Source organism: Alosa sapidissima, chromosome 8 (assembly GCF_018492685.1).
Source record: "Alosa sapidissima isolate fAloSap1 chromosome 8, fAloSap1.pri, whole genome shotgun sequence".
NCBI classification, from domain to species: domain Eukaryota; kingdom Metazoa; phylum Chordata; class Actinopteri; order Clupeiformes; family Clupeidae; genus Alosa; species Alosa sapidissima.
In genome coordinates, this window is record NC_055964.1 from 907088 (window position 1) to 1051266 (window position 144179).

Genomic DNA, 144179 nt, shown 5'->3' on the forward strand with positions numbered 1-144179 from the left:
GCCTAACTTTCCCTAACTATAGGCCTACTAACTGCCTAAAATAACATTTCTCTCTGATCATAGGCTCAAAATCATATTTCTAATGAGGAGACACAGCACTCAAAAAACCCTCCATAGAAATGCATGGGGTTAGTTTGTAACGCCAATAGGCTATGGCAGTTGTCTCCACATATCCCACCCCTTCCGCGGCAAAACGTTGACATGAATACATTGTGCCAATCATGTGGTGTGTTAGTATCGTGCCAATCATGTGTTGTGATCTCACCTCTGGAACAAGGATGGTGTCGTGAAGCCTTGCACACGCCTTGCCCAAAAAGCGTTGCAATATGGCCACTGAGTGGAGGGACTTGCCTAAAAGAACTTTGATATAGGCCCTACCACTGCGAAACGCAATGTAGCCTATCAAATTTACCTTAAATTACTCCTGAGAACATACAAAAAACACATAATTTATATTAAGTGGTCCTTAATTTGTAAAACAGTGCTTTCATTTGATCTTAAATGGCATTTTAAGCTGCATGTGATCCCTTAAATGATGTTTTATAAACAAAGTTCGGGTGGAGCCTTCGGGATGATTGACAGCAATTAACTCACCCACTGCCGCCGCAGGGTAGGCCTATTTAAGCCGACCTCCTTTTCCATATGTCACACGCTCCGACGTTCGCGAAATCATTCAGTCTGCGTATTGTTCGCATTGACAAGACAGCTCTCATGGAACTGGAAATCCACCCAGCGCCAGCAAGGCGTTGACCTTACCCACTGGACAGTGGCTCGCATCCGCAGCACTCTCCATTCCCGCGGCATCGCGTTCCGTATGTCGGATAGGAAGTTCCATCTCCTCCGCCTTCTAACGCAGTCGGATAACCCGGTCTTTTCGCCCTCCCGCTCCCTCACTTTGTTTTCCTCCCCAGACCAGGAAGCAAGCTGCTCCTTCTGGCATCCCGACGCGGTTCCTTCCGCCGGCCATTCAGCCGGACGAAGCACACACCACCAGCCACCTCGCGAACCGGGCACGCCGACAGCACTTTCCGGCACCACACGCTTCAGAGCGTATCATTCCGCTGCTTCAGCCACAGCCACTGCCACGTCAGCGGCTCAGGCCCATTCCCGCCGCATCTCCGCCGTATTTCCGGGTCCAACCCTTTTACCAACTACACAGAAGTCGTCTGTTTCGTGTTCTCCAGTCGACGCAAATGACTAAGCTAAATGACTACCTGGCCATCATCGCCGGCCTAGCCGTATCCTACGGTGGAGCTCATTTTCATACGTAGGCTACCACCGGCTGTTTTCAGCAAAATGCGCTGCCAGAGTCGGCCTCTGGAACTAAAACCCCTACTGGGGCGCGCTCGATATGGAGCTCCATAACCGCGTTTTCCTAGGACTTAAGCCATCTTGTCCCCTCTGCAATAGCCCCAGTCACGGCGCGGTCGAGTGTCCACTAGTCAACTCATTCCCCAGGGCCGCCCTTTCATCTCGCATCTCCTAAACTGCGCTCAGCAACCCCATCTCTCGAAGACGTCGTATCTCTAGATGCCCAGTGTCTGGCCGATATCAAACTCTGGAGGATGTTTTAGACGAATGGAATGGTCTGTGCATGTTCTACGACGACTGCCAATCATCTCCAGAAGAGCTCCAGTTGTACACCGACGCAGCCCCCTCAACAGGCTTCGGAGGCTTTTTCAAAGGGCGCTGGTTTGCATCCCCGTGGCCACTAGAGTTCAGAGAGCTAACAACTGGAAACGAATCGTCAGCCGTGTTCGAACTCTACCCCGTAGCCATCACGGCCCTACCTGGGGGAATGAGTGGACCTCCAAGAGTGTGATAATCCACAGCGACAACGAAGCCGTAGTGCACGTCATTAATAACGAGCTCAAAATCGCCTGCGCTTTCCCCTCTTAGTAGGCGTCTAATCTGGATAGCAGCCAGCTACCAGCTTATTATAAGAGCCGCGCACGTCCCCGGTTGCCACAATGGAATTGCTGACTCTCTCTCTCGTCTTAAATTCCAGAGATTCAGAAGCTCGGCTCCAGAGGCGGACCCGTACCCTACTCCACTCCCCAGCTTTTCGGAGACCATCTTCCCATAAACCACCCCCTCAGCTATCTTCAGCCCATCACGGCCGACCTAGCCCTTCAAGCCCTCGCACCCAGGACCATGCAGTCCTACTGGACTGCTTGGTCGTGCTTCAAACAGTTCCACGCAAAGCACTCACTACCATTTCCCAGTTTCGATGCAGTCACCATATCATCATTTATCACCTATACGCCCACACTTCACTCGGGATCAAAGTTTCTTCCATTAGAGTCTACCTAGCTGGCATTCATTTCTTCTACAAACGCCCCCACGGCTCCGAATGCCCCTTCTCCGACACCAGGATAGGCTTGTTAATTAAAGGTATCCGTAGGCAACATCCAGTCCCCCAAGACTCCCGCCTTCCCATTACTTCAAGCATTCTCGCCACCCGCCTCGCTACCCTTTGCAAAGGGTCATGTCACCGCATTCCGATTCCACCATCTCCGTTATGTTTCTACTGGCCTTTTTGGGCTGCTGAGATGTAGCGAGTTTACATGCCCTTCGTCTCTCTTCATTCCCGATGTCCACCCGTGCATCGCAGATCTAGAGCAGCTAGACCAAGACACCATTCGATTTACCATCAAACAGAGTAAAACCGATCAGTCCCGAAAGGACACTCCATATCCATTTAACTCCGCCTCAGATCTTCAGCCTTTCCAATACCTATCTCACTACATCTCATATCGGTCAGCTCAAGCTTCGTCTACTAGCCCGCCCTTCGTGCCAGACGAAGGGCTACCCATCACTCGCCACAGATTCCAGACACTCTTAAAAACCATTCTAGTCAAATCTGGTTTTCCCGCGGATCGCTACTCCGCACACTCCTTCAGGATAGGAGCTGCCACAACAGCTGCGCTCAACGGCTTATCGGAGCAACAAATTAAAATACTGGGCCGTTGGTCCTCGGATGCCTACCAGTCTTACATCCGCTCCAATCTAGCGGATTTACGACTCGCTCAGCAAGCACTTATGTAGTTGGTAGCGGCCTTCTCTGTGATCTTTTGGGGTGCAAGCGGTCATCGCTCTATCGCGATATCCGCTCCAGGCACTCCAGGACCACGGACAGCTACCTTGCCAAACACGCACTTCTCCCATACATTCTAGTCTAGCTGAAGCAATCATATAGAAGGGCGAACTAGTGAAATGATGTTTTATAAACAAAGTTCGGGTGGAGCCTTCGGGATGATTGACAGCAATTAACTCACCCACTGCCGCCGCAGGGTAGGCCTATTTAAGCCGACCTCCTTTTCCATACGTCACACGCTCCGACGTTCGCGAAATCATCCCCCCTCCTCCCCCTACTCCTCCATTTCACCAATTGCCCTGTTACTCATCCTCCTTACACAGGGGGGTGCAAGCGGTCATCGCTCTATCACGATATCCGCTCCAGGCACTCCAGGACCACGGACAGCTACCTTGCCAAACACGCACTTCTCCCATACATTCTAGTCTAGCTGAAGCAATCATATAGAAGGGCGAACTAGTGAAATGATGTTTTATAAACAAAGTTCGGGTGGAGCCTTCGGGATGATTGACAGCAATTAACTCACCCACTGCCGCCGCAGGGTAGGCCTATTTAAGCCGACCTCCTTTTCCATACGTCACACGCTCCGACGTTCGCGAAATCATCCCCCCTCCTCCCCCTACTCCTCCATTTCACCAATTGCCCTGTTACTCATCCTCCTTACACAGGGGGGTGCAAGCGGTCATCGCTCTATCACGATATCCGCTCCAGGCACTCCAGGACCACGGACAGCTACCTTGCCAAACACGCACTTCTCCCATACATTCTAGTCTAGCTGAAGCAATCATATAGAAGGGCGAACTAGTGAATCTACATTTAAGGTGTCAAGTTATGAACGTGAACATGCACTGTTCTGTTATCCAAAGTCTTGTAACCGGAGGGTTGCCGGTTCGAACCCCAACCAGTAGGAATGGCTGAAGTGCCCTTGAGCAAGGCACTTAACCCCTCACTGCTCCCTGAGCGCCGCTGTAGCAGCCAGCTCACTGCGTCAGGATGAGTGTGTGCTTCACTTCACTGTGTGCTGAGTGTGTTTCACTAATTCACGGATTGGGATAAATGCAGAGACCAAATCAGTGGCGATTCTGAACATTTTTAACAAGGGTGGCACTAGTGAGGCACTGATTAATTCAAGGGTGGCATGAGGCAAAACATCCAGATAAACAGAAACAGGCTCAAGATGTGAAATTAGCACAAATACATTAGGGAAACCAGACACAAACACCATACTTATAAATTGAAAGGACAAAAAAACACAAATACCTTACTCTTACATAAAATTTCTTTGTATTTGAATAAAATGTAATACAAACATATTAAAGTTAATTATCTAAGTTGTCTGTCACTGGGCTATGTTGTGCTAAAACAAATTCCATCATGGGGACATTCAAATATAATTCATGATGAAGATAAAAAACAATTAGCACAAATACATTAGGGAAACCAGACACAAACACCATACTTATAAATTGAAAGGACAAAAAAAACACAAATACCTTACTCTTACATAAAATTTCTTTGTATTTGAATAAAATGTAATACAAACATATTAAAGTTAATTATCTAAGTTGTCTGTCACTGGTTCTGTTGTGCTAAAACAAATTCCATCATGGGGACATTCAAATATAATTCATGATGAAGATAAAAAAAGATACAAATATACTCATCCAAGACATTTCCCCCACAATAACTTATATCTATGGCCATCTATTTTTGTAGCTGTTAAAATAATTTGACCTGCTTTTTTGTCTATTTGTTTATTTTCTGAAGAAACTTGAGGTTGGTATGAAGGAGTGTATTGTGTATGTGAGCAATTTCATCTTCCTGAATCTCAATATTATGATCACAACAAGTCTGGACAAATTATTCATTACATTTTCATGTGGGGTAACTTGTTGCAGGGCAACCACATAACCAGTTCCATATCTTCCGATTGGATGATTAATGATCAGTTTCTTGAGAACTTTAAAGTTCTCAAGAAACTTGAGGTTGGTATGAAGGAGTGTATTGTGGATGTGAGCAAACATTGTTCACGTTGCACATGGTGCAACTTCTTGCAGGGTAACCACATAACCGGTTCCATGGTTCCTTGAGGCTTGAGGGAGTGTATTGTGTGTGTGTGAGCAACCGACAAGTTACTCATTTTGCACTGGATCATCTTGCATTGAATCTCAATATTATGATTACAACAAGTCTGGGCAAATTATTAAAACCAGTTATGGAACAGTGTGCCTTCCACAGCACACCTACCCCCTCCCCCACCACCCCCCAACATTCTAAATCAATTTTAAGCACCATATTGTTATGTATGATAAATATTATACACCATTTGAAAGCTTTGACTCTTGGGAATCCAAAAATGACAACTTTTTTCATGTACAATCTGTATAGTGCTTTACATTCTCAGATTAATCTTATTATGTCTCAATAAGACATAACCCCCCTCTGCTTTTGGTGCTACCCTGATCTCTGGCTGTAGTGTAGCTGCAGCACAATAAGTAGATGCAACATATTGGGTACTGAAATATTCACAAGAATCCATAGAAATTGAATCTTCATGTTGTATTATCCAATATTAGTTGTACTTATGTCTATCTTATACACACTCATTGAACCAACAAAGTAAATGCAAAAATAGAGACTTTTTTGTAATTATTCCATATTTTGTGTAGTCAGTCTATATCAGAACACCTGACATACAATCTCAATACAGTAGTCATTTGAGACCAGGATTATGCTTCTACACCAAGAGGTTGCCACACAGTAATCCTTTTATTGTCAGTATGCATTTTGGGAACCCAAACGTCCTATGGGGAGTTTCCAGGGCATTTTACAAAATGCATGAGCATACCTTGGCAAATGATGGTCCAAAGCAGTCATTTTTATTCAGTTATCCGAAGTCTTCTTATTATTATTATTACAGTGCATGAAAATGCACTGTACTGTTATTCCAAGGCTTTTGAAAATGCACTCTACTGTTCTTCCTAGGCTTCTTCTTCTTATTACAGTGCATGAAAATGCACTGTACTGTTATTCCAAGGCATTTTATTATTTAAAATATTATATATATTATTATATACTGTTCTTCCAAAATTTCTTATTATAGTGCATGACAATGCACTATACTGTTCTTCCAAAATGTCTTATTATAGTGCATGAAAATGCACTATACTGTTCTTCCAAAATTTCTTATTACAGTGCATGAAAATGCACTGTACTGTTCTTCCTAGGCTTCTTCTTATTACAGTGCATGAAAATGCACTGTACTGTTCTTCCTAGGCTTCTTATTCTTATGCTTCTTCTTATTACAGTGCATGAAAATGCACTGTACTGTTCTTCCTAGGCTTCTTCTTATTACAGTGCATGAAAATGCACTGTACTGTTATTCCAAGGCATTTTATTACAGTGCATGAAAATGCACTGTACTGTTCTTCCTAGGCTTCTTATTACAGTGCATGAAAATGCACTGTACTGTTCTTCCTAGGCTTCTTCTTATTCTTCTTCTTCTTCTAACGCATTTAATGCAGCTTCAACCGTTTAACGTAGAAACTTCATTCAAACTATGTTACGTAGGTCTTACTTAGGACATGGGTGCTATGTATTTTTCAACTTTGTAACTTTTATACTTTTTAAACTATTAATTAAAAACTAATCAAAATTTCCCCATTGACTTAACATTATGATTATGACATCACAATACGGCCGTTAAGCAATTAGAATCCTATGGCAGGTGTTCGGGCCACCTGGACCAACTGCCAGTCTCAGGCTTTAAGCATACAAACTGGCCCTATTAAGACTACACATCCTGTTCAACTGCTTCCTCTACCAAAAACTGTTTCAAAATAAAAGTCCTCACTATAATATTTTACTGTTAAACAATTTAACCCTTTAAACTACTGAACTTTTTAACTGTTCAGCCATTGTAACTGTTACTTGTCATCAACTATGACTCCTACCCACTGTAGCTAGTTAGCTAAGTTAGCTAAGTAGCATGGTTAGCATAGTTAGCATGCTAGCATAGTTAGCATGCTAATTAGCATTTTTAGCAAAACTGCTTAAAATGATTAGCTAAGTTAGCTAAGTCACATGGTTAGCATAGTTAGCATGCTAGCATGTTAGCATGCTAGTTAGCATTTTTAGCAAAACTGCTAAAAATGATTAGCTAAGTTAGCTAAGTCACATGGTTAGCATAGTTAGCATGCTAGCATGTTAGCATGCTAGTTAGCATTTTTAACAAAACTGCTTAAAATTATTAGCTAAGTTAGCTAAGTCACATGGTTAGCATGCTAGCATGTTAGCATGCTAGTTAGCATTTTTAGCAAAACTGCTTAAAATGATGAGCTAAGTCAGCTAAGTAACATGGTTAACATTGTTAGCATGTTAGTTAGCATAGTTAGCATAACTGCTAAAAATGATTAACTAAGTTAGCTAAGTCACATGGTTAGCATACTTAGCATTTTAACATTGTTAGCATGCTAGTTAGCATAGTAACTTGGTTAGCATTATTATCTTTGTTAATATAGTTAGCATAACTGCTAGCAAACATTAGAGCCATTCCAAGTGTCAGTTATCGTCAACTATCTACCTAAATAATTTAACCATTTAAACTATCCACTTATTTAACTGTTCAGTCATTCCAACTATATTAAACCTCATCTACCTAGCAACCAATATAGTTTGTTTTTACTCTGTATGATATTTTACGTCATATTTTTGCATTTTCATGCACTGTATTTCCTTCAGGAAATGCTTTTCTAGTTCTTATTCTTATTCTTCCGCTAACGCATTTAATGCAGCTTCAACCGTTTAACGTAGAAACTTCATTCAAACTATGTTACGTAGGTCTTACTTGGGACATGGGTGCTATGTATTTTTCAGCTTTGTAACTTTTATACTTTTTAAACTATTAATTAAAAACTAATCAAAATTTCCCCATTGACTTAACATTATGATTATGACATCACAATACGGCCGTTAAGCAATTAGAATCCTATGGCAGGTGTTCGGGCCACCTGGACCAACTGCCAGTCTCAGGCTTTAAGCATACAAACTGGTCCTATTAAGACTACACATCCTGTTCAAGTGCTTCCTCTGCCAAAAACTGTTTCAAAATAAAAGTCCTCACTATAATATTTTACTGTTAAACAATTTAACCCTTTAAACTACTGAACTTTTTAACTGTTTAGCCATTGTAACTGTTACTTGTCATCAACTATGACTCCTACCCACTGTAGCTAGTTAGCTAAGTTAGCTAAGTCACATGGTTAGCATAGTTAGCATGCTAACATGTTAGCATGCTAGTTAGCATTTTTAGCAAAACTGCTTAAAATGATTAGCTAAGTTAGCTAAGTCACATGGTTAGCATAGTTAGCATGCTAGCATATTAGCATGCTAGTTAGCATTTTTAGCAAAACTGCTTAAAATGATTAGCTAAGTTAGCTAAGTAACATGGTTAGCATAGTTAGCATGCTAGCATGTTAGCATGCTAGTTAGCATTTTTAGCAAAACTGCTAAAAACAATTAGCTATGTTAGCTAAGCAATGTGGTTAGCATGCTAGCATGTTAGCATGCTAGTTAACATTTTTAACAAAACTGCTAAAAATGATTAGCTAAGTTAGCTAAGTAACGTGGTTAGCATAGTTTGCATGCTAGCGTGTTAGCATGCTAGTTAGCATAGTAACTTTGTTAATATTATTATCTTTGCTAACATAGTTAGCATAACTGCTAGCAAACATTAGAGCCATTCCAACTGTCAGTTATCGTCAACTATCTACCTAAATAATTTAACCATTTAAACTATCCACCTATTTAACTGTTCAGTCATTCCAACTATATTAAACCTCATCTACTTAGCAACCAATATAGTTTGTTTTTATTCTGTATGATATTTTACATTATATTTTTGCATTTTCATGCACTGTATTTCCTTCAGGAAATGCTTTTCTAGTTATTATTCTTCTTCTAACGCACTTAATGCAGCTTCAACCGTTTAACGTAGAAACTTCATTCAAACTATGTTACGTAGGTCTTACTTAGGACATGGGTGCTATGTATTTTTCATCTTTGTAACTTTTATACTTTTTAAACTATTAATTAAAAACTAATCAAAATTTCCCCATAGAGTTAACATGGGCTGATGACATCACAATAGAGCCGTTAAGCAATTAGAATCCTATGGCAGGTGTTCGGGCCACCTGGACCAACTGCCAGTCTCAGGCTTTAAGCATACAAACTGGCCCAATTAAGACTACACATCCTGTTCAACTGCTTCCTCTGCCAAAAACTGTTTCAAAATAAAAGTCCTCACTATAATATTTTACTGTTAAACAATTTAACCCTTTAAACTACTGAACTTTTTAACTGTTCAGCCATTGTAACTGTTACTTGTCATCAACTATGACTCCTACCCACTGTAGCTAGTTAGCTAAGTAACATGGTTAGCATAGTTAGCATGCTAGCATGTTAGCATGCTAGTTAGCATTTTTAGCAAAACTGCTAAAAATGATTAGCTAAGTTAGCTAAGTCACATGGTTAGCATAGTTAGCATGCTAGCATGTTAGCATGCTAGCATGTTAGCATGCTAGTTAGCATTTTTAGCAAAACTGCTTAAAATGATTAGCTAAGTTAGCTAAGTCACATGGTTAGCATAGTTAGCATGCTAGCATGTTAGCATTTTTAACAAAACTGCTAAAAATGATTAGCTAAGTCACATGGTTAACATAGTTAGCATGCTAGCATAGTTAGCATTTAAAGCAAAACTGCTTAAAATGATTAGCTAAGTTAGCTAAGTCACATGTTTAGCATATTTAGCATGCTAGCATGCTAGTTAGCATTTTTAACAAAAGTGCTAAAAATGATTAGCTAAGTTAGCTAAGTCACATGGTTAGCATACTTAGCATTTTAACATTGTTAGCATGCTAGTTAGCATAGTAACTTGGTTAACATTATTATCTTTGTTAACATAGTTAGCATAACTGCTAGCAAACATTAGAGCCATTCCAAGTGTCATTTATCGTCAACTATCTACCTAAATAATTTAACCATTTAAACTATCCACTTATTTAACCGTTCAATCATTCCAACTATATTAAACCTTATCTACCAAGTAAATCATTTACCTATATCAACTATCCACCTATTTAACTGTTCAGTCATGCCAACTATATTAAACCTCATCTACCTAGCAACCAATATAGTTTGTTTTTACTCTGTATGATATTTGACATCATATTTTTTGCATTTTCATGCACTGTATTTCCTTCAGGAAATGCTTTTCTAGTTACAGTGCATGAAAATGCACTGTACTGTTCTTCCAAGGCATTTTATTATTATTCTTCTTCTAACGCACTTAATGCAGCTTCAACCGTTTAACGTAGAAACTTCATTCAAACTATGTTACGTAGGTCTTACTTAGGACATGGGTGCTATGTATTTTTCATCTTTGTAACTTTTATACTTTTTAAACTATTAATTAAAAACTAGTCAAAATTTCCCCATAGACTTAACATGGGCTGATGACATCACAATAGAGCCGTTAAGCAATTAGAATCCTATGGCAGGTGTTCAGGCCACCTGGACCAACTGCCAGTCTCAGGCTTTAAGCATACAAACTGGCCCTATTAAGACTACACATCCTGTTAGACTGCTTCCTCTGCCAAAAACTGTTTCAAAATAAAAGTCCTCACTACAATATTTCACTGTTAAACAATTTAACCCTTTAAACTACTGAACTTTTTAACTGTTCAGCCATTGTAACTGTTACTTGTCATCAACTATGACTCCTACCCACTGTAGCTAGTTAGCTAAGTTAGCTAAGTAACATGGTTAGCATAGTTAGCATGCTAGCATGCTAGTTAGCATTTTTAGCAAAACTGCAAAAAATGATTAGCTAAGTTAGCTAAGTCACATGGTTAGCATAGTTAGCATGCTAGCATGTTAGCATGCTAGTTAGCATTTTTAGCAAAACTGCTTAAAATGATTAGCTAAGTTAGCTAAGTCACATGGTTAGCATAGTTAGCATGCTAGCATGTTAGCATGCTAGTTAGCATTTTTAGCAAAACTGCTAAAAATGATTAGCTAAGTTAGCTAAGTAACGTGGTTGACATAGTTTACATGCTAGCGTGTTAGCATGCTAGTTAGCATAGTAACTTTGTTAATATTATTATCTTTGTTAACATAGTTAGCATAACTGCTAGCAAACATTAGAGCCATTCCAACTGTCAGTTATCGTCAACTATCTACCTAAATAATTTAACCATTTAAACTATCCACCTATTTAACTGTTCAGTCATTCCAACTATATTAAACCTCAACTACTTAGCAACCAATATAGTTTGTTTTTACTCTGTATGATATTTTACATCATATTTTTGCATTTTCATGCACTGTATTTCCTTCAGGAAATGCTTTTCTAGTTCTTATTCTTCTTCTTCTTCTAACGCACTTAATGCAGCTTCAACCGTTTAACGTAGAAACTTCATTCAAACTATGTTACGTAGGTCTTACTTAGGACATGGGTGCTATGTATTTTTCAGCTTTGTAACTTTTATACTTTTTAAACTATTAATTAAAAACTACTCAAAATTTCCCCATTGACTTAACATTGGGCCTTTATGACATCACAGCAATTAGAATCCTATGGCAGGTGTTCGGGCCACCTGGACCAACTGCCAGTCTCAGGCTTTAAGCATACAAACTGGCCCTATTAAGACTACACATCCTGTTCAACTGCTTCCTCTGCCAAAATCTGTTTCAAAATAAAAGTCCTCACTACAATATTTTACTGTTAAACAATTTAACCCTTTAAACTACTGAACTTTTTAACTGTTCAGCCATTGTAACTGTTACTTGTCATCAACTATGACTCCTACCCACTGTAGCTAGTTAGCTAAGTTAGCTAAGTAATATGGTTAGCATAGTTAGCATGCTAATTAGCATTTTTAGCAAAACTGCTAAAAATGATTAGCTAAGTTAGCTAAGTAACATGGTTAGCATAGTTAGCATGCTAGCATGTTAGCATGCTAGTTAGCATTTTTAGCAAAACTGCTAAAAATGATTAGCTAAGTTAGCTAAGTAGCATGGTTAGCATAGTTAGCATGCTAGCATGTTAGCATGCTTGTTAGCATAGTTAGCATAACTGCTAAAAATGATTAGCTAAGTTAGTTAAGTAACATGGTTAGCATAGTTAGCATGCTAGTTTGTTAGCATGCTAGTTAGCATAGTAACTTGGTTAACATTATTATCTTTGTTAATATAGTTAGCATAACTGCTAGCAAACATTAGAGCCATTCCAACTGTCAGTTATCGTCAACTATCTACATAAATAATTTAACCATTTAAACTATCCACCTATTTAACTGTTCAGTCATTCCAACTATATTAAACCTCATCTACTTAGCAACCAATATAGTTTGTTTTTACTCTGTATGATATTTTACATCATATTTTTGCATTTTCATGCACTGTATTTCCTTCAGGAAATGCTTTTCTAGTTCTTCTTATTCTTCTTCTTCTAACACATTTAATGCAGCTTCAACCGTTTAACGTAGAAACTTCATTCAAACATTGACGCGTAGGTCTTAATTAGGACATGTGGGCTTTGTATTTTTCATCTTTGTAACTTTTATACTTTTTAAACTATTAATTAAAAACGATCAAAATTTCCCCATTGACTTAATATTATGATTATGACATCACAATACGGCCGTTAAGCAATTAGAATCCTATGGCAGGTGTTCAGGCCATCTGGATCAACTGCCAGTCTCAGGCTTTAAGCATACAAACTGGCCCTATTAAGACTACACATCCTGTTCAACTGCTTCCTCTGTCAAAAACTGTTTCAAAATAAAAGTCCTCACTACAATATTTCACTGTTAAACAATTTAACCCTTTAAACTACTGAACTTTTTAACTGTTCAGCCATTGTAACTGTTACTTGTCATCAACTATGACTCCTGCCCACTGTAGCTAGTTAGCATGGTTAGCATAGTTAGCATGTTACCATTGCTAACATTGTTAGCATTTTTAACAAAACTGCTAAAAATTATTAGCTAAGTTAGCTAAGTAACATGGTTAGCATAGTTAGCATGCTAGTTAGCATTTTTAGCAAAACTGCTAAAAATGCTTAGCTAGGTTAGCTAAGTAACATGTTAGCATAGTTAGCATGCTAACATGTTAGCATGTTAGTTAGCATAGTTAGCATAACTGCTAAAAATGATTAACTAAGTTAGCTAAGTAACATGGTTAGCATGCTAGCATGTTAGCATGCTAGTTAGCATTTTTAACAAAAGTGCTAAAAATGATTAGCTAAGTTAGCTAAGTCACATGGTTAGCATACTTAGCATTTTAACATTGTTAGCATGCTAGTTAGCATAGTAACTTGGTTAGCATTATTATCTTTGTTAACATAGTTAGCATAACTGCTAGCAAACATTAGAAGCTTTCCAAGTGTCAGTTATCGTCAACTATCTACTTAAATCATTTAACCATTTAAACTATCCACTTATTTAACTGTTCAGTCATTCCAACTATATTAAACCTCATCTATCTAGCAACCAATATAGTTTGTTTTTACTCTGTATGATATTTTACATCATATTTTTTGCATTTTCATGCACTGTATTTCCTTCAGGAAATGCTTTTCTAGTTCTTCTTCTTCTGATTATTCTTCTTCTTCTAACGCAGTTAATGCAGCTTCAACAGTTTAATGTAGAAACTTCATTCAAACTATGTTGCGTAGGTCTTACTTAGGACATGGGGGCTTTATATTTTTCATCTTTGTAACTTTTATACTTTTTAAACTATTAATTAAAAACGAATCAAAATTTCCCCATTGACTTAACATTGCCCTTTATGACATCACAGCAATTAGAATCTTCTGCCAGGTGGCCAGGCCAGAGCCATATAAAGGTACAGTTGCGACAATGGGTGTTCAAAATTCGTTATAACTTCAAAAAGTTCCTGGAAGTGATTGACAATGGATTAGAATGCATTAAATAAGCTACTGTTCAATGAGAGACAGAGCCACAATTTTGGGTAATTGACAGACAATAAATGCATTGATATACAATATGTATAACATAGTGTAATTATTGTGTAAACAGTGTTATCCTACCATTGGGCGGTGGTAGTGTAGTGGTTAAGGAGCTGGGCTAGCGTGCAGTAGCCTGAAAGTTGTCGGTTCAATTCCCGGCTTCCACCGTTGTGCCCTTGAGCAAGGCACTTAACCCCAAGTTGCTCCGGGGACAATGTGATCCCTTGTAATATAGCTGACATATGTAAGTCACTTCGGTCAAGAAGTGTCTGCTAAATGTAATGTAATGTAAATGTAATGTAATTACAACAATATTAAATTAAATCCCAGACCGTATCCTGCTAAATATCGGAAGGTGACCTTTTTTTCTCGCTTTTACGTATGTGTCACTTAATATTAATTTCTGTCCAAAACCAAGACGGGAGATTCTTTAGAAAACGCAGTAGCACCCACCCCATAAGTGTAGCCTAGGCCTATCTAAATTATCGTTATAAAAAAAATGACCTAGTACGTGACTCCAGAGCTGTAAACAGTGTTTTTGAGACTGCGTGTAGCCTTCAAAAGCGCATGGAGATTTTAATTTTGCAACGAGAAACTGTAACAGAGCTAGTCTAAGTCTAACATTAACTTGTTTGAGTTTTCTCCCCAACGTTTTATCTGGTAGTTCTTCACTGATCTGAGATAATGAGCGAACTACCTTAACTAGCGTCTCGGGAGAATAAAAAAAAAAGTTTAAAAGTTTTCCAACATCTCTCCAGTGTAATGGTGGGCATGTTAAGTTAACCGTAGCATTACCTACACGTAACCCCATGGTAATGCGATGCGAGTGATCATAATAACATATAAAACGTGATATAGTCCTTGATAAAGAACCAGCTATGAACTCCTAAACAACAGCATTTTGTCACCGTTTGTCATTCACCGTGCTGTGAATACAGCATTAAGATGCTAGGCTAAAGAATTGAGATTCAGAGAACTTGCATGGTTGTGCTCATCCTGTCAGAAAATAGCAATTTGATCAGTGATCATGCATGATATCGGTGCAAGCTTCGTTTGAAACTGGTTTCTGGGGATGGGGTTTACACGATCCTTCACTGGGCTAGTTCATATGACCGTGCTGATGCTAAGCTGCAGCTCCCTCAAATCTATATAGGTTTTCATGCACATTAGGCTAGCTTTTGCCAATGAAAATGAATGCAACATAAAAAAAAAACAGTAGGCTACTGCTCCTAACTGAAGAAACGTTTAGGTTACTGTAAGGAAATTATTATTATCATTGTATAACCATTTGTGTAAGCAGAAATATTGTTGTGCTGAGTTCTAAGAACAGAGAGTTCAAGTTAAATGTTGTTGTGCTGAGTTCTAAGAACAGAGAGTACAAGTTAAGTGTGCACCCAGACAGACAGGAACTGCACCCTGTCTGTGTGTGTGTGTGTGGGTGGGTGAGATAAGAGTATGTCACAATGAAGTCGCTATGTCTTGCTTTCTATTTTCTGTGTGCATCTGTACAATAAAAGACACAGCTTTTGGGCTGCAGAGTCAGAGACTGATGGTGTGAGGAATTCTTCCTTACATTAGCAGGCTCTCCTCTTGGTACCAGAGTTGTGGTTCTTGTATGTTGGGGTTAAATTCCCTGACAGTTACCAACAATGTTAACAACAAACTCAGCTTCACTGCTGCAAACAAAGTTGGCTATATGCTTCGCCATATAACAAACCAGCTAGCCTTGTGATAACAAAATCTTTACCTTTTGTTTAGTCCACTGAAAGTTATCCACATATCAAACGATTAAATACACAGTTATGGAGGAATTGTTTTGGGGAAGCAGTTGCACTATATCCCACTTTTGCTGCCTTTAAGCCACTTAGATCCATAGCCTAGATGAGCATTGCGCATACGTTACAACTTGACGTGATGGTGAAGCTAAATGCCCAAGAAACGTCACGTCAAGTTGTAGGCCTACTAAACGCAAAAACTTAATGACAGCTTGTTCGTGGTGGTGTAGTGCTACCTAATTGAAATGGGATAGGCAAGTATCTTATATTCGCAGGGCTGGCGCTAGCCATTTGGGTGCCCTAAGCACAAATGCTTGGTGGTGCCCCCCCCCCCACACACACACACACACACACACACATACCCCAACCAACCACCACCACCACCAAAGGAATAAAAACCATTCAGAATTTATTAGTTAGTTGTTTTTCTAATTGCAGTTTCACCAACAGATGTCGCCTTTGGCCTAGTATGAACCTCTTGGAAATGACCGCATAGAACAACAACTAGTAAATTTACCTAAAGCTGTCTAATTTGGCAAAATGATATAATGTTCAGTTGCAGGGTTTTTCCAAAGTTCACCTTACCAAGAGTTGTTCCCAATCATCATTTCATTACGTTGTGAAAGTGTCACTTGTAGCGTCCCAGACAGCAAAATATATTTGGGCCAGATTTGGTCCAGATCTTCATTAGCATTTGGCGCAGATCCTCTAAACGGACCTGCCCCGGGGTCATTTCTTCCAACGGGCCAATACCGGAACAGGTTGGAATTACGAATCAGAGACAGATCTGGGCCAGAACTGGCCCAGTACAGTTAATATGACAAAGATAATGTCCATCCTGGCCCAGTGATCATCAAAAACGAAGTGGACATTCTTCTCTCTTTTATCTGCCCTGGGTAAGGAGCCCGATATCAGGGGTGAATAACATACCCCGTGATATGGGGCCTTGGGCCCAGTAGGGGAGAACGGGCTAAATTGAGCATAGGGGTAAGCTGAGCCACCCCTTTTTTTTAGAAAACCGTAAACAAATTGTATCAGTTAATTTAAGGAAGAGGGAATCATTCTTTACAATATGTGGAAAGGTACAGTACATGGCAAATGTGGTAAAAAAAATAAATAATAATAAATAAATAAATAAAATGTAAAAAAAATTCTTATATGTATTTTCTATTTCATTAGTTAAAATAAATGTTGAAAAAGCAAACAAATCAAAGATAATCTTTCTTGGATCACCGAAAAGATAGCCTAATAGGATAAGTGTTAATTTCTAGTGAGCATTAATTTACACAAATGACAAGCCGGCATGATGTGCGGCACGCTAACTTTTAACACTGGATTCTTTTTATTTTTGATTTATTTATTGCTCCTCCATTATGGGGGTACTATTTATTTAGGCTTCAGGCTTTGCTATATGTCTGCCATGTGGGCTGATGGTGTGTGTGTGCGTGTGTGTGTAGACGTGTGTTTGTTTATTTATTGTCTGTACTGTTGGGTCTGGACCAGGGGGTCAAGAGCGTGCAGATTAGCTTCGGCATGTTAGCATACGCCATTTTCAAATATGGCGCTGCATGGAGCATTTAGAACCAGCTCCATGCACGAAAAATCCGTGTTGGGCACGAGCTCTCATGCGCGTACATGTTGGTGGGCGGGTACCTATCCGGCGGCCAAACATTATTCAGTGCGTATTTCTTGAGGATCCTATGAGAAGACGTGCATATTATGGTTGTTTATCCATCATATGACAAATAAACAAATAAAGAAAATTGTATTGATCTTGTTTCATTGTTGTTTGTCCCGAAGAAACATAGCCTAAACATGATTAAAGACAATAAATTACACAACAGCGGCATAAAGACCTTGTCTCGTTACACCATGGGTCTCCAACACGTTGCTCTCAACCTACAGTATAGCCGCCCCCTTTGGAGCTTGCCAGAGGCTGAAGCACTAGGCTACTACATTTAAACACAATTATTGCCGCGAGGCATTCCAGCCTACAAATTTAATAAAAAGTAAACCATGCATTATTAAAAAAAAAAAAAATCAATTTAGGCTACTTCGCTATGCAATAAGGTTTCCATTAGAGCACAGCGCACGTTGAAATGAATGAAGGAAAGGCCTTGTCTCGCAATAAACAGCTGGAAATTCCAACACTTTTTCAACTACACGAAACTTTACAGTGATCATCAAATACTCTCTAGATTTAAATGCCCATCAGTCTCAACATTTAACTATATAATAAAAGTCAAAAAGTAAATTAAATCCCATACCAAAACCGAAAATCGTCTGCGTTTGATAGCCTGGTATGCCGCTCCAAACAAAACGCATGTCTTACAATAATGTACAATGTAAGAAATAAAGGTCTGCCTCGAATAAGCCTACCTCAAATAAATACCTGTGCTTTGCAGCCTAAGTAAATAGCAGACCCTGGACATAATTTAGGATTTACGGAAAGTATGCAATCATACGATGCTGGACGCCTGGCGATGCTCTGGCTGTCTACTGTGCCTCTGACACCGCTGCCTCATTTGGATGGTAACTCCACAGGTGAGCGTGAAGATTGGATGTCGTGGATGCGTAAGTAAACTGTTTTTTGCTGAGTCCGCAGACAACATTCTCTTTAACCGTTACTTTACCATCTGCGGTGTACAACTCAAAGTAAAGACACCACATTTTAGATGAGTTGGGGACGGAATTGTCCGCTCAGGCTGACCGTTCTGTGCATTATCTTCAATACTATCTTCCATAATATTGAATATCTTCAATATTATTTTCAAAACAGGGTGGCTATTGAGGGCTCTGGCTCCAGTCATTATTACAGTGCATGAAAATGCACTGTACTGTTCTTCCTAGGCAACAACTTCTTATTATTATTCCGCTTACCACTTTTTCCGTACGCTATTTCTCTTGAACAGTTAACTTAGAAACTTCATTCAAATTTGTAACGTACTGTAGGTATTCAAACGGGCCAAGCTGCTATGTCTTTTCAACTTTGAAACTTTTATACTTTTTAAACTATTAAAGAAAAACTTTTTAAAAATCCCCATAGACTTAACATTGCTGATTGTGACATCATAATACGGCAGTTAAGCAATTAGAATCCTATGGCAGGTGTTCAGGCCACCTGCAGCCTCAGGCTTTAAGCATACAATCTCCTCACTACAATAATCCCCTGTTAAACAATGTAACCCATTAAACTACTAAACTTTTTACATTCAACTTTTAAACGGTCTACTTTTAAACTATCTATCTATTAAACTAGCTGTCTATCAACAACTTTTAAACTATCTACATTCAACTTTTAAACTATATACATTCACTAGCTGTCTATCAACAACTTTTAACTTGTCATCAACTGTCAACACTTTTCATCAACTATGACTCCTACCCACTGTAGCTAGTTAGCATGGTTAGCAAAGTTAGCATGTTAGCATTTTAAACATTTTTAGCAAAACTGCTAAAAATGATTAGCTAGGTTAGCTAAGTAACATGGTAGCATAGTTAACATGCTAGCATGTTAGCATGCTAGTTAGCATTTTAGCATAACTGCTAAAAATGATTAGCCAAGTTAGCTAAGTCACATGGTTAGCATAGTAGCATGTTAGCATTTTTTTCAAAACTGCTAGAAAACATGAGCTAAGTTAACTAAGTAACTTGATCAAAATAATTAGCTTTGTTAGCATAACTGCTAGCAAACATTAGAGCCATTCCAACTATCAGTTATCGTCAACTATCTATCTATATACAGCCTTTAAACTATTTGTCTACCAACACGCATTAAACTATCAGTATGTCAACAACCTTTAAACTATCTACATATAACTTTTAAACTTTCAACATTCATTCAACTATCTTTCTATTAAACTATCTGTCTATTAACAACTGTTAAACTGTCTACATTCAACTTTTAAACTGTCTACGTCTAAACTATCAACTTTTTATTAAGCTATGCTATGTCTGTCCTAGCTTCATTTTCATGCACTCGTAATTCCCTGGAATTACATTTTCTAGTTATTATTATTCTTCCCATCAAATTTCTGCGTCTAATTCAGCTTCAACCGTTTAACGTAGAAACTTCGTTCAAACTTTGTAACGTAGGTCTTGAAAAGGACACTTGAGGAATGAATTTTTAACTTTTGTAAACTTTATACTTTTTGAGATATTAACAAAAAACAAGCGTATTTTCCCCCATAGACTTTGCATTAGCACTATGACATCACAATGGACTAATTAACTTGATTTGCACCTGTATCAACTTCCAGCTGCTCAACTAGGACCCATCAAAGGGCCAGTTAAACTGATTGCACCTGTACTGTATCAACTGCTTTCTGCTTAACTAGGCCAACTCTCGCTGTGTCTCTCCATTCTACAAGGATATAAGGCACATTCCATCCAACTTTCTATCCATTCATCCTCTTCATACCATTCACTCATCCACCCATTAAACTATCCATCAACATCCATTAAACAATCTGCCTATCAACATCCATTCAACTTTCTATCTATCAACATCCATTACACTATCTACATTCAACTTTTAAACTATATACTCTGTCTCAGGCTTTAAGCATACAATATGGCTCTCTTAAGACTACTATTTCCTCTGCCCACAACTGTTTCAAAATAAATGTCCTCACTACAATAATTCTGCTAGTGACAAATGATATATTTATGCTTGTGGCCCAGGGTCTGTCTTGTCTATTGTGTGTTAATTGATTGTTTAGTGTTTACCTGTCTATGTTAAATGGCGCTGGCCACCAGGTATATGTTCCCCTCTGTCTAGTCTGATGTTAGTCTTGTCTTATCTAGCATATATGATGTGTAGGCTACTGTGAGTATGATGACTGTTACAATGCTGCTGTATTTTGATTAGAAGCTAAAGCAGATCTTTCATACTGGTTCAATCTCGCAAGATTAGATGCTAAAGCAGATTTTTCATACTGGTTCAATATCGCAATTTTGGAAGATTATTAACATTTTTCTGTGCATTTTTCTATGGACTCTTCTGCTTGGTTGTTCGAGCCAAGCCGAATAATAAATTACTGTCCATCTTCACTACTGTCTCTGCTTCTTTGGCCACACCCACATTTGTTAATGGTAACTTCCGCTCGGTTCCATTACAGAAGGTAACCTTCATGTTAAACCTGCTGCATGAAGAAGAGTGACTTCACCCGTGTCCGCTTGTTTGTTAAATAGTCCATCTCATCTCAAAGTTTCAATGCGCGATCGGAATAATGGTTTCATATTTGTTAACTGTACAAAATACATTCGGGCTGAAGCCCTGGCAAAATCAGCTGGCGACTACCCCTCGGGCACAGAACTTGTTCATTGACAACGTCATCTGTCATGTAAAACATGCTCCAAGAGAGCTCATAAAGATCAATCACACCCATTAGGCCCTTTAATGCAAATCGGATCAATGATCACAATATCAACAACGTTTGCTGCATTGCAAAAAAAAGCATTTCAGAAGCTATTATTAAGCCATAGAGATGTGCTACATGTAGGTGTTATGGATCTCAGCTCTCCATCTCCTGGTTGCAGCGATACAACGAGACAGTTTGTGCACGTTTAAGGTACCTAAACAACGACTGTTGCAGCACTGTCCTTTACTGGAAATTATTTTCACACTTTCAGATCACTTGGAGCTAGCCTAGCATACCGACAAGCTAGATCCGATCCAGAACCTCACGTATCTGCTGAACTTGCACAGAAACATCAGCTTTTTAAAATAGTTTTGAAAATTAAACATTTAGACTATTTTAGCACAGATTATGAGATTATTTTAATTTAATAATTATTGACAAAATTAAAATATATTAAGTTTTTTTTATTTATTTTTTTTAAGAAAAGTTTTCTTAAAACCCGTAGCGCCGTGCCTGGTATGAGGCCTTCCAAGATGGGAAACGTATGGTAGAGGGTTGTATGATGGACAACTATGTCAAGGTCAAGGTCACAGTAGTCTTTATTATATTTGAGGGGCTATTGTTGTACAGCTATCACTACAACAATACTTTCACCAAAAACAAAGCTCACAGCACACCCAATCCACAGGCAACCCGGAAACATACAGAAACATATAAAAATACATAATTACACAAACGTTCTGATGAGGGGACATAGCAGTGGGAACAAATACATTTTTAAATCTATCTATATGTCATGAGCTCTCTCTCTGCCTGGTAACACACGCTGATTGAAGTCTGACCTCCACCTGTTCCTGCTCTGCTCTGCTCTGCCTCACCCTCGTTACCTACCAGCTGCACTGCATTCACCACTCATCATGCCCTGTATATAAAGCCTTGCTTTTCAGTCCACACTTGTCAGATCGTCTGCAACCAGCACCAGTTACCTGCCTGTTTTGGAAAACGCCTCTGACTCTTTGCCTGTGATCCCAGACCCGCTCGACTACTTCTGTGTTCTCCAGCCCCGGTAATCTTGACCTGCCTTCCGTCCCTCTTCTACGAATACCGCCTAGTCCTTGACTGTACTGCTGCTTCGTTTCAATTGCTGTTGTGTCACGGTCGAACCAGCATGGAAACCGACGAACCAGAACCACCCACCGCCATGCAACGCCTGGAAGAGACAGAGAGAGAGGTAAACCGCAACACTGTTGACATTGCCTCCCTACTTCAAGCCGGCTACCAACAGCGTCAGCAGTTCCAGCAGCAACAGCAACAACTTGCAATGATCATTCAACTTCTCACCAACCTTTCTCCTCTGCCTGCTCCCACCGGCCCAGTCCCAGCCAGCCTGCTCACCGGCCCAGCACCCGAGTCTCCTGCCCAGTCTACTGCTGCCGTGGCTGCCGGAGCCCCAGAACCCAGGATCGGCAATCCAGAGCGGTTCAGCGGCGACCCAACCCAGGTACGGGCGTTCCTGACGAGCTGCCGTGTCCAGTTTACCCTGCAACCCAGGACTTTTGCCACTGAAGGGGCGAGGGTCGGTTACGTGATCACTCACCTGACGGGCCGAGCTCGACTCTGGGGAACGGCGGAGTTTGAGCGCCAGACCCCAGCATGTGCAACCTTCAACCTATTCGCAGAGGAGATGCTCAAGGTATTCGATTTGGAATCCACAACAGCCGAGGCATCTCGGACCCTGATGAGTATTCGCCAAGGCAGAAGGACTGTTGCGGATTACTCCATTGACTTTCGAACTGTGGCAAGTCGGAGCTCCTGGAACATGGAAGCATTGGTGGATGCCTTCCTCCACAGCCTGGCGGACTACATAAAGGATGAGCTGGTTTCCCATGTTCAACCCCCCACTCTTGATGAAGCCATTGCTCTGGCTGTCCGCATCGAACGCAGGATCCAGGCCCGCCGTCGTGAGAGAGGGCGCCAGAGTCCATCCACCAGCACACGGAGTGTCCCAACTGCCCTTCTGTCCGCACCTGCCACACCATCTAGCCAGCCGGACCAGTCTGAACCGATGGAGATCGGCCGCGCCTCCCTAACCCCTGCAGAGCGCCAGCGACGCATCACCTCCAACTTGTGCCTGTACTGTGGTGGTGATGGTCATCGAGTCGCCACCTGTCCAGCAAAAGCCGGAGCTCACCAGATGTAGGAGGAATCCGGATGAGCTCAATGAACATTCAGCCCTCCATCAGCCGTAAACCCCTCATCCAAGTCTGTCTTCACCTGTCTGATTCCACCCACACCCTGGCAGCCCTGGTGGACTCTGGCGCAGAAGCAAACAATATTGACACAGGACTTGCTCGTCAGCTGGGCTTGGAAAGCCATCGCTTGTCCACTCCTGTTCCAGCCCGGGCCCTGGACGGTCACGTAATTGGCACAGTTACCAGCGTCACAGCCCCAATCTCAATGATGGTGTCAGGAAACCACCGAGAGACCATCCGCTTCCACCTGCTCAGCTCTCCAGGCCAACCCCTAATCCTGGGCTACCCTTGGCTCCGTCTCCACAATCCTCACCTCGATTGGGCCTCCGGAACTGTGAAAGAGTGGGGAAATGCCTGCCACCTGACCTGTTTGCGTGCTGCCGCGCTGCCCCCCGGCTCAGTACCCCCCAGCACTGCCCCCGACATTTCTAATGTCCCTGAATGTTACCATGGCCTCCGAGAGGTGTTCAACAAGACCAAAGCCACATCTCTGCCCCCACACCGTCCGTACGACTGTGCCATTGATCTCCTCCCTGGGACTGCTCCACCCAAAGGTCACCTCTACTCACTATCCCCTCCTGAAAGAAAAACTATGGAGGATTACATCAGGGACTCCCTGGCAGCTGGACTCATCCGCCCGTCTTCCTCTCCTGCTGGTGCCGGGTTCTTCTTCGTGGGAAAGAAAGATGGTTCTCTTCGCCCCTGCATTGATTATCGAGGTCTGAATGATGTCACAGTGAAGAACCGGTACCCTCTGCCTTTACTCACCTCTGCTTTTGAGTTGCTCCAGGGATCCACTATTTTCACCAAACTGGACCTTAGAAATGCTTACCACCTAGTGCGAGTAAGGGAGGGTGACGAGTGGAAGACTGCATTCAACACCCACACCGGCCATTATGAGTACCTGGTAATGCCATTTGGCCTCACCAACGCCCCAGCGGTATTCCAGGCGCTGGTGAATGATGTGCTGCGGGACATGCTGAATAAATTCGTCTTCGTGTACCTGGACGACATCTTAATTTTCTCCAGAACTCTGTCCGAACACACCCGTCATGTCCAGCTGGTTCTTCGACGGCTCCTGGAGAACTCGCTCTATGTCAAAGCGGAGAAATGCGAGTTCCATGCTCAGACTGTGTCATTCCTGGGATACATCGTCGCTGAAGGCAATATCCAGATGGACCCCGCAAAGGTCTCGGCAGTTACCTCCTGGCCAGTTCCGGGGAATAGGAAGAAGTTGCAGCAATTCCTCGGTTTTGCCAATTTCTACCGGAAATTCATCCGGAACTACAGCTCCGTCGCCGCTCCCCTCACAGCTCTGACCAGCATCAAACACCCCTTTTTCTGGACCCCAGAGGCCAACACAGCCTTTCATACCCTCAAGGCCCGGTTCACCACTGCCCCCATCCTCCAGATGCCGGATTCAGACCGGCAGTTCGTTGTCGAGGTGGATGCCTCAGACGTGGGAGTCGGGGCCATACTCTCTCAACGGGCAGAGGAGTACAACAAGTTGCACCCCTGTGCATTTTTCTCTCGCCGGCTTTCACCTGCAGAGCGCAATTATGATGTTGGAAACCGTGAGCTGTTGGCTGTCAAGCTTGCCCTGGAGGAGTGGCGTCACTGGCTGGAGGGGTCCACAGTTCCGTTCCTGGTCTGGACCGATCACAAAAACCTCGAATACATCCGCAATGCCAAACGTCTTAACCCCAGACAGTCCCGCTGGGCCTTGTTTTTCACCAGATTCAACTTCACCCTGTCATACCGCCCAGGTTCTCGGAACACCAAGCCGGACGCTCTCTCCCGTCAGTTTCATAAGGATGACGCCCCTTCCCAGGAACCTGCATCAATTCTGCCCGATCCCTGCGTCGTAGCTGCCCTGACCTGGGATATCGAGGAGGAAATTCAAGAGGCCCTCCGTGACCATCCCAGTCCCAGTGCATGCCCAGACGGTCGTCTCTTCGTCCCAGAGAATTTGAGGTCCCGGGTCATACAGTGGGGACACAACTCCCGCCTTGCCTGCCACCCGGGCTCCGCCCGCACCTGCCATCTCCTTGCCCAGCGCTTCTGGTGGTCTTCTTTGAGAAGGGATGTCCGAGAATTCGTCCGTGCCTGCCCCACCTGCAATCAGAACAAGTCCTCCACTCGGCCCCCCGCTGGTTTACTCCAGCCCTTGCCTGTGCCCACACGACCCTGGTCCCACGTCTCCTTGGACTTTGTAACTGGCCTCCCACCATCAGGTGGGATGACGGTCATTCTCACTGTGGTTGACCGGTTCAGCAAGATGGCACACTTCATTCCCCTCCCTAAACTGCCATCTGCCAGAGAGACTGCCCAGGCTGTTCTTGATCATGTCTTCCGTCTACACGGGCTGCCCAGGGATGTTGTCTCTGACCGAGGCCCGCAATTCACCTCTACATTCTGGAAGGAGTTCTGCCGTCTTCTAGGGGCCACAGTGAGTCTCACCTCTGGGTTCCACCCCCAGTCCAATGGTCAATCCGAGCGGGCAAACCAGGAGCTGGAGAAGGCGCTGCGGTGCATGGTTTCTCGCAAACCCCAGGCTTGGGCACAACAACTGATGTGGAGTATGCTCACAACTCCCTCACCTGCTCTGCCACTGGTATGTCACCTTTCCAGTGTGTGTATGGCTACCAGCCCCCCCTGTTCCCCAGCCAGGAAGGAGATGTGTCCTGCCCGTCTGCCCTCGCCTATGCCCGCCGTTGCCGTCGTACCTGGTCACAAGCTCGTGCCATGCTACTCAAGTCAGCTGTCAGCTATGCCACTGGGGCTAACCGCCGAAGATCGCCGGCACCCGCCTACCGTGTTGGCCAGAAGGTGTGGCTGTCAGCCAAGGATCTCCCACTGCGGGTGGAATCGCGTAAACTGGCACCTCGATTCCTCGGCCCGTTCCCTATCCAGAGGGTCATCAGCCCAACCGCAGTCCGGCTCCAGTTGCCAACCTCCATGAGGGTGCACCCTACTTTCCATGTTTCGAAAGTCAAGCCGACGCATGAAAGCCCGCTGGACCCCGTGCCGCTTCCTCCTCCTCCTCCTCGCCTCGTTGACTGTGGGCTGGTGTACACCGTTCGACGCCTGCTTCGGTCCAGACGGCGAGGTAGGGGCCTCCAGTATCTCGTCGACTGGGAGGGCTATGGACCTGAGGAGAGAACCTGGGTGCCAGCCAGTCGGATTGTGGACCGGACACTCATCGTCGACTTCCACCGTCTGCATCCTGATCAACCTGCAATCCGTAGGGGCCGCCCCAGAGGGGTCCCTAACCGTCCTGCCCGCCCGGCTTCCTGTCCTGTGCCTGACCCTGACCCTGTCTCGGTACCTGTCCCGTCTTCTGTCCACGACCCTCCAGCTCCCTCCGAGGATGAGGAGGTTCACTCGGACCGCTCGGAGGAATTCTAGCCCTCCACCGGCTCCCCTCCGCCCTCCCGACGTGGTGTCACTCTTGGGGACTTCTGGGGCCGTCCCTTAGGGGGGGGGGTTCTGTCATGAGCTCTCTCTCTGCCTGGTAACACACGCTGATTGAAGTCTGACCTCCACCTGTTCCTGCTCTGCTCTGCTCTGCCTCACCCTCGTTACCTACCAGCTGCACTGCATTCACCACTCATCATGCCCTGTATATAAAGCCTTGCTTTTCAGTCCACACTTGTCAGATCGTCTGCAACCAGCACCAGTTACCTGCCTGTTTTGGAAAACGCCTCTGACTCTTTGCCTGTGATCCCAGACCCGCTCGACTACTTCTGTGTTCTCCAGCCCCGGTAATCTTGACCTGCCTTCCGTCCCTCTTCTACGAATACCGCCTAGTCCTTGACTGTACTGCTGCTTCGTTTCAATTGCTGTTGTGTGTGTTTCCCCCAGGACTTCCCGGATCATCCAGCTCCTGCCATCGCTGTTCGGCTACTGGGGGAACACACACACGCAGACTCTTGGAACTCCTGTACCCCCCCCGGAACCCCTGAAACCCCCTTAACCCCCAACCCTTAAATAAACTTTTGAACGTGACGCTTTTGTGGTCCTCGTCCTGTTTGGTGTCTGACACTATACATCTGGCATCTATATATCTGTGCCCCAGGTTCTGTCATTGAGTTTTGTACTTGTTTGGGGCAGCTGTGGCCTACTGGTTAGCGCTTCGGACTTGTAACCGGAGGGTTGCCGGTTCGAACATGGCATGGCTGAAGTGCCCTTGAGCAAGGCACCTAACCCCTCACTGCTCCCCGAGTGCCGCTATTGCAGACAGCTCACTGCGCTGGGATTAGTGTGTGCTTCACTTCACTGTGTGCTGAGTGTGTTTCACTAATTCACGGATTGGGATAAATGCAGAGACCAAATTTCCCTCATGGGATCAAAAGAGTATATATACTTATACTTATACTGTTTTTACTGCACAATCTAACAACACCCTCCAGTCTGTTTCAGCTTTCTGCAGTAAGTGACCCAAACCAGTAAATTAAGGGTTAAAGGGCACTTTAAGCGTTGTAACACGGTTTCTAAGCTAAAACTTTTTTGGCCCATACAGCAAACATCACCTCACCATCCGCTAGCTGCCTGTGCCCTGACTACATTGTAAAAAAACACGGTCTCTGTTGACAAATGCAACAAAACAACCTTGTCCAACCTGGACAATAAAAACATAACAAACTGTTCCAGCCAATCACCGACGAGATGCACGTTTAGGAGAGTTTCAATTGAGGGAGGGGCAGGGAGTAGCGAGCTAGCTCTATATTTTGTTTGAATATCAACAGAAAGTGACGTTTCCCAACATTGCTTAGAGCGCCTTTAAAACAGATATCCTGGCTGACACCAAACCTATTCTCAGTTGAGAATTGCATGGGACAATTTCAGTTCAGTTTTTCCCGGGTTTCTTCTGTATTACAAGGTCATCTCCCGGCGCCCTCCCGTTTTATTTCTCCCGGGAAAAATCCCGTAAGTTGCATGACCAAACTTAATTTTAAAATCACTGATCTATTCATCTAAATTAGAAAGCGGGTGCACACTGCACCGCCACAGAGTCTCACAAGCAAGCGGTCTAGTTGAATAACCTAATTCACAACTAGCTGATTGTTAGAGAAGAAATTTGGTGATTAACACATCACATAATTATTGAGTGTTGTTGATACACAATAGGAAACTTGTGTCCTCGGAACATAATCTGCCAGCAGCTTTGGAGTTTTGGAGGTGGTGGATACATAACTGGCCTGCGTATCTGCATTTCGGTCGTTGCTTTTACCTTACCGAAATAGTGTTGTAAAGAGTGTATAAAACATGTTTAATAGGCAAACACTGATTCTGTGCAAACACTAAGACCCACTATCATCCTATTTTTAAAAAAGACCTACCAGTGGGCATTGAAAGAAAGTGGAATAGAGCATTACAGTATGTACAAAATTCCAATGTGGTTTGATTTTCTGCATTTCTCACTAGTGAGTCACTTGGACACTAAAAGTATGATTCTACGTAATGAGTCTGTATATCTGTATTGTCCCTGTGTATATCTGTGTGTGACTATTATTACTTTGCAGTGTTTCACTGTTCTGCATGGCTACGTTAGTAGCTATCTGCTCTGGATTGCCAGGTTGTCACTAATCAGAGTATGATTCAGTGTAGTCCACGTGAGATGGGATGACCAACGCCTCCTGTTGTGTTCGTGGTCAAATGTGACCGATTAACAATTCTTTTCGCTCAAAAATAATGTTAACTTATTCTGACTACCATGAGGCTCCTTTGCTTTGGGCATCTGAACACACAAAACAAATTTTGACAATTTTTATAACAATTTGAGTGTTTTATTTAACTTTAGAACACCCATGTGTATTTCCGGTCAAAAATGACAGGCCATTAGAAATGAATGGGTGAGAAAATAGTCAGTGTATAAAATTGGGTCCAGGCACAAATTTATTGATCAGATGGACTGTATATGTGCTTCTGTACATTAACACACACACCCTCACTCCCTCCTCTTTGCTTATATGCCAGCCCCCACTGGAACCTTTCCCCAAAATAATCTTCCCCTTTCTGACTTGCATGAGCTCAGATCAGTGAGGCCTGCAGGCCATAAATAGCAAATGGAAGTGCAAAACTGGTTATATCCAATAGAACACAAGTTGATGCAAAGGTCTATCACAACATTAGATGATAATATGTGTGCTACTATGGATTTATAACAAGTTATAATGTAGCAGCCATTTTTTACTGGGAACACAAAACTAGTAAACATAAAACGAACACAACAGGAGGGCTAGTTTGAGCAGTTGATGGATTTTTAGGTGAAGTCATGCTGTCTCTCTCTTGATGTGCATCATTGTAAATAAAACCCTGTTCTTGATTTTTCATACCATTGGTCGGACTGGGTCTTCATTCATCTGTGGTATCAAAATTACCATCAGCATGCAATTTGGCAACAGGGTTTCTAAAGGAAAAGGCATGTTTTTGTACAGGCACTGCACTAGTGCCTTATAATTACAGTACCTCTTCACCAATACATAAGATGTTAGGACTTATAAGTCACCATTCCTCCTCCTAGCACGCAGCAATGTATTTATTCAGTAATGTAGATCAACATGATGAAAGTGCTGCTGATAAACAAACTGTGAGGATATAGATAAGAGAAGAGATGCTAATATAATTCATACAAAAGGACCATAGTGATACTTGCCCAAGTTCGATGGTGATAATAACACATGCCATGACCATCTGGGTCTGTATCCAGCTTAAACATCTGTATACCTTCCTTATCCATGGTGAGGTTAGCCTTGGACTCAAGTGATTATGAAGTTGATAATCAGCCTTCACACTGACTGCCCAGAAAAAAAAACCTTTCACCTGACCTGGATGAAGACCATGCCAGAGGGCTGAAAAACCAAATGTTAATCCCAAGGGGAAAGTCTGGCATCTCTGGTAAATAAGCCTTCGCAACCATGCAGCAGTTGTGCCATTCCATCGGCGGGTAAACTCAGACAATCGGCATGATGTCTCTGTGGTCCATAGTTCCCCATCTGATAGACTATTCCAGCACTGGAAACCAGTCAGGTGGTTACCACAGAAACCAAGACCAATGGCATTATTCAGACATTCACTTAGGGCCCAGTGAGAATAGTAGGTTATCTTCAAAACCAATGACAGACTCCACATCCAAAGTAGACCACTAAAGAAATTCAGATTTACTGAACTAGCTTTGAGAAAAAATATTAGTACGTATTTAATGACTTCTAAGATGAAAACCCATAAAAGTCTCATAGAAACTCTGTGTAGAGGAGAGGGTGGAGGATTTTGTTGAATGTTCTGCACAAAAGACATAAAATGGCCATATGGACAGAGAGGACCACCAAGCAAACAAACAAATGAGAGAGTGTAGCATGTGTAAGGGAGGAGGTGAGAAGCGTAGATCCTTCCTTTGAATCTGGGGTAAAGAATCACTTTTCCCTCTTCAAGATCCATGGAAACAGAAGTCACTCGTTGGGTAAGCAGCATCAAGGAGGACAACATCAGTAGAAATCTAAAGTGAAAAAATATTATCAAGATCTAATGGAAGTCATGTCATGATGTTTTCCCATAATTAATAAGGCAGTGAATGCACACACTCAGTGAATGCTTCTTCATATTTATATTTTATATAGATTCATAATTTTGTCCCACCCCTGGTGAATAGTTAGCTACAGTAACATTGAGTAAAGATTCTGAACATACAGTATTGTGAATTGTCATACAGCAATACTGCTGATTTATTTCAAAACTTTGATCAGATCGCTCTCAGAAGGCTACATGTAGATGTCACAATAGTAACGCTATAATAAACCTTTGGTGAATGTAACATCACCCTCTAATAATTAGTAATAATCTAATAATTTCACTGCATTTATAGGCTACCTGTATAATGTATGTGACAAATAAACATTTGATTTGATTTGATTTGATTTAATATAGCCTTCATGGAAAATGTCAATTCAACTAGTGTAACATCAAGTTCGATGTGAGGTTGTTCAACAATCTTCTAGCAAGACCTGGAAAACATACTGACCAGTGATCATTTGAGCATACTGTTAACATATTTTCAGTGTGAAATGCCGAAGTTTGAACCGCTTTATTTACGCATTGGTTCTAAACTTCGGTTGGATACAGAAAGCAGCCACATAGCTTAATAGTTCACGCTGAAACCTAATTATTTAATTTAAATGTTACTAAAACGATTATTAAATGTGTAGGCAACTCCTTTGCCACTGGTGTTGACTGTCTTGCCATGTCTTGAATGAAACGTCATAAACGTATTGAATCTTCGGCGGTTGGTTAGGCCACAAAGCTACACCTGATGCACACTCTATTTCGGGGGGAAAGAAGGGTGGGTTTGTCGTCAGAATTTGAATGAGCCCACCAAATGGGACAGCACTAGTCACACCACTGCAACCTGTCTACAAATCTAGACTTATAGCCATGCAGCAGAGACTTTCTAATGAGGAGACACAGCACTGAAAGAATCCTCCATAGAAATGCATGGGGTTAGTTTGTAACGCCAATATGGCAGTTGTCTACACATATCCCACCCCTTCCACGGCAAAACGTCGACATGTGAATACATTGAGCCAATCATGTGGTGTGTTGTGAATACACTAAACCAATCATGTGTTGGGTTGTGAATACATTGAGCCAATCATGTGGTGTGAACTCGCCGCTAGAGCAAGGTTGGTGTCGTGAAGCCTTGTGCACGTTTATTTCTGCCAAAATAGATGCCCAATAAGTGTTGCAATATGGCCGCCGAGTAGAGGGACTTGCCTAAAAGAACTTCATGCAGTCCCTGAAACGGAACACAGTGACTGAGTGAGCTTGTAGAAACTGGTTGTCATTGCTGAAGTCTTTTATTTTCATTTTTGGTCAGCTGATAAAAAGGTTGATGTCACTATGAGATTTTCATCTTGTTTATGTTTGTCATTGTCAATTAATAATAAGTAATACTAATAATAAGTATTTCTGTATATTGGCACTAATATTATACACATCTTTAGTTTATTTTTACTTGATTTTAGTGTTTATTTCTGCACATCATTATGTTCACTGTATATGCACTGGAGGTATTTGATTATCTCTGCATCACATTGGCAATATGTTTTTCTGTTTTGCTTAAAACATATTTATGTGGGTGATATTGGAAGAGATTGTATATGTACTGAGAGGAATCCCCTTCGCCACTGATACCACTTTTAGAATTTAATTAAATATTGATCATACCTAGGATCTGCAGGTTCTTCTTGCCAGTGAAGCCTGAAAAGTAGGAGCATATGCCAAAAGGATTGCCATAACATTTGAACTATAAAAATCCTCCGGTGTATTTTTTGTGAGTCCACAGAATAAATCAGCAATGTAGACATTATCACAGAAACAAACAGGACAACACTATACCAGCCCATGCTTATAACAGCAAGTGAAAAACCTCCAACACCCAGGTAGATGTACCTGAAAAGAGAGGTGATATAAAGTTTAACTATGGGAACATCATAGGAACAAGAACTCTTCTTTACCAAAAAGTGTATTAAAATATTATACGTGTTCAACAAGACTATAAGAAATTGTTTTGCCACATTGAGGACTATGAGGATAAATTTTCTGTATTTCAGAAAATATTTAAGGTTTAGACTAGCTAATTACTCCAGGGGGTGTGTTGCTTAACTTTCTATATCCCAAATGCACCCAACATAAGTATTTTTTGGAGGTTAAGAGGGTTGAACAATTTTGTCACTTGAACTGGACACAATGTAAACAGAAAACAGCAGCAAAGTTTAACAATTTTTTTTTTATCATTAATCAAGACACACCGGAGAAACACTGGTCATTAACAGAATGAAAATCAGCAGCAGACAGCAGAAACAACTTTGAGTCCAACCACAATGAAAGTGCTATTTCTGGAGGACACTCACAGGGGGATGTAATTTTACACTTTACTCCTTACGATACAAGTGTTCATAGGCGTAAAGGTGCTGTACTACTTAAGTTTTTAGCATCAAACATTTCAATTCCGGGTAGATTTATTAATTTTTACAATTGGTATACTAAAATTCTGAGGAACCCTGGAGGCTTCAACAAGGTTCATTTATGTGTATATTGATAGAATGTGCGCTCGTTTTACTAAATTGTGTGCTCATTTCACAAAATCGTGTGCTCATTTTACTAAATCATGCTCTCATTTTAGTAGATTGTGCACTCAATTTAGTAAATCCTGCACTCATTTTACTAGTACGCTCATTTGACAATTTAGTGAAATGAGCACACTATTTACTAAAATGATTGGACTATTTACTTAAATTAATGCCTCCCCACACACACACACACACCACACAAAGTAACGCGCTACTACTGAAAATTTGGTAACAAAACGTAGTTCCTTTTTCAATTCGGTGCAACGTTACTTTTCCCAGGGACAGATTTGACAGCGACACTGCTTTCTCAGCTGCGCGCTTGCACAACGCTAACTTTTGAGGGATGGAGGTATTCCCATTACTTCAAACTCGTTGAGGAATTTGAATAATAATAATAATAATAATAATAAGCTTTATTTGTATAGCACCTTTCATACACAGCATGCAGCTTAAAGTGCTTTACATTTGGAGCATGTACTGTAACACAACAATAACAGAAAAGAGTCAGTCATTATCAGTCATTCCTCTTCGTTGCTGTGGTCGTTTATGATCCAATCAGCAATCAGAAATATAGATAAGAGATGAGAGAGATCATCTCCATCTCCATGAGAGATGAGGAAGATGGTGGACTTGAGATGAAGATGGCGGACTTGAGAGAGTAGCAGCGCACAGCTCACACCCCCAGCTTGAAGCTCTTTAAATGTTTGATCCATTTACTTCCGTTTATTTCCCGACAATTAAACAATGATGTCTGAACATATTTAGCCAATTAAGAAAAGTCTTTGAGATTTGAGACGCTCACCTTCATAATCAGATTCATCTGCAATGACCGCGTCTCAGTCAAAAGAAATGGGCAAATTACAATAATGCAAGAAGAATTGGACTCAAACAAAAAACTCTCAACAGAGGTAACTAACATATCTCGGCAAATTGAGAAAATCGGCGTCCTTACGGGCAAAGTAGATCAGATGGCTCAAACAGTTGCCTCGTTTGACCAAAAATATCAGGTAAGCGTGCGCTTTATTTGAAATGCAGCATATGTGTGTTGTTTAATAACTTTCAAACAGTAGAGGCTGTTCCTAAAACATAGCCAAAGGACGTATTCTTGCTTTAGCATAGGCCTACATTTTAGGCTTATTCTCAAATTCAGATTGTGTTAGGGGACGAGATTATTAGCCAATTTCAATCGGACAATTTGACCGGAGAGATTTAATTTTGTCGGACATTTTATTTTTTTTCCGGCCAATGTTCTGGCAAGTACCGGGCAACGGATACCCTGATAGACATTATAATCATTATGATACATTTTACGTTTACGTTTACATCTTTTTAAGGTATGTTAAAGTGAGGAGACCTGCTTCTGGACATGGGGTTTTCCAGGCACCGATTATATATCATTTCGAATGAAAACAATTCATGAGGCAACATGAATTCATGTTTTGTTACCCTTGTCCTGATTAAGATTTTGAGTAGTTTTTTCAAATTAATATTGTGCATATTTTTACCCCAAAACCTTGTTTTAACTGGCGGACATGTTTTGTCCCAGATCTTAAGAATCACTGGCCTAACGTTACTGCAGTAAAAACCAAGCATATCAGATAAACATTCTCAGGTTTATTTCGGCTTTAAGAAGAAATTGGAATTATATTTAATGTGAAAATCATCTTATCATGATTACACAAACCACAAAGCTGAAACCATAAGCATTGTCGTTGTAAGAAGTGAAGGGAATCAAGTCAAGTAACGCATTTGTGTCTTGTAGCAAGACACTGCGCCATCTGGTGGACAAACTATGAAACGCCAATCCTGGAAATGCAGCCTAAATTAAGGATCAATATTCGATTTTCCTTGACTGAATGAAAAAATATTTATTGACCGTTATAAATGCCGAAACGGATAGTTTGGAAAATGCCTAACATCAGCCAATAATATCGGCCCGCCAATAAATCAGTCGGGCTCTAGCATCCACTGACGGAAACATAAATTGGCGCCTATGGATGGAGAATAGAGTAGGATATAGAGACAAATTGACTAGCTTGATTTATTTTTGCTGAGAGAATGTGCAGGACTGAAAGACGGCAATTTTGACATCATTAATTGATATCACATCGTTGTGCAGTCAGAGCATTATTTTGCTCCACCAACTCACCAGATATCGCATTATTTTGCTTTTCAGTGCATTATTTTGCTCGACCAACTCACCAGATCAGTTACAGTCTGAGTTGACTGCTTTTTCAGACAGCTGCAGGCAGAACTGCCTCGACCTAAACATCACCAAAACAAAATAACTAATAATAGACTTCCGCAAAGCCCCCTCCACCATCCCTACTCTGACTGTCAATAACCAGCCCATAGAGAGGGTTGACTCATACAGATACTTCAGGACAATAATTGACCATAAACTCAACTTTAAAACAAATACTGAATTCATCCACTCCAAGTGCAACGTCTCTTCTTCCTCTGTAAACTCTGCAAACTCCAGGTCCACCAATGCGTTCTGACAGCATTCTACAAATGCTTCATTGAATCCACTATCACCTTCCTGGTTTGGAGAACTGTCCAACATCTACAGAAACCCACTAAACAGAATCATCAAACTGTGCAGCAAAATAATTGGACAACAGCAGGAATCACTCATCGGTGTATACAATAAAAGGACTGAACAAAAAGCAACACAAATCACCCTGGACATCACACACACTCTACACAGCCAGTACTGCCTCCTACCCTTAGACTCGTAGAGCTCCTACGTTCAGGTCAAACAGAGCCCTGTCAAGCTTTGTTCCCACATCCATACGACTTTTTTTTTTTTTTTGGGGGGGGGGGGGGGGGGGGGGGCTTATTTAGTCATTTGTGATTGTGTTTTAGTAAATCATGCACATGTTTTATGTTTTACTAAATAGTGCACACATTTTACTAAATTGTGCTTTCATTTATGAGTGCACAATTTAGTAAAACAAGCACACAATTTCTTAAATTGAGCATGAGTAAAATGACACCACAATTTAGTACAATGAGCACACATTCTTCTTGCACCTTCTGGACTCCATATTACTTTTAAGCCCCGTCTTCCAAAGAAGCTTTAACCTTTGAGATTTAAACAATACATTTGTGCAAAACACATACAAAAATGCTTACTAAAAAATGTAAAAAAATATTATTACTGAATTGCAGATACATTAAATGCTATCTATTCTATCTAGTACAAACAAACTTGACTATTAGAATTGAAGCTACTTGTCCCTTTTGAGTATTTTGCTATAGAACTGGTGATGCTGAAGGCATGAGTTCAAAGAATGCTGCAGGTCATCACAGCTAATATTATCTGTGATAACCAATAGCTTGCATTGCTTTTATACCTAAACTACACAATGTACCCGACAACCAGCTATATAATGTATGTAGGTATAAGGCATGTGCCCCTAGAAGGGAAACTTAGATAGTGCTTTTAACTAAATATAACTGAACTGATCTTTGGACTTTGTGCCCTTGTATTCTGAAAGCACTGTAAAGAAGTTGTCTAACTTCACTTGATTAGGTAACATTGCATTGCCTGTGAATGCTTATGGGCTTGTTTCATTGTAAATAAAGAACATTTCTGAAGGTTTTTCCTCTTTTGTATATTTTTGTTGAATCACAACTGAATTCATGTGCATTTGTATACAATTCATGTGTTTGTAGGTTCCAAAAAAGATACACAAGTTGTGGTTTCCTAATAAAACCAAATACATTTATAGTTTAAAAAAGAAGTGAGCGAAATATTTATAGCTATTTGACCACATTAAAGAGAACTTACTTTTCACCGGTGACCGTTCACTCTGCTTCAATAACATTCAAGAAATAGAATATTTCATCCCTCTTTAGTGTCCTCCTGGAACAACACTTCTATTGTATTTTGAATACACTTAAAGTTGATTAAATTTGCTGACCGTTTGTTCAATTGGTTACATGTTATGAATTTACATGACATTTATAAATTTGAAGAATGCAGCGTCATTTTGATCTCACTCTATTGGAAAAATAGAGTCTTGTCCTCAAAACTCTGCACGTATTACCTCAGAAAATAGCAGACACAAACCTTTGAATCAAGGATAGGTATCCCTTTGTTGCCAAGCAATAAAATATTAAAGCAAAGGGAATTGAGATGATTTGGTATATCAACTGTGCACTTCCACTAAAATCCCAAATTGATACCATGATAGTCTTTGTGCCTTAACAAGACATACAAGCTTTTAAATGGTGAAAAATGAGGGAAACACATTTTTATAGGACAAGCCCAGTATCTTCACAGCATTTTACATCCATCTGTCACCACAGAAAAACATCTGCCATCTGGTATCTACATTCATGATAGGAACCCATTAAGATACCTCAGGTGCTCAGAAAAAAAGATATGTGTTTGTGCATGTGTCCTTGTACTGTTAATGGTTTATTTTAAAAGGTTAGCATTATCTCATAGTGAAAATGTACCAAAAATGCAGTAAAAACATACTAAACCTACTTTATTGGCCCCTATCTTAACTGTTTCTTTATGGTGTGAAAACCTTTGTTTTTGTTTTCAGTGTAGGGCTACTAAACCTAAATCATTCCTTTCCTGATAAAACAAAATTGTGAAATGTCATCAAAATCACTGCTGACAATATTTTTCAACAAACTTTGTCCACAGCCTTTTTGTTGATAATTTTGGGTCTTTCAAGAGGAAAGACGTATCTGTTTAGTTTACACTTAATTAATTAAGGTGTATGAGTTGGTTTGTATATGTATGGTATTGTTTATTTTCATTATTGATCGTTGATATTGCATTTACATTATTGTTATTATTGCTATATTCCTTCATGAAGTCACACCAACTTTTTAAAACTCTTTACGGTTAATTTTTAAGTAGGCTATTATATTGCTTTAGTCGCTTTGGATAAACTAAAAGCAAAGACATCTCCAGATGTAAACGTTGCCAATATGTTGCATAGCCTACTCAATTGTCAGTAAACACAAAGTGGGCCTACATGACTCAACTCAATGAGTCAATTGTCATTTGTCTGGATGCCTGGATGTTCAGGAAGAGGTTATAACAGCAGCATGGCAATACATGGTGTCACTCTATGACAGGGGTGACTTTGGTGGTACTCTGCATGCGAGCCCATCTCTTTGTGAGCATCAAAGGAGACATGCGTTGCCTTTCATCAACAGAAGATGCCTTCCTATTACACCTTCCCTGAGCCCTGTATCAGTTGGCTGTGTGTAAGCGGGCACACATGGTTCAGCCAACCTACCCAGCTGCCACTGATTTTGGGAGAAAACTTGTCAATGGCAAATTGGTGGCAACCATGATGCTGAAAGAGGCAAAACCTTCGGAAGTCAAACATAGCAAATACTGCTGCTGCAAGAAAAGCATGTGTTCCCAAGGATGCTCCTGTGCAAGAGCCAATGTGAAGTGTGGCATTGCATGCCTCTGCACCGGGGACCCCAACAGATGTTCAAGGTTTGACCTTGCGCTTTAAGACAGGGACACGTAAGTAGGCCTGTGTCTGTGTGTGTGTGTGTGTGTGTTTGTGTGTGTGTGTGTGTGTGTCTGTGTGTGTGTGTCTGTGTGTGTGTGTGTGTGTGTGTGTGTGTGTGTGTGTGTGTGTGTGTGTGTGTGTGTGTGTGTAAGGGTGAAGGTCTGTCCCTGTCCCCAGAGCAGTATCTGCAGTGTGCCACCCTCCTAATTATCCCACCTCACAGGGACCTGCACCTAGTTAATTAAGTTATGTTAAATATTGTTTTTCCGTAAAAGTTGTAATAGTCATCTGAGACAATAATGAAAGTCATTTTGCTGTATTATATTTCTTGTATGACACATTTCCATTGGGAGAACAAGGTTATGTTGAAATTAAAATACGCTTATGACACTTAATAATGTGGACATTAAAACCATGTTAAATATCCAGCATGTCTTTCGGAATTTTGAGAGTAGCCTAAAATTCTATTGAGGTTCTGAGCCTGTTGATCGCCAACTAGCAGTGAAATCATCACAGATCCAATGATTTTAGTTGAATTTTTAGCTTTTTTTCAGTGGAATGAGTATACTGTTTGGTGAAAAGAATGGTAGGCCTATATTGACTGAAGTCATAACTTGGTGGAATAGTTGATTGCCAATGAAGTAAAGATGAAAATATTGGAAAAAAGTGAGAAAATGCCTACATTTTTGGCATTAAATTAATGCAAAATCATGTAGAAATGTATTTTAAGAGTTATTTTTTTCAGTGGATGTTGTCAGCACATGTGTTCTGTGTATCTGAATGCTGTATTATGAATGCAGTGATTATGCAGGAAGTCGTGTTTGTTTATCTTTATGTTTATATTTAAATGTATTAGCAGACACATTGTCCAAAACTACGTACATTATATTTTAATCAAGGACCAAACAAAACACACCAGAAAGGTAGCTCACCCCTCCTGTCAGTACTGTACAGAGAAATCCCATACAGGGAATAGGGTTTGTTTGGGGGACATGCTGCCCCCAATTTGTTCCTTTCCAGTTTTCAGAGCCTTGACTGCCAACCAGGTTTTTTACACTGTATTCACGGAATGGCCAGCTACCGGTTGTGAGGAGATGATTGCTGAATGTGACAAAAAATTGTATGAGCTTAATTTGTATACAATCGCTGACTGCACTTTTAATAAATAGATGGCTTGGGGTTTGCACTTGTAACAGAAGCCAGCTAGCTTAGCTGTGCTTGTGGAACGTTGGTAGACCTCACTCCCCGACGCCTCAAGAGTGCTGCTGGCATGCGAGCCAGTAGCCTGGGCTATTGGCTCAATTGTTAGCGCGCTCGCCTCCCGATCCGAGGTGCTGCTGTTCGCGGGTTCGAGTCCGGGCGTGTGCAGGGCTGAATCGCGCAGGTTCAACACAACGCAGGTTACACACTGATAGTCTTTACCATATACACCACATTGCTGGGCCCAAATATCCACTTACATGGCTTCTCATATCACTTTTACGCAGTGTGTGTGTGTGTGTGTCACAATGTGTATTATATTGATGTACAGGTTGTGATCTATCTTTTTGTTTTGTTGATGTTTTTACTGTTGGATTTGAATTGTGCCCTGCCTAGGGACTGTAGATGTAAATTAGCCTAAGGTTAACTCTGGTACATTGCATCAAATGGCAAAATGCATGTCAAAAATTGTACCTAACAAATAAAATGAATGAATGAATGAATGAATGAATGAATGAATGAATACATGAATGAATAAATAAATAAATAAATAAATAAATACAACAAACTTCACACCACAACATCAACATCATAGGTGACTGCTTAACTCTTGCTCTCATCAGGGCTGCCAGAAACGGGTGTCATGATTGATGACCAGCAGCACATCTGGTTTTCAATCAACCAAAAAGGGCACTGTTACACCTGCCGTAGTTAAAAGTTTAGGGGACATACAGAGACACAACCCATCAACTCCTCTCCACCCACCTCCCCCACTCCTCCCTTTGTTATCCAGGAGGCAGAGGTGTGCAAACTTTTAAAAAAACAAGGCCAGGAAAGCAGCAGGACCAGATCAGCTTTCCCCAGCTGTTTTAAGAAACTGTGCAGATCAACTGGCACCTGTCTTCACTGACATTTTCAACACCTCTCTGCAGCAGTGTGTAGTTCCACAGTGTTTTAAAGCCTCTACCATCATTCTGGTCCCGAAGACAACAAAAACAACTGGGCTTTACGACTTCAGGCCTGTTGCCCTCACTTCAGTGGCTATGAAGGTGTTTGAACGTGTGATACTCTGCCATCTGCAAACCTCACTTCAGTGGCTATGAAGGTGTTTGAACGTGTGCTACTCTCCCATCTGAACGTGTGATAGGCTACTCTCCCATCTGCAAACCTCACTTCAGTGGCTATGAAGGTGTTTGAACGTGTGCTACTCTCCCATCTGAACGTGTGATAGGCTACTCTCCCATCTGAACGTGTGATAGGCTACTCTCCCATCTGCAAACCTCACTTCAGTGGCTATGAAGGTGTTTGAACGTGTGCTACTCTCCCATCTGAACGTGTGATAGGCTACTCTCCCATCTGAACGTGTGATAGGCTACTCTCCCATCTGCAAACCTCACTTCAGTGGCTATGAAGGTGTTTGAACGTGTGCTACTCTCCCATCTGAACGTGTGATAGGCTACTCTCCCATCTGAACGTGTGATAGGCTGCTCTCCCATCTGAACGTGTGATAGGCTACTCTCCCATCTGAACGTGTGCTACTCTCCCATCTGCAAACCACAGCATCACCGCTGATGGATCCCTACCAGTTTGCTTACCAGTCTAACAGATCTGTGGAAGATGCAATCAACCTAGGAGTTCACTCTATACTGCAACACCTGGAGTCAAGCAACACCTATGCATGTGTAGCAGAATGAAGTGGTGCAGTGCCCACTTTTCATTCAAGCACAGTTGGCGGCATCGTGAGTGGCTCTCGGTAGCCAGATATGGGCCAATCAGTACAACAGTGCCTCTATTTAAATTCAAGGACCCTCATTGTGTTATGCCAGACGTCAAAGGCCCGCCCCTTTTTACCGTCCTGACAATTGCCATCGCCGCAGGTATGATCACGCTTCCTGTGCTATTTTACTGGTAAAGTCTTTTTATATTGTTACTCACACTTAGTGCTTTGTCGTAGAGTCTCCCCCTCCCTGTGCGGCATTGGCCTCCCGCTGGCTGGATGTGCGTCCAGTGCAGTCCCCGGGGATCACTATGTAGCAGGGGAGCGGCTGTCAATTGGCTACATTGATAAGAACTCTGCTGCTTTGCCTACGTAATTTTTAGCCTACGACTTCTTCATGTGCCCGTCTAATCAGCACCACTGGTCCCGCGGTTAACGTGGCCTGCAGCTAGCTTGTCGTAGCCTACGCTAGTGGGACTACGCATAGAGGCCTTGGACTAGAAAGCCACTGGAACTCATTCGGGTGCTATAGCGTTCGTTAGGAAGGAATGGGTGCTTGACGAACGGACCCCATTTTATTGATTTGTTTTTCTCTGTTCTGCGTTGCATCCTGTTATTGTCTGTGTTGTTTGTAGCCTACGTTTGTCTGTCTGTTTCTTTGTTTCTTATACACTTGACTGGAGGCCGTTTCTCCTAGTGCTGTTGATCGACAAAGTGTTGACCTTTTGTTTTGTGATTTGTCTTTCTGTTTGCACTAATCTTTGTTAATTTGTTTTGTCCTCACTAAGGGGGGGCTGTGAAGCTGCCGATCCTTAGTGTGACTGTTTGTTTTATTGGTTGTTGTTTGATTTACTTTGTTACACTTTATGTGAGCTGTCTGTAATCCTTGTCCGTCCCCTCTGTTTAGGTGCTGAGAGCCGAAAGTGGGAGCAGTTCCTGGTGGTGATGGGTTCCCATCTTTGTGTGCTGTGACATTTGTCTCTCACTGAGTGTATCATTGCCGCGTGTGTGTGTGTGTGTGTGTGACCAAGCACGTGTGATTGGGTGCCTCCTTCGGATACTCATTATTATCCACTGCCCTCCCATCGGTAAGCCTCAGCCCTCTTCCTGTTTTATGTGTATGTGAATTTACAGTGTAAAAATAAATAATTGTTTTTATGGAACCATGTCTGTCAGTTCTACGAACCTGAGTGCCTTACTGGGTTAAGGATATTAATCTCTGAATTATATCTTTGGGTGAAAGTCCCATCGTGGCGTAGTCAGCTATTGTGTAAAATCTCTACCACTTGCCACACACGCATGATGTTCATTGACTTTAGCTCTGCCTTTAACACCATTGATCCACTCATCCTTTTCTCTAAGTTACAAGCCATGAACATCAACTCAGCTCTGTGTCACTGGATACTGGACTTCCTGAGGAATAGAATTTAATCAGTCAAGGTTAACAATACAACATCATGCCCTCTGACCCTCAACACTGGAGCGCCACAAGGCTGTGTGTTATCTCCTCTTCTGTTCTCCATCTACACTAATGACATGAGATCTCACCATCACTCTGTCAAAGTATTGAAGTATGCAGATATGACACCACCATCATAGGCCTCATTAGTGACAAGAATGAGTCCCAGTACCACAAGGAGGTGAAATGGACTGGTGTACTGAAAACAAGCTCCATCTTAACGCCTCAAAAACTAAAGAAATGGTCGTGGACATGAGAAGGTGGCCTTGTCTATTATATGTGAACGGCCTCTAACCTTGACTGACTCCATGGTACATTAACACCACCCACCTTATCAAAAAGGCAAATCAGAGACTTTATTTCCTAAGACAACTGAAAAAGTTTCATGTCAACAAAACCCCTTTGGTGCTCTTCTACAAAGCCATCATTGAAAGCATCATCTCATCTTCAATCACCGTCTGGTATGGGAGCTCTGACAGTCGCACCAAGAGAAAATTAGAGAGAGATGTCACCAAAGCCTCCAACATCACTGGTTGTGACCTTCCATCAGTCCACTCTCTGTATAGTATGCTTAACACAGCTTGAACCGAACAACCAAGATCATCAGGGATGCCTCACATCCGAGCCATGATCTCTTCCAACTTCTAGATAGATAGATAGATAGATAGATAGATACTTTATTGATCCCCAGGGGAAATTCAAGGTCTCAGCAGCATACATACAAGACAAACACATTCTTTAACAGCAGAAGACTAATTAAAGTATATAATATAAAAACACAACTAAGCAGTAAGGACAGTAGAAGATAAAGAATATGCTAAATATACTAAAATACAAATTATACTAACACTTAATACAATATATAAAAATATACTAAAATACAAATAACAAAATTACAAATTATACTAACACTTAATCTAAATCAATTCTAAAAACAGTATCCACATAGTGGTGATTAATAAATCAGAGGCGCTTGCAATGACTGAGGCAGGGACTGAGCCTGTGAATAGTAAGGTATCTCTGTGCATAGTAAGGTATGGTAAGGTGCTCTAAGGTGCTCTGTGTGAATGAGTGTCATGGTGGTAGTGCAATGGTGATAGTGGTCATGGTGATAGTGCAAATGAGTAAGTCAACAGTGCAACAATGCATAAATAAAGTAAAGGAAAGTCTATATATCTATATATTTAACTATTTAAGAAAATGTATAAGTGTGGCCACAGTTCGGCTGTGGCATGGAGGGGGGGGGGGTTATGCATATGTGCTAATATAGCATGCAAACAGTGAGGCATAAAGATAGTGGTACAAGTGGCTAGTGGACAGACAGTACCAAACATGGAGGGGATGAAGAGGCAGACAGACTATGCAGAGAAGTCTATCTCTCCTCTTCCCTTAAGTGAGGCATTGAACAGTTCAATGGCCCTGGGGACAAATGACTTTCTCAGTCTGTCAGTTGTGCAAGGCAGTGAACGAAGTCTCCAGCTGATCAGGCTCTTCTGTTTAACAATAGTGCTGTGGAGTGGGTGACACTCATTGTCCAAGATGTTGATCAGTTTGTTCAGGGTCCTTTTGTCAGATAGTGAAGTGATACACTCCAGTTCAGCTCCCACTACAGAGCCAGCTTTCCTTACCAGCCTGTCAATTCGCCCCACATCCTTCTTCCTTGTGCTTCCACCCCAGCATACTACTTTTCAAGTCACACAACCAAATGACCGCCAGTCTGCTGCTCGGCCCAAAGAGGTCCTCTGTACCTAGCTGAGGGTTTATTTAAAGGTGGCCCAATTAACCCGGTCAGGAGCCCTCACCTCCAGGCAATCAGGAGTAGGCAGAACCTGGACACAAAAGAGAACAGAACAGCAGATCATCCAAACCCGCTACAGCTGTAACAGGCACACATTACCCCACTTTTCATTGAGCTTCACTGGCTTCAAATTCAAGTCATCAATAGCCTACACAATGATTGCTACACTTGCTACTACACTGGGTCTGCTACCACTGATTATAAAGGCTTATGTTACCCTTCATCCACTTCGTTCCTCCACACATGGCAATCCAGACTATTTTCATTAGTTGGTGGAATAATCTACCAAGTGCTACCTGAGCAGGGGCATTCCTCTCTATCTTCAAGAAGCTCTTGAAGATCCGATTCTTCCAAGAGTAATAATAAAAATAATAATAAGTTATCATCCTTGTACTTCCTTACCTCCTACTTCTTCTACCACTACCTCCCTTGACTACACTTTGACTAGTACTGCACTATCATTCTTCTTATACAGTTGCCTGACGAGCCAGACCCACATCAAGATCTAGGGTCTGGTAACTTATCATTGGCAGTGCTCAATCCGAGGGACGGGATAAACGGTTGTCTTTCAAATTTCCTCTGCACGCAATAGGATAGCTACAACTCATGAGTCCCGTGCATTTTTCCACCAGCAGAGCTAGTTGGCTAGTTGATCAAACTTTTGGCAATTTAAAAAAAGCTTAACTCGAGTCGCGATTCAAAGATCGCTGTTCACCAGCAGCAGCATTGATCTTCTTTGTTTTCAAGTAGCAGGAAATTCACACGTATCCGTCGCCAACTCTATACATGATGTGATTGGCCTGATAGAAGTTTAATTTTTCCAGCTCGCAAGCCAACGGAGAGTTGCTAGACTACCCACTAGGGTGCGTCTAGATTTCTAGGCTACTTATACAGTGCAACCGAAAAGTCCATTTTGTCAAAGTAGCTCTCGGAGGAAAAAAGGTTTGCACTATAGAAAGAACTATTTCTTAAGAATTAATTTAATTGCTCTAATGCAAAAATATTTTTGCTCAATGGAAAGACAAGCATGTGTCAATAACAGTTAATCAACATTGAGTTGACAATATAAGTAAATATAATAAGAAAGCCTAAAAACTGATGTCATGATATAGTGGCCTATCCATGACCACAAAGAAACATCCCAAAAATGCTTTTGTCCAGCCTGTCACCATCCAATCGAAATATGTGGATATAAACTAGCTGACTATATTGTCCTTGCCTCATTTCCAACAAAAGAGTGTCCTGACCTCTGTATCATACTACTCCCCACAGATTGCTCATTTGTAGGAACTGGGACACAATTTGTGTAGCCTACCACATGTAACCACCCCTAATTCAGCACCATATCTTAATCCTATTGTCAGATGTCACACAGTTGTACTGAAACACAAACACAAGTCAGACTCAAAAGTATCAGAATTTGATCAGTTGATCAATATTTTAGAGTGAGATAATATCTTAGCATTTGTATAAGTGTATATATACTTTTTTGATCCCGTGAGGGAAATTTGGTCTCTGCATTTAACCCAATCGGTGAATTAGTGAAACACAAACAGCACACAGTGAACACACAGTGAGGTGAAGCACACACTAATCCCGGCGCAGTGAGCTGCCTGCTTCAACGGCGGCGCTCGGGGAGCAGTGAGGGGTTAGGTGCCTTGCTCAAGGGCACTTCAGCCGCAGCCCACTGGTCGGGGCTCGAACCGGCAACCCTCCAGTTACAAGTCCAGAGTGCTAACCAGTGGGCCACGGCTGCATTTGCAGCATTTGCTGCTGTTAGGCCTGAATCATGTATGCCATCATATCATTTGTGCTTGTTGTGCATGATCAACATTGCCTATGTAGATAAATGAGACATTCAGAAGCTGAAGATGAACAACTGAACTTTACTTGATATAATAAAGAACAACAAGAATACGCCTAGCATATATAAAGTTCATAGCAGGCCTAACTGTTTTTACCTAATTAAAATCCAAGGTTATCACATTTTCTGATGTCTAACTTTTATTGTTATCTTTTCTCTTTATCCTCACGCTGAACAGTGGCAAAAATGCAAATGCCTCCAAATCCTCCAGCCTAATGCCTGCCACAGTCGTGACTCCGCTCTCACTGGTGCCATATTGCTTGATCATGTCAGATGTCATAACATCATTTATAAATATATCTAGGCTAAATCTATTTTTTTTTTTAAATAACGTGCACATGATTTTGGGCAGGATAGCTTCTAAGTCCCATAATAAGGAGGCTCGTGAGTTTCCTCACAAGACAGATGTAGGCTGGTGAGATAATTAAAGTCATGGCCTTTTGATAACGTTGCGAACTCAAGACCCATGACGCCGAAAGAATAAAACTGGTTGACGACTAGAATAGAGTCTTCTCCTGCAGATTGCCGAACAATACAGCTATCTTTCGGGACGTTGACAAACCGTGCACAAAGACCAAACGCAAAACCCGCGTGGATAGAATTGCCTAGTCTTCGCGTCATAGTGCTGTAACTTATCGATTGGTTCGCCATTGTGTAATGAGGAGGCGTATAAAGTGGAGTCACTTAGAAGAGTGCCCAAGTTATCGGGAGTGCGGCTGTAGCATAGTTCGTCTGAACTCTACTTGAAACAACTTTTGGTAGACAGCAAATTGTTTCAAAATGCAGTGCTGTGCAAAATACTGGGGATTTCTCGTCTCCAGGTCAGTCAATCGCCTCGCGCGCTCAACAAATCGTCAACAGTTTGAAAGACTGCTTATTCGGAACCACCATGTTTTTGAACCTATTTGCGGATTACGGACATCTGTGGTTTTCCAGTCGAGAAAAATTGAGAGAATTTTGCCAAGGCATGACGACTTTGCTGAGAGACATATAGGACCAGGTGAAAAGGAAAAAAAGGAGATGCTGAGTAGTATTGGGCTTGAGGTAGGCAAAATCTGACTGATTAAGCATACCTGTAAACTAAAACGCATTTTAAATAGTTCATGTTGATGTGTTCTTTTGACGTTGTCTATTCTATTATTAGGTCTATTATTAGATTGGGGCCAAAATAATCTCCAAGCCTACACAATTGTCATCTGCAAGGTGCTCCAGGCTGGCTATAGGCTAACAGGGAAATTCGTGTTTTGTAATGTTGTGATTGCAGTCCATTGAGGAGTTGATAGAAAAGACCCTTCCAGCGTCTATCCGCTTGCAGAGAGCTATGAAAATGGATGACCCCATCTGTAAGTTTGTCTATCTTTCTGTTGCAATAGGAGCACGTGTTAATGTTGTGCATTCCTTATTTGTGTAAGGTGTTCGGCATACATGAACGCTTGGCTCCTGAATGTGAAGCTAATGGTACACGATCCAGCTTTACGTACATGCAGATTCAATTTGAGAATGAAAAGTAGCCTAGGTTGCGTGATTGGTTGTTTCTTAAATATGGTAGGCTACACTATTTGTGTGAAATAGGTTTAACGTTCATCATATCAAGCTATTAATAATCAGCTGTATAATCCCTCAACAACTATGTGCACGATGGGTTATGTCAGAGATTCATTGTGCGAGGATTGCGCTGTAAATTTCCTTTGAACATATTTGGAGTTGTTTTTGAGAAAGTCCGCTTTCAGCACCAATCTCTTGCCGGGAACGGAACTTGCCAATAGGATGACTATGAGAGTGTAAAGTTCAGCCTTGAGTTCCCGTCTCAAGGCCAGTTTAATCTGGTTGGGACATTGCCTACGCCTTTAGCATTAACAGTGCAACTTTGCATACTAAGATATTGGAGCTATTGTTCTTATGATTTAAGCGTAAATCGGAAGAGCCCCGATGTCACTTTTGGAACAATAAAATGCACTGCGTTGGCAATACTAATAATAAATAATCACCATCATCATCATCATCATCATCATCATAGCAATAGCCTAATAGAAACAACAATAATGGTTATAATAGCCTAACTTATGTCAGCTTGATAAATCTAATGGCGAAAACACTAGTTAATTTATCTTGGCAAGAATACTCATTCATTTGAATGTCCCAAATACTCTTATGGATCTTGCGACGATAATGATTTAAAACGCGCTTACTTGAAGCTGCCCACTTATTTAGCCATTCGCAACCATGCACTTAGCCTACTAGTGGAATGAAATTGAATTGTGTAGGCTATATAATATTGTATGTTGTGATTAGTAGTTAGATAATCAGTGAGAGTTTATAGCATGCATATAGATAACCCTTAATTAAGCTCAAAGAGATGCGTAAGCAAGAGTTTATCTGTGTTGGTCTATCTGAACTAGATAGCGCTGCCTTTTCTGGCTGACTGTACAGCTCTGAATCGCTGATGTAGTCATGCAGAAAGCCAAACTGTGACTACAAATGGGAGGCCATGCTGAAATGTGCTTGCTTAGCCTTCTTGAGTGGAGCTGGCAAAGATGGCAGTTGTTCCGTGCTATAAAAAACACATTCGGCAGATTTTTCTGCCTAATAATCTAGCCCTTTTCACGCAGTCAGTACAAAATGCTTTACAAAAATGAAAAAGTGACCAATACAATATTTACATCAAAAAGACAATGTTAGACTATGTACACAAACAATATGGAATAAGAGTATGCTAAACCTTAATAGAATATATAGGCCTATGATAAATGAAACGGATAAAATGACATGAAGGAAAATAAATCAGGTAGGCTACAGGGGGAAATCCTTACCTAAAAAGCTTTTTTGTAAAAGTGTTTGAAAGCTATATTTCAAAGCAGATATTGATGGAGATTATTTAATATAGGCTAATGTGGGGTGGGGTCCTTTGTAAGTTATTTATAGAATAATAACATTCTAAAACTCAGTGGCCAAAAATGGTGTAAAGTGTTCCATTTCTCTGTGTCCTTTAATGTAACATTGATCTGATTTTGGAAATGTTCCTAAGTTGATTATAATTGTACTGGACAAGATTTTAAAGTCTGAGTCTAACATTATCTCTACATTACTGGAAGCAAGTTTGGTATTCGGGGCTAAATTACCAAGAAATGAACAAGAAAGTATAACAACTTTTTCAGGGTCAATGAAAAGGTCTTCTGTTTTGTCTTAATTTGTCTGAGTTGTATAGTCCATGGGCATTGTAATGATTAATATAAGAATTGCCCAGATGAGGACGTAATACCTGATGATTGTAGGCTTTCAGACATTTAGAAGCCTGTTAAGTGGGTCATGTCAATCATAATCTTATTGTCTTATCTTATTCTACTTTAATAATGGTATATGACCTTTGTGGCTTTCTGTGCAGATTGCGTTCTCTAAAGTGATTTTATTTTCTTCTAACACAAGTTCATACCGGTTCCTTTTCATTTTGTGTAACAGAATATTAGTTGCAACCTCCACTTTGAATTATGTAGGCAGGGTAGTAATTTCAATTAGGTCATTTGAAAGGTATTGTCAACATGATTTAAGATTTAGCCATATTTGTATTTTCTTTTTGTATTCTCAGAGTGAATAGTTTCCACTGTAAAATGAAATGTCCTTCAAGGGTATTTGCTCTAACAGCAATATTACAGGTGCATTTTTATGTTCCATGCAGAACTCCATTTGATGTAACTTTTATTACACTGTACTCGACAGGTGAAAATGAAATTCTTGAGTCTCTTCAGAAGATTGCATCCAAGAACAAGTTATGGAGGTCTTATATTGGCATGGGCTATTATAATTGCGCCGTACCACCAGTGATTCAGAGAAATCTGCTGGAAAACTCAGGATGGTTGGTGCCTAATAATTTATCATGTCATTTTCCTGTTATGATATTATGCTGTAGTTTATTGATGTGCATAGCAGACATATGGTTCATGTAGCTGAATATTGACTGTGAATGGAGGAAGAAATCCTGGATGTATTAATAGACCTGAGCGCGTCAGGAAGTACCCCATTCCTTTCGATGGCTGATGCTGGGCTAGCCACTTAAGCCAAAACTCTACTGAATTGGCTGCAGACATATTTAAAAACGGCATCCCATGGGTGTTTAATTCTTGTTACATTTTCATTAATAAGCCAGTTAGGTGCTGCATTACAGTTAGCCACAAATGATGTCATCCATGTGGAGAACAACCATGTTCTCATGGTTGTTCTCCACATGGATCATGAGAACAACCACCAATCCACTTAGACAACATACTTTTGTGTTTGCTAGCACTTTAAAGTTGTCTAATAATAAACTACTACAATGTTGCCTTGAAAGGGAAGAGCCAATGGCATATTCTTGTCTTTCTATTCATGTCACACTAACGTGGTAATAACATTTAAGCTTTCCTTCCAATGAATAGACTTGCATAATAAAACGCTGTATCCTCCATTTTAATGAATTTTCATAAATCGCTTTTTAAAATGGGTTTCCAAGTGATTTCGGTGGAACTGTAATTGGGTTATTGTTATTTGAAAACAACAGGACTGCAACAAAATACAGAGATATAGCGTTTTCGAACCAAACTCTTCACATATAACATAGTTGGGTAATGTTAAAGCTGTCACCGCAGTAGGGCAAACACCTACACCAGCCCTGTACAGCCAATGGCTGCTTCTATAGTTTTTTGTAGTTTAAGTTTCATTATTGATTTCAATATTTACTTGACATTACGTGAAAATTATAACTTCACATTTTGTTGGTAGGTCATCTTTGCAATGTTTTATATCAAAACCCCTAAAAAAGCAAGGAACATCCGCACACTACCCCGCCCCCCCCCCCCCCCCCCCCCCCCACACACACACACACCATAGGCAACGCCTCGAGTCTCACGCTCCTCATCAGACCAAATATTTTGCAGTGTTACTTTTTTATCCAGCATCTTTTGGATGTGCGCATGTTATGTTGGTTTGGATTTATATCGAAACCCCTACTCATGGCACCTTTTAGACATTGCTGGTATTAAATATCAAGGTGTTATTACTTGTCTTTACTGTTATTGAGTCACATAATACACAACAGTATCAAAGGCCAGGATGTTCCTATGTAGTGTTGGAAAAAGAAATGTGAATTTTCATGAAAGTAGAGCTTTCCGTAGCCTAGTTGTCTTAACAATATTGTGTCTTTACACTTCTAGTATGACTAAGAGTTGTCCATGACCAGTTATCAAGTTTTTTTTTTAATCCTTCAACAGATGGATTGATTAATTTGATTAAGACTCCATATAATGTGTGCTGCTTGTTGCATATATGTGGTCTTTATTTTATTTCATTTGGTAGTCTGTAACAGTGGTATACCACCATTAGCTTGCCATTCTGAGACTTCAAATCATGACCAACTCTCAGTGGACATTTTGGAGATTTCAGTTTTTGTCCTTTGTCTTGAAGGGTGACTCAGTACACACCCTACCAGCCAGAGGTTGCGCAAGGGCGCCTAGAAAGCTTACTGAACTACCAGACCATGGTGTGTGACCTAACTGGATTAGCGGTAGCTAATGCCTCTCTCCTAGATGAGGGTACAGCTGCTGCAGAGGCCATGCAGCTCTGTCACAGGTCAGTAGACAAAAGTGATATTTTCTGCAGTTGTGATTGGGCTCAAGTTTAATGCACAGGTCTGATATGCTATTATGTCCGCCCACTAGACAAAATAAAAGGAGGACTTTCTATATTGACCCACGCTGCCACCCACAGACTATTGCAGTTGTTCAGACTCGAGCAAAGTAAGTTGTTGAGGGCTTCAAAGTTTCAGATTAAGGTCACTGTTATGTAACTGCTCTTCATTAACTTCATCAATTTTTCATATGGAACATACTAGTTACATAGGTGTGAATACTGTACTGAAACTACCCCATGAGATGGACTTCAGTGGGAAGGATGTGAGCGGTGTTCTCTTCCAGTACCCAGACACAGAGGGCCGTGTTGAAGACTTCACTGCTTTAGTTGATCGAGCACATAAGGGTGGAGTAAGTGCGGCATGTTTAAAGAGTTTCTAAGCAAATGCTTTGATGCTGTACTTGTAGCCATTTTTCAGTTTCTGGACACTTACTATATAAAAAGTCTTGATAATGTTCTTCATATGTGACTCAATGTGCAGTATGAGTTGTACTGCTCAATTGTAAATATGTAATTTTTAAATCTCTTAAGGCCCTGGCATGTTGTGCCACAGATCTATTAGCCCTCTGTGTTCTGCGACCACCTGGGGAATTTGGGGTGGATGTGGCCCTGGGAAGTGCTCAGCGGTTTGGAGTCCCTCTTTGTTATGGTGGGCCTCATGCAGCCTTTTTCTCGGTCAAAGAAAACCTTGTTCGCATGATGCCTGGCAGGATGGTGGGCGTGACGAGGTGGGAACACTTCAAATTGTCTGTTGTAATCATCTATGGCAAATCACTGTCCAATATGTCAGTCAGTATTGTGATTCTGCATGAAACATGAAATTACTCTTAAAAATCATTGTATTTTTCTACAAGATACAACATGATTGTATTTTGCCATCTAGCTATCTCTTGCACTCAAGCATATTTCACAGGAATAGATCAACTTTATTTACTCTAACATGCCTCAAATTCAGATCTGGAATTCAATGTCGAGTGCATTGTAGATTTAACGTTGCATGCTGGCATATAACTTTTTAGATGTTTTGTTGGTTGCTTTAAACAGAAGATTAAATAATTGTAATAGTTTACCTGTTACAATATGTTACAATACCCTATACTTCAATGGTTATTGAAAGTATATATGGATCCCCCATAGCCAATGGATCTAGGGATATGTAGTGAGTACAGCTCCCTACCCAGCACCACCTCCTTGCTAGCATGTCCACTTCCTTTGTCCATGGTGGCAGATTCTGAGTCCAGTACAAGAATGTGCTTCTCAACAAGTTTCCTAGTGTGAATTTATTAATTATGTGAAACTAGTGTTTGATTGTGTTGAAACAGTCGAAGCAGTGAATGGTGAAATGCTTTTTGGCGTACCTGACCAATCGAACAGTGTGCATTTTAATACATAGAAGAGGAGACATCCGAGCCTTGCAGACATAGATAGATACAGTAGATGGATAGATAGACACTTTTATTCATCCCCACAGGGGAATTTCAGATGTCCAGCAGCAGTGTGTTGTCTACCAACAAGCATTCTTGGTGTAATACTCATAAAAACCCTGATGACAACAATAAAATAGTCACAAAACAAGCTACTATCATTAGTAGTAAATAATTAATGCTCTTCAAACAGGTCTGTTGTGTAGTCTTATGGCGGCCGGAACAAATGACGAACAGACACAGGATCAATATGTATTTAGTAAAATGGTATTGTCTGTTGGATTTTTGACAATTGACATCAAAACCACAGGATATTGAACCACAGGATATTGTGGGTTTAGTGAGAAATGCCCGCATGCACCATTTACAATACTGACCAAATTATTTCTAATTTTGATCCTTTTCAGAGATGCTGCTGGTAAGGAAGTCTATCGTTTGGCTCTGCAGACCAGAGAACAGCATATTCGGAGAGACAAGGCAACTAGTAACATCTGTACAGCTCAGGTGGGTCAATCAATAATGCAATTTACTGTTTCCAGTACGATGTTTTTATTTTTAATGAGATCCAATTTTATATATTCTCAGGCTCTTCTTGCTAACATGGCTGCTATGTTTGCTGTGTACCATGGACCGCAAGGTCTGCGGCACATTGCTGAGAGGACACACAATGCTACCTTGATCCTGTCTGAAGGTATGCTGGCTATTAAATGATTAACTGGTATCTAATGGTACAATTGACATTATTTTCACAGCTTACTTGTAAATTCTTTGTTGTTTAAGGGCTAAAGCGTGCAGGTCACAAACTACAGCATGAAATGTTCTTCGACACCTTAAAAATCCACTGTAGTGTGGCTGCCAAAGACATCTTGGAAAGAGCAGTTCAGCGCGAGATCAATTTACGAGTTTACAGTGAAGAAGTGGTGAGCCAGCATTTTCACCAAAAATGTTACATTAGCCGTTATTTGTGTTTTAAAGCAACACCAAAGAGTTTTTTGTACCTTAAAATAATGTTTCCAAAATCGTTTCAGTGGTTAATCAACTCGTAACAGGGTGAACGGCACTTCTGCATTCGCTTCGCGGCCCTCTATCGGCTATAACTGCACTATGTAAGTTTGCCAGATCAGGGAGCGGATCTGTAGTTCGATGGAATGAGACATAAGAAACTACAAATTTGACTTGCATCTGATGTCGCAATACATCGTACTTTCATAAAATGCAACATATTCTGCCTTGTCTGACATCGTTATTTGCAAAGCCAGTGCTGGATAAACAAATAGAGTGCGTGCAACAGAGGAAAAGTTCTTTGGTGTTGCTTTAACATGTTTTATTGTAAGATTTCACTTATTAGTAATTTTCTATACACCATAGCTTGGAGTTTCCCTGGATGAGACGGTGACTGAAAGGGATTTGGATGATCTTCTTTGGGTGTTTGGCTGTGAATCTTCAGCTGTATGTTTTAAATGCCTTAATTACACATTTTACAACAGACACAAATTACAACATAAATAAATTACAACAGAATCAAAACACAGAGAATCATGGTTTAACTTTTCTTGCCCAAGGAACTCATTGCTGAGAAAATGAGTGGACTAATGAAGGGACTTCTGGGAAGTCCTTTCAAGAGGACCAGCAAGTACCTCAACCATCTTGTGTTTAACAGGTTTGAAAGAAATGTCATACAGTAAAAATGTCACAGCTACGAATTAAGTTTGTAGAGTGTTAAATTTAGACTGGATTGACCTTGAAAACATTATGATAAATTAAATGAAGACAAAAACAAAATTCATGTCAGTTCTAAATAAAATGAGTAGATGATAAAATGAGTAGATAATAGTTTGTCATCCATGAACATGTACATTACACAAAGTGAAAGTGGCACAAAGATGAGATGGGGAATGTCTGCCTGTTGGCACCAGGGAACGCTGATTATGAACGGAATTGCTGATAAATGTGTTCTTTATTTTACAGTTACCACTCTGAGACCAATATTGTGAGATATATGAAGCGTCTAGAGAACAAAGACATTTCTCTTGTGCATAGTATGATTCCACTTGTGAGTGGGTACATAAATTATATTTATATGCATTTATTTTTAGGTTAACTGATTTTTGTCAATGAAAACATTTTTTCCATTCTATTTCATTATAGGGGTCTTGTACAATGAAATTGAACAGCTCATCAGAACTGATGGTGAGGGGAGCGTTTTTTTTTCTTTTTTTTTTTTTTTTTTTTTTTTTTCTACATCTTGTACATAATGATGTGATTTCAAAAACATTATTACATTACATTAAGTTTACCTCATGTTTATGTTTACCTCATTTATTGCCTAATATCAATAGCCAATCACTTGGAGAGAATTTGCAAATATCCACCCGTTTGTACCACTGAACCAAGCTGAAGGTTATCAACAGCTGTTCCGTCAGCTGGAGAAAGATCTTTGTGAGATTACTGGCTATGACAAGATCTCATTTCAACCCAACAGGCAAGGCCTTGATTTGTGCGATGATTAAGTATCGGCTGGCATTATATCATATTGCATAATTCTTTTAGTATGCCCTCACTAAATGTATAGAAACAGTGTGTCGATAGTTTCTTAACAATATTGGTGTACTTTTTCCTGACCTTTGTACTAATCTTTGTACTTAGGGATAGGCTGAGTCTTCATCCTGATTTCTATATGTACTGTTTTGTAGTGGTGCTCAAGGAGAATATGCTGGCCTTGCTGCCATCAAAGCCTATCTAAATTCCAAAGGGGAGTCACATAGGACGGTAAGTAGTCCATCAGTCCAGGCTGTTTTTCTACCCTTTGTCCAATGGTAAAAGCAACAACATGAATAGCCCAGGATATTGGCTATTTATTGGAAAATTTATATCTCAATTTCTGTAGGAGTAGAACTGCTAGATTTAAGGCTTTGGGCTACAGTATGCTCTCTGCTCCGTACCCACTGGCCACCATTATACTTTCAGATGGAGAACTACAGAACAGTAGCAGTAGTTGTAACAAAGCAAGGGAAAGTCACACCTTTGGCCATGGGACAACAAAGCAGCTAAAATCCATGGGTGCTAACATCTGTAAAGAGAATTCTGTCAATGAACTAATAACAGTGAGAATGATTTAGCAACAATGTCCATGAAGTTTGTGAGTTTGGACCATACCAATACAAAATGTACAAAATCTTAATCATACTGGAGAAGAAATTTGTTTTAAAGTCAAAGTTCTTACACTTACCCTTATTCTATTAGTATTCTGTAAATTAAAAACTGTGTCTTGGCACTAAACTGATTCAGAATTGAATTGAGAATGACTCACTTAAATTCTGTTCAATTCTCATGATTTGTATCAAAGGAAGTAGCTTGAACTACTTATACACATGACATTCCATTAACAGGAAATGTTTTCACCTAGCAATGAATGTTAAAAGCTCTATTCATAGAACAAATAATTAAGTTTGATTTATTGTAACCTTCATTTTGTGGAACGTGATTGAACAAGACTCCAGTTCCCAGAATGCTCTACTTCAACCAAGTGTACAAAATGGTTGCCAAACAATTTGAGGTGGACATTTGTTTGAAAGCTTATTTTCTACACAGTTTGGTGGTCTAAGCTGGACTTTGTTTATAGATTTAACACATTCTTTTGTGTGAGTGCAATTTCTTTGAATTGCCATGAAGTTAATTACTCTTCCTGTCATTCCAATTCAACTTTATTCAATTTTGACACACACACATAAATCCTTCAGCATCTTAACATGCTCATTCACTAGGTGCAACACCCAACCAGTTCCGTGTACACAGGTACACTACTAAAATGATAGCTGCTACAAATGAATGAGCTGGCTAAAGAGCCTTCTGTGCATAAATCGAATTCTGAGAATAAACAAAAAATTATACAAGGACAAGACAGATTGACTTTGGAATCATAGACAAGCAGGTATTTCATAATAACACTGGTACTATGAACTGAAATGGTAATAAATGTATACATTCTTTTACAGTTACCAGTTACCACTTAGGCACCATAATGTGCTCTAGACATACAGTTGTGTAGGAAAAAGTGAATGAAGTGCAAAATCTTTATAATAGTTTTTATAACCATGTTTTAGTTTTAATGGAAACATTCCACATTCAATTCCTACGGAGCCCCTAAGGGGACATGAGCAGAATGAAAGTTTCATGTGCGCACGTGAAAGTTTTATGCAAAAAGGTTTTGCGTGCGCATGAAACTTTCATGTGCTCACCTAAAACTTTCATGTGCGCACATGAAAGTTTCACGTGAGCACATGAAACTAAACTTTCGATTTTTTTATTTTATTTATTTATTTATTTTTTTTTGCTCATGTCCCCTTAGGGGCTCCGTAAATTCCAAATCAAGATATTAACAAATTATTTATCAAGTCCACATTTTTCTTTGCTTCCTGAAAGTTAATTTGTTAATCATTTGATTTTTAATTGAATGTGGAAGGTTTCCATTACATTTGAAATATTGAAATAATAACTAATTCTTAAGATGTTGCACTTTATTAACTTAAGGGGAACTATGCAGTTTTTTAGCTTAATTTACCTTAACTTAACAGCTTTGGAGTCATTGTAATGGCCATATTACTTTTTCTGGGTTAAATGGTATATAATTATATCTGGGTTATAATCTGCATAATTACTAGTAGCTAAACATATTTAGTCATTTGAATACTTCATATTGATTTTTAAACTATTACACTTAGGCATATCTTTAATGTGGTGTGTAGGTCTAATTGAGTGCACATTGGTTGTTGGTGTGTATGTCGTCTATTCACAGCAGTAGACCTGCATCACCGTATAAAACATTACCAAAATATGTAACATGACCTATCTAGACTAGGCCTATATTTAACAAATACAGTAAAACTTCAAATAATAGCCCATGCTTTTATTTACCAAAATTGCTGAACTGCACCAGCTTGTATTTGAGACGGGCTTCTATAATGAGAAAGAAATTGAATTCCTTTCACACACAACTTTTCCTCTGCAAAGATTGGAAATATTATCGAATTCATTATTTCAAACCCACTGAATGCTTTCCCATAACCTATTACTAGGCTATCCAGTGATGGGCTACAATTGCGGATCATTCATTTAGTGTTGATGTTCATTGAGTGTTAGAGATAACAGACATAACACGGAGAGCCAGAACTGATGAAAAAGAACGTGTGTGAACCTTTTTGTTTTGTTGCCAGCGTAATAAATCCGTAGCCTAGGGTATAGGCTTAGCATCGGCCTATCCTTGTCATAACAAGATGCAATATTTTGTTTAATATGCAAATTTGAAAACAAAATGGGATGAATTTAACGATGTAGGATAGCATAGGCCTAGTCCATATATAAAAAAAATGTTTTAAACAATTTGGACCTCCTGGTAGTCTTAATGCCATCTAATCAGAACTTTAACATGCACGATCTGCACCATAGAACTGGTTTAAATAGACTATCTGGCTGGTTTTAGGAGATAAAGTATAACCTGAAAATAAAAACAGACCAGGCCTCTATTTTTTATTTATCCAAACCTGTAACCACACAAGGCATGTAGACAGGCTTCTATTTGGGACTCAGCTTTAATTTAAAGTTTTACGGTATGTAACAAACACAATGTAGCAATACTTACAGATATCTGAACGCACACAATGGAAACATTGGAACGTTTATAACTTTGATAAAGTCGTTATAAATCAGAATATGCTGTGTGACATGTAAACGGTAATATGAACGTAATATGAACGTAGCAACATATATTATACTAACATATATTAATTCGTACATATACATTTTTAAAAATACGTTGTCATATAAGATGAAGTAATTCAGTTTTGAAATCAACCTGCAAGTTGCTCTTCAAGAGGATAAGCGGCAGATTAATCAACTATGAAAATGGATCATTAGTTGCGGCCCCAGTCCTTTTGGTCAGCTGATTTTTGATGTTGTTCTCAGGTATGCCTGATCCCTAAATCAGCCCATGGTACTAATCCTGCAAGTGCCCAGATGGCTGGTATGAAGGTTCAGGTGGTAGAGGTGGATAAAGATGGAAGCATTGATGTGGCTCACTTGAAGGCCATGGTAAGATATCCAAAGTTCCTTTTCAAATTGTGACTATAATGGAAATATGATATGAGTGTAAGTTATTGTACAATATAAAACACAAGTGTTTTAGTAGTAAAAGTTAGTATAACCACGCAATAGTGTTTTGATCAGACTTCAGTAGTGGTGAGTAGACAAGGCACCCTCATTCAAGTTGGATGAATGGCATCTACAGTGCCTATAAAAAGTATTCGGTTACACTTTACTTGACAGTAGCAACATAAGAGTGACATGACACTGTCATAAACAAGTCATAAATATTTATGACATAACTCTTCTATCATTAAGTGACATTTGGTTTTTGTCGTAACAAGTTAGGGCTAGGATTAGGGTTAGGGTTCATGTGTCATGACAGTGTCATATGTTCATGACGGTGTCATGTCACTCTTATGTTGTTACTGTCAAGTAAAGTGTTACCAAATATCCATCCCTTGGATCTTTTCCCATTTTATTGCTTTTATAAATTAAATCATGGTCAATATAATTTGGATTTTGTTGACAAGAATTTACACAAAAAACTCAACTGTCAAAGTGAAAACATATCTACAAAGTAATGTTGATTAATAGAAGTGATTGCATAAATATTCATTCCCTTCAAGTCAGTATTTAGTAGATGCACCTTTGGCCACAATCACAGCACAGAGTCTGTCTGGATCTCAGTTAGGCTTGCACATCTGGATACTGCAATTTTACTCCATTTTTCTTTGCTGCTCCACCATGTGGGCATACTATTCAGATGTTTGGCCTGTGTTTTTGTAGTTAACTAGGTCAACGTCTAAGAAAACAGTGTTATTGCAAAAAGGGAAATGGTAACATAAAACCTTACCCAACATATCTTCAGTTTAGCTTTTATCAGATACAGTGAAAGCTTAGTACTCATCATAGGTGATAGAAGCCATTTATGTAACCATAGAATAGCGTAGATAATGGTACCTACATACTTCAGTGACTACATTAGCATCTAATAAAAACATTTTATTATGTAAAATTGATATCTACTATACAAATGTTCTGTCTTTTTTCTGAGCTGTACATATTTGACTTGATGGGCTATGAGTAAAGCAACAAACTTTTGTGTTATGGGTAGAGATTCTTGCGTTCTGTTTGTGTAAAACTTTGATTAGGTGAGGCTGTAGCCAACAATGATGAAACCTTGCTATAACCAACATCGCTTGCAGCTAGGGGAATGTCGGCCCTATTTTCCCCTCATCAATCCCCACAATGACAAGCAAGCAGAAATGCATTTCTTAGAAAAGGGAAAATCACAAGGATGTAAGAATTTACATTTACTTCGTACTTATAGTAAGAGTCAAGTCTATTTGGGTATGACTCAACAAGATTGACACACCTAGATTTGGGGAGCTTTGGACCATGTTTGCAATAATGAAAAAATCACATACTGATTCATAAGCTTTGGCTTTGCATTACATACAATTTACTCTTAATCTACAAGTTGGTATTTGACAAAAGCATTGCTAAAGTCGCATAGTGATTATGAGCAGTGAGCAGTTGCCTGGTCCCAACCGCTGAAAAACACCCCCACAGCATGATGCTGAGAGATATGTATAGGCATCTCTGCTACATTTCAAGTCTCAAAGCAAAGAGAATTCTCGTCAATGTCATTTTATTTACTATACATTAAAATGTACACTTAATAATAATAATAATAATAATAATAATAATAATATGGAATCCACTATCTTGATTCTTCTTGAGTTGGACAACAGTAAGTTTTTCAGATTTTCTTTCTCATTTTTCCCCCCCATAGACTTGAATGGCTGTGATGTCATAATGGCCTAAAGCCAGCTGCACTCGTTAAGCTCCCAGAGTAGTTCCCGGGCTAATTGGAACACTGGCACAGGTGTCACCTGTGAATCAAACTGTCTCGGCTTCTAATGCATACAATCTGGTGCACTCTAAAACTACACATCCTGTTTAAGTGTTTCCCTTGTGTCAATAAAAGTCACAGCCGTATCTCATGCTTTGTGCATTATATCTCCAGAACGGTTTGACGCATATGCTTAAAATTTGGTACAAGTGTTTGTATGGACTCAAAGATGAAGTGAGTTGATGTTGGAGGTCAAAGGTCAAGTCAATGAACACTCTAAGTGCGATATCTCAAGAATGCCTTGACATACATGCCTGAAATTTGGTATGAGTATTTGTATGGATTCAAAGATGAAGTGAATTGATGTTGGAGGTCAAATGGCAAGGTCAAAAACATCTTGAATGTTATATCTCAAGAACGCCTTGACACACAAGGTCTTTTGGTACGAGGGTTTGTATGAACTCAAAGATTAAGTGATTTAATGTTTTTATTTTTCCAGGAATTTCCCCACCAACATTAAGCCAGCAGCTTTCCATCCACTATTGTAATTCCTCTGGCATTACATTCTAGTTAATATATTTATTTTCCCTTAGGTGGACAAACACAAGTCTAAATTAGCTGCCATGATGATCACATATCCTTCCACTAATGGTGTGTTTGAAGAGAATGTCAGGGAAGTGTGTGAGCTCATTCACCAGAATGGTGGCCAGGTGTATTTGGATGGTGCGAACATGAATGCTCAGGTAAGGTACTTTACTTCTAGTTTATCAGAAAAAAATATCCTTTAACTTGAAAACACTAAGCATTTTCTGAATATGTGAAAATATCTTGTACAAAATATCTTGTTGTTCAGGTAGGTTTATGCCGCCCTGGGGATTATGGATCCGATGTGTCTCATCTCAACCTTCATAAAACCTTCTGTATTCCTCACGGTGGTGGAGGCCCAGGAATGGGACCTATTGGAGTGTCAGTGAATTACCATTCTTCTTTCCGATGTTCAAGTCTAAGTTTTAAGTTTAAGTATTCCTTAAATATGGGCTTTGGTGTATATTGATTTCTTTAGTATGACTTCCACAGGAAGGAACATCTGGCACCTTTTCTACCCAGTCACCCTGTGGTGCCTATGACATCAGGTGATACTGTAAGCTCTTTGGGGACAATAAGTGCTGCTCCATGGGGTTCAAGTGCCATCTTGCCAATATCATGGGCATATATAAAGGTAAACATGTAATTTAAAAAAAAAAATGTTTTTATTATATCACAATAATAACATTGTTACTAACAGTGTAATTCTGAAACCCTTAATAAATTTGTTTACACCTAGATGTAGCCAAAATGTGGTCATAGACTACAGAGAATGTACTGTTCTTTTCTATTAGATGATGGGTGCCAGAGGTCTGATGCATGCTACAGAGGTGGCCATTCTTAATGCTAACTACATGGCAAAGAGATTAGAAAGCCATTACAAGGTGCTGTTCAGGGGATTAAGAGGTAAACCAGATGCTCTACCGTAACCCATTTTATGAAGTGTGGAACAGAAAATGTTTTGTCCTGTTCGCAAAAATACTGACACTTTTCTTTTACGTTCTTCAACTTCTTTTAGGGTTTGTTGCTCATGAATTCATTTTGGATGTTCGACCATTCAAAAAGACTGCAAATATTGAGGCTGTGGATGTGGCGAAAAGACTGCAAGATTATGGTATGAACACTGCGTACCATGGTTTGCTGTTCAATTCTCAAGTTGCTGCCATGCATTTCTGCAGACATTGAAACATTCAGCCAACTGTCCTTCACTCCCAGTACACTGACTTTTGCCCTCTGAACAGTGATAAGATATAAAGTAGACTTTGATACAGTTTTTAACCCTGTGAGCTCTATGTAAAACCTAGAATCTGACAGAGAATAAGTGCTGTTTTTAAAATGGACTAGGCCAAGATGGGCAAGGAAATCAATAGATTCATCAATCAAGAATCAATAAATTGAAACTAGAAAATGTAATTCCGAGGAATTACCAGTGCATGAAAATGCAAGTCATAGTTGATGACTACTGACAGTTTGAATGGCTGACCAGTTAAACAGTTGGATAGTTTAAATTTGTAAATTATTTAATAGTGAATTAATAGATGTGCATCAGTAGACAATTTAATGGATGTTGATAGACAGATAGTTTAATGGGTGAAGTGAGGAAGAGAAAAGTAAGCTATTTAGTTCAATGGAGAGAGAATAGGTTCCATTGAAGTTGCTGCAGTCAGTGAGATAGCACAGGTGCAGTTGATTGCATTCTAAGTCGTTATAGCCCTTGGAATGTGCCTTATATCCTTGTAGAATGGAGAGACACAGGCTACGTTTACACGACATTTCACCCTCTCCGTTTTCAAAAATAACATTGTGCACACCTGTCAGTTTTCAGAAAAGTTTTCCTTTACACTAACCCGGGTATATGCCTTCAAGAGCATGCCAAACCTGTCGGTGGCAGTTCAAGGAGAAGCTCAATCCCACGTTAGCCAATCAGAATCCCGAAAATACCAACAACAGCAATGAATCACTTCCTCTTTCTGTTCTGAAATGACTAAAAATCTCCGCCTCGTCACATAAGTCTCTGTTTGTACCTCTTTAGACGCAAACGAACAGAGTTTTTCCAAAAAAAACGATCAGCTCGGAGTTTGCGGGGGGATAAAACCTCCGGTTGCGTCTAAATGACAGGGTCAAACGCAGAAAAACCTCACCGGTTGCATCGTTTTCATTGTCGTCTAAACAGGGCCACAGAGGGAGTTGGCCTAGCTGAGCAGAAAGCAGTTGATACAGGTGTCAGTTTAATTGGCTCTGTGAGGGGGCCTAGTTGAGCAGCTGTCAGTTGGTACAGGTGTTAATCAGTTTGATAAGCCCATTGTGATGTCATAGTGCCAATGCGAAGTCTATGGGGAAAAATAAGCTTGATTTACGTTAATATCTCAAAGTATAAAGTTTGCATTTCTCGAGTGTCCTTTTCAAGACCTACGTTACAAGGTTTGAATGAAGTTTCTAAGTTAAACGGTTGAAGCTGAATTAGACGCAGAAATTTGGTGGGAAGAATAACTAGAAAATGTAATTTCGAGGAAATTACCTGTGCATGAAAATGCAAAACATATATAATGCAAACAAACTTTTGTTTGGTATGGGCAGAGGAAACCGTTAGCGAGGGGCAGAGGAAACAATTGGTGGGAGTCATAGTTGATGACAACTGACAGTTGAAATGGCTGAACAGTTAAATAGTTGAGTAGTTTAAATAGTTAAATTGGTTAATAGTGAATTATAGTAGTGAGGACTTATTTTGAAACCGTTGTGGGCAGAGAAAACGGTTGAAAAGGATCTGTAGTGTTAAGAGAGCCAGATTGTGTGAATGGTTTGAAGAAGATGGATGCATAGAAAGTTGGATGGAATGTGCCTTTATATCCTTGTAGAATGGAGAGGCACAGAGAGAGTTAAGCATAACGTTGTTGATACAGGTGCAATCAGTTAAATTGGCTCTTTGAGGGGGCCTAGTTGAGCAACTGGCAGTTGAGTGCAAATCAATTTAATTAGCCCTTTGTGATGTCATAGTGCCAATGCAAAGTCTATGGGGAAAAATAAGCTTGTTTTTTGTAAATATCTCAAAGTATAAAGTTTACAAAAGTGAAATACATTGCCCAAGTGTCCTTTTCAACACCTACGTTACAGAGTTTGAACGAAGTTTCTACGTTAAATGGTTAAAGCTGAATTCAATTGGTTAGAAGAAGAAGAAAAAGAAGACTACTTTGGATAACAGAACAGTGCATTTTCATGCACTGTAATTAAATCAATACTAAGGCCAGCCTTAACCAATTTGACTCTTAAAGTACTAGTAATAACGTATAATAAGTACTAGTAATAACATACTAGTAATAACGTATAAGTACTAGTAATAACGTATATTCGGGTGATTCCAGTTTTGCGGTGCCATTTTGGCTTCATAACTTCATAATTAAAAAATATTTTAATTAACAAACACTTTTCAATAATATAGCCTAACAGGGTGGAACTTCCTCAAGCAGGGTTCCTCAAGCAGGCGTGATGCATAAAACACTAAAACTAAAGGTGAGAGTTGGAGCTTGCCCAGAGACTTTCTAATGAAGAGACACAGCATTTAAATAATCTCCCATAAATGTATGGGATTAGTTTGTAACGCAAACATGGCAGTCTACACATCGTCTTCACATATTTCGCCCCTTCCACCGCCAAAAGTTATGTGATGTGAATACATCGTGCCAATCATGTGTTGTAATCTCGCAGCTGGAGTGAGGTTGGTGTTGTGAAGCCTTCCACACACACACAGTTCTGCCAGAAATATATGCCCGCTAAAATGCGTCGCAATATGGCCAATAGGGACTTGCCTTAAAGGACTTTGGCTTACCTCAGTTTTCAAGCTGAATTTCAGTAGGTCATTTAAAGACCGTCAGACAAGTCCAGGAAGTGACATCAAATCCAGAAGTAATTACCAACTTGTTTTCTTTTACAGTTTATGGAAAAAGTAGTCACATTAGGTAGAAGCTTTTTATTATTATTCATAGTTCACAATTATTTATTAAATAATCAATTGCGCCTGACCACGTGATTTTCCAGTCAACTGGGAGTAGCTCGAAAAGACGTGACTCACACATAGGGACTTAAGGCAGATATTGCACAGAATTTTGGTTAATGGTTTAAATGTCTCTCCTATTCGTGAACATGATGACTGACGGAGTAAATTATTATGATGTTTTATAAACCATTGTGGCCATACATTTGACTCCCTCATTATATCACATAAATTAAGTGTTTTCTGTAGGCTAGGCTACTGTGTGACATTGGTTTACACTAGGCTACAGCAAAAATTTAACAAGTAGACTATCAACACCGTTTTCAGTACCACTGTTGCAGAAATCACATACAAGACTGGAATCACTCATTCACATTGAAGTAGAATTTGTTTTCTCCTAGTGATGCACCGATGTGAAAATTGTGGCCGATACCGATAACCGATATTAATTTTGCTGTTATGGCCGATACCGATATTTACCGATGTCGATATATCTGTATAGAAAACACATTCTTATGATAATGAAATAAAGAGCTATTTTCCAAAATGGAAATATTTTTTTTAAATAACGTTTCAATAGCCTACCTTAGAACACCAGAGGATTACAATATAATAGAATATATCTGTATTATTTTATATCCTGATATAAAAAGAGAGAATACTGAATGTCTGATATTTATGACAGCACTTTATGCAGATTAGCCTATAGGTATGGCACACTATAGGCCTACTATTTATATTACAACTCTCCCTCTTTAATTCAGCAGTGTGGTTGAAGCCTGGAAATATTGTAAACAAAGTAGCATAGTAGCATAGTTGGCTAGCTTTTCATAGTCTACTGATTGGACTGTTCAGTTTCCCCATGTGTGTTTAAGTTTAAAGGTAATACTTGTTCTCCTTGGTACAGGCACTTTTGGGAAACATTGGTATTGAGATGATCAGTCAACTTGAAATCAAGAGTTTTAAACAAATATGTGCAGCATGCTAATGTTGCTAAGCAGATTTAATAGTAATTTAGCTAGTCGTCTTCTATGAGTTCTTGCTTTCACGATTGTAATGTTTTATTTGGATTGCGTTGGCCGAGTCGCGCGTGTCCATTGAGTGAGCGAGAGAGAGCGGGGCAAAGAGAGGGGTGTTGTAAAATGGTGTTGCGGCTCCTTTAAGAGAGCTCCGTGTGTGTGTGGGAAGCTGGGAAGGAGGGAGATAGAGTGAGGAAGTGTATGCATGCGACTGGAGCAGAGAGTGTGGAAGTTCAAGTTGGAGTCTGTACACAGTGTGAGCGGTGTTACTGTCCGAAATAAAACTCCATAAAGTTCAGCTCGTGTATTTTGCTCATCAGAAATGGGACCGTGACCCCGACGTTATTTTATCTTATAACATCGGCCCTCGAATAACGAATCCCCTGCGTTTCTGACTACGGTCTGAAACAAAGCAGGAAAGGTTAACAGGGGGTTTATACTGTTTGGTAAAGTCTACAATGAAAGCAACGTAGGCTACCGCCAAGTAAAGCGGGAGATGTGTGTTGTTTATGCGGCCGCGTAAGCTGCAAAGCACTGCTAGACACTAGAAAGGGTGTGTCGGTTCTGCCTTTTCACACCGCGACACAGGTTTGTGGATATGAGTGTTGCGATTTCAGTTTTGAATCGCATATTGTTACAGCCCTATTCAATTCCTATTACGACCATATAATTACATTCTGCCTGATACACAGTTATATTTAGCCTACCGCGAGAGATGTGCTAGGCGTGACATGACATGCAAGCCAGCCATCAACTTGACTGCAAGCAACGCGAGCAGCGCGATACAACGCAACTTTTTTAAATAACTTTTGTCAGATGCTGCAGTGTCTTCTTTCTGTCAGTCTTGTTGCCCTGCTATTTTAAATAAGAAATATGATGCAATAGAAGGGCATATTTAACGGATTCAGTGTAGACAGATAACACGCTTGGATCGCTACACACACGTCAAATACACAGGAATGATTATCGGCTTGTTCACATCGGCCCTATTTTGACATCGGACCGATACCGATGTGTAAAAAAATGACCATATCGGCCGATATTATATCGGCGGCCGATATATCGTGCATCACTATTTTCTCCACAAACCAAATCAACAACCAAATAATTTTAATTTTAGTATTAAAAGTGGCACCTAAGCCTGGGACAGCTTAGAGAGGTAGAATTCCTTTCAACAGCTTCTAAGACCTATTCACAAACAATTGGAAAAGCTGTTTCATCATGCCAGGTCACAATGTTTAAACCAAATTAAATTGATTTAGCCTGACTTAAAGTAACACATTTTTCTTTTTTTCCCCTCTACCATAACATTATCACCTTTCTTTGTTTAATCTCAATAAACAGTGAGATTAGAATAATGCTTAAACATACGATAATTAAATTATAGTGTCTTTGTTTGTCCACAGGTTTTCATGCTCCTACTATGTCATGGCCTGTAGCTGGCACTCTGATGATTGAACCCACAGAGTCTGAGGATAAGGCAGAGATGGACCGGTTCTGTGATGCCTTAATGGCCATAAGACAGGAAATAGCAGACATTGAAGAGGGCAGAATGGACTCTCGAATCAACCCACTCAAGGTCAAACCAGCCTAGCATTTTGTAACAATGTGGCACAAAGGGTTTACAGCATTTTTTTCATCCCTAGATTGTATACAAAGCTTTCTTTTTAGACAACTTCTTCTAGACATTTCTGCTGCTCAAAACACTTCACAAACACATTTTCACATTTGAAATGTTCTTTTTGTAAACATCACACCTTATATCTACTATTCAGATGGCGCCACATTCCCTAGCATGTATAGCATCATCCACATGGGACAGACCCTATTCCAGAGAGTATGCTGCTTTCCCTATGGTAAGTCTTATCGTGGATCATGTTACCCCTCAGCTTATTCTATTGCTATTGAGATTAATATGCATTGTCTGTCACATGAAATCAGTCACCTCGACTGACAAACGCCTATAATTTTTTTTACAGCCATTTGTGAGACCTGAAACGAAATTTTGGCCAACAATTTCAAGGATCGATGACATCTATGGTGACCAGCATTTAGTCTGCACCTGCCCACCAATGGACACATATGAATCCCCTTATGAGGAAAGGGCTTCATCCTAGAGTCATTTGGGATCACACACCCACACATTCCTTTCAAATATATTTTTTATAAGTGTGTTGTGCAGTCTCCATGTTCTACTTTTGATAAAGAGAACTTGATTTAAAAAAATAACTTAACTTTTAAGTTTTACTCTGCATGTATATATGATGAATGGTTCTCAACCCTTCCCCTGAAGTCAAAAATGACTACCGTAAAACTTCAAATAAAAGCTGAGTTCCAAATAGACAGTCTCTTTTACACGCCTGGTGTGGCTACAGGTTTGGATAAATAAAGGCCAGTAAAGCGATTTTGGAATGTAAAATCCCAGGCTATTATTTGAAGTTATACGGGAATATACATTTCACATACTCATTCACATAGCTTATAAAAAGATATAAGTTTTTTTAGCCTAATCTCAAGTAATTTAGCTTCCTTCAAGTACAACCTGTAAAAATAAATAAGAAATCTGACAAAATGATGGAGAAATTGTCCTACCTCTGTCCTTTTGAGATTTATTCCTATAAAGAATCCCTCTCTATAAACGTAAGCTTATTTAAGCTACTTGAACATCTTTTCCCCACTTATTCCATTGAAGTTCCTGAAATTTATGGAATGATTTTGTGACAAAATGAAATAAATAAATGAAATATGAAAAATACATAAAAGATTAAATAAATAAATAAAAGATTAAAATAAATACTATATATTGACATTGACATTCCATATCGGAGGCTGGAATTTCCAAATATCCGATGTGGCATGAAGGCCCTATTAGTCCAGTGTGGTTCACAGGTAGTCGACACTCATAGCTGTCAACATTGAGCATTGAAAATAAGGGAGATTTCCTGGGTTTCTAATCCAAAATTAGGGTTGGGCACCGAAACACGGTTCTAATATGGCACCGGTGCCGACGCACACGGTAGTAACTGCATCGAATAACAACGTGGATTTCGGTGCCTCGTTTCAGTGCTTAAATAGCGTTTTTTTTTTTTTTTTTTTTTACGAGGCATCATTGCATGTCATGCGCCATCTCTAACGTCTTGCTCTGACAGCAACACATCCAGATACAGTTAGCTAACATAAACACTGGATGTATAAACCAGAGGGGTGCACACATTGGCGAGTAGACAGTGTTTGACGGCTTGCGTGAGCCAAAGTAGCTTACTTTAAAGCGATATCGCGAGCTCCTGTCAAAATCTAACTACACACAAGCAAAAGGCTATGAAACAACATCAACAGTAGCCTTTACGTTACACAATATCCCTGCTAATGCGCTAACTGACATTTTAAATGTTATCAGCAAAGTTGTAAGGGGAAAACTTTATTTCATGGTGTGTTCTAAACAACATAATGACATGATATTAATCTTTCATGTGCATGAGGCCCATATAGCATCACAATGAATATGAATATCACGTTAAAAGTTAGCTGGCAAAAACATAAATTTGTAGGTTACATACCTGATGTCACTGAGCTGTTAAAGAGGCTACGAAACCATCTCCGTACATTATCGCTAATTAAACTCCGCTGACTGGTGTTAGCGCATAGCCATAGTTGCTGTTAAAATGCCTACTAGGCTAGCGCTGGGAATCTAAACACTTCAATACCGACATGTAGCCGAACACACTGAATTAACTGGAAAGTGAGTCCCTGTTAGATTTAGCTTGCTTGCAAATGCTGTTGTCCATGACCTCGCAGTTCTATGGCAAGCGGTTTTTACATACCGCCTACACTGGGTAAACTTGAAAGCAGAGCTTACCATTGTGTGTGCATGCATGGCAAGCTGTTTTAACATTTCAATGTATTATTCGTAGGAGCGATGAGATATTGATAGTAAATTGAATATAACAGTTCAATTTCATGTTCAAATTTGTCTTATCAATAAAAAAAGCAATTCATGCTTTAGACCATTTTATTTAAAACATTTTTAAAACAAAGTACCGGTTCAGGCACCGGCACCATTTTAAAAGTATCGATTTAGCACTGGTATCGGATAAAACCCAAATGATGCCCAACCCTATCCAAAATAAGGGGAAAATGTCAACATTCGTCCCCCAACGTTGGAAGGGTTGCAGTACTAGTCTTTCACATTTGCAAGCTCGTGCATTGGTCAGCTAATAATGTAGCCAACAAAGTAGGCCTACTTTATTCACGCCTAACAACAGCCTATATTAATTTGGTTAACTTTATACAGCCCTAAAAAGGCTAACGTTCTGTAATCGATGCCCCTGTGCACTGTCATTCTCTCTCCTGCGTAAATAAAATTTGTGCGTTCCAAGTAGCCTAGTACGTAATTCTTCTTAATAAAGTTGAAGAAATGCATTTCATTATTTTAGAGAAAAATATAAATAGCCTGTCATGCAGTTTATGGATATAAATAGCCTGTCATGCAGTTTATGGGCTACAGTGCAGAGTTGGGAAGTCATGGTAGGCCAATTTGGAGTGAATATACAAACGGGGAATTTTTCTCTACTAGCCGAGTAGCCTGATGGTAGTACACACAGTGAGTACGACCGTACACTATGAAGGTGACACTGAATCGTGCACTCAGGACAACCACGTCATCTTAAATAGGCTCACTCTAAGGTCGCCTTCAAGCAAGCAAAACGATGCTTTGAAAACATCTGTTTTGCTAGAAGGGCAAGGGGGCAACAGGACAACAGTACTGACTGGTCCGATGGTAGAGCTAATGTTATGAGATTGTTAAAATACGAGATATTTTACGGGAAAATATTAAAACGGGAAGACAGCGGGAAAAAGGTAAAAAATGTGAGAAACTCTGAAAAAACGGGAGGGTTGACAGCTATGGACACTGGATTACTTCCAGAACTATCGTGTTTTTTAGCCAGCAACCAATCAGCGGCAAGGTCCTGCCTAGGTCCCGCCTTGATCGGTGACTGACATACTTATTTATTTCATGGCGCATTACAAGACCTTATGCAAATGTAAATGTTGATATGTGTATTATTACAGTGCATGAAAATGCACTGTTCTGTTATCCGAAGTCTTCTTATTATTATTATTATTACAGCACTATATTGTTATTTAGTGCTGGGCGGTATACCAGTTCACACCGTATACCGGTGTATATTTTCGTTATGATATGAATTTTTAATATACCGCCATATTGGTGTATTTGATTACACAACGTTTGGAACGCTGCGCCGCACGACAGTGTTTCAGACAGGACTTTCTTCACATGCATGCATGGTGCCAATGCGAGACATAGTGAGGGTAAACACAAAACACAATAAGTTTTTCCCCTGAAGTATGACCCTTAAGGCTTAATTTCTCCTTAGGTAGGGGGTTTATTTAAGGGTGTTGCACAGAATACCTTAAATTGTTTCTTTAGATAAGAAAACATGTTAAGGGATACTGCATTGAAAGGGATTTACCGTCACGAAAATTCTATTTAGATTGTTTAACAGCTGTAACTAGCTGGCTAGTAGGTGATGTTAGTTAGCAACCCACCGAACACAGTTAAGTTTAATGTTCTTATCATTCATCTCACCTTAAGAATATCCGCTGAAATTATCCAGGTAGCAAGTAAAGCATGTTATAGACATGCACTGAGCAATACTAGCTGGCTAGTTAGAAATTATCCTGACTGTCATCAGTGAACCAAAACAAACTTTTGTGTTGATGTTTTGCCTAGCGAACCGAACCGAAGCTCATGGCAGGCTAACAAGACATCCACATCCACATGAAGTTAACGTTAGCTTTCTGGTTTCTGATATAGGCCTATTTGACAGAGTAAGCATATTAGCAGAGAGGTTTTATTTTAAATTGTATAATTTTCAAAAAAGTATAATTATTGCAAGTTGCACTACTTTTTGTATTGGTTTCATACAAAATGTTTGTGAAATTTGCACAGTAAAAGTTCTGTATTTTGACTGCAATTGTCTTTGCATTCTGATTAGATTCTTCATTAGAATCATGAGTGGCTCTTTGTAAACAGCATCATTTTCTGGGGCCATGCTAAACTGCATTACCACTAGTCAGTGTGGAGTTATTCTACATCATGAGAGTAAAATAGACCATCCTTACTCAATGTACTGCAGCAATTCCTCTCCCAACTTGTAGAAAATGCTGTGAACATCTGATTATTTATGGAAAAAAATACCGTCATATATCGTGAAACCGTAAGAATTTTGAAAAATACCATGATATACATTTTTGGTCATACCGCCCAGCACTATTGTTATTCCACGGGCTTCTTCTGACTTATTTTTATTACAGTGCATGAAAATGCACTGTTCTGTTATCCGAAGTCTTCTTCTTCTTCTTCTTCTTCTTCCCACCAAATTTCTGCGTCTAATTCAGCTTCAACCGTTTAACGTAGAAACTTCGTTCAAACTTTGTAACATAGGTCTTGAAAAGGAGACTTGAGGAATGTATTTTTCACTTTTGTAAACTTTATACTTTTTGAGATATTAATAAAAAACAAGCTTATTTTTCCCCATAGACTTTGTATGGGGACTATGACATCATAATGGGCTAATTAACTTGATTTGCACCTGTATCAACTCCCAGCTGCTCAACTAGGTCCCATCAAAAAGCTAGTTAACCCTTAAAGGTGTAGGTTTTTGAACATTCTAAGTTCCGCAACAATTGAAGGTTCTAAAATTCTATGTTGAATTCAATGAACCCAGATATTCTTTAGAATGTTAATTTCCCAACATTACGGTACTCCTTTAAGGGTTAAACTGATTGCACCTGTATCAACTGCTTTCTGCTCAATTAGGCCAACTCTCTCTGTGTATCTCCATTCTACAAGGATATAAGGCACATTCCATCCAACTTTCTATCCATTCATCCTCTTCAAACCATTCACTCTTCTACCCATTAGTAGATCCTGTTCAACTATTTCCTCTGCCCACAACTATTTCAAAATAAATGTCCTCACTATAATAATTCACTATTAAATAATTTAACTATTTAAACTACTCAACTATTTAACTGTTCAGCCATTTCAACTGTCAGTTGTTATCAACTATGACTTCTGCCAACTGTTATCAAATAAAAGTTTGTTTTGCATTTTGTTAATATACAGTATGTTTATATTTCCATGCACTGGTAATTTCCTCGAAATTACATTTTCTAGTTTAATTTTTTTTAATTTATTTCACTTTTTATTTATTTATGGCAACTTTTATTTATTTATTTATTTATTTAATTTTGTCACAAAAAAACAACCCCGAAAAAATTCTCCTGCAATTTTAGAAAATGGTGAAAGTAGAACAAACTCCTATGGGGGCACTTCACCCAAATCTCAAGAAACTTGGTGTACATCCTTTCCAGACCATACGGACAAAAACTACTTGAGGCTGTGACCCATAATACCTCCACATCTTGTTGAAAATGTCCAAATGTATTTTTTTAATGCACATCATTTTTTTTTGCAATTCTGTCTTCTGCTTGGACCCCAATGATTACCAAAATGATTTTCCAAATGGGTTATTTTTCCCTTGTTATCTTCACTGTTTAAAGTTTTGTAAGAGAAGTGTGTATTTTTACTAGGATTTTAACCTTTCACTTAAAACATGTCTACTATTATTCCTGCATAGTTGATCTCATATAGTCATCATTCTTGACAAGAATTATGCTGAAACCATAACTATAAGGGCCTGAATCCACCAAACACGTTTTTTGCGCTGATGGCGGCTATTTTCTATACAAATCCTATGAAGTTCAGCTTTCACAGCACTCAGCGCCCTCGGCGGAAAAAAGCCCTCGGCGCCGACAGTTTTTTTCTACGGCACTCTGAGTGCATTTAGAACGGCGCTGGGCTCGTCAATGTCACTTCTCTCTTGCTAGCCAATTGAAATCAAGGAAGGGGCGGGACCTACACTGTAAACAATGTTGGTGGCAGAGGAAAACTCAATCAGCCAAGTCCTGGGGCCTGTTGCACAAAAGCAGAATTAAGACATCCGGGATAAGTTACTAAGCTGCGCTCAATGAATCCAAAACAAGAGCGTATAGGCTTAACTGGTTGCACAACGAGCAAGCCAGGATGAGCAGACACGGATTCATCAAGCCAGGTGAAACCTATCCTGGATAAGTGCGCGCTCACGGCTCCCTCAAATAGACCCCGCCACTGATCACAGATTCACCATGGCAACTAGAGCGGCTTTATTGCTTCTTCTACGGTGTGAATTAGGTAGATAGCCTTCTCACAACAGCAACAACTCTGTTAAGGAGAATATTGCAACTAGTTCCGCGACCACCACGCGTGAAATGGTTAGGCACTCCCGTGACGTCACGTTGTCGCATGACAGGTCAGGAATGGCGATTATGTGAGTTAATTAATGATCACAAACGTTTAAATAATGACAGTGGGTCTAGGTATATGTGATAACAATGTGTAGTGGGCAGTGGAATAACTATTGGTTTCCATTTGCGGTGACTGCTGACTGAGATAAGGGATGAGATTAAATAGATCCTGGAACTTAGCCTGGTCTGGAGCAGGCTAGCTCCACAGAATAAATTGCCATGGTGATTTATACCATAACATATCCTGCTGCCCCCTATCCCGCTTTTGTGCAGCTGGATCACGGATAAATTGAGCCAGGATAACCAAGATATCCCGGCTTAATCCCTCATCCTAATTTTGTGCAATAGGCCCCTATACCGCATTTCAGAATGTTTGTAAACAATCGGCTCCAAGATCCTTCCCGGTGGCAGAACGCAAGAGCCTTCCACTGACCTTACATAGTTAAAACATTGTTGTTGATCAAAGTTGAAACAATAACGAAAACGTGTTGTGTTTGGGGTTGTGCCGCCAGATATACAGCAAAAAGTGTAGGGTTTTTATCGAGGTCTTTCAGAAAGAAAAAAAAATATCCAGCGGAACCTGTGGGTGAAGTTTAAAGCTAGTGGACGAGTAGCCACTTCTTACATCTGTATCCGATCCGAGCAACAAAAACCCGATCATAGCCTTTTTATTTAGATAGCAGGGAAATACACCATCTAACAGATTGTGTCAAACAGCAACAGTCACTAAAATAACCACTTAATGGCAGGCTGAGGTTCATTCAACACGATAGTGCCCCTCACCTTGGTCACAAAGATGAAGGCCTTAGGACTGAACACCACCCTGTGTCACTGGATATTTGACTTCCTCACCAACCGTTCACAAGTGGTTAGAGTGGGGGGTCTGACATCTGACTCATTAACCATCAGCACTGGTGCTCCCCAAGGCTGTGTTTTGAGTCCACTGCTGTACAACATCTACACACATGAATGCAAAGCCAACAGTAGTCATACCTCCATCATCAAGTTTGCAGATGACACAGTGATCTTGGGCCTGATTAGTAACAACAATGAACAGCTCTACTTGGATCAGGTTGATGAGATGGCACAGTGGTGTCAATCTAACAGCTTGACACTGAATATCAATAAAACCAAGGAAATGGTAGTGGATTACAGAAGGAAGCAGCAGAACTGCAGTTACACCCCACTAATGATCAGCGGGCAACCTGTAGAGAGAGTCACAAGTTTTAAATACCTTGGTGTTCACATTACTGAAGACTTAACATGGACTGTTAACACTCAATATGTTCTGAAGAAGTCCAGACAACGACTACTTCCTTCGTCAGCTAAGGAAATTCAAAGTTTCTACATCCATCATGAAGGCCTTCTACACTTCAGTGGTTGAGAGTGTTCTAACTGGTAGCATCATCACCTGGTATGGGAACTCCACAGTTAGAGATTGTAGTACTCTGCAGAGAGTAGTGCGCTCAGCTGAACGTACTATAAGAACTCAACTCCCTGCTCTACAAGATATCTATTCCAGCAGAGTACTCCTAAGAGCCCAAAAGATTCTGAAGGACTCTTCTCATCCTAACAATGGATTATTCTTACCGCTGAAATCAAGAAGACGCCTGTGTAGTCACAAAGCCAGAACTGAGAGACTCAGGAGAAGTTTTTATCCCCAGGCCATCCGAACTCTGACTATACTGACTTTGCACACATTCACTCCTCAGCACTCTCAAACATTTCCCAACTCTGAATTCACACTATACTGAATTTGCACTCATTCACTCCTCAGCACTCATGACCCCCCCCCCCCCCACACACACACACACACCTACATGACTTTTAGCACTTTTACATTCCTCTCCCTATGTTACAGACCTTTTATTTATTTTCTTATTTCATCACACGTCAAAACACACATACACACACACACATCTGACTTTCTCCAACTTTTGCACATCTCCATATAACTTTTTATTTATTATTTTTGATTTCTCCTCCATCTATCTACCCATGTCCTTGATTGCCTAGCCTTTCTGCCCCCCCCCCCAACCCCAACACACACACACACACACTTACATCATCACCTCACATACATACAGTACACTGCCCCCCCCCCCCCCCCCCATCCCCCATCCCCAACACACACACACACACTTACATCATCACCTCACATACATACAGTACACTGCCCCCCCCCCCCTACATACACAGCACATTGTCTTCAGGATCTTCTCCAACACACATCCTCTACATACTTACAGCACACTACACACACAGTCACTGCTCCACTCCCCTCCCGCCCACACACACATCTTCACCGTCATCACTCACATACATCATACATACAGTACTCTGCTTGCAATAGTAAGTCCCTTCATCATACAATTTCACTGCATTTCTTACTTGTAACATTACTTGCATTACTTACTAGTAACTATATGCATGTAACAATAAACGTCCTTGTATCCTTGTATTTACACATTAGGCTATAGTAGGCTAGCCTAGGCTACTATGCATTTCATTTATTGCCATCTCCTTAGGGCCGTTTGCACAAAGCACCTTAAATTTTGTCCCTTTAGTATCAACCACGGAGATTGTTTGTTTGCTAATTTGTGCTTGCTTTTCTGAGGATGCAGATGTTGGTCATACAGGACTGTCCAAAATAATAGCAGTGTGCACATATTGTTGATAAAATCAGATAGTGAATGACGCATTACAAATCTGAGTAGGCCTATAACTAACTTTGACAAGTTTGACGGATGACAGCCAAACATGGCAGTGACAATTAATTTCACGATGTTAGCTATAGTTATTAATGCACTACTGTAGGCCTATCAATAGTATGTTAGCAATGAATAACTCAACTGATAGGCTACGTTCAACGGACATAGTTGTTGCTTGCTGCCGTAGTCTGCAACCCAAGCTTATGATATATCTTACCTTAATAATTTTCGGTGACATTTATCCATTCATCAGTAAAGCCATATATAGACATGAATTGAACAATACTAGCTAGCTAGTTAGATATTATCCTGACTGTCATCAGGACACCAAAATAAACCTTTTTTTTTTACGTTTTGCCTGGCGAACCGAACCTCATGTGGTTAGCTGCTAAGGTCGTTTGTACAACGGAATTTCTTAGATAAGAAAAGGAGAAAACCTTAAATACTTCAGGGAAAATTATAAGAAAACCAAAGTAGAATACTTAAATGTGTTTGTTCAGCCGATTTTATTTTAAGGGGGCCTTAAATCAGATTTTACGGGAACCTGAACAAGGTGTTTTGTACCGGCCAGTCTCTCATGTTAACTATGTCTAAATTTCCACCACGTCTGTTTTTGAATTAACTTACCTGTTGAAATGTAGCCTATTAGGCCTAGGCCTAGGCCGACGGTGGGTCGGTGGGTTCCCCAAGCAATTTACCTCACGTAGCATTTTCATCATTCGCCTTTGATTTCGACTGACACTTCACTTCGTTCAAACTATGGTAGAGTGGACGCATGCATGGAGACACGTATGACTCATTGCATATTAATAAGACTTCCCATAACCATATGAATATGAATGAGAAGTCCCGTAGCACCCCGCAAGACAAAAATCATTTATTCAAGCCATTTACTCTGTTTTCTTGATCGCTCTGCCCTGGTCAAATGACATGGAAGGGTTTGTTTACTAGTAGTGCCAATGGAGAATGCTTCAGCTTTTGCCACCCGGAAGAATGTATATTGTTATTGTGACGTCATGGTAAATTCTCGTATTGTGACTAATATTAAACCACTGCTGCAAACTGAACGCAAATTACAAAGCCTAGAGGAATGCCCTATTCTATGTAATGCCAAATAAACTCCTTTTGTCAGTCGAAGTCATATTTAGCGAGTTAAGTCCTAAACGATTGCTGCCATTTCAGTTAGCTAGTTAGTTAGCATTAGACAACGTTTCAAAAAGATGTGCTGGCAGAAGATTTTGGTAACATAGCAACAATAAACACTTGACCGAAGCGCTCTGAAAATGAGGTTGAGGGCGCTGTCGCCGGAAACAAAAAAAACGCGATTGGTGGACACAGGCCCCAAAGCTTTGAAATAAACAGTGGACACATTTTTGTTGAAACAGCTTTATCAGTGAATTCAGCTGAATGAATACCACTTTGATACACATCATGGCGATTCCTCCTTTTCCTTTTGTCTAAAATGTTAAATTGCTTTTGAGACTCTAAATGATACTCATACATCACATAAGCTTAATTGTATTTGTAATATTAATGGACAAGTTTAATTTTCTATTGATCCATTCTCTTGTTTCTTCATTAAATTGGAAAAAACTATTCCAAAAAACAAAATAAGCCCAATATTTCTATTAGAAGCAAATTTTTTCCAACAGTCTTCTGACTTATTAATGTCCAGTGAGGAGATCTGTGTGATGAAACAACACAATCAATTCAGAGACATTTCCCATGATGGAACAAGTAACTCAAAAAATAGAGCACAATCAGTCAGAAAAAGGACTAATGATTGAACAAATGATATCACTGCTAAGCAAAGCTTTGATTTCTTATATTTCATGACATGACCTCTACTAGACTTGTAAAGAGTAGAACTGTTGTCAGGTGGAAGTCACTGAATTGACTTTGTCGATTCTCAGCACTGTGTTCCTAGTTATATTTCCATTAGCCATTAAAAGCTTAAGCTACCTGTGACGACAATGGTTTACTTATTCAACTCACCTGATGGGTCAAATGAATGGCAGTGGTTGAGACTGCTGCATAATAAGGTAGAGTCTGCTGAGCATTAAGCCCAGCAAGAATGAGGCCTCCCAACATGGCCACAGAAAAGCCAGAAAGCCATGGTTTAGTCTGCTCTCCAAACCTCAGGGCTGTCGACTTGATACCCACTCTAACATCATCTTCTTTATCCTGATGAATACAACAAACATGTAAGTACCTTATTGCCTAGAGAATTTCTGAGCCCTTACGGAAAAATCTCAGTATTACCTGGTGAGCATAAATGGTGTCATAGATCAGTGTCCACATCACACCTGAAAAATAGAGCGGCAAACAGATGGACCAATCACATGATCCCATCACTGCTGACCATCCCAGCAATGCCCCCCAATTGAAGGTAAGACCTGAAAAAAAAAAACTTGGTGATGGATGAGTACCACACTTGTAATACATAATTTCTGGAATATAATTAGGATGATTTCCTACCCAGCATGAGTTGTGGCCAATATGTTATACGCTTCATGAAGGGGTATGTGACAACTAACATCAGTGAAGCAGCTCCAAGGATTACACTATAGAAAAAATACACTTGATTTGTCTGAAATATCTGCAAGTAAGGTATATCAACAGTATTCTACTTTAAGATGGCACACAAGTCATGTGATATGTGATGTCACCTGTAATAGTTCAAGCACAGGAGGACACAGAGGGCTAGGCTGAGCTGAGCTCCCAAAAACCCCAGAGCCTGTAACCGTGAGATTTCACCTGAAGCAATGGGTCGGGTAGCAGTTCTAACTACCTACAAAAGAGTTTGTAATGAAACACAGATCATTCATCTACAAATACAAAATAACACATCTCTTTCTGTTATATGGTAACAGTGCGCCCCACACACACCCCTTCAGTCAGTGCACTTGGCTTTGTTGAACAACCAGGACATCCTTAACAAGAAAGATGTTTACAAAAAAGATCTGTTTGCTTTACTTCTGAAACAATTTGGTAAGAGTTTGCTCCAATTAAAGTTTAACTTCACTTCTGGTTATGTCCCTGGATTTCGTAAAACAGAAAGTTTGAATATGGGCATCAATGGAATCTTTTCCAGATGGACAAATGGCAAATTCAAATGTGTTAACAGATTCATCTGGGTTTACCCAGGCTATAGGATGGCTAAAACAGCTTCCACTCTCCTGGGAAGACTTTCCACAAGATTGGAGTGTACCTGGGATTTTTTGCCCACTCAAGAAGAGCATTTGAGAGGTAAGGTGCTAATGTCGGACTAGAAGGCCTAGCTCACAATCTCTGTTAGTTAATCCCAAAACTGTTTTATGGGGTTGAGGTCAGGGTTCTGTGTGAGTTAGTCAAGTTCTTCCACACCAAACTCACCCAATCATAGACCTTGTTTTGTGCACCCTATGTAATGGGTCTGAATGAAAGACATTAATGGTATACTATGCAGTTTAAGGTATTTTTGGTGACTCTAGAGCTCCCCCTAGAGTTGTGATATATTTATATTTTACTTTGCCGTTGTAAATAGCCAACTTCTCATGGCTTGTTCCCCCTGTACACAATGAAAATGCTTTTGTTATGGAGGTGAAGGATTAACAACAGGCAAAAGCTCCAAAGAGTTATATTTACTGACAAGGTAATGTTTCACGATTCTTGCGAGATGTCTCCAGGTCGGCAATTCTTGAAGTTGCATTACTGGTTCTCTTGGTAGCGCCCCACTACAGCCCCACTAAGTTCATTTACCATCAAATTGGCCTTGTAGAGACATGCAGTAAATAGTTCCAATATGTGGAGTGGAGTAAAACTACTAGGCCTACTCTGTATGTCGCTGCTTGTTGACATCTTATCATGTATGATCACTAAACTTTAATTATTTTTAATGTCACAATCAGTTAACTCCATTCAACTGCACTTGTGGTTCAGCTGTGGGCATGCAATTTTGTTGTAGAGTGAGCAGGGACAGGCGGTGATGAGCGCTGTTTACGTAATGAAGTGACATCTTAGTAAATTCTATGCAATATGGGAAAGCACATTCGCTTTCTGTGCATAGAAAAACTAGTTTTTTCTTAGTGCTTTCTTTGTACATCCAGCCCTGAGTGTTGGCCTTTGCTAGCGTCTTCAAACTTCAAACTCAGCTGGGTGACGTTGTTTTTAGTGTGGCGCACGAGTCCATTTGACCAGCATAATCGGCATGTCTCAAACTGACCGGCCGGTCGCTGTTCATGGCCGATCACATGAAAATCGGCCAATTCTGGTCACCAGCCGATCAACTGGTGGATCCCTACAACGTACCTATCAGTAAAGGTCATTCATCTAGCCAGGCTTTTTTATCAGGGATTGTCCAACTCTATTACTATCAATGCCATAAGCTATAATATGTCTACATGTTTTGGGCATGATCAAAAGAGTAAAAATCTGTAGTGAGAAGATGTTTACCTTTTTGTCATAGTCTTTATCCCACATATCGTTGATAGTGCAGCCAGCCCCTCTCATTAACAAGGACCCAGTTCCAAACAGGGCTAGCATGCTTATGTCTGGAAGGCAGCCAGGATCTGCAGCCAGCCCTATGCTCCATGTGCAAGGCAAGAAGAGTAACCACGTTCCTGTGGCACAACAGAAACAGCCAGTCATTAATAATGTAATTTCTATGTTACAGCATGCATTTCAAGAATTGTTCTCTATTCCTCTCTGCTCCTGGATGGATGGATGGATGGATGGATGGGTGGATGGATATATAGATACTTTATTGATCAGTATTCAAAGGCATGAACATGTAGCCAGTAAGAAAAAAGAAGTGTACAATGTCTTAGCTAAAAGGATCTGTGAAATCTGTGTTCTTGATTAAAAAACAAACAGCTAATCAATCAAAGCACATTTCTTCTTTATTGCTTATGTGCCTGATGATTAATTCACAATCTTGCACCGCCTACATCTCAGGTTTTGGAACAAGAACTTGGACCGGGCCAGTTTCCTGTGCATGGGTTAAGCCTAGTCCTAGATTAAACATGTTCCCCCCCACTCTAGGCCTATCTCTTTGAAGTATTTTCAATCCAGGACTAGGCTTAATCCATGTATCTTGGCTAAGGAAAAGTGCCTTCAGATAATCAACATTCTCAGTCAAGCAGCAGGTAAGTGAAACTCCCACCCAAATCACAGAATGCACAAGTTTGATTAGTTTAATAACAACACTTTTGGCTCCAGACAAATCAATTGTACGTTTTTAAATTGACGTCACAAAAATATGGTATGCTGGGATTGTTTCATGTGGAATGAAGGCAATACGAATGATGAACTCAGCATCACTATAAAAAGCTGACCTAGTGCAGCAATAGAGCACCCCCAGTGCTCCTGCCATGCAAAGTCCCTCTCTGGACACATATCCAGCCACATCTGCTATGCAGTTTCACTCTCCTCCACCATATCAATACGGCGACTTTTCATTTTAAACTTCATGTTGGAAAAGAAGAAAAGATCGCAAGACTACTGGGAGCGATGTATAACTGCACAAGTTGACTAACTCACCTGACTTACCGCCTGACCGTGCATTAATTAATATTAAAGTTAGAAAACACAATACATAAATCAATAAAAGATACCAAATAAATATAATCAAGTAAGCATGTATATGTAATAAAAGTGTACACGTGTCTGGTTCACTCACCAATGGGTTTGTCAAGCCGCATTAAACGAAGGTATGGTTGTACAGATGCAGGAGCTGAGTTCACAATAGCCGCTGCAGACATACTGAACTGTCTTTTACCAAGAGTCCTCTGCTCTATTCCACACAGAGAACGAATACATGCACCGTGACCATGTATGTCATTCTGTTTATGACATAATACTCGTAGGGGAGGAATGAAAAGGCTTGTGTCCTTGTTTTTGTGATTTGAAGTTGGGTATATGCATGTGTAGAAGGCTCTGTAAGGCATCGTCCATCTGCAGTATGATAGGGGCTTTAGGATGGCCATCATACTATAAGTGTAGATCTTCTCATTCACATCTACAAATGGACAGAAACATTGAATAAGCATGGCCTTTAAAATGCAAATCAAGCATGTCAGCAATAGTTGAAAACAATTTGGTGCAAAGCCCCAAGCCTTGTAAGGGTCTTGAAGTGTGAGGCAAAATTCATAGTGCCCAGCTGAGCACTATGTACCATCAGTATTGCATCGCAGTTTCATACCAGAAGCGTTACTGATGCTGCGACTGTTAAAACATCTTTTACTGTCTCTTTTGGCTGGAAACACTTCCAACATGCTTTCCTCTTGCATGTAAAATAGGTGCAATTCCTATTTCTAGCTGCCACACGGTTGCAGCACAGCTTGAGCAATGCGTGTGACGCAGGCAGTGTGGGCAGTGTACAAGCTCTGACCTGTTAACATGGGTGCCAAAATGAAAACAGGCAGTTAACACACCTCCCATGCACTCAGCTGAACGTGCTTCCAACACGCTTGCCTTGCCTCTTCTCCAGTATTTCTAGTTGGCACGTGGCTGCAGCACAGCTCAAGCCACACCTGAGACGTGCGTGTCACGCAGGCAGTGTGCAAGGTCCAACGGCCGATCACGCCAATCACATTGGTGTATCTGATATAGGCGGGCCAAAGACGAGCTAAACAGATGACAGTCGTAGTGTTATCTAATTGCGTTAAAGTCCAGGGTCTGGAATCTCCAGGCTATCTGCAGGTAGGCCTACTTTAAAAATTCTTTCACACAAACTCGCATCACAGGCTACTTGGAGGGGCAAACATTTTTTGCTTATTTGACCATAAGTTAACTTCGAAACAGGCATTTTACTTTGGATAGACAATAGCAATAGGCCTACATCATAGGAGTGATTAACGTCAAAAAATCTAGACTGGAGTACCTCAACATTTGACACCTCCGATATGTTTAGTGATCTAAAAACATATCAGCCCGTTATGGTTACCAAATTGATATTAAGGAGCCAGAAGTGAACACGCATGGATGGCTATAAAAACTGTGCCTTCATTATACAACTAAACACGAGAAGATACTTTTATAACCCTTGAGCCAGCTCCTTACTATGTGATTTCAATGGCAATGCAGCGTTTGTTTGCACCTCCAACAGCATGCCGTACCTGGGGCCTGTACTACGAAGTGGGGTTTCTGGCTTATCTGGGTAACTTGATCACGTGTGGCGTAACTTCCCGATTAACCCGTACTACGAAAGGTGGATAGGTTTTAACCGAGGTATGCTACCATGGCAATTTACACTGCATCTCAAACCTGCTCCGACCAGGTTATGTTCTTGGTTAACCCGAGGTTTCCGTTAACCACACCCTTTATAAGTACCACCCCTCCACTAACAATTTCTCCCGAGACATGTCGGCGTACCTGGATGATCCATACGACATTGGAGCGCAAATCGTGAGGGACTCTCTTCGCAGGGCGAGGGGTTTTAGAGACCGCCAGATAATATATATAGCCTACCCGGACGATATTCTCTATGAAGATATAGATTGTCAGCCGAGGGAATTCGTTATCTTTGTCAGATGATCTAGGAAGACGTCTCATAGCAATGCCCGTACGTGGACATTCATGTATTCAATCGGTGATGCAAGAATACCGTATGTCCGAAAATAAATCGGACATAGGCCTACAGTATGCTGAACATCTGAGCAAGAATAGCCTAAAATAAATCGGACATAGCCTACAGTAGGCCTAATACCCAATCACGTCCCCACCCAATCAAACTCCCCAGGCCACACAAACCCCCCTAATCTCCCATCCCCATCCCCACCCCTTCATCCCACCACCCACTCAAACTCCACAGGATCCCCTGAATACCCATCACCATCCCCACCCAAGCACATGATGTTCCCTGCAAGAATGGAGAGACTGCTACCAGTAGCCATGCAGAGTTTTACTAGCCCAAGATCATTAGCACCAAAGAAGCGAAGGGCACCTCCACCCCCTCGCCCTCCCCCTCCCCGTTTAGAAGGATCTCTTAAGCAGCAGCAACCTCTTAGTTCATTTTCTCAGCCGGCATATAGCATGGAATGTGCAGTGGAAAATACAGATGGCAGCAGCAGGGGACAATTATATGATGACTGTATTGCATGATATTCTCAGGGTCCCTGCAATATAAATGGTACTGACAGTAGTTTTGAGAACATGCCGGGACCCAGTAAGCCCATGACATTCTCTATTCCTGTATTGACAAGAAATAGAACACAAATGCATCGAGCTTATAGGGTAAACCAGTCCAATCTCCTACCCGTACCACATCAACCTCAGATTTCCCCCATGGATCATATTTCCCCAACACTTAAACTAACAAAACTAGCACTCCTAAATATCAGATCTCTTTCAAACAAATCATTCTTAATTCATGATCTAATTTGCACACACAACCTTGATTTTTTACTTTTAACTGAGACATGGTTAGATCAAGCAAACAGTGCTGCTACTCTCATCGAATCAGCTCCCCCAAACTTCAGTTTTTTGAGTGCTACCAGAGCAAATAAAAGAGGTGGGGGGATAGCCACAATTTTCAAGACGTCTTTTCAGTGCAATCAGTCGTCATTCGGTGACTTTACTTCATTTGAATATCTGTGTGCATGCATTAAGTCTTCTCCTCAGATTTTATTACTGACAATTTACAGGCCTCCAAAACATTCAGCTAAAGTTTTTCTTGAAGAGCTAGGTGAACTGCTATCAGTTGTTTGCATAGAGTATGACTGTCTTATTATATCAGGGGATCTAAACTTGCATGTGGATAATCCTGAAAACAATTATGCCAAGGAATTCATTGCACTAATCGATACTTTCTCCCTAACACAGCATGTACAGGGGCCAACACACTCTCTCGACCATACCCTCGACCTTGTTATCACAAAGGGTCTCGATGTCTCTACAGCTGTTAAAGACCTGGCCTTATCTGATCATTTTTGCGTGTTCTTTGATGTGTCTATGTCCCCACACACTCAAAACACAGCTATGATGGTAAAAAGGAGAATCATAAATGATCAGACAAGTGCTCTCTTTGAGCAAGCACTTTCACTAAAGTCAAGTCAACTGTCAGACTCTGAAGACTTATTTGATCACTTTAATGCAAAAATGGCAAACATTATGGATGACATTGCTCCATTACAATTCAAGAAAGTTAAGGACAAACAGAAAGCACCATGGAGGCAAAATCCAGCAGTTAAACTTCTAAAAAGAGAGTGTAGGAAGACTGAAAGAAAATGGCGTAAATACAAACTTCAGATCCACTATGAAATCCATAAAGAGATGCTCCGCACATATAACTCTGAAATATGCAAAGCAAGACAGTCTTTCTTTTCTAACATTATCAATAGAAGTTCAAATAACACTCGTATTCTATTTTCAACTGTTGATAAGTTAACAAATCCCCCCTCACAATTAGCGCCTGAACTTCTCTCAACTAATAAATGCAATGAGTTTTCATCTTTTTTTAAAGGTAAAATTGACAAAATCAGACTCAACATATCTGCTCAATTACAAATTCAACAACCTGAACTTCCAGCAACAAACAGAGGGAAACTAAACTTGATGTCAGAGTTCAGCTTGATAGACTACGAAACACTTGAAAAAACGGTACAGAATCTCAGCCCTTCCACATGTGTCTTAGACACTCTGCCTACCAATTTCTTCAAAACTGTTTTTCACCTCATAGCGGCGGATGTCCTTCAAATTGTAAATGTATCATTGCTGTCTGGCACTTTTCCTAAGTCACTGAAAACAGCTGTTGTAAAGCCACTTCTCAAGAAGAATAACCTGGATGCCTCCATGCTAAACAATTACAGGCCCATATCCAATCTACCTTTTATTGGCAAAATTATTGAAAAAGTAGTCTTTAATCAATTAACCACCTTCCTAACATCAAATGGGTATTTTGATTACTTTCAGTCTGGTTTTCGGGCAAATCACAGCACTGAAACAGCTCTCATTAAAGTTTCCAATGACATACGCCTCAACACAGATTCAGGTAAAACATCAGTCCTAGTGCTACTGGACCTTAGTGCAGCATTTGACACTGTTGATCACAATATTTTACTACACAGACTAGAACACTGGGTTGGATTTACAGGCATAGTTATCAGCTGGCTAAAATCATATCTACAAGAAAGGAGCTTCTTTGTTGCCATCGGAAACTGTACCTCAACACCAACGTCCTTGACCTGTGGTGTTCCCCAGGGGTCGATCTTGGGGCCACTATTATTCAACCTCTATATGCTCCCACTTGGACAAATCATTCAAAATAATTTGATTTCATATCATAGCTATGCAGATGACACACAAATTTACTTAGCTCTATCACCAAACAACTATGGTCCTCTTGAATCTATGTGTCAGTGTATAGAACAAATCAACACCTGGATGTCTCAAAATTTTCTTCAGCTGAACAAAGAAAAAACTGAAGTAATTATATTTGGTAAAAATGAGGAAAGACTTAGGGTTGCCACTCTCCTTGACACAAAAGGGTTGAAGGCAAAGGATACTGTTAAAAACCTTGGTGTATTAATTGACAGTGATCTAAATTTCAACAGCCACATGAAAGCGATAACTAAATCAGCTTTTTACCACCTCAAAAATATTGTCAAACTCAGAGGGCTGATGTGAAAACATGACTTAGAAAAACTCATTCATGCATTTATCTCCAGCAGGGTTGATTACTGCAATGGACTGTTGACAGGCCTTCCTAAAAAGACTATTAAACAGCTTCAGGTGATACAAAATGCAGCAGCTAGGACTCTAACAAAAACTAAAAGAACTGACCACATTACTCCAATTCTTAAGTCCTTGCACTGGCTTCCAGTAAGTCACAGAATTGACTTTAAAGCACTATTGCTTGTTTATAAATCAGTAAATGGAGCAGGACCTAAATACTTGTCAGACATGCTTCAGCAGTACACACCTTCTCGTCCTCTCAGGTCCCAGGTGAAAAACCTGCTAGTAAAACCTACAGTTAGAACTAAACATGGTGAAGCAGCTTTTAGCTGCTATGCGGCTCAGCTGTGGAACCAACTTTCGGATGACATTAAAAAGGCCCCAACTGTAGCCAGTTTTAAATCTAGACTTAAGACCAAACTGTTCTCAGACGCTTTCTGCTAACTGTGCCGAGTTACAAATTCTGAATCTGCCTCGATAATTATTCTACTTTGTCTTTTATTACTTTTTTTACTACTTTTGCCTTTGTTTTTGCTTACTAATTATTCTTTATTTTTAAATGATTTTACCTTGTGTTTTATGTTTTCTTTTTATTATGATCTTTACCTTTTAACTATTCTTTGACTATATTGCCCTTCTATGCTTTTATTTGTTATTATCGTTTGGTTTTGTTTATGTAAAGCACATTGAATGACCTCTGTGTATGAAATGTGCTATATAAATAAACTTGACTTGACTTGACTTGACTAATAAATAAAAATCACCATTTTAACAAACTTGTTGAATTGAATGTCATATTACTGTACCCTGCACATAAAGGCTACACATTTCCACAGCACCAGAATCCGACCGAATGCCTCCCTCAACCCCCTCCATAATCGGCCTTCCACTATTATTTGCGATGGCCAACTCCTCTGCTACTGTAAAACACTCTGGTGCCTTTCCTCCTACAGTAGTGTTCGAAGACACCTGTTTCTTGTTAGCTGTAAAACAGAGGCCAAGTGAAGGCTATAAGCTAGGCCTACATGATTTCATAATTAAGAAATATTAATGCAAGCTATAACTAGGCCTATACTATTCTGTATAATGTTTTTGTGTTTCATTTTCACCTGCTGCCATGTGCGTTTGGCAATGGTGTTGCATCTGAAATGTTCACAGGATTAGGCATACACTAAATCAGTCAATGGGGGCTACTTAAACATTCAATTATCCTTATTACTGTAATCTATATGCCCACTTCTGAATTGCATTCCTCATCCGTAAAATAAGGTGATCACGTCATCATTGAAAGTGGTGACTTGCGCTGCAACCCGCCCCTTTTATGTGAACGCGCACAGGTTAACCCCGGCTCAACAAATCAACTTCATAATCAGCGTCGTAGTACCGATTAACACCACTTAAGATAACCAGGTTTTGTCAACCCTGGTTTAACAAAGTAACCCTGGGTTATGGGTAGGTTAAGCTCCCTTAGTAGTACAGGCCCCTGGTTGCTTCCCAAAAACGCCCACAAATACCCGTATGTGTGAAAGAATAAGATGATAGAGAAAAATCATTCCAGATAAGCATTCAATAATGATATTTTTTTGGGGGGGGGGTCAATGATGTAGTGAGTCCTCAGCGTAGGGTTAGCTTCTAGGTTGTAGCCTAGGTCTACTTGACAGCGATAAACTTGAACAAACAAAAAACCTTCAGAGCAAAGACCTCTTTTCTAGACACCATCACGGGTCACTCTCATTCACATAACTTCATGTAACGTTAACGTTTGGGTCTCCAACTTGGACCAGAAAAGAGGTGCGTTCAAATTCGGCAAACATTGGCGAACGTTTGCGGCAAACATGTTTACTGTGAACAGTTAAATTTGAACGATTTGGTGTCAACCAAGGACTTTGCTTAGACTCTCCCCATATCAATAATCTTCGGTAAACTCACCACGTATACAATGTAGCCATTGACTGTATAAAAAGAATGTAGCCTAGCCTATCTCAGGCCCGTAGACTGGCTCTGTTGTCACTGATGAATGTGAACGTTTCTTCTTCTTCTTCTTCTTCTTCTTCTTCTTCTTCTTTCGGTTTTTAGGGCGGTTGGCAACTAACTTTAATGGTGCATTACCGCCACCAACTGGACTGGAGTGTGGTACTGGAGTCTAACCAGAGAGGGTTAAAGCGTAATCAAGGATCTTTGGTCTAACCTTTCCTAATAGGATGCAAACAAATAAAAACAAACAAACAAAACAAAACAAAAAGATAATACTAAATTCTTTTAATTAGTCCTGTATTCCTCAGGAACCCAATTACATAGTTTACACACATTTCCCCTGTGTTTCTTTGCAGAATCTCTTCTAAGTTTAGCCTCAGCTGTTCTCCTTGTAATTGTGAGACTAGTCTTTGTCTTTCTTCCTGATATTTATTACAGTGTAAAATAACATGCTCTATAGTCTCTGGACTACCACAGAATTCACAGTTGCCATCAGCATGCTTCTTCATTATTAACACAGTTTTATTTAGACGTGTGTGTCCATACCTCATTCTAGAAAATACATCCTCCTCCTCCTTGCTTCTATTCGTATTTCTGCTCTTTCCCACTTTATTCTGAATACTATAGAACCGTCTTCCAGTCTGCCCACTGTCCCATAATGTTTGCCATTTACCCTTAACTATGTTTTTGACCAAACTTTTAATTTCTGCTTTGCTGTAGTTTACTTCAACATCTACATTAGAATGTCTAGCTGCTTGCTTAGCACTTTTATCTGCTAACTCATTTCATATAACTCCTATATAAGCTGGTACCCATACCAGAGTTATAGCAATTCCTGACTTTACTAGATTATTTGCAACTTTCAGTATATCACATACAATGTCCTGCCTTGACTTTGACTGAAATGTTTTAATACTGATCAAAGCTGAGCTGGAATCTGAAGCAATTACTGCCTTCCTTGGCCTATTGACCTCCACCCAATGCAAAGCCAGCCACACAGCAATCAATTCAGCTGTGTAAACTGCTAAATCATCACTGATTCTTTTTCCAACTTTAATGTTTAATTTTGGAATGACATATGCAACATCCATTCTTTTATCAGTTAATTTAGATGCATCTGTAAATATAGTTATATCCTCACTATACCTCTCCATTAAATAGCTCTGCACCCTGTATTTGTCCATGTCATTATTTTGTTTTTCTTCCAATAATCAGTGGACACCTCCCTAGAAACCCATGGTGGAGTATCTGGGAAAGGTACAGTGGGACTTATTTTTAGTTCATTAAACCCCATTTCATTTCGGATGTTCTACCAGTCTGTTGTTGCCAGCGTCCTCTTCTATGCAGTAGTATGCTGGGGTGGAAGCACAAGGAAGAAGGATGTGGGGCGAATTGACAGGCTGGTAAGGAAAGCTGGCTCTGTAGTGGGAGCTGAACTGGAGTGTATCACTTCACTATCTGATAAAAGGACCCTGAACAAACTGATCAACATCTTGGACAATGAGTGTCACCCACTCTACAGCACTATTGTTAAACAGAAGAGCCTTCAATGCCTCACTTAAGGGAAGAGGAGAGATAGACTTCTCTGCATAGTCTGTCTGCCTCTTCATCCCCTCCATGTTTGGTACTGTCTGTCCACTAGCCACTTGTACCACTGTCTTTATGCCTCACTGTTTGCGTGCTATATTAGCACATTAGCACATATGCATAACCCCCCCCCCCCCCTCCATGCCACAGCCGAACTGTGGCCACACTTATACATTTTCTTAAACAGTTAAATATATAGATATATAGACTTTACTTTACTTTATTTCTGCATTGTTGCACTGTTGACTTACTCATTTGCACTATCACCATGACCACTATCACCATTGCACTACCACCATGACACTCATTCACACAGAGCACCTTAGAGCACCTTACCATACCTTACTATGCACAGAGAATCACAGGCTCAGTCCCTGCCTCAGTCATTGCAAGCGCCTCTGATTTATTAATCACCACTGTGTGGATACTGTTTTTAGAATTGATTTAGATTAAGTGTTAGTATAATTTGTAATTTTGTTATTTGTATTTTAGTATATTTTTATATATTGTATTAAGTGTTAGTATAATTTGTATTTTAGTATATTTAGCATATTCTTTATCTTCTACTGTCCTTACTGCTTAGTTGTGTTTTTATATTATATACTTTAATTACTCTTCTGCTGTTAAAGAATGTGTTTGTCTTGTATGTATGCTGCTGAGACCTTGAATTTCCCCTGGGGATCAATAAAGTATCTATCTATCTATCTATTTACTTTATCATTGATGACCCAACCAAAACTTCTGACTTGAGCGTTTCCACGCTCTTGGCATTGCTTCAATACCGACTGACTCATATGACCTTCATTATGACCTCTCAAGTTTGCCCAATACACAAGGGTCAGCTGATCTCTTCTAAGGTGAAGAGGCATTTCTCCCATCTCCACCTGGATAGCTGTTACTGGCGTGGTTTTGACAGCACCACAGCATAACCTTAACGCCTGATTCTGGATCACATCCAACTTATTCAGCCAAGTTTTGGCTGCAGAGCCATATATTATGCAACCATAGTCAAATACAGACCTGATCAATCCTGTATAAATTGTTCTTAGAGCAGGTCTACTTGCTCCCCACTCCACTCCGCATAGACACCTCATTACATTTAATACCTTCTTACATTTATCAATTATTTTTTGAATATGCACTGCCCATGTTAATCTTTGATCTAACATATGCCCAAGTATTTAAAGAAATCAACCCTTTCTAACTCATTATTGGATAACTTCACTTTTATTTCCTTAGCCAATTTCTTTCTAGAGAAAAACATTGTTTTGGTCTTATCCATAGAGTGGTGAAGTCCCACCCCTTCTACTTCCGGTCCATGGGACCTATCTTTCAAAAAATTATGAACGGGAGTTAATGGAGAGATAACAATTATTTTTTGGTCCAGTTTGAATTGTGCCACAAATTTCACATATGATGTGTGTGAATTTAAAAGATAATTTTTCACGTCAAGAAAGTACTGTTGTTCGATAGACTTCAAAAGTTATGTTGGTTTTGTGCGAATCCACTCAGTGGACTACATCTCTCGTCTCGAACGATGTACGTCACCAACGTAATGAAACGATAAGAGCTGTTATAATAAATAATAATAATAATAATAAAGCTTTATTTGTATAGCACCTTTCATACACAGAATGCAGCTCAAAGTGCTTTACATTTGAAGCATGTAACACAATAGTAGTCAGTCAGTCATTATCAATCACTTTTCTTTGCTGTTTATGATATGCTCAGCAACATATCAAAAATATAGAAAATGACGTCATAAGACTGGCAGCCATATGCTAGTTATGCTAGTTAACGGTTGCATCTTGCTGCCTGCTATGTCACTTAACAGTATGTAATGTACAGTCTATGGACGAATACAACTTACCTGATGTGTTTAATCCTCTGACTCATGGTATTTTCTTCGGCAAGGAAAGCCCAATTAAGACCTGTTGCTGGTATGCTGATACAATCTAGTGTGGCTGTGAATGAGCTAACGTCACTAGCGCGACTGATGGGTTTGTAGTCGTTGGAATTACGATCTTTCACAATGTTGTAATTCAATAGTTACGAAACAAACTGCAAATGTCTTTACATGAAAAATTGTCTTTAAAATTGACAAATATCATATGGGTAATTCAAGGCACAAGTCAACCGGGACCAGAAAATAATTGATTTTTCGCCATAGACTGCAGTTCAAATTTTTTTGAAAGATAGGTCCCATGGAGGCAAACGGAAGGGGCGGGACTTCACCACTCTATTGAGATTCTAAAACCCCATCTAATAGACCATTTACCCACTACATCAACTGCTAGCTGTATTTTATTCGCCACAAATTCTACATTCCTCCCTCTTTTCCATAAAGCCCCATCATCTGCAAACAATGCTCCATCTACAAAATTCTCCACTTCCTTAAAAATATCATTTATCATGATAGAAAACAACAAAGGACTGATAATACTCCCTTGCGGGATACCATTTTCTACCTGATAGCTCTCACTTGTCACCCCATTTATCCTCACCATTATTGTTCTTTCTGACAAAAATTCCTTAATCCATGTGAATACTCTCCCTTTTATTCCCATATGATTTAACTTAATCAAAAGTCCTTCCTCCACATCATGTCGTATGCTTTCTCAATATCACAAAAGACAGCTACCACTGACTCCTTATTTACTTGAGCTCGTCTTATTACATCCTCCAAGAATACTAAAGGATCCATAGTACCTCTTCCTCTTCCAAAACCACTCTGATAATTATGTATCAATCCTTTAGACTCAACTATATATATAAGTCTATCATTCATAATTCTTTCCATTGTTTTCCCCATTTGAGATGTAAGTGCTATTGGCCTGTAGTTGTTAGGAATCTTTGGATCTTTCCCAGGTTTTTTAATAGGGATAACTATAGATTCTTTCCATGCTCTTGGAATAATTCCCTCTGTCCATACCTTATTATATAGAAACAATAACACTTCCTTTCCTTTGTCAGTTAAGTTTTCCAACATAGCATAACAAATCCCATCCCCCCCTGGTGAAGACTTACCTAACTTTCTCAGAGCATTATTGAGCTCAGTTAATGTGATTAATTCATCCAACACCCCTCCTATCACACCTTCATTCTCAAAATCATGTTTATATTTTTCCATTGTTTCTGCTCTTGCTCTTTTCCTGTTGGCTAAGATTTTCATTACTATGTACCTTACTCAGGACCTTTGCAATTATCTCTGATTTGCCAATGTTACTAGTAATTGCATTTTGACCATCATTTAACACAGGATATCAATATTCTTTTCCACTCCCTTTCATTGCATTGCATGTAAATGCAATGGACTATTATCGCTGTTCTTCTTATTATTCTTCTTCCGACCAACTTTGACGTTCAACGGCTCTAAAACCACTGAACCGTTTGACGTCATTCAAACACTCCTACAAAGGTCTTGTAACGGAGATTTGTCCAATGTATTTTTCACATTTGTGAACTTTATACTTTTTGAGATATTTATGATAAAAGAGCAATAAATTCCCATTGACTTAACATTGACCGCCGTGGCGGCAACTTTTAGCATTATGACGTGACCTCCAGCTGAAAGCAATCAACAGTTGAACGTGAGCTACCGCTGGCCCTGGAGCTGTGAATCTTCTGAACGTCTTCGCCTGCTGTGCCTTGGTCACTTTATTTGCTCGTAAAAATCTTCTTCAGAGGCACATTTCTCTAATTACAGACAAGGTAAGTGTTCCGGTTTTTGGTATTTGAGTCATTTATGTCGTCAAACATTATGTAACGTTAGCGTGTATGAAATGATGGGTCACAAATAACAAAACTAACGTTATAACGTTAGGTAACGTTAACGTTAGTAAAATAGTTGACGTTAGCACCTTGCTACGTTGATATGTATTATGTAAGGAAACCCACTGTTAATCAACGTTAATATGTCGTCAACTTTACAGTGACCGATTAGCTGTAGGTTTCGATAGCTAACGACAATCAAACGTAATGCACTAACGATACATTTGTTCATTAGGCCTACCTACCAGGAGCGTTGTTTTAACTAGAATGTTAACGTAAACCAGAGAAGTAGGCCTACAGATACTAGGCTCTGGTTCTATTCAACATCAGGTCACTTTCCACAGGTGTATAGAATCAAGCACCTAGAATAGATTATGAATGCAGACTTCGTGGTGCTTGATTATAGCCTAGGGCTAGGCTGTGTGAAGGGACCTGATGAAACAAAGGGGGCAGGTGAATTCCCGGAAGTAGAAGAATCGACGTAGGCTGGAGGGACCACCTCTCTGCTAACTCCCATAGAAGTCCATTCATTCTAGGATTTTTTTGAAATACCATAACTTCATATAACATATATCCTGTGCCGATATTGTAGCTTCTGTGTAATCCACATAAACACTACAAAGGCAAAACAGACTCCACTACCTCGTCCGTAACGTTGGTTACCCGTAAGAAGAATGGTTAGCTTGTTCGGTTGGAGGGAAACTAGCTTTGACGTAATCTCTCTTTCGCGCCGTAGGGAGATAACCGTATTGTTTGGATAAGAAGCTCAGTCCACCTTACTGTCTATGACGGTAACTCATAAGCAAAACCTAGCATACACGACCGTATGTTAAGGTAAAGCATTACACAGAGGCAACCTAATAATAATAAAAAAGTAAACCTAATTTTTTTAAAAACGGCACTAATCATTACAGAGGTTTTCGATGGATTGACCGTAGGTCGGAAAAGTGGAAAGAAGATTAGCTTCAAGGCTATAACTTTTTTGTTTTGTTGACTGTTTTTGAAGATCATGTATGGTAGCTTCAACATTAACACGACTTGGTGAGGATGATATTAATAATAGTACATAAATAAATGTTTAACTTTGATGACTTTGAAGGCGAAGGAAGTGTGAGAAGAATTTCTGTGTATCTATCATATGAGTTACAAGATTCAGTTCGATGGCTAACGTCACTAAGTTAAGTGTGAGTCTGCGCAGTACTGGGGGGGACCAACTGAAAAATCGTTCTATTTGACTCAGTGCCCTCCCATTGAAAACGACGGAGTCTGTTCGTCCATTTCTTTTACGGTCTATGGATGAAACCCATCATGGGTTTCATTCATGGCATGAATAATGTTAGCTAACGTTACTCGTTGATGGTCATAATGTTATAGCTTCTACCGTTCACATTTTAGTTAAAGTTAACAAATATGCTCCTGTTTTTATTTTAACAAATGATTAACGTTGTATGTTTACTTGGCCTACTCATTTCTGCATTGTTCTGGTCTATAAATTAAAGTGTAGCCTGGCACGTGAATCAAACTTTCCAGTTGTAGTACATTGTAATCTGTAGTAGTGCTGGGCGGTATACCGGTTCACACCGTATGGTGTATATTTTCGTTATGATATGATTTTTTAATATACCGCCATACCGGTATATTTGATTACACAACGTTTGGAACGCTGTGTAATCCATCTTTGAAGTGTGCCGACAGTGTTTCAGACAGGACTTTTTTCACACGCACGCATGGTGCCACTGCGAGGCATAGTGAGGGGAAACACAAAACACAATAAGTTTTTCCCCTGAAGTATGACCCTTAAGGCTTAATTTCTCTTTAGGTGAGGGATTTATTTAAGGGTTTTGCACAGGATACCTTAAATTGTTTCTTTAGTTAAGGAAAAATGTTAAGGGATACTGCATTGAAAGGGATTTACCAAAGATCCTTGATTACTAGCTCCGCTTTAACCCTTTCTGGATTTACCGTAACGAAAATTCTATTGAGATTGTTCAACAACTAGCTGGCTAGTAGGTGATGTCGTTAGTTAGCAACCCACCGAACACAGTTAAGTTTAATGTTCTTATCATTCATCTCACCTTAAGAATATTCGCTGAAATTATCCAGGTAGCAAGTAAAGCATGTTATAGACATGCACTGAGCAATACTAGCTGGCTAGTTAGAAATGATCCTGACTGTCATCAGTGCACCAAAACGAACTTTTTTGTTAATGTTTTGCCTAGCGAACCGAACCGAAGCTCATAGCAGGCTAACAAGACATCCACATGAAGTTAATGTTAGCCTCAGTGTTGCCAGATGCCAGCAAGGTTTTCCAACCCAAAACCTCGTCAAAAACCGCGAGAATGCACAAAAAAACGCCCAAATTTGCTTTTGCTTGTTTCTCATTTAAACACATTGAAATCATTAACAAGCTTTAAAATGACCCATTTTTCGACTTGCCTATCCAATTTCAGAAACAATATTCAATCAAATGAACGCAAAAGTAGGCTACACGGACGTCAGACTATTATTCTATAAGCTTATGTTACGGAAAATAATGCAATAGGCTAAACATAGACTATTAATCTGTCTGTTTTGTGTCAATTCACCCCTTGCAAGTGACGTCACGTTTTGTTCGCGCCACAGCAAAATAGCCTAGTGGACGGCAAGAACACGAATCAAATCAATGGGTTGTAAATGGGACATGTCGCACAGCTAGGAGATTATAGTGAGATTTAACCGTAGTAATGCCCTTCCACGACTGTTGGCTTATTGTTTGGAATACAACAACATCCCATGTTCTTGCATAGATATATTTTGGTTTGTTTTCTTTGTGTTTCGGGAGTATTTCAACCACAATTGCATGCTTATCTCCTCAGTGTATAAAGCACAGCAGCGGTTGCTATAGCAACCATAGACTCTGAACAGGACGGCAGATAGCACTTAGGCAAAGTCTTTGGCAAGATCTGAATGTAAACAGATTTTAATTTCCTATTTCTTTCAATTCTTTAACTTAAGACATGTAAAAAGTAAGTTTATTCGCTGGGCAACGTACAAACTGACGAGTTACATTAGCCCTAGCACTATGAGCTACGATACACGTTAGCTAGAATAGCTAGCTTCTAAGTGTGGCAGCTAGTTATTATTTCATGTTCTGATATGACATTCTTAACGTTTTGACTATGTTACAACTGATAAAAGCAAGACAAATAAAGTAACCAAATCGCTTTGCAATATTTTAGTCCAGAAATACTTATGGGTGTTTACCATTTACCATAATGTTAATTACAGTAGCCTAACGTTACGTTATCTCCCCTTGCTGTTACCACCAGTTTTAATAACTTTACATTTGCGATCATGACCCATTTCATCTAACAACATCACTGGCATCTTCTTTGACTATCAGACCCCAAACAGCAATACATTGAACTACAAAGATGTTATAGTAATGGTGTTCAGTTCATCATAATCTTTATGACATAATGTAATTTGCCGTCCAGCATGGAGCCATCACGTGACTTAAGTCACGTGTCTGCAAGGGGTGAATAGACGCTTGGAACAAAAGCATTCAGTAGGCTAGCCTAACATAAAAACATTGAGTGGATATATGAACATACAAAATAGCCTAATGCACAACATTTCAATTATTTATAATAGCAACATGACACATGCATATTCATGTATAACATTAGATGAAAATCGCATTGATTATAGAACAGTCGACTCTTTGCAGAGGCAGTGCGTTCATAACTGGTGGGCCAACTGTAGGCTACACAAAAAATATTTTCATAGGCCTACCCCAAATGTAGGCTAAAGGCTTGAGTTAAACTTGAGTCTGACACCTGTGATTTAGAACAATTAATTAATAGCCTACCTAGGCGCTATATATTCCCTGAGACAGGCAGTTAGGCCTAGAGTTTTCATGAAAATCGCGCTGAATAGGCTATTTAGGACAGTGTCAGTGCGCTCTTTGCAGAAGCAGTGCGTCCATGCATGGCAACTACACGCAACAAATTTTTTCATACGCCAGATATAGGCTAAAGGCAAACTTGAGTTTGACACCTGTAATTTAGAACAATTAGTAGGCCTACCTGACAGGCAGTTAATCCTAGTTTTCATGAAAGTCGCGTTGAACGAACAGGGGTGTCAGTGCGCTCTTTGCAGAAGCAGAACGTTCATGCATGGGCCATCTCTACACAAAAAACATAGGCCTATGGCCCTAGGCCCTTCGTGAAAATCGCTTTGAGCAATTGTTATTAGGCCTAAACATAATTAAAAAGTTCTAGTAGGCCTAGGCTTTGTCAAACTTCCTCAACAACTGTCGGGCTGGACGGAACGTGGGCCGTAGTCCTATGTCAAGCCATTCGCGCAAGACCTGCGCACATCCATCAACCCTGAAAGAAGGTGTAAATCCATCCTGTCTCGTAGGTAATCTTTCAGCAGTGTGCACACTCATGAAGAGATTGACTGTAATGACAAAATGCTCTTTGCCCACTTTGGCATATTGACATTGTCAGTCAGCTAGCTAAGTTTGAAAACCCCGCGCGCTGTGTGTTTGAATGGCGGTCTGCGCCAGTGTAGGGGAGAACCGGACTGAAACACTTTTTAATTAAACGTAATTTACAAAGACATCGTAAAACACTGAAAGCTAATATTTTGTCACAAGCAAACTACATCGGTCCTCTGTCAAATACAGTTGCATTTTCAGCTCTGAACAAAACCATTCAGGATTTATTTAAGGAGAAATCGAACATGCGTTTTGTTTCATTCGTCCCTCCAGACCGGGATAAATGAAACGACATGGGGGACGAAAGAAACATACAGCTTAAACTTCCCACAACTTCAATATTTGACATCATGAATGGTACTTGAAATATGTGTTAATTTGGATAAATTACTGCTGGGCTTTACTGTCTGCTGTGAATATCTAACAACCAATTGCGGTCATTGTGAAGCGCATATCTCGCGGTTATGGAAATACCATGCACTATGCCATTTATATGGCTAGAATGCATGTTTCGATACATAAGGTGACGTGAGCTGAGAGTGTCTGTTGTGAGTTTAGGGGGGCACGTCAGCCAGAGGGTGTGTGAGTGAGTGAGTGAGAGACTGCTGCCTGCTGACCAGAGACGGTCGCTGGAGGGTCTGAAGTGCCTTTGTTTCGGCTACAAAAACCCGCCGAACTGATCCGAAACCAGCCCAATTTTTATACACCCGCCCAAACCCATTTTTGCCCGCAAAATAGATTGCAAAACCGCCCTTAGTTAGCCTACCACTAACGTCATGTAAACCACACAATAACAATAAGGCATGTTTCTGATAGGCCTAAAAAAATCTGCAGTGGCAGTAACTTTTCAAAAAAAGTCAACATTATGCATAGATATTTTTGAGTAAACTGAACTTTTGTTTCAAAACTCAGATTGTTGAGTTTACATTAAGCTAAACCACAAGTTGATCAAACACATAAAATACAGCTACAACAATGGATTTATAAGTTCCCTGAACTTAATATTCTAATTTAGTGTAATGTCATAATACATGTTTGTAGGCATTGCAAATGGAGGTTTGTATGGCTTAAAAAAATGGTGTTGTATTTAGAGCTCATCTGAGGGAATACACTTTTATTCTCAACGTTTCGTATTTGCTGAATGCATCTTACTTTTAAATAACACTCAAGTTATTTACATGTCAGCTTGCACACCAACACAGCAAAATCTTTGTTTTTGTGCAAATAATCTGGGTTTTATTGAAAGTTTTCAGTGTGAAAGTGAAAACATGAGTTATTTGCATCTTTTGTAAGTTATGCACGTAGTCAACAATGAACTATCAAAAAAAGAAAAGGTCATTCAGACAGACCATTTATACAGAACGGTCAAAAGTACCACAAATAGCACTGAAAGGTTCCTCTGCTGGTTTGTAATAGAAGTTACAACATATTTCAAATATTATGTAGCAACATAATGTAGCCAAAGACAAATATGAAAAAAGGTAATTCAGACAGACCATCTGAACAATAGGGAACAGTCAAATGTACCACAAAAAGCATTTAAAGGTTCTTCTGCTGGTTTGTATCTGAAGTTAGCAAAAGTTATTGATTGCACAGAAAAAATAAACATTCAAACTCTCAAAAGTTTCTTTGAAATGTAAATCACAAGTCATTCAGACAAACTACTTGAAAAATAAAATACTCAAAGTACGGCACATGTTCTGCTGGTTTAACATCCATACAATAAACTTAGGATTCCCACTCAAAGCAAATGTTACTTGTGGCTGTCAAACAGGTATTGCAAAACATTGCCATTAAACAGTGTGTAAGCATGTTGTTTACTGCAAGAGTTTATTTTTGAAAGACTGAACTCTAGCTGAGCAAACATCACCAAGTCCAAGGAAAACTTTCTGAATCACCTCACATGTGTATTTCAACTCTTTAGGGTACTGAAAATTGAGAGCGTAGTACAAGAGGCCAAAAAAAAGTGCAAATGCATTTGGCAAATCACAGATGTTGTGCATTACCACAATCTCCTCTAGTATGATGGCATAATCTTCAATGTGTGGTGGGGAAGCGGAGGCCCCTACATCATCTTCAATCACAGTCATGATGGCCATCTTCACACCTTTTGTGTAGTCTGCTTCTGGATCAGTGTTCTGTTGAGCACCAAAACAAGCAAAAATGAGTTCTTACATATGAGCAGAAATTAATGTGTAGCTAATGATGTTGTGTCCCTTTAAAACTTTGTACATTTTTAACCCCATTATCGTTTTCCTTAGGGTCACTCCATGCTTAAGGAAGCAAAAAAAACAGACAAAAATTCATTCGACCTAGCTAGAGATCTGCACTGGCTGCCAGCGCTTCGGAATAGCTATAACGATATCCTATGGGGGCAACCCTTATCTGCTTTTGGAGCCTCTAAACACACTCAGAAAACCATTCCACCAATGTAACATGAGTTGGTTCCTTACGAGACACCACCATGCTCGTTTAACTCAAATAACGTGGCGAAACAATATAAACTTTGTGTTTTTGCATGGAGTCACTCACCGCAGATTTTCCCATTGACATATGCAGAAAGCCCTTACTAGCCGATAGCTGGATATGTCAATGGGGAAATCTGCGGTGAGTGACTCCATGCAAAAACACAAAGTTTATATTGTTTCGCCACGTTATTTGAGTTAAACGAGCATGGTGGTGTCTCGTAAGGAACCAACTCATGTTACATAGGTCTTGGAATGGTTTTCCGAGTGTATTTAGAGGATCCAAAAGCAGATAAGGGTTGCCCCCATAGGATGGCGTTATAGCTATTCCAAAGCGCTGGCAGCCAGTGCAGATCTATGGCTAGGTCGAATTCATTTTTGTCTGGGTTTTTTGCTTCCCTAAGCATGGGGTGACCCCTCAGGAAAACGATAATGGGGTTAAGTTCTCCTTTATACTTACCAAGCGTGTTGTTAGAATCGTCTCTGCTCCGTAGTCTTTCAGGAACAATGGAAGCCCTCGGAGTGCCACGGTCTTTCTGTGCATGGAAATGTCCGATGTCTGAAAAAAGCAAACATTACAAAAAAAAAAAATCCTTAAGAACTTTCATTTCCACAAAACAAATATTGATTTCTGTTGTGGTCATTCTATTACTTCTCAACAAGCAACTTAGGCAATCAAAAATACCATAAAACACCATTTAGACCACAGCAGTAGATTTACAGTATCTACTACATCTACATGTCTTTCTTATCACCTGCTTATCCAATGAGTCAAGGAGTGTCTGCATCTCTTCACCCAAATGTGCTCTTCTGTTTCTGAACATCTGCAGGAGTCTTGGGGTGTGTGTGTCAACAGCTTCCAGGAATGTTCTCTTGAGGTTAATCATCGTTAATCTGTGAAATTCACAGTTCACCTATAGAAGAAAAGTGCTTAAAGGTTTATAAAAGCTATTAGAAAGCAAATAAACACAAGAATACATTAGTGAAATTATGAGAGACGGAAATCAGAGAGTGTGTCACCAAAGAAGCAAGCTGAAGAAAAGGTTTTGGAAGAAAAAAGCAGACAGAGTAAGAGTTAGAATGACTTGAGAAGTACACCAACCTGATACTCCAGGAAGAGAGCTGGCCATCTGTTTTTCACCAATACAACATGGGGTTCCTGTTCAACTATTTCTTTCCTTCGCAAGGAGAATGTGCGATCCATAGCTCCACTGACATGTTAGGATTCCTTTTTTCCATCTCAATGGTTATTGAATCTCGATCCTTTTCCAAGGAGTCTTCACTCTGTCCAGCGGGGTGGTTAGGAAGGAAATTGACCTCGGCTCTTCTTGCTTTTTTGAAAGGTCTTCCATGGTTTCCCCGCCTTTCATTCACCTTCACTTCTTCACAGCCTGCATTGCGCAGCTTCTGACGGTAGTTTCCAATTTTGAATGCAATACTGATATTCCATCCATTCCACCCATTTCCGCTTCCTGGTTCACGAAGGCAGGGATGTTTATTGACAAGAGCTATTGCTATAGACTCTCTTTCTTTTGGTTCTGGATATGCAGTAATCTCAAACACAGCTTGCGCAATTTTATCTAGAATGTCACTTTTCATGTCTCTAGTGGCTTCTAACAGGATGCCCTTCTCTTTGTAGGCATCATTTCCTTTTTGGAGGCGCAATTCAACATCATAGGCAAAGGTTGGTATCGGAAAAGGAGTTGGCCATGCAGAAACCCGTCTAGATGTACCAGGACAGCTACATGAACTTGGAGGTGATGCTGTATCCAGTGACGACAGTGACACATCTGATCCATCAGGGTCAGGAACATCTGATCCATCAGGGTCAGGGCTTGCCTCATAAATCACCTTCAGGGTAGCTTTCTCAGGTGGTAGCTCTGAAATAGCTGTTAAGTTGCAGAGTTCATTTCCAAACTCTGGGTCCTCAAATTGGAGAATGAATCCTTTGTTCAGCTGCAGTTGATCTTGTAGAATTTCTTTTAAGCTTTGTAATGAGCTGGGGAGATCTGGCATACTTATTTTTTTTATGTTGTTCGGCGATATTATGACACGCAGCAACATTTTCTAAATTTCTGCAGAACAAAAAGAATTGTAGCGATTATTTGAATGACTTAACATGAAAGCAAGATAAAGCATTAGTCTCTGACAAAGGTATTGGAATTTCAGTGCTCATGAATCACAAATGCATTAAATCATATCAGTGATCACAGACCACCTCAGTGCAACAGAAATTTCTTCGGTGACACTAGAAGCTTTCCCCTGACAGAGTAGGCTATCAAAGGATAAAAGTCATTTAAGTCATCAAATGTCAAGATAGATGTCAGTCTCAGCATAACTTGTCTCATCCAACTCATACGATCTAAGATGTTCTATATACCAAGACGGGAGCTTTATGCAAAGGAACCCCAAGTCTTCTGCAACGAGAATTCTATGTATTCTGTGGAATTCTGGTAGGCCACCACACTGACCTGCAGAAATTATCATGCCCTCTCTGTATCTAATTCCATCCACTTGAACATCGGATGACAAAGACACAGACTCGAGGTGGGAAAACCTTCTCTCTAAAGCCCTTTTCCACGATGCATCTAAAGATGCAGCCTGAACAACGTTCACTTTCTCAACATGGATACGGTGGCTTAGTAGATGTGAATCAAGATGATATGCAACCATTAACTGGTGTTTGGTTGCCAAGGTGACTAGAATGTTCTTGAAATTCTTGGTATCATGGACAACCGTTTTGAAAAAACTGTGTTTTGCCTCAAAACGCATTGTCCATAACTCAACCAAGGGACCAAAACATCTAATAAGATGTGCATAGTGCTCCAAAAAATGATGTTTGGGCCGTAAACGCAGTTCAGGAAAAGTCTTAAGTAGCAAGCAGAAGGAAAAAAAAAATCACCTGCCCCTAGACTTGAGGTAACGTTAGCTAGCTAATGTTCGCTAGCAGTTAGCTAAGCGCGCCAAAACATTGTTTATTTTTAAACACAACGGTCTTACGTATAATATCAGCCTTAGTCTACATACAGAGATACTAAACGACCAGACGTATTAGTCGGCAGAACTAAGGGGGGCCTTACATTTGAACACGAACCCTGTTGTCTGTGTGTGAACTTACCAAAGTCGTTGTGCCCATAGGTTGTGCCTCGCGCGCCTCTCCTCTCCATTAGCGGTGGAATCCGACTGCGCATGCGTGGTCTCGTTCCCAAAAAGTTGGCTGAACTTTGCCCTGCGATTAACTTACATTTTGAATTTCTCCAAACTTTACCACTCAAGTTCTCCTAATGTTAATAAAAAACAGTCATATAACACACGATTGCAAGTTAAGACAACGGTCACTTGTAAGAATGTTCTTTCTTAATTAGTTTTTCAAGTTGTGGCCACTATTTCCCAAGTTTGATTTTTTACAGTGTATTAGCAGAGAGGTTTTATTTTAAATTGTATAATTTTCAAAAAAGTATAATTATTGCAAGTTGCACTACTTTTTGTATTGGTTTGATACAAGATGTTTGTGAAATTTGCACAGTAAACGTTCTGTATTTTGACTGCAATTGTCTTTGCATTCTGATTAGATTCTTAATTAGAATCATGAGTGGCTCTTTGTAAACAGCATCATTTTCTGGGGCCATGCAAAACTGCATTACCACTGGAGTGGAGTTATTATGACCGCCGCGCAGCGAAGAGGCGGTCATATAGGTTTAGTCAGATTTTTTTTTTTTTTTTTCTTTTTTTTTTTTCTTTTTCGCATGCCCAAATTTCCATCAATGATTCCCGGGACACTGAAAGACCGGGGTACACGAAACTTGGTGGGCATGTAACCCCACATGGATAGCATGGAACCATCGTTTTTCGTTTTGATCTGTAGCCCCCCCGCTGGACTGGACCCCCGAAAGGAGGGTAGGGCAGACAGTTTTCTGTGAATATCTCGAAAACCGTAGGGTTAAGGAGGACCATTTTTTTTTTGTATGTTGATCTCAAGGGGCCATGTCAACCCATTCCATAACCACTCATTTCATGTATAGCGCCACCTAGTTAAACACAAAAAAGTAAAAATGAGGTGTTGTAATTGAAGGTACCTGTGACCTAACATAGTCAAAACTGCACGAAATTGGAAGTATAGGATCATTATGACACCCTCTGTCTGCATGCCAAGTTTTGTGGAATTCCGTTCATGGGGGGCCACACAATAAATTAATTTATGTTACTATACACCTGTAGGTGGCCGGAGGTGGCCGGAGACAGTTTTCTGTGAATATCTCGAGAACCGTAGGGCCTAGGAGGTCCACCTTTTTTATGTATGTTGGTCTTAAGGGGGCATGTCAACCCATCCCATTACCACTTATTTCATGTATAGCGCCACCTAGTTAAAAATTAAAAAGCAAAAAATTAGGTGTTTTCATCACAATATCTCTGGCTGACAAGGTCAAATCTGCACGAAATTAAAAGTGTAGGATCATTATGACACCCTCCGAATGCATGCCAAGTTTTGTGTACTTTCGTTCATGGGGGGCCTTACAATAAAATAATTTATGTGTACATTTAGTGACGTACACCAACAAGGATTCCCGGGACACTGAAAGACCGGGGTACCCCCGGTACACAACCCCCCCCCCCCCCTCCCCGTGCTGGGCTGGGCCCCCCGAACCGCAAAAAAAACAGTTTTTCCTAAATAACTACCTGAACCGTGGCACTGAGGATGAAGAATCTTTTATGGTATGTTGGTCTCAAGGGCCCACATCAACCTGGCTCATAATCACTCATTTGTGATTTGCACCCCCACCCCCCCGGTAGAAAATGAAAATGCAATATTATTCTGCTTTAATCGCCCCTATCTTCAGTTAAGATGTTCAGAACTGCACCAAATTTTATGTGTATGATTGACCTGGCATTCTCTGGGGGTATGCCCAGTTTCGTAGAATTTCATCCATGGGGGGGTCTAAAAAAATTAGGTTATGTGTACATTTAGTGACTGTACACTCATTGGCCTGTAAATGGCGGTGCACACATATACACATGCACACACACAGGCACCCACATACTATCTGTATTAGAACAGCCGATACATAATTACAAATTCAGTAGGATTAAAAGAAAGCCAAAATAAATATTCATCATCATCATCATGGCTGCATTTTCAGTATTGGCGATAAGTAGTCGTTTGTCCACTAGATGGCGCATTGTTGCAGTGAGACGTAATTTTGTTGGAAGTTAAAAGTGGGTTGGAAAAACAATGGACGCTTCCTACAAGGACTGTAGTTTACCGCAGCGAACATCTAATAAGGATAGGACGATGTTCACATGAAGTGTAATTCCCATTTCTTCTTGAAGCCGAAATAAATCTGAGGATGTTTATCGGACATGCTTGGTTTTTACTGCAGGTACGTTAATCTTGTAATATCAATAAGGACCTAGGTAATGTTACCGTTAGCGTTGGTTGAGTGATGGAGGCCCATTTGATTGATTGCATTTGTAGAAAACTATAAATGCGGTTATACCAAGCAAATTGATAGCAGCACTGTTTGTATCTTTCGACTATCATTTATTGTACGTTCTACAAAATCATTCTGTGCAATGGAAGATTTACCAACGTCACACCAGTCTGATACAGTTTTGCCTATACATGCGTGAGACTGAGACGCCTGTTTATTTTGTTTTAAGTGCGTGCAGGGTGTGAGAGGGGAATCGATGTGCTTTGATTCCAGCTTGGTAGTTGTAGTCTGTGAAATTAAAAAGCACGTGTGTGTGAAGTATCCAAACAATGACACCTTAATTTCATTATGGCTGCTTTAGCAACACACCTTAAGCTACTGTGTAGTGGGTCCCATTTAGAAGTGGCTAGGCCTACTTCATTCGTGCTTTCCTTGACTCATGGAGCTGCGTGAATGTTATTACAACTTTTCGCCACAATATGGCAGTTTAAGTCCGCTTGATACTGTAAGGCGTAAACCATTGGTTTCCAAAGGAGATTTTATTTGTGTCGCCAGCATAGCCTATTGACAATTTATGTTGTAAATAGGCCTACCTTATAGCCTAATCCTACCTGTAGCTTAGGGAAGCTAACAGCTTTCTATTAGGATCTAGTTTGTTAGTTACCGTTTTGTCATAACTCCCTGATGCATTTTTGCATTTAGAATAGCCAGAGCGTGTATATCTCAATCGGAAAATTAAACAATATCGGGTGCCTATGGACTAGGCTGGGTGAACCCAGCCTGATCTGCCCGCTATTTATTTTTTGATTTCTTAAAAGATTGAGCTTGGTCTGATGAAAGCCAGACTAGCCATGGGACCTCAGTTACACAATGCAAGGGAACATGAATCAGCCTATATTTGCACGGACAAAAGCTCTTCAACTTTGGCCCGTTAAAATGTGTATGAACAGTCTAGCGACGCATTTCATCAAGGCCAATTTGGACATGTCAGTTATTTGCACCACTGGTTAGATGTAAAACAGCATTTCGTTTCAGACTACTGTTACTTAATTTATGCATTAACAATAACGTTTCTGACTACTGTTACTTAATTTGTGCATTGACAATAAAGTATTACATGAACTAAAGATGACTAAAATCTTATGTAGAAGAAGAAACATTCACAAAAAATCCATCCATCCAAAAATTACCTTTGTTTTTGATAGCTGTTGAAAACGGCATGGAACTGACAGAGATGTTTTTGTTTATAAATACATAAAAAATAAATAAAAAAATAACATTATGCTGATACCTTTTGCTTTTCCCAAATACAATGTAGCCTACAGGTGTAAGTGAGCTTTCATCAATCCAGTTGCAATGGATGAACTGTGATGAACTGCCCTACTTGTGATTGTTTAGAGATTTTAAAGGTTTTATAAAAATGCTACATCTTCTTTGGCTATTCAACCTGCGACGCTGGCACAATGCTTCAAGTGCTTTGCACAGCGGCGTCTAATCCATTGTGCTACGGGAGCTCTGATTAACGTGGTGCTCGGTGTTCTATCCATTATGACAGTCTCGTAACGCTGGCCGTAGTGTGTGTAGGCCAAAGGCCTTCCTTGTAAAAAATTATTTGTATTTCTCTGGCTGTTGCAATTGATATCAGTGGTTAATATGAGTGCCCTCAGTAAAGAGCGCAACAGACAGCAAACAGTTAGAAACAGTCACGCAATTGGCTTCTTAAGAGATCGCACGCACGCACGCACGCACGTTCTCGTGATATTCCGATCCGCGATTGCAATGATTAGGCTACGGTAAAATTAATGGGAGACAGCGGTGGTCACGTCATGAAGCAGGATTTGAACCTGCGACGCTGGCACAATGCTTCAAGTGCTTTGCACAGCGACTTCTAATCCATTGTGCTACGGGAGCTCTGATTAACATGGTGCTCGGTGTTCTATCCATTATGACAGTCTCGTAACGCTGGCCGTAGTGTGTGTAGGCCCAAGGCCGTCCATGTAAAAAATGATTTGTATTTCTCTGGCTGTTGCAATTGATATCAGTGGTTAATATGAGTGCCCTCAGTAAAAAGCGCAACAGACAGCAAACAGTTAGAAACAGTCACGCAATTGGCTTCTTAAGAGATCGCACGCACGCACGTTCTCGTGATATTCCGATCCGCGATTGCAATGATTAGGCTACGGTAAAATTAATGGGAGACAGCGGTGGTCACGTCATGAAGCAGGATTTGAACCTGCGACGCTGGCACAATGCTTCAAGTGCTTTGCACAGCGACTTCTAATCCATTGTGCTACGGGAGCTCTGATTAACGTGGTGCTCGGTGTTCTATCCATTATGACAGTCTCGTAACGCTGGCCGTAGTGTGTGTAGGCCCAAGGCCGTCCATGTAAAAGATGATTTGTATTTCTCTGGCTGTTGCAATTGATATCAGTGGTTAATATGAGTGCCCTCAGTAAACAGCGCAACAGACAGCAAACAGTTAGAAACAGTCACGCAATTGGCTTCTTAAGAGATCGCACGCACGCACGCACGTTCTCGCGATCTTACGATCTGCGATTGCACTAATTAGGCTACGGTAAAATTAACGGGAGACCGCGGTGGTCACGTCATGAAGCAGTATTTGAACCTGCTACGCTGGCACAATGCATCAAGTGCTTTGCACAGCAACGTCTAATCCATTGTGCTACGGGAGCTCTGATTTTTTGGTGCTCGGTGTTCTATCCATTATGACAGTCTCGTGACGCTGGCCGTAGTGTGTGTAGGCCAAAGGCCTTCCTTGTAAAAAATGATTTGTATTTCTCTGGCTGTTGCAATTGATATCAGTGGTTAATATGAGTGCCCTCAGTAAAGAGCGCAACAGACAGCAAACAGTTAGAAACAGTCACGCAATTGGCTTCTTAAGAGATCGCACGCACGCACGTTCTCGCGATCTTCCGATCCGCGATTGCAATGATTAGGCTACGGTAAAATTAATGGGAGACAGCGGTGGTCATGTCATGAAGCAGGATTTGAACCTGCGACGCTGGCACAATGCTTCAAGTGCTTTGCACAGCGACTTCTAATCCATTGTGCTACGGGAGCTCTGATTAACATGGTGCTCGGTGTTCTATCCATTATGACAGTCTCGTAACGCTGGCCGTAGTGTGTGTAGGCCCAAGGCCGTCCATGTAAAAAATGATTTGTATTTCTCTGGCTGTTGCAATTGATATCAGTGGTTAATATGAGTGCCCTCAGTAAAAAGCGCAACAGACAGCAAACAGTTAGAAACAGTCACGCAATTGGCTTCTTAAGAGATCGCACGCACGCACGCACGCACGTTCTCGCGATCTTCCGATCCGCGATTGCACTGATTAGGCTACGGTAAAATTAATGGGAGACAGCGGTGGTCACGTCATGAAGCAGGATTTGAACCTGCGACGCTGGCACAATGCTTCAAGTGCTTTGCACAACGACGTCTAATCCATTGTGCTACGGTAGCTCTGAATAACGTAGTGCTCGGTGTTCTATCCATTATGACAGTCTTGGTGTTCTATCCATTATGACAGTCTTGTGACGCTGGCCGTAGTGTGTGTAGGCCAAAGGCCTTCCTTGTAAAAAATGATTTGTATTTCTCTGGCTGTTGCAATTGATATCAGTGGTTAATATGAGTGCCCTCAGTAAACAGCGCAACAGACAGCAAACAGTTAGAAACAGTCACGCAATTGGCTTCTTAAGAGATCGCACGCACGCACGTTCTCGCGATCTTCCGATCCGCGATTGCAATGATTAGGCTACGGTAAAATTAATGGGAGACAGCGGTGGTCACGTCATGAAGCAGGATTTGAACCTGCGACGCTGGCACAATGCTTCAGGTGCTTTGCACAGCGACGTCTAATCCATTGTGCTACGGGAGCTCTGATTAACGTGGTGCTCGGTGTTCTATCCATTATGACAGTCTCATAACGCTGGCCGTAGTGTGTGTAGGCCCAAGGCCGTCCTTGTAAAAAAAATATTTGTATTTCTCTGGCTGTTGCAATTGATATCAGTGGTTAATATGAGTGCCCTCAGTAAACAGCACAACAGACAGCAAACAGTTAGAAACAGTCACGCAATTGGCTTCTTAAGAGATCGCACGCACGCACGCACGCACGTTCTCGCGATCTTCCGATCCGTGATTGCAATGATTAGGCTACGGTAAAATTAATGGGAGACAGCGGTGGTCACGTAGCAGGATTTGAACCTGCGACGCTGGCACAATGCTTCAGGTGCTTTGCACAGCGACGTCTAATCCATTGTGCTACGGGAGCTCTGATTAACGTGGTGCTCGGTGTTCTATCCATTATGACAGTCTCATAACGCTGGCCGTAGTGTGTGTAGGCCCAAGGCCGTCCTTGTAAAAAAAATATTTGTATTTCTCTGGCTGTTGCAATTGATATCAGTGGTTAATATGAGTGCCCTCAGTAAACAGCACAACAGACAGCAAACAGTTAGAAACAGTCACGCAATTGGCTTCTTAAGAGATCGCACGCACGCACGCACGTTCTCGCGATCTTCCGATCCGCGATTGCAATGATTAGGCTACGGTAAAATTAATGGGAGACAGCGGTGGTTACGTCATGAAGGAGGATTTGAACCTGCGACGCTGGCACAATGCTTCAAGTGCTTTGCACAGCGACTTCTAATCCATTGTGCTACGGGAGCTCTGATTAACGTGGTGCTCGGTGTTCTATCCATTATGACAGTCTCGTAACGCTGGCCGTAGTGTGTGTAGGCCCAAGGCCGTCCATGTAAAAGATGATTTGTATTTCTCTGGCTGTTGCAATTGATATCAGTGGTTAATATGAGTGCCCTCAGTAAACAGCGCAACAGACAGCAAACAGTTAGAAACAGTCACGCAATTGGCTTCTTAAGAGATCGCACGCACGCACGTTCTCGCGATCTTCCGATCCGCGATTGCAATGATTAGGCTAGTGGTCACGTCATGAAGCAGTATTTGAACCTGCAACTCTGGCACAATGCATCAAGTGCTTTGCACAGCAACGTCTAATCCATTGTGCTAGGGAGCTCTGATTTTTTGGTGCTCGGTGTTCTATCCATTATGACAGTCTCGTAAAGCTGGCCGTAGTGTGTGTAGGCCCAAGGCCGTCCTTGTAAAAAATGATTTGTATTTCTCTGGCTGTTGCAATTGATATCAGTGGTTAATATGAGTGCCCTCAGTAAAGAGCGCAACAGACAGCAAACAGTTAGAAACAGTCACGCAATTGGCTTCTTAAGAGATCGCACGCACGCACGCACGTTCTCGCGATCTTCCGATCCGCGATTGCAATGATTAGGCTACGGTAAAATTAATGGGAGACAGCGGTGGTCACGTCATGAAGGAGGATTTGAACCTGCGACGCTGGCACAATGCTTCAAGTGCTTTGCACAGCGACTTCTAATCCATTGTGCTACGGGAGCTCTGATTAACGTGGTGCTCGGTGTTCTATCCATTATGACAGTCTCGTAACGCTGGCCGTAGTGTGTGTAGGCCCAAGGCCGTCCATGTAAAAGATGATTTGTATTTCTCTGGCTGTTGCAATTGATATCAGTGGTTAATATGAGTGCCCTCAGTAAACAGCGCAACAGACAGCAAACAGTTAGAAACAGTCACGCAATTGGCTTCTTAAGAGATCGCACGCACGCACGCACGTTCTCGCGATCTTCCGATCCGCGATTGCAATGATTAGGCTACGGTAAAATTAATGGGGGACCGCGGTGGTCACGTCATGAAGCAGTATTTGAACCTGCAACTCTGGCACAATGCATCAAGTACTTTGCACAGCAACGTCTAATCCATTGTGCTACGGGAGCTCTGATTTTTTGGTGCTCGGTGTTCTATCCATTATGACAGTCTCGTAAAGCTGGCCGTAGTGTGTGTAGGCCCAAGGCCGTCCTTGTAAAAAATGATTTGTATTTCTCTGGCTGTTGCAATTGATATCAGTGGTTAATATGAGTGCCCTCAGTAAACAGCGCAACAGACAGCAAACAGTTAGAAACAGTCACGCAATTGGCTTCTTAAGAGATCGCACGCACGCACGCATGCACGTTCTCGCGATCTTCCGATCCGCGATTGCAATGATTAGGCTACGGTAAAATTAATGGGAGACAGCGGTGGTCACGTCATGAAGCAGGTTTTGAACCTGCGACGCTGGCACAATGCTTCAAGTGCTTTGCACAACGACGTCTAATCCATTGTGCTACGGTAGCTCTGAATAACGTAGTGCTCGGTGTTCTATCCATTATGACAGTATTGGTGTTCTATCCATTATGACAGTCTCGTGACGCTGGCCGTAGTGTGTGTAGGCCAAAGGCCTTCCTTGTAAAAAATGATTTGTATTTCTCTGGCTGTTGCAATTGATATCAGTGGTTAATATGAGTGCCCTCAGTAAACAGCGCAACAGACAGCAAACAGTTAGAAACAGTCACGCAATTGGCTTCTTAAGAGATCGCACGCACGCACGCACGCACGTTCTCGCGATCTTCCGATCCGCGATTGCAATGATTAGGCTACGGTAAAATTAACGGGAGACCGCGGTGGTCACGTCATGAAGCAGTATTTGAACCTGCAACTCTGGCACAATGCATCAAGTGCTTTGCACAGCAACGTCTAATCCATTGTGCTACGGGAGCTCTGATTTTTTGGTGCTCGGTGTTCTATCCATTATGACAGTCTCGTAAAGCTGGCCGTAGTTTGTGTAGGCCCAAGGCCGTCCTTGTAAAAAATGATTTGTATTTCTCTGGCTGTTGCAATTGATATCAGTGGTTAATATGAGTGCCCTCAGTAAACAGCGCAACAGACAGCAAACAGTTAGAAACAGTCACGCAATTGGCTTCTTAAGAGATCGCACGCACGCACGCATGCACGTTCTCGCGATCTTCCGATCCGCGATTGCAATGATTAGGCTACGGTAAAATTAATGGGAGACAGCGGTGGTCACGTCATGAAGCAGGATTTGAACCTGCGATGCTGGCACAATGCTTCAAGTGCTTTGCACAACGACGTCTAATCCATTGTGCTACGGTAGCTCTGAATAAAGTAGTGCTCGGTGTTCTATCCATTATGACAGTATTGGTGTTCTATCCATTATGACAGTCTCGTGACGCTGGCCGTAGTGTGTGTAGGCCAAAGGCCTTCCTTGTAAAAAATGATTTGTATTTCTCTGGCTGTTGCAATTGATATCAGTGGTTAATATGAGTGCCCTCAGTAAAGAGCGCAACAGACAGCAAACAGTTAGAAACAGTCACGCAATTGGCTTCTTAAGAGATCGCACGCACGCACGCACGCACGTTCTCGCGATCTTCCGATCCGCGATTGCAATGATTAGGCTACGGTAAAATTAATGGGAGACAGCGGTGGTCACGTCATGAAGGAGTATTTGAACCTGCGACGCTGGCACAATGCTTCAAGTGCTTTGCACAGCGACTTCTAATCCATTGTGCTACGGGAGCTCTGATTAACGTGGTGCTCGGTGTTCTATCCATTATGACAGTCTCGTAACGCTGGCCGTAGTGTGTGTAGGCCCAAGGCCGTCCATGTAAAAGATGATTTGTATTTCTCTGGCTGTTGCAATTGATATCAGTGGTTAATATGAGTGCCCTCAGTAAACAGCGCAACAGACAGCAAACAGTTAGAAACAGTCACGCAATTGGCTTCTTAAGAGATCGCACCCACGCACGCACGTTCTCGCGATCTTACGATCTGCGATTGCACTAATTAGGCTACGGTAAAATTAACGGGAGACCGCGGTGGTCACGTCATGAAGCAGTATTTGAACCTGCTACTCTGGCACAATGCATCAAGTGCTTTGCACAGCAACGTCTAATCCATTGTGCTACGGGAGCTCTGATTTTTTGGTGCTCGGTGTTCTATCCATTATGACAGTCTCGTAAAGCTGGCCGTAGTGTGTGTAGGCCCAAGGCCGTCCTTGTAAAAAATGATTTGTATTTCTCTGGCTGTTGCAATTGATATCAGTGGTTAATATGAGTGCCCTCAGTAAACAGCGCAACAGACAGCAAACAGTTAGAAACAGTCACGCAATTGGCTTCTTAAGAGATCGCACGCACGCACGCACGTTCTCGCGATCTTCCGATCCGCGATTGCAATGATTAGGCTACGGTAAAATTAATGGGAGACAGCGGTGGTCACGTCATGAAGCAGGATTTGAACCTGCGACGCTGGCACAATGCTTCAAGTGCTTTGCACAACGACGTCTAATCCATTGTGCTACGGTAGCTCTGAATAACGTAGTGCTCGGTGTTCTATCCATTATGACAGTATTGGTGTTCTATCCATTATGACAGTCTCGTGACGCTGGCCGTAGTGTGTGTAGGCCAAAGGCCTTCCTTGTAAAAAATGATTTGTATTTCTCTGGCTGTTGCAATTGATATCAGTGGTTAATATGAGTGCCCTCAGTAAAGAGCGCAACAGACAGCAAACAGTTAGAAACAGTCACGCAATTGGCTTCTTAAGAGATCGCACGCACGCACGCACGTTCTCGCGATCTTCCGATCCGCGATTGCAATGATTAGGCTACGGTAAAATTAATGGGAGACAGCGGTGGTCACGTCATGAAGGAGGATTTGAACCTGCGACGCTGGCACAATGCTTCAAGTGCTTTGCACAGCGACTTCTAATCCATTGTGCTACGGGAGCTCTGATTAACGTGGTGCTCGGTGTTCTATCCATTATGACAGTCTCGTAACGCTGGCCGTAGTGTGTGTAGGCCCAAGGCCGTCCATGTAAAAGATGATTTGTATTTCTCTGGCTGTTGCAATTGATATCAGTGGTTAATATGAGTGCCCTCAGTAAACAGCGCAACAGACAGCAAACAGTTAGAAACAGTCACGCAATTGGCTTCTTAAGAGATCGCACGCACGCACGCACGTTCTCGCGATCTTCCGATCCGCGATTGCAATGATTAGGCTAAGGTAAAATTAATGGGAGACCGCGGTGGTCACGTCATGAAGCAGTATTTGAACCTGCAACTCTGGCACAATGCATCAAGTGCTTTGCACAGCAACGTCTAATCCATTGTGCTACGGGAGCTCTGATTTTTTGGTGCTCGGTGTTCTATCCATTATGACAGTCTCGTAAAGCTGGCCGTAGTGTGTGTAGGCCCAAGGCCGTCCTTGTAAAAAATGATTTGTATTTCTCTGGCTGTTGCAATTGATATCAGTGGTTAATATGAGTGCCCTCAGTAAACAGCGCAACAGACAGCAAACAGTTAGAAACAGTCACGCAATTGGCTTCTTAAGAGATCGCACGCACGCACGTTCTCGCGATCTTCCGATCCGTGATTGCAATGATTAGGCTACGGTAAAATTAATGGGAGACAGCGGTGGTCACGTCATGAAGGAGGATTTGAACCTGCGACGCTGGCACAATGCTTCAAGTGCTTTGCACAGCGACTTCTAATCCATTGTGCTACGGGAGCTCTGATTAACGTGGTGCTCGGTGTTCTATCCATTATGACAGTCTCGTAACGCTGGCCGTAGTGTGTGTAGGCCCAAGGCCGTCCATGTAAAAGATGATTTGTATTTCTCTGGCTGTTGCAATTGATATCAGTGGTTAATATGAGTGCCCTCAGTAAACAGCGCAACAGACAGCAAACAGTTAGAAACAGTCACGCAATTGGCTTCTTAAGAGATCGCACGCACGCACGCACGTTCTCGCGATCTTACGATCTGCGATTGCACTAATTAGGCTACGGTAAAATTAACGGGAGACCGCGGTGGTCACGTCATGAAGCAGTATTTGAACCTGCTACTCTGGCACAATGCATCAAGTGCTTTGCACAGCAACGTCTAATCCATTGTGCTACGGGAGCTCTGATTTTTTGGTGCTCGGTGTTCTATCCATTATGACAGTCTCGTAAAGCTGGCCGTAGTGTGTGTAGGCCCAAGGCCGTCCTTGTAAAAAATGATTTGTATTTCTCTGGCTGTTGCAATTGATATCAGTGGTTAATATGAGTGCCCTCAGTAAACAGCGCAACAGACAGCAAACAGTTAGAAACAGTCACGCAATTGGCTTCTTAAGAGATCGCACGCACGCACGCACGTTCTCGCGATCTTCCGATCCGCGATTGCAATGATTAGGCTACGGTAAAATTAATGGGAGACAGCGGTGGTCACGTCATGAAGCAGGATTTGAACCTGCGACGCTGGCACAATGCTTCAAGTGCTTTGCACAACGACGTCTAATACATTGTGCTACGGTAGCTCTGAATAACGTAGTGCTCGGTGTTCTATCCATTATGACAGTATTGGTGTTCTATCCATTATGACAGTCTCGTGACGCTGGCCGTAGTGTGTGTAGGCCAAAGGCCTTCCTTGTAAAAAATGATTTGTATTTCTCTGGCTGTTGGAATTGATATCAGTGGTTAATATGAGTGCCCTCAGTAAAGAGCGCAACAGACAGCAAACAGTTAGAAACAGTCACGCAATTGGCTTCTTAAGAGATCGCACGCACGCACGCACGCACGTTCTCGCGATCTTCCGATCCGCGATTGCAATGATTAGGCTACCGTAAAATTAATGGGAGACAGCGGTGGTCACGTCATGAAGGAGGATTTGAACCTGCGACGCTGGCACAATGCTTCAAGTGCTTTGCACAGCAACTTCTAATCCATTGTGCTACCGGAGCTCTGATTAACGTGGTGCTCGGTGTTCTATCCATTATGACAGTCTCGTAACGCTGGCCGTAGTGTGTGTAGGCCCAAGGCCGTCCATGTAAAAGATGATTTGTATTTCTCTGGCTGTTGCAATTGATATCAGTGGTTAATATGAGTGCCCTCAGTAAACAGCGCAACAGACAGCAAACAGTTAGAAACAGTCACGCAATTGGCTTCTTAAGAGATCGCACGCACGCACGCACGTTCTCGCGATCTTCCGATCCGCGATTGCAATGATTAGGCTACGGTAAAATTAATGGGAGACCGCGGTGGTCACGTCATGAAGCAGTATTTGAACCTGCAACTCTGGCACAATGCATCAAGTGCTTTGCACAGCAACGTCTAATCCATTGTGCTACGGGAGCTCTGATTTTTTGGTGCTCGGTGTTCTATCCATTATGACAGTCTCGTAAAGCTGGCCGTAGTGTGTGTAGGCCCAAGGCCGTCCTTGTAAAAAATGATTTGTATTTCTCTGGCTGTTGCAATTGATATCAGTGGTTAATATGAGTGCCCTCAGTAAACAGCGCAACAGACAGCAAACAGTTAGAAACAGTCACGCAATTGGCTTCTTAAGAGATCGCACGCACGCACGCACGCACGTTCTCGCGATCTTCCGATCCGCGATTGCAATGATTAGGCTACGGTAAAATTAACGGGAGACCGCGGTGGTCACGTCATGAAGCAGTATTTGAACCTGCAACTCTGGCACAATGCATCAAGTGCTTTGCACAGCAACGTCTAATCCATTGTGCTACGGGAGCTCTGATTTTTTGGTGCTCGGTGTTCTATCCATTATGACAGTCTCGTAAAGCTGGCCGTAGTGTGTGTAGGCCCAAGGCCGTCCTTGTAAAAAATGATTTGTATTTCTCTGGCTGTTGCAATTGATATCAGTGGTTAATATGAGTGCCCTCAGTAAACAGCGCAACAGACAGCAAACAGTTAGAAACAGTCACGCAATTGGCTTCTTAAGAGATCGCACGCACGCACGCATGCACGTTCTCGCGATCTTCCGATCCGCGATTGCAATGATTAGGCTACGGTAAAATTAATGGGAGACAGCGGTGGTCACGTCATGAAGCAGGATTTGAACCTGCGACGCTGGCACAATGCTTCAAGTGCTTTGCACAACGACGTCTAATCCATTGTGCTACGGTAGCTCTGAATAACGTAGTGCTCGGTGTTCTATCCATTATGACAGTATTGGTGTTCTATCCATTATGACAGTCTCGTGACGCTGGCCGTAGTGTGTGTAGGCCAAAGGCCTTCCTTGTAAAAAATGATTTGTATTTCTCTGGCTGTTGCAATTGATATCAGTGGTTAATATGAGTGCCCTCAGTAAAGAGCGCAACAGACAGCAAACAGTTAGAAACAGTCACGCAATTGGCTTCTTAAGAGATCGCACGCACGCACGCACGCACGTTCTCGCGATCTTCCGATCCGCGATTGCAATGATTAGGCTACGGTAAAATTAATGGGAGACAGCGGTGGTCACGTCATGAAGGAGGATTTGAACCTGCGACGCTGGCACAATGCTTCAAGTGCTTTGCACAGCGACTTCTAATCCATTGTGCTACGGGAGCTCTGATTAACGTGGTGCTCGGTGTTCTATCCATTATGACAGTCTCGTAACGCTGGCCGTAGTGTGTGTAGGCCCAAGGCCGTCCATGTAAAAGATGATTTGTATTTCTCTGGCTGTTGCAATTGATATCAGTGGTTAATATGAGTGCCCTCAGTAAACAGCGCAACAGACAGCAAACAGTTAGAAACAGTCACGCAATTGGCTTCTTAAGAGATCGCACGCACGCACGCATGCACGTTCTCGCGATCTTCCGATCCGCGATTGCAATGATTAGGCTACGGTAAAATTAATGGGAGACAGCGGTGGTCACGTCATGAAGCAGGTTTTGAACCTGCGACGCTGGCACAATGCTTCAAGTGCTTTGCACAACGACGTCTAATCCATTGTGCTACGGTAGCTCTGAATAACGTAGTGCTCGGTGTTCTATCCATTATGACAGTATTGGTGTTCTATCCATTATGACAGTCTCGTGACGCTGGCCGTAGTGTGTGTAGGCCAAAGGCCTTCCTTGTAAAAAATGATTTGTATTTCTCTGGCTGTTGCAATTGATATCAGTGGTTAATATGAGTGCCCTCAGTAAACAGCGCAACAGACAGCAAACAGTTAGAAACAGTCACGCAATTGGCTTCTTAAGAGATCGCACGCACGCACGCACGCACGTTCTCGCGATCTTCCGATCCGCGATTGCAATGATTAGGCTACGGTAAAATTAACGGGAGACCGCGGTGGTCACGTCATGAAGCAGTATTTGAACCTGCAACTCTGGCACAATGCATCAAGTGCTTTGCACAGCAACGTCTAATCCATTGTGCTACGGGAGCTCTGATTTTTTGGTGCTCGGTGTTCTATCCATTATGACAGTCTCGTAAAGCTGGCCGTAGTGTGTGTAGGCCCAAGGCCGTCCTTGTAAAAAATGATTTGTATTTCTCTGGCTGTTGCAATTGATATCAGTGGTTAATATGAGTGCCCTCAGTAAACAGCGCAACAGACAGCAAACAGTTAGAAACAGTCACGCAATTGGCTTCTTAAGAGATCGCACGCACGCACGCATGCACGTTCTCGCGATCTTCCGATCCGCGATTGCAATGATTAGGCTACGGTAAAATTAATGGGAGACAGCGGTGGTCACGTCATGAAGCAGGATTTGAACCTGCGACGCTGGCACAATGCTTCAAGTGCTTTGCACAACGACGTCTAATCCATTGTGCTACGGTAGCTCTGAATAACGTAGTGCTCGGTGTTCTATCCATTATGACAGTATTGGTGTTCTATCCATTATGACAGTCTCGTGACGCTGGCCGTAGTGTGTGTAGGCCAAAGGCCTTCCTTGTAAAAAATGATTTGTATTTCTCTGGCTGTTGCAATTGATATCAGTGGTTAATATGAGTGCCCTCAGTAAAGAGCGCAACAGACAGCAAACAGTTAGAAACAGTCACGCAATTGGCTTCTTAAGAGATCGCACGCACGCACGCACGCACGTTCTCGCGATCTTCCGATCCGCGATTGCAATGATTAGGCTACGGTAAAATTAATGGGAGACAGCGGTGGTCACGTCATGAAGGAGGATTTGAACCTGCGACGCTGGCACAATGCTTCAAGTGCTTTGCACAGCGACTTCTAATCCATTGTGCTACGGGAGCTCTGATTAACGTGGTGCTCGGTGTTCTATCCATTATGACAGTCTCGTAACGCTGGCCGTAGTGTGTGTAGGCCCAAGGCCGTCCATGTAAAAGATGATTTGTATTTCTCTGGCTGTTGCAATTGATATCAGTGGTTAATATGAGTGCCCTCAGTAAACAGCGCAACAGACAGCAAACAGTTAGAAACAGTCACGCAATTGGCTTCTTAAGAGATCGCACGCACGCACGTTCTCGCGATCTTCCAATCCGCGATTGCAATGATTAGGCTAGTGGTCACGTCATGAAGCAGTATTTGAACCTGCAACTCTGGCACAATGCATCAAGTGCTTTGCACAGCAACGTCTAATCCATTGTGCTAGGGAGCTCTGATTTTTTGGTGCTCGGTGTTCTATCCATTATGACAGTCTCGTAAAGCTGGCCGTAGTGTGTGTAGGCCCAAGGCCGTCCTTGTAAAAAATGATTTGTATTTCTCTGGCTGTTGCAATTGATATCAGTGGTTAATATGAGTGCCCTCAGTAAAGAGCGCAACAGACAGCAAACAGTTAGAAACAGTCACGCAATTGGCTTCTTAAGAGATCGCACGCACGCACGCACGCACGTTCTCGCGATCTTCCGATCCGCGATTGCAATGATTAGGCTACGGTAAAATTAATGGGAGACAGCGGTGGTCACGTCATGAAGGAGGATTTGAACCTGCGACGCTGGCACAATGCTTCAAGTGCTTTGCACAGCGACTTCTAATCCATTGTGCTACGGGAGCTCTGATTAACGTGGTGCTCGGTGTTCTATCCATTATGACAGTCTCGTAACGCTGGCCGTAGTGTGTGTAGGCCCAAGGCCGTCCATGTAAAAGATGATTTGTATTTCTCTGGCTGTTGCAATTGATATCAGTGGTTAATATGAGTGCCCTCAGTAAACAGCGCAACAGACAGCAAACAGTTAGAAACAGTCACGCAATTGGCTTCTTAAGAGATCGCACGCACGCACGCATGCACGTTCTCGCGATCTTCCGATCCGCGATTGCAATGATTAGGCTACGGTAAAATTAATGGGAGACAGCGGTGGTCACGTCATGAAGCAGGTTTTGAACCTGCGACGCTGGCACAATGCTTCAAGTGCTTTGCACAACGACGTCTAATCCATTGTGCTACGGTAGCTCTGAATAACGTAGTGCTCGGTGTTCTATCCATTATGACAGTATTGGTGTTCTATCCATTATGACAGTCTCGTGACGCTGGCCGTAGTGTGTGTAGGCCAAAGGCCTTCCTTGTAAAAAATGATTTGTATTTCTCTGGCTGTTGCAATTGATATCAGTGGTTAATATGAGTGCCCTCAGTAAACAGCGCAACAGACAGCAAACAGTTAGAAACAGTCACGCAATTGGCTTCTTAAGAGATCGCACGCACGCACGCACGCACGTTCTCGCGATCTTCCGATCCGCGATTGCAATGATTAGGCTACGGTAAAATTAACGGGAGACCGCGGTGGTCACGTCATGAAGCAGTATTTGAACCTGCAACTCTGGCACAATGCATCAAGTGCTTTGCACAGCAACGTCTAATCCATTGTGCTACGGGAGCTCTGATTTTTTGGTGCTCGGTGTTCTATCCATTATGACAGTCTCGTAAAGCTGGCCGTAGTGTGTGTAGGCCCAAGGCCGTCCTTGTAAAAAATGATTTGTATTTCTCTGGCTGTTGCAATTGATATCAGTGGTTAATATGAGTGCCCTCAGTAAACAGCGCAACAGACAGCAAACAGTTAGAAACAGTCACGCAATTGGCTTCTTAAGAGATCGCACGCACGCACGCATGCACGTTCTCGCGATCTTCCGATCCGCGATTGCAATGATTAGGCTACGGTAAAATTAATGGGAGACAGCGGTGGTCACGTCATGAAGCAGGATTTGAACCTGCGACGCTGGCACAATGCTTCAAGTGCTTTGCACAACGACGTCTAATCCATTGTGCTACGGTAGCTCTGAATAACGTAGTGCTCGGTGTTCTATCCATTATGACAGTATTGGTGTTCTATCCATTATGACAGTCTCGTGACGCTGGCCGTAGTGTGTGTAGGCCAAAGGCCTTCCTTGTAAAAAATGATTTGTATTTCTCTGGCTGTTGCAATTGATATCAGTGGTTAATATGAGTGCCCTCAGTAAAGAGCGCAACAGACAGCAAACAGTTAGAAACAGTCACGCAATTGGCTTCTTAAGAGATCGCACGCACGCACGCACGCACGTTCTCGCGATCTTCCGATCCGCGATTGCAATGATTAGGCTACGGTAAAATTAATGGGAGACAGCGGTGGTCACGTCATGAAGGAGGATTTGAACCTGCGACGCTGGCACAATGCTTCAAGTGCTTTGCACAGCGACTTCTAATCCATTGTGCTACGGGAGCTCTGATTAACGTGGTGCTCGGTGTTCTATCCATTATGACAGTCTCGTAACGCTGGCCGTAGTGTGTGTAGGCCCAAGGCCGTCCATGTAAAAGATGATTTGTATTTCTCTGGCTGTTGCAATTGATATCAGTGGTTAATATGAGTGCCCTCAGTAAACAGCGCAACAGACAGCAAACAGTTAGAAACAGTCACGCAATTGGCTTCTTAAGAGATCGCACGCACGCACGTTCTCGCGATCTTCCAATCCGCGATTGCAATGATTAGGCTAGTGGTCACGTCATGAAGCAGTATTTGAACCTGCAACTCTGGCACAATGCATCAAGTGCTTTGCACAGCAACGTCTAATCCATTGTGCTAGGGAGCTCTGATTTTTTGGTGCTCGGTGTTCTATCCATTATGACAGTCTCGTAAAGCTGGCCGTAGTGTGTGTAGGCCCAAGGCCGTCCTTGTAAAAAATGATTTGTATTTCTCTGGCTGTTGCAATTGATATCAGTGGTTAATATGAGTGCCCTCAGTAAAGAGCGCAACAGACAGCAAACAGTTAGAAACAGTCACGCAATTGGCTTCTTAAGAGATCGCACGCACGCACGCACGCACGTTCTCGCGATCTTCCGATCCGCGATTGCAATGATTAGGCTACGGTAAAATTAATGGGAGACAGCGGTGGTCACGTCATGAAGGAGGATTTGAACCTGCGACGCTGGCACAATGCTTCAAGTGCTTTGCACAGCGACTTCTAATCCATTGTGCTACGGGAGCTCTGATTAACGTGGTGCTCGGTGTTCTATCCATTATGACAGTCTCGTAACGCTGGCCGTAGTGTGTGTAGGCCCAAGGCCGTCCATGTAAAAGATGATTTGTATTTCTCTGGCTGTTGCAATTGATATCAGTGGTTAATATGAGTGCCCTCAGTAAACAGCGCAACAGACAGCAAACAGTTAGAAACAGTCACGCAATTGGCTTCTTAAGAGATCGCACGCACGCACGCACGTTCTCGCGATCTTCCGATCCGCGATTGCAATGATTAGGCTACGGTAAAATTAATGGGGGACCGCGGTGGTCACGTCATGAAGCAGTATTTGAACCTGCAACTCTGGCACAATGCATCAAGTACTTTGCACAGCAACGTCTAATCCATTGTGCTACGGGAGCTCTGATTTTTTGGTGCTCGGTGTTCTATCCATTATGACAGTCTCGTAAAGCTGGCCGTAGTGTGTGTAGGCCCAAGGCCGTCCTTGTAAAAAATGATTTGTATTTCTCTGGCTGTTGCAATTGATATCAGTGGTTAATATGAGTGCCCTCAGTAAACAGCGCAACAGACAGCAAACAGTTAGAAACAGTCACGCAATTGGCTTCTTAAGAGATCGCACGCACGCACGCATGCACGTTCTCGCGATCTTCCGATCCGCGATTGCAATGATTAGGCTACGGTAAAAATAATGGGAGACAGCGGTGGTCACGTCATGAAGCAGGTTTTGAACCTGCGACGCTGGCACAATGCTTCAAGAGCTTTGCACAACGACGTCTAATCCATTGTGCTACGGTAGCTCTGAATAACGTAGTGCTCGGTGTTCTATCCATTATGACAGTATTGGTGTTCTATCCATTATGACAGTCTCGTGACGCTGGCCGTAGTGTGTGTAGGCCAAAGGCCTTCCTTGTAAAAAATGATTTGTATTTCTCTGGCTGTTGCAATTGATATCAGTGGTTAATATGAGTGCCCTCAGTAAACAGCGCAACAGACAGCAAACAGTTAGAAACAGTCACGCAATTGGCTTCTTAAGAGATCGCACGCACGCACGCACGCACGTTCTCGCGATCTTCCGATCCGCGATTGCAATGATTAGGCTACGGTAAAATTAACGGGAGACCGCGGTGGTCACGTCATGAAGCAGTATTTGAACCTGCAACTCTGGCACAATGCATCAAGTGCTTTGCACAGCAACGTCTAATCCATTGTGCTACGGGAGCTCTGATTTTTTGGTGCTCGGTGTTCTATCCATTATGACAGTCTCGTAAAGCTGGCCGTAGTGTGTGTAGGCCCAAGGCCGTCCTTGTAAAAAATGATTTGTATTTCTCTGGCTGTTGCAATTGATATCAGTGGTTAATATGAGTGCCCTCAGTAAACAGCGCAACAGACAGCAAACAGTTAGAAACAGTCACGCAATTGGCTTCTTAAGAGATCGCACGCACGCACGCATGCACGTTCTCGCGATCTTCCGATCCGCGATTGCAATGATTAGGCTACGGTAAAATTAATGGGAGACAGCGGTGGTCACGTCATGAAGCAGGATTTGAACCTGCGATGCTGGCACAATGCTTCAAGTGCTTTGCACAACGACGTCTAATCCATTGTGCTACGGTAGCTCTGAATAACGTAGTGCTCGGTGTTCTATCCATTATGACAGTATTGGTGTTCTATCCATTATGACAGTCTCGTGACGCTGGCCGTAGTGTGTGTAGGCCAAAGGCCTTCCTTGTAAAAAATGATTTGTATTTCTCTGGCTGTTGCAATTGATATCAGTGGTTAATATGAGTGCCCTCAGTAAAGAGCGCAACAGACAGCAAACAGTTAGAAACAGTCACGCAATTGGCTTCTTAAGAGATCGCACGCACGCACGCACGCACGTTCTCGCGATCTTCCGATCCGCGATTGCAATGATTAGGCTACGGTAAAATTAATGGGAGACAGCGGTGGTCACGTCATGAAGGAGTATTTGAACCTGCGACGCTGGCACAATGCTTCAAGTGCTTTGCACAGCGACTTCTAATCCATTGTGCTACGGGAGCTCTGATTAACGTGGTGCTCCGTGTTCTATCCATTATGACAGTCTCGTAACGCTGGCCGTAGTGTGTGTAGGCCCAAGGCCGTCCATGTAAAAGATGATTTGTATTTCTCTGGCTGTTGCAATTGATATCAGTGGTTAATATGAGTGCCCTCAGTAAACAGCGCAACAGACAGCAAACAGTTAGAAACAGTCACGCAATTGGCTTCTTAAGAGATCGCACGCACGCACGCACGTTCTCGCGATCTTACGATCTGCGATTGCACTAATTAGGCTAAGGTAAAATTAACGGGAGACCGCGGTGGTCACGTCATGAAGCAGTATTTGAACCTGCTACTCTGGCACAATGCATCAAGTGCTTTGCACAGCAACGTCTAATCCATTGTGCTATGGGAGCTCTGATTTTTTGGTGCTCGGTGTTCTATCCATTATGACAGTCTCGTAAAGCTGGCCGTAGTGTGTGTAGGCCCAAGGCCGTCCTTGTAAAAAATGATTTGTATTTCTCTGGCTGTTGCAATTGATATCAGTGGTTAATATGAGTGCCCTCAGTAAACAGCGCAACAGACAGCAAACAGTTAGAAACAGTCACGCAATTGGCTTCTTAAGAGATCGCACGCACGCACGTTCTCGCGATCTTCCGATCCGCGATTGCAATGATTAGGCTACGGTAAAATTAATGGGAGACAGCGGTGGTCACGTCATGAAGGAGGATTTGAACCTGCGACGCTGGCACAATGCTTCAAGTGCTTTGCACAGCGACTTCTAATCCATTGTGCTACGGGAGCTCTGATTAACGTGGTGCTCGGTGTTCTATCCATTATGACAGTCTCGTAACGCTGGCCGTAGTGTGTGTAGGCCCAAGGCCGTCCATGTAAAAGATGATTTGTATTTCTCTGGCTGTTGCAATTGATATCAGTGGTTAATATGAGTGCCCTCAGTAAACAGCGCAACAGACAGCAAACAGTTAGAAACAGTCACGCAATTGGCTTCTTAAGAGATCGCACGCACGCACGCACGTTCTCGCGATCTTCCGATCCGCGATTGCAATGATTAGGCTAGTGGTCACGTCATGAAGCAGTATTTGAACCTGCAACTCTGGCACAATGCATCAAGTGCTTTGCACAGCAACGTCTAATCCATTGTGCTAGGGAGCTCTGATTTTTTGGTGCTCGGTGTTCTATCCATTATGACAGTCTCGTAAAGCTGGCCGTAGTGTGTGTAGGCCCAAGGCCGTCCTTGTAAAAAATGATTTGTATTTCTCTGGCTGTTGCAATTGATATCAGTGGTTAATATGAGTGCCCTCAGTAAAGAGCGCAACAGACAGCAAACAGTTAGAAACAGTCACGCAATTGGCTTCTTAAGAGATCGCACGCACGCACGCACGCACGTTCTCGCGATCTTCCGATCCGCGATTGCAATGATTAGGCTACGGTAAAATTGATGGGAGACAGCGGTGGTCACGTCATGAAGGAGGATTTGAACCTGCGACGCTGGCACAATGCTTCAAGTGCTTTGCACAGCGACTTCTAATCCATTGTGCTACGGGAGCTCTGATTAACGTGGTGCTCGGTGTTCTATCCATTATGACAGTCTCGTAACGCTGGCCGTAGTGTGTGTAGGCCCAAGGCCGTCCATGTAAAAGATGATTTGTATTTCTCTGGCTGTTGCAATTGATATCAGTGGTTAATATGAGTGCCCTCAGTAAACAGCGCAACAGACAGCAAACAGTTAGAAACAGTCACGCAATTGGCTTCTTAAGAGATCGCACGCACGCACGCACGTTCTCGCGATCTTCCGATCCGCGATTGCAATGATTAGGCTACGGTAAAATTAATGGGGGACCGCGGTGGTCACGTCATGAAGCAGTATTTGAACCTGCAACTCTGGCACAATGCATCAAGTACTTTGCACAGCAACGTCTAATCCATTGTGCTACGGGAGCTCTGATTTTTTGGTGCTCGGTGTTCTATCCATTATGACAGTCTCGTAAAGCTGGCCGTAGTGTGTGTAGGCCCAAGGCCGTCCTTGTAAAAAATGATTTGTATTTCTCTGGCTGTTGCAATTGATATCAGTGGTTAATATGAGTGCCCTCAGTAAACAGCGCAACAGACAGCAAACAGTTAGAAACAGTCACGCAATTGGCTTCTTAAGAGATCGCACGCACGCACGCATGCACGTTCTCGCGATCTTCCGATCCGCGATTGCAATGATTAGGCTACGGTAAAATTAATGGGAGACAGCGGTGGTCACGTCATGAAGCAGGTTTTGAACCTGCGACGCTGGCACAATGCTTCAAGTGCTTTGCACAACGACGTCTAATCCATTGTGCTACGGTAGCTCTGAATAACGTAGTGCTCGGTGTTCTATCCATTATGACAGTATTGGTGTTCTATCCATTATGACAGTCTCGTGACGCTGGCCGTAGTGTGTGTAGGCCAAAGGCCTTCCTTGTAAAAAATGATTTGTATTTCTCTGGCTGTTGCAATTGATATCAGTGGTTAATATGAGTGCCCTCAGTAAACAGCGCAACAGACAGCAAACAGTTAGAAACAGTCACGCAATTGGCTTCTTAAGAGATCGCACGCACGCACGCACGCACGTTCTCGCGATCTTCCGATCCGCGATTGCAATGATTAGGCTACGGTAAAATTAACGGGAGACCGCGGTGGTCACGTCATGAAGCAGTATTTGAACCTGCAACTCTGGCACAATGCATCAAGTGCTTTGCACAGCAACGTCTAATCCATTGTGCTACGGGAGCTCTGATTTTTTGGTGCTCGGTGTTCTATCCATTATGACAGTCTCGTAAAGCTGGCCGTAGTGTGTGTAGGCCCAAGGCCGTCCTTGTAAAAAATGATTTGTATTTCTCTGGCTGTTGCAATTGATATCAGTGGTTAATATGAGTGCCCTCAGTAAACAGCGCAACAGACAGCAAACAGTTAGAAACAGTCACGCAATTGGCTTCTTAAGAGATCGCACGCACGCACGCATGCACGTTCTCGCGATCTTCCGATCCGCGATTGCAATGATTAGGCTACGGTAAAATTAATGGGAGACAGCGGTGGTCACGTCATGAAGCAGGATTTGAACCTGCGACGCTGGCACAATGCTTCAAGTGCTTTGCACAACGACGTCTAATCCATTGTGCTACGGTAGCTCTGAATAACGTAGTGCTCGGTGTTCTATCCATTATGACAGTATTGGTGTTCTATCCATTATGACAGTCTCGTGACGCTGGCCGTAGTGTGTGTAGGCCAAAGGCCTTCCTTGTAAAAAATGATTTGTATTTCTCTGGCTGTTGCAATTGATATCAGTGGTTAATATGAGTGCCCTCAGTAAAGAGCGCAACAGACAGCAAACAGTTAGAAACAGTCACGCAATTGGCTTCTTAAGAGATCGCACGCACGCACGCACGCACGTTCTCGCGATCTTCCGATCCGCGATTGCAATGATTAGGCTACGGTAAAATTAATGGGAGACAGCGGTGGTCACGTCATGAAGGAGTATTTGAACCTGCGACGCTGGCACAATGCTTCAAGTGCTTTGCACAGCGACTTCTAATCCATTGTGCTACGGGAGCTCTGATTAACGTGGTGCTCGGTGTTCTATCCATTATGACAGTCTCGTAACGCTGGCCGTAGTGTGTGTAGGCCCAAGGCCGTCCATGTAAAAGATGATTTGTATTTCTCTGGCTGTTGCAATTGATATCAGTGGTTAATATGAGTGCCCTCAGTAAACAGCGCAACAGACAGCAAACAGTTAGAAACAGTCACGCAATTGGCTTCTTAAGAGATCGCACCCACGCACGCACGTTCTCGCGATCTTACGATCTGCGATTGCACTAATTAGGCTACGGTAAAATTAACGGGAGACCGCGGTGGTCACGTCATGAAGCAGTATTTGAACCTGCTACTCTGGCACAATGCATCAAGTGCTTTGCACAGCAACGTCTAATCCATTGTGCTACGGGAGCTCTGATTTTTTGGTGCTCGGTGTTCTATCCATTATGACAGTCTCGTAAAGCTGGCCGTAGTGTGTGTAGGCCCAAGGCCGTCCTTGTAAAAAATGATTTGTATTTCTCTGGCTGTTGCAATTGATATCAGTGGTTAATATGAGTGCCCTCAGTAAACAGCGCAACAGACAGCAAACAGTTAGAAACAGTCACGCAATTGGCTTCTTAAGAGATCGCACGCACGCACGCACGTTCTCGCGATCTTCCGATCCGCGATTGCAATGATTAGGCTACGGTAAAATTAATGGGAGACAGCGGTGGTCACGTCATGAAGCAGGATTTGAACCTGCGACGCTGGCACAATGCTTCAAGTGCTTTGCACAACGACGTCTAATCCATTGTGCTACGGTAGCTCTGAATAACGTAGTGCTCGGTGTTCTATCCATTATGACAGTATTGGTGTTCTATCCATTATGACAGTCTCGTGACGCTGGCCGTAGTGTGTGTAGGCCAAAGGCCTTCCTTGTAAAAAATGATTTGTATTTCTCTGGCTGTTGCAATTGATATCAGTGGTTAATATGAGTGCCCTCAGTAAAGAGCGCAACAGACAGCAAACAGTTAGAAACAGTCACGCAATTGGCTTCTTAAGAGATCGCACGCACGCACGCACGCACGTTCTCGCGATCTTCCGATCCGCGATTGCAATGATTAGGCTACGGTAAAATTAATGGGAGACAGCGGTGGTCACGTCATGAAGGAGGATTTGAACCTGCGACGCTGGCACAATGCTTCAAGTGCTTTGCACAGCGACTTCTAATCCATTGTGCTACGGGAGCTCTGATTAACGTGGTGCTCCGTGTTCTATCCATTATGACAGTCTCGTAACGCTGGCCGTAGTGTGTGTAGGCCCAAGGCCGTCCATGTAAAAGATGATTTGTATTTCTCTGGCTGTTGCAATTGATATCAGTGGTTAATATGAGTGCCCTCAGTAAACAGCGCAACAGACAGCAAACAGTTAGAAACAGTCACGCAATTGGCTTCTTAAGAGATCGCACGCACGCACGCACGTTCTCGCGATCTTACGATCTGCGATTGCACTAATTAGGCTAAGGTAAAATTAACGGGAGACCGCGGTGGTCACGTCATGAAGCAGTATTTGAACCTGCTACTCTGGCACAATGCATCAAGTGCTTTGCACAGCAACGTCTAATCCATTGTGCTATGGGAGCTCTGATTTTTTGGTGCTCGGTGTTCTATCCATTATGACAGTCTCGTAAAGCTGGCCGTAGTGTGTGTAGGCCCAAGGCCGTCCTTGTAAAAAATGATTTGTATTTCTCTGGCTGTTGCAATTGATATCAGTGGTTAATATGAGTGCCCTCAGTAAACAGCGCAACAGACAGCAAACAGTTAGAAACAGTCACGCAATTGGCTTCTTAAGAGATCGCACGCACGCACGTTCTCGCGATCTTCCGATCCGCGATTGCAATGATTAGGCTACGGTAAAATTAATGGGAGACAGCGGTGGTCACGTCATGAAGGAGGATTTGAACCTGCGACGCTGGCACAATGCTTCAAGTGCTTTGCACAGCGACTTCTAATCCATTGTGCTACGGGAGCTCTGATTAACGTGGTGCTCGGTGTTCTATCCATTATGACAGTCTCGTAACGCTGGCCGTAGTGTGTGTAGGCCCAAGGCCGTCCATGTAAAAGATGATTTGTATTTCTCTGGCTGTTGCAATTGATATCAGTGGTTAATATGAGTGCCCTCAGTAAACAGCGCAACAGACAGCAAACAGTTAGAAACAGTCACGCAATTGGCTTCTTAAGAGATCGCACGCACGCACGCACGTTCTCGCGATCTTCCGATCCGCGATTGCAATGATTAGGCTACGGTAAAATTAATGGGAGACCGCGGTGGTCACGTCATGAAGCAGTATTTGAACCTGCAACTCTGGCACAATGCATCAAGTGCTTTGCACAGCAACGTCTAATCCATTGTGCTACGGGAGCTCTGATTTTTTGGTGCTCGGTGTTCTATCCATTATGACAGTCTCGTAAAGCTGGCCGTAGTGTGTGTAGGCCCAAGGCCGTCCTTGTAAAAAATGATTTGTATTTCTCTGGCTGTTGCAATTGATATCAGTGGTTAATTTGAGTGCCCTCAGTAAACAGCGCAACAGACAGCAAACAGTTAGAAACAGTCACGCAATTGGCTTCTTAAGAGATCGCACGCACGCACGTTCTCGCGATCTTCCGATCCGTGATTGCAATGATTAGGCTACGGTAAAATTAATGGGAGACAGCGGTGGTCACGTCATGAAGGAGGATTTGAACCTGCGACGCTGGCACAATGCTTCAAGTGCTTTGCACAGCGACTTCTAATCCATTGTGCTACGGGAGCTCTGATTAACGTGGTGCTCGGTGTTCTATCCATTATGACAGTCTCGTAACGCTGGCCGTAGTGTGTGTAGGCCCAAGGCCGTCCATGTAAAAGATGATTTGTATTTCTCTGGCTGTTGCAATTGATATCAGTGGTTAATATGAGTGCCCTCAGTAAACAGCGCAACAGACAGCAAACAGTTAGAAACAGTCACGCAATTGGCTTCTTAAGAGATCGCACGCACGCACGCACGTTCTCGCGATCTTACGATCTGCGATTGCACTAATTAGGCTACGGTAAAATTAACGGGAGACCGCGGTGGTCACGTCATGAAGCAGTATTTGAACCTGCTACTCTGGCACAATGCATCAAGTGCTTTGCACAGCAACGTCTAATCCATTGTGCTACGGGAGCTCTGATTTTTTGGTGCTCGGTGTTCTATCCATTATGACAGTCTCGTAAAGCTGGCCGTAGTGTGTGTAGGCCCAAGGCCGTCCTTGTAAAAAATGATTTGTATTTCTCTGGCTGTTGCAATTGATATCAGTGGTTAATATGAGTGCCCTCAGTAAACAGCGCAACAGACAGCAAACAGTTAGAAACAGTCACGCAATTGGCTTCTTAAGAGATCGCACGCACGCACGTTCTCGCGATCTTCCGATCCGTGATTGCAATGATTAGGCTACGGTAAAATTAATGGGAGACAGCGGTGGTCACGTCATGAAGCAGGATTTGAACCTGCGACGCTGGCACAATGCTTCAAGTGCTTTGCACAACGACGTCTAATACATTGTGCTACGGTAGCTCTGAATAACGTAGTGCTCGGTGTTCTATCCATTATGACAGTATTGGTGTTCTATCCATTATGACAGTCTCGTGACGCTGGCCGTAGTGTGTGTAGGCCAAAGGCCTTCCTTGTAAAAAATGATTTGTATTTCTCTGGCTGTTGGAATTGATATCAGTGGTTAATATGAGTGCCCTCAGTAAAGAGCGCAACAGACAGCAAACAGTTAGAAACAGTCACGCAATTGGCTTCTTAAGAGATCGCACGCACGCACGCACGCACGTTCTCGCGATCTTCCGATCCGCGATTGCAATGATTAGGCTACCGTAAAATTAATGGGAGACAGCGGTGGTCACGTCATGAAGGAGGATTTGAACCTGCGACGCTGGCACAATGCTTCAAGTGCTTTGCACAGCAACTTCTAATCCATTGTGCTACGGGAGCTCTGATTAACGTGGTGCTCGGTGTTCTATCCATTATGACAGTCTCGTAACGCTGGCCGTAGTGTGTGTAGGCCCAAGGCCGTCCATGTAAAAGATGATTTGTATTTCTCTGGCTGTTGCAATTGATATCAGTGGTTAATATGAGTGCCCTCAGTAAACAGCGCAACAGACAGCAAACAGTTAGAAACAGTCACGCAATTGGCTTCTTAAGAGATCGCACGCACGCACGCACGTTCTCGCGATCTTACGATCTGCGATTGCACTAATTAGGCTACGGTAAAATTAACGGGAGACCGCGGTGGTCACGTCATGAAGCAGTATTTGAACCTGCTACTCTGGCACAATGCATCAAGTGCTTTGCACAGCAACGTCTAATCCATTGTGCTATGGGAGCTCTGATTTTTTGGTGCTCGGTGTTCTATCCATTATGACAGTCTCGTAAAGCTGGCCGTAGTGTGTGTAGGCCCAAGGCCGTCCTTGTAAAAAATGATTTGTATTTCTCTGGCTGTTGCAATTGATATCAGTGGTTAATATGAGTGCCCTCAGTAAACAGCGCAACAGACAGCAAACAGTTAGAAACAGTCACGCAATTGGCTTCTTAAGAGATCGCACGCACGCACGCACGTTCTCGCGATCTTCCGATCCGCGATTGCAATGATTAGGCTACGGTAAAATTAATGGGAGACAGCGGTGGTCACGTCATGAAGCAGGATTTGAACCTGCGACGCTGGCACAATGCTTCAAGTGCTTTGCACAACGACGTCTAATCCATTGTGCTACGGTAGCTCTGAATAACGTAGTGCTCGGTGTTCTATCCATTATGACAGTATTGGTGTTCTATCCATTATGACAGTCTCGTGACGCTGGCCGTAGTGTGTGTAGGCCAAAGGCCTTCCTTGTAAAAAATGATTTGTATTTCTCTGGCTGTTGCAATTGATATCAGTGGTTAATATGAGTGCCCTCAGTAAAGAGCGCAACAGACAGCAAACAGTTAGAAACAGTCACGCAATTGGCTTCTTAAGAGATCGCACGCACGCACGCACGCACGTTCTCGCGATCTTCCGATCCGCGATTGCAATGATTAGGCTACGGTAAAATTAATGGGAGACAGCGGTGGTCACGTCATGAAGGAGGATTTGAACCTGCGACGCTGGCACAATGCTTCAAGTGCTTTGCACAGCGACTTCTAATCCATTGTGCTACGGGAGCTCTGATTAACGTGGTGCTCCGTGTTCTATCCATTATGACAGTCTCGTAACGCTGGCCGTAGTGTGTGTAGGCCCAAGGCCGTCCATGTAAAAGATGATTTGTATTTCTCTGGCTGTTGCAATTGATATCAGTGGTTAATATGAGTGCCCTCAGTAAACAGCGCAACAGACAGCAAACAGTTAGAAACAGTCACGCAATTGGCTTCTTAAGAGATCGCACGCACGCACGCACGTTCTCGCGATCTTACGATCTGCGATTGCACTAATTAGGCTAAGGTAAAATTAACGGGAGACCGCGGTGGTCACGTCATGAAGCAGTATTTGAACCTGCTACTCTGGCACAATGCATCAAGTGCTTTGCACAGCAACGTCTAATCCATTGTGCTATGGGAGCTCTGATTTTTTGGTGCTCGGTGTTCTATCCATTATGACAGTCTCGTAAAGCTGGCCGTAGTGTGTGTAGGCCCAAGGCCGTCCTTATAAAAAAGGATTTGTATTTCTCTGGCTGTTGCAATTGATATCAGTGGTTAATATGAGTGCCCTCAGTAAACAGCGCAACAGACAGCAAACAGTTAGAAACAGTCACGCAATTGGCTTCTTAAGAGATCGCACGCACGCACGTTCTCGCGATCTTCCGATCCGCGATTGCAATGATTAGGCTACGGTAAAATTAATGGGAGACAGCGGTGGTCACGTCATGAAGGAGGATTTGAACCTGCGACGCTGGCACAATGCTTCAAGTGCTTTGCACAGCGACTTCTAATCCATTGTGCTACGGGAGCTCTGATTAACGTGGTGCTCGGTGTTCTATCCATTATGACAGTCTCGTAACGCTGGCCGTAGTGTGTGTAGGCCCAAGGCCGTCCATGTAAAAGATGATTTGTATTTCTCTGGCTGTTGCAATTGATATCAGTGGTTAATATGAGTGCCCTCAGTAAACAGCGCAACAGACAGCAAACAGTTAGAAACAGTCACGCAATTGGCTTCTTAAGAGATCGCACGCACGCACGCACGTTCTCGCGATCTTCCGATCCGCGATTGCAATGATTAGGCTAAGGTAAAATTAATGGGAGACCGCGGTGGTCACGTCATGAAGCAGTATTTGAACCTGCAACTCTGGCACAATGCATCAAGTGCTTTGCACAGCAACGTCTAATCCATTGTGCTACGGGAGCTCTGATTTTTTGGTGCTCGGTGTTCTATCCATTATGACAGTCTCGTAAAGCTGGCCGTAGTGTGTGTAGGCCCAAGGCCGTCCTTGTAAAAAATGATTTGTATTTCTCTGGCTGTTGCAATTGATATCAGTGGTTAATATGAGTGCCCTCAGTAAACAGCGCAACAGACAGCAAACAGTTAGAAACAGTCACGCAATTGGCTTCTTAAGAGATCGCACGCACGCACGTTCTCGCGATCTTCCGATCCGTGATTGCAATGATTAGGCTACGGTAAAATTAATGGGAGACAGCGGTGGTCACGTCATGAAGGAGGATTTGAACCTGCGACGCTGGCACAATGCTTCAAGTGCTTTGCACAGCGACTTCTAATCCATTGTGCTACGGGAGCTCTGATTAACGTGGTGCTCGGTGTTCTATCCATTATGACAGTCTCGTAACGCTGGCCGTAGTGTGTGTAGGCCCAAGGCCGTCCATGTAAAAGATGATTTGTATTTCTCTGGCTGTTGCAATTGATATCAGTGGTTAATATGAGTGCCCTCAGTAAACAGCGCAACAGACAGCAAACAGTTAGAAACAGTCACGCAATTGGCTTCTTAAGAGATCGCACGCACGCACGCACGTTCTCGCGATCTTACGATCTGCGATTGCACTAATTAGGCTACGGTAAAATTAACGGGAGACCGCGGTGGTCACGTCATGAAGCAGTATTTGAACCTGCTACTCTGGCACAATGCATCAAGTGCTTTGCACAGCAACGTCTAATCCATTGTGCTACGGGAGCTCTGATTTTTTGGTGCTCGGTGTTCTATCCATTATGACAGTCTCGTAAAGCTGGCCGTAGTGTGTGTAGGCCCAAGGCCGTCCTTGTAAAAAATGATTTGTATTTCTCTGGCTGTTGCAATTGATATCAGTGGTTAATATGAGTGCCCTCAGTAAACAGCGCAACAGACAGCAAACAGTTAGAAACAGTCACGCAATTGGCTTCTTAAGAGATCGCACGCACGCACGCACGTTCTCGCGATCTTCCGATCCGCGATTGCAATGATTAGGCTACGGTAAAATTAATGGGAGACAGCGGTGGTCACGTCATGAAGCAGGATTTGAACCTGCGACGCTGGCACAATGCTTCAAGTGCTTTGCACAACGACGTCTAATACATTGTGCTACGGTAGCTCTGAATAACGTAGTGCTCGGTGTTCTATCCATTATGACAGTATTGGTGTTCTATCCATTATGACAGTCTCGTGACGCTGGCCGTAGTGTGTGTAGGCCAAAGGCCTTCCTTGTAAAAAATGATTTGTATTTCTCTGGCTGTTGGAATTGATATCAGTGGTTAATATGAGTGCCCTCAGTAAAGAGCGCAACAGACAGCAAACAGTTAGAAACAGTCACGCAATTGGCTTCTTAAGAGATCGCACGCACGCACGCACGCACGTTCTCGCGATCTTCCGATCCGCGATTGCAATGATTAGGCTACCGTAAAATTAATGGGAGACAGCGGTGGTCACGTCATGAAGGAGGATTTGAACCTGCGACGCTGGCACAATGCTTCAAGTGCTTTGCACAGCAACTTCTAATCCATTGTGCTACCGGAGCTCTGATTAACGTGGTGCTCGGTGTTCTATCCATTATGACAGTCTCGTAACGCTGGCCGTAGTGTGTGTAGGCCCAAGGCCGTCCATGTAAAAGATGATTTGTATTTCTCTGGCTGTTGCAATTGATATCAGTGGTTAATATGAGTGCCCTCAGTAAACAGCGCAACAGACAGCAAACAGTTAGAAACAGTCACGCAATTGGCTTCTTAAGAGATCGCACGCACGCACGCACGTTCTCGCGATCTTACGATCTGCGATTGCACTAATTAGGCTACGGTAAAATTAACGGGAGACCGCGGTGGTCACGTCATGAAGCAGTATTTGAACCTGCTACTCTGGCACAATGCATCAAGTGCTTTGCACAGCAACGTCTAATCCATTGTGCTATGGGAGCTCTGATTTTTTGGTGCTCGGTGTTCTATCCATTATGACAGTCTCGTAAAGCTGGCCGTAGTGTGTGTAGGCCCAAGGCCGTCCTTGTAAAAAATGATTTGTATTTCTCTGGCTGTTGCAATTGATATCAGTGGTTAATATGAGTGCCCTCAGTAAACAGCGCAACAGACAGCAAACAGTTAGAAACAGTCACGCAATTGGCTTCTTAAGAGATCGCACGCACGCACGCACGTTCTCGCGATCTTCCGATCCGCGATTGCAATGATTAGGCTACGGTAAAATTAATGGGAGACAGCGGTGGTCACGTCATGAAGCAGGATTTGAACCTGCGACGCTGGCACAATGCTTCAAGTGCTTTGCACAACGACGTCTAATCCATTGTGCTACGGTAGCTCTGAATAACGTAGTGCTCGGTGTTCTATCCATTATGACAGTATTGGTGTTCTATCCATTATGACAGTCTCGTGACGCTGGCCGTAGTGTGTGTAGGCCAAAGGCCTTCCTTGTAAAAAATGATTTGTATTTCTCTGGCTGTTGCAATTGATATCAGTGGTTAATATGAGTGCCCTCAGTAAAGAGCGCAACAGACAGCAAACAGTTAGAAACAGTCACGCAATTGGCTTCTTAAGAGATCGCACGCACGCACGCACGCACGTTCTCGCGATCTTCCGATCCGCGATTGCAATGATTAGGCTACGGTAAAATTAATGGGAGACAGCGGTGGTCACGTCATGAAGGAGGATTTGAACCTGCGACGCTGGCACAATGCTTCAAGTGCTTTGCACAGCGACTTCTAATCCATTGTGCTACGGGAGCTCTGATTAACGTGGTGCTCCGTGTTCTATCCATTATGACAGTCTCGTAACGCTGGCCGTAGTGTGTGTAGGCCCAAGGCCGTCCATGTAAAAGATGATTTGTATTTCTCTGGCTGTTGCAATTGATATCAGTGGTTAATATGAGTGCCCTCAGTAAACAGCGCAACAGACAGCAAACAGTTAGAAACAGTCACGCAATTGGCTTCTTAAGAGATCGCACGCACGCACGCACGTTCTCGCGATCTTACGATCTGCGATTGCACTAATTAGGCTAAGGTAAAATTAACGGGAGACCGCGGTGGTCACGTCATGAAGCAGTATTTGAACCTGCTACTCTGGCACAATGCATCAAGTGCTTTGCACAGCAACGTCTAATCCATTGTGCTATGGGAGCTCTGATTTTTTGGTGCTCGGTGTTCTATCCATTATGACAGTCTCGTAAAGCTGGCCGTAGTGTGTGTAGGCCCAAGGCCGTCCTTATAAAAAAGGATTTGTATTTCTCTGGCTGTTGCAATTGATATCAGTGGTTAATATGAGTGCCCTCAGTAAACAGCGCAACAGACAGCAAACAGTTAGAAACAGTCACGCAATTGGCTTCTTAAGAGATCGCACGCACGCACGTTCTCGCGATCTTCCGATCCGCGATTGCAATGATTAGGCTACGGTAAAATTAATGGGAGACAGCGGTGGTCACGTCATGAAGGAGGATTTGAACCTGCGACGCTGGCACAATGCTTCAAGTGCTTTGCACAGCGACTTCTAATCCATTGTGCTACGGGAGCTCTGATTAACGTGGTGCTCGGTGTTCTATCCATTATGACAGTCTCGTAACGCTGGCCGTAGTGTGTGTAGGCCCAAGGCCGTCCATGTAAAAGATGATTTGTATTTCTCTGGCTGTTGCAATTGATATCAGTGGTTAATATGAGTGCCCTCAGTAAACAGCGCAACAGACAGCAAACAGTTAGAAACAGTCACGCAATTGGCTTCTTAAGAGATCGCACGCACGCACGCACGTTCTCGCGATCTTCCGATCCGCGATTGCAATGATTAGGCTAAGGTAAAATTAATGGGAGACCGCGGTGGTCACGTCATGAAGCAGTATTTGAACCTGCAACTCTGGCACAATGCATCAAGTGCTTTGCACAGCAACGTCTAATCCATTGTGCTACGGGAGCTCTGATTTTTTGGTGCTCGGTGTTCTATCCATTATGACAGTCTCGTAAAGCTGGCCGTAGTGTGTGTAGGCCCAAGGCCGTCCTTGTAAAAAATGATTTGTATTTCTCTGGCTGTTGCAATTGATATCAGTGGTTAATATGAGTGCCCTCAGTAAACAGCGCAACAGACAGCAAACAGTTAGAAACAGTCACGCAATTGGCTTCTTAAGAGATCGCACGCACGCACGTTCTCGCGATCTTCCGATCCGTGATTGCAATGATTAGGCTACGGTAAAATTAATGGGAGACAGCGGTGGTCACGTCATGAAGGAGGATTTGAACCTGCGACGCTGGCACAATGCTTCAAGTGCTTTGCACAGCGACTTCTAATCCATTGTGCTACGGGAGCTCTGATTAACGTGGTGCTCGGTGTTCTATCCATTATGACAGTCTCGTAACGCTGGCCGTAGTGTGTGTAGGCCCAAGGCCGTCCATGTAAAAGATGATTTGTATTTCTCTGGCTGTTGCAATTGATATCAGTGGTTAATATGAGTGCCCTCAGTAAACAGCGCAACAGACAGCAAACAGTTAGAAACAGTCACGCAATTGGCTTCTTAAGAGATCGCACGCACGCACGCACGTTCTCGCGATCTTACGATCTGCGATTGCACTAATTAGGCTACGGTAAAATTAACGGGAGACCGCGGTGGTCACGTCATGAAGCAGTATTTGAACCTGCTACTCTGGCACAATGCATCAAGTGCTTTGCACAGCAACGTCTAATCCATTGTGCTACGGGAGCTCTGATTTTTTGGTGCTCGGTGTTCTATCCATTATGACAGTCTCGTAAAGCTGGCCGTAGTGTGTGTAGGCCCAAGGCCGTCCTTGTAAAAAATGATTTGTATTTCTCTGGCTGTTGCAATTGATATCAGTGGTTAATATGAGTGCCCTCAGTAAACAGCGCAACAGACAGCAAACAGTTAGAAACAGTCACGCAATTGGCTTCTTAAGAGATCGCACGCACGCACGCACGTTCTCGCGATCTTCCGATCCGCGATTGCAATGATTAGGCTACGGTAAAATTAATGGGAGACAGCGGTGGTCACGTCATGAAGCAGGATTTGAACCTGCGACGCTGGCACAATGCTTCAAGTGCTTTGCACAACGACGTCTAATACATTGTGCTACGGTAGCTCTGAATAACGTAGTGCTCGGTGTTCTATCCATTATGACAGTATTGGTGTTCTATCCATTATGACAGTCTCGTGACGCTGGCCGTAGTGTGTGTAGGCCAAAGGCCTTCCTTGTAAAAAATGATTTGTATTTCTCTGGCTGTTGGAATTGATATCAGTGGTTAATATGAGTGCCCTCAGTAAAGAGCGCAACAGACAGCAAACAGTTAGAAACAGTCACGCAATTGGCTTCTTAAGAGATCGCACGCACGCACGCACGCACGTTCTCGCGATCTTCCGATCCGCGATTGCAATGATTAGGCTACCGTAAAATTAATGGGAGACAGCGGTGGTCACGTCATGAAGGAGGATTTGAACCTGCGACGCTGGCACAATGCTTCAAGTGCTTTGCACAGCAACTTCTAATCCATTGTGCTACCGGAGCTCTGATTAACGTGGTGCTCGGTGTTCTATCCATTATGACAGTCTCGTAACGCTGGCCGTAGTGTGTGTAGGCCCAAGGCCGTCCATGTAAAAGATGATTTGTATTTCTCTGGCTGTTGCAATTGATATCAGTGGTTAATATGAGTGCCCTCAGTAAACAGCGCAACAGACAGCAAACAGTTAGAAACAGTCACGCAATTGGCTTCTTAAGAGATCGCACGCACGCACGCACGTTCTCGCGATCTTCCGATCCGCGATTGCAATGATTAGGCTACGGTAAAATTAATGGGAGACCGCGGTGGTCACGTCATGAAGCAGTATTTGAACCTGCAACTCTGGCACAAT

General features: G+C 41.8%; 4 protein-coding genes and 3 long non-coding RNA genes across 9 annotated transcripts; 2 read left to right on the forward strand and 5 right to left on the reverse strand.

The window, feature by feature from the left end:
* Positions 1–29227: 29227 nt before the first annotated feature.
* On the reverse strand, positions 29228–37840 carry mboat4 (membrane bound O-acyltransferase domain containing 4). Its single transcript, XM_042101519.1, has 4 exons — positions 37722–37840; positions 32739–32963; positions 30152–31014; positions 29228–29256 (listed from the first exon to the last, which is right to left on the reverse strand). The coding sequence occupies exons 1-4, from the start codon at positions 37838–37840 to the stop codon at positions 29228–29230; spliced, it is 1236 nt and encodes a 411-aa protein (XP_041957453.1).
* Positions 37841–41179: 3339 nt separating this feature from the next.
* LOC121715600 lies at positions 41180–43623 on the reverse strand. The gene is made up of 3 exons (XR_006033645.1): positions 43356–43623; positions 41897–42013; positions 41180–41425 (listed from the first exon to the last, which is right to left on the reverse strand). It is a non-coding gene; the product is annotated as an uncharacterized LOC121715600 (long non-coding RNA).
* Positions 43624–47851: 4228 nt separating this feature from the next.
* On the forward strand, positions 47852–70385 carry gldc (glycine dehydrogenase (decarboxylating)). Its single transcript, XM_042101378.1, has 25 exons — positions 47852–48223; positions 48444–48522; positions 50894–51029; positions 52613–52777; positions 52867–52944; positions 53040–53187; positions 53369–53565; positions 54669–54765; positions 54847–54952; positions 55042–55181; positions 55630–55710; positions 55824–55921; positions 56230–56314; positions 56410–56451; positions 56601–56743; positions 56955–57030; positions 60223–60348; positions 62791–62940; positions 63051–63163; positions 63275–63416; positions 63577–63688; positions 63801–63896; positions 69196–69368; positions 69565–69645; positions 69769–70385. The coding sequence occupies exons 1-25, from the start codon at positions 47960–47962 to the stop codon at positions 69904–69906; spliced, it is 3066 nt and encodes a 1021-aa protein (XP_041957312.1). The 5' UTR covers positions 47852–47959; the 3' UTR covers positions 69907–70385.
* LOC121715601 lies at positions 59831–71387 on the reverse strand. The gene is made up of 2 exons (XR_006033646.1): positions 71347–71387; positions 59831–60381 (listed from the first exon to the last, which is right to left on the reverse strand). It is a non-coding gene; the product is annotated as an uncharacterized LOC121715601 (long non-coding RNA).
* LOC121715604 lies at positions 63904–65164 on the forward strand. The gene is made up of 2 exons (XR_006033650.1): positions 63904–64486; positions 65010–65164. It is a non-coding gene; the product is annotated as an uncharacterized LOC121715604 (long non-coding RNA).
* An 8853-nt stretch (positions 71388–80240) lies between the features above and the next one.
* On the reverse strand, positions 80241–91597 carry coq2 (coenzyme Q2 4-hydroxybenzoate polyprenyltransferase). 3 transcript variants are annotated; one of them, XM_042101426.1, is made up of 8 exons: positions 91453–91597; positions 84530–84868; positions 83305–83471; positions 81540–81661; positions 81349–81434; positions 81133–81266; positions 80866–81054; positions 80241–80554 (listed from the first exon to the last, which is right to left on the reverse strand). In XM_042101426.1, exons 2-8 carry the CDS (start codon positions 84837–84839, stop codon positions 80414–80416), a joined length of 1149 nt encoding a protein of 382 aa, XP_041957360.1. In that variant the 5' UTR covers positions 84840–84868; positions 91453–91597; the 3' UTR covers positions 80241–80413. The 3 variants fall into 3 exon arrangements, with proteins under 3 accessions (XP_041957360.1, XP_041957359.1, XP_041957361.1); XM_042101425.1 differs by lacking the exon at positions 91453–91597 and adding an exon at positions 85284–85449; XM_042101427.1 differs by lacking the exon at positions 91453–91597 and adding an exon at positions 84966–85022.
* Positions 91598–102551: 10954 nt separating this feature from the next.
* LOC121715578 lies at positions 102552–106082 on the reverse strand. Its single transcript, XM_042101450.1, has 4 exons — positions 104906–106082; positions 104559–104717; positions 104264–104362; positions 102552–103476 (listed from the first exon to the last, which is right to left on the reverse strand). The coding sequence occupies exons 1-4, from the start codon at positions 105005–105007 to the stop codon at positions 103156–103158; spliced, it is 681 nt and encodes a 226-aa protein (XP_041957384.1). The 5' UTR covers positions 105008–106082; the 3' UTR covers positions 102552–103155.
* Between the last annotated feature and the right edge of the window lie 38097 nt (positions 106083–144179).

Bases quoted from the DNA above. Each gene is read 5' to 3' on its own strand.
- coq2 (XM_042101425.1), bottom strand. The intron at 81,435-81,539 runs GTGACATCACAT...TTTTTTCTATAG, and splicing joins CTGTGCTTGAACTATTACAG to TGTAATCCTTGGAGCTGCTT. The intron at 81,055-81,132 runs GTAATACTGAGA...TGTATTCATCAG, and splicing joins ACACCATTTATGCTCACCAG to GATAAAGAAGATGATGTTAG.
- mboat4 (XM_042101519.1), bottom strand. From the start codon at position 37,840: ATGGTATCAATTTGGGATTTTAGTGGAAGTGCACAGTTGATATACCAA. The intron at 31,015-32,738 runs GTATGATCAATA...TTTTCACTTTAG, and splicing joins GAAGAACCTGCAGATCCTAG to ATTTCTACTGATGTTGTCCT. The intron at 29,257-30,151 runs GTATGAATTATA...TTGTGTGTTCAG, and splicing joins AGTATCACTATGGTCCTTTT to ATGCCCAAAGCAAAGGAGCC.
- gldc (XM_042101378.1), top strand. From the start codon at position 47,960: ATGCAGTGCTGTGCAAAATACTGGGGATTTCTCGTCTCCAGGTCAGTC. The intron at 52,778-52,866 runs GTCAGTAGACAA...TCCGCCCACTAG, and splicing joins GCCATGCAGCTCTGTCACAG to ACAAAATAAAAGGAGGACTT. The intron at 53,188-53,368 runs GTAAGTGCGGCA...AAATCTCTTAAG, and splicing joins ATCGAGCACATAAGGGTGGA to GCCCTGGCATGTTGTGCCAC.
- LOC121715578 (XM_042101450.1), bottom strand. From the start codon at position 105,007: ATGGATCGCACATTCTCCTTGCGAAGGAAAGAAATAGTTGAACAGGAA. The intron at 104,718-104,905 runs GTTGGTGTACTT...TTTCTTCTATAG, and splicing joins CTCTCTTCCTGGAGTATCAG to GTGAACTGTGAATTTCACAG. The intron at 104,363-104,558 runs GTGATAAGAAAG...TGCTTTTTTCAG, and splicing joins TTGACTCATTGGATAAGCAG to ACATCGGACATTTCCATGCA.